This window comes from Octopus sinensis, linkage group LG17 (assembly GCF_006345805.1).
Source record: "Octopus sinensis linkage group LG17, ASM634580v1, whole genome shotgun sequence".
In the NCBI taxonomy this organism is placed as follows: domain Eukaryota; kingdom Metazoa; phylum Mollusca; class Cephalopoda; order Octopoda; family Octopodidae; genus Octopus; species Octopus sinensis.
The window spans coordinates 55,671,813-55,815,991 of record NC_043013.1 but is presented as its reverse complement, the minus strand read 5'-3'; positions in this window follow the sequence as shown (position 1 = coordinate 55,815,991).

Below are 144,179 nucleotides of genomic sequence, written 5' to 3'. Positions count from 1 at the left end.
CCATCCGAACGTGGCCGTAGCCAGTACCGCACCAACTGGCCTCCATGCTGTGGGCACGTAACAATCACCATCCAATCGTGGCCGATCGCCAGCCTAATCTGGCTCCTGTGTCGGTGGCACATAAAAAACACCATCCGATCGTGGTCGTCTGCTAGCCTTGTCTGGCACCTGTGTCGGTGGCACATAAAAACACCATCCGAGCGTGGCCATTCGCCAGCCTCGTCTGGCACCTGTGTCGGTGGCACATAAAAAACACCATCCGAGCGTGGTCGTCTGCTAGCCTTGTCTGGCACCTGTGTCGGTGGGACATAAAAACACCATCCGAGCGTGGCCGTTCGCCAGCCTCGTCTGGCACCTGTGTCGGTGGCACATAAAAACACCATCCGAGCGTGGTCGTCTGCTAGCCTTGTCTGGCACCTGTGTCGGTGGCACATAAAAACACCATCCGAGCGTGGCCATTCGCCAGCCTCGTCTGGCACCTGTGTCGGTGGCACATAAAATCACCCACTACACTCTCGGAGTGGTTGGTGTTAGGAAGGGCATCCAGCTGTAGAAACACTGCCAGATCTGACTGGCCTGGTGCAGCCTTCAGGCTCCCCAGACACCAGTTGAACCGTCCAACCCATGCTAGCATGGAAAGCGGACGTTAAATAATGATGATGATGATGATGATATATATATATATATATATATATATATATATATATATATATGTGTCTCTCTCTCTCTCTCACTTTTACTTGATCTGTCCCCTTCTCTCTCTACTCATCCTCTTTTTCTCTTCTCTTTCCTCTGATTCTTTGGTCTAATCTTCCACTACCCTCCTATTTCTTTGTCTCGCTCTGCACTCACAGGTCAATCTTCGACACCCATCCCTTCTCCTCTCTGATTCCTTCTTTCTCTCTCTTCTCTCTCTTTGTTGCGTTTGTCCCTCCTCTCTCTCTCCCCTCTCTCTCTCTCTCTTCCGTTGCTTCTCTTTCTTTTCTTTTCTCTCTTCTCTGTCACGTGACTGCTGGCCGAAATCTGCCTTTCAGCTTCTGACCAGCGTCGTGTTAACATCGTTGTTTTTCGTCCGCCGCTATAGGCATCGCCGATAAGGCTCCTTTCCTTGCGCCAGAGAAAAAATTTGTTTGCTTGTTATCAGTCGTAAGACACTTGTTGTTGTATTCACCGTTAATGCTTCTGTATTTCATGTTTCTGTATTCCATTATTTTTTGTTTTTTTATATTCGTCCCTTTTGCTGTCCTGGTGTCCGTATGCATTCGATCCTTCTTCCAGGAAATCTACGCTCCCAGCTTAGTTTTTCTAATGCTCGTTGCTTAGTTTTTCTTGGAGGGCTGGCCGTGATCTAGTAATCTCAAGATTAATCAGCCGAAATTACTACGATGATCCGGTTCTTGACTGAAGACTGAGGGTTTCGAATGTCCTGTCCGTGTTTATTGTATCGTCTTCTAAGAGTTATACGTTCTTGTCCATGTTGTATTTTTCTACATACCTTAATATATATATATATATGTATACATATATGCTTCCTGCTTTCTATATTTGGTGCTGATACATTTACTTTCTGGTTTTATTATGTCTTTAACAGTCATTTCTTCTTCTTCTTCTTTTACTTTTCTCTCATTCCCCTCTCCTTCCTTTCCTTCACAATTTCCTACTTCCACTTCTCTTAAATGTCTTTCATTTACTCCCATCCTCTGTGTCTCTCCCTATACCCCCTTCTCTCTACATTTTTACTCTTACTGCTACCATTATCGTTGTTGTTTTTATTGTTGCTGTTGTTGCTGCTGCTGCTTGCTTCTGTTTCATACAGCTTAATTGTTGCTTCAAAAACATGTCAGAATGAAATCAGTTTCTTGCAAATAGAAATTAAAAAATAAGTAAATAAATTTATTAATTTTTTTTTTCCTTGTCATTTTGGACTTTTAGTTACATTTTGGTTGTCTTGAAGCAGTCATGACTTGAGCAAAAAGTGTAAAAAATAATGTTTTTCTCTCCTTTAAAAACATTGTATTTCTGTTATTACATTAATTTTTATTGAAAATAGAAAATAGGAAAAAAAAAAAAGGAAGAAAAAGAAAAATACTTCAGTTGTATCTTAAGAACATCAATATTTACTTTCTCCTTACATTGTAAGATTTATGTAGCAACCACAGTCATGTTAAACAAATAGTTCCTACTATGTGTGAGAGTTTTTTTTATTTAAACATATATTACCAGTGTTCTAGACATTGAAAATATATTCCCTTTTTAACAATTTTTTCTAAAATTGAAAATTAAGATGAAAACTGAATTTTCAACCTTGCTTTAAATATAATTTTCAACTTTCTCATTTTATAGGTCTTCTTGCAAAAGTTGATTTTTTTTTTGTTAACATGAACCCTAAAGAAAGTAAAAATCATAAAAGTATGATCAGTGCATACATTTTGTAAAGTCAAAACATAACTAAATTGTAAAAATTTCTTATAAGTTTTTATTTCCTGAATTTTTGAATTGCAAATTCAAGACTCTTTTCGAAGATGTTCCAGATTACATTACAGTTAAATCTTCGATTCCTGTCCACCACCTGAATCGTTTTGTCACTGAGGAAGCTGTAAATTGATCTCTCCATCAGTGGTTATTTTCAGGAAAACATCATAAATTTGATATTTCCAGTGCTTAGTAAATAACTTTGAAATATATACAAAGCACACGAATACTAAAACATGATGAGACCATACTTATAAAAACTAAGAAATAATTCTTTTTTACACATAGGACAGTATCGCTAGAATTATGTTCTTTTCATAGAAATTACCAAAGTTTTTGATGCCTTAAATGATGAAGTACCCGTGGTGGTATTGTAGGATTTCCAAGACTGAGTGGGGCGAAAGCGAAGCAATAGCCTACAACTGAAGGGTTATCTCCAAATTAAATATTTCATTCATATAAATATATATGCACACACACACACACGTACGCATGTACACACACACACACACACGTACGCATGTACACACACACACACACACACGTACGCATGTACACACACACACACACACACGTATATACATATGCATGTGCATGTGTATGTATGTGTGTGTGTAAGTCTCTGCGTATGTCCTTTTTTCTCTTTTTAATTATTGAAATTGTTCCCCTGAAGAAGGGGCTGGTTTCTAACAAAGGGACAAAGCTCCATCATTAGAATATAAACAACAAAAACAATGTCACATTTAAACTTGATAAAAATCTTGCATATTTTTACTGTTCCTCTTACAGATTTGTAATGTGCAAGTTTAATTGGTTGATTTGCTTTTCTGAAAATGCTAGCTTATCCATATTGTCACTTGGGCATTTACTCATGTCTAACAAACAGTTTGATTCAATCTCATATGAAGTAAAATTTCATTGGCAAGTAGAACACATCCATTTTCTCAATAGTTTTTGATGCAGCAAACACATGATGAGGTGAACATGTCCAATTTACCCATAAAACTTTAAGTAATGTAGTGCTGTCTGCTGTTTAATGAAATTGGTTTTAAAAACAGATGAAACATAACTCTAATTGAATGTGTTGAATGCTGTTTTCTTTTGGTTGCCCCTTCTCTCTCATATGTGCATATTTTTCTTTCTTAATGTTATAAAACCAAAAGAGAACTGTTTAATTTCAACAGTTTATTGTATATACATTTCAAATTCTTGTAAATGTATCCATTTTAAACTGTTGTTCATGTGATTTAATTCACTCTGACATCTGCACATTGTTCTAACCATGAAATACACAACCCAACAGCTATGCACAGACTATAAATTCTTCCTTGAATTGTAATTCTTCTTTAAATCCAATAGACTATAAATAAAGATGGTGCACAGCATTGCACTGCCAAAACTGAGAAGATGAAACGTGGATACAAGTGGGAAAGAATGAATTACTGGAACTGAACACTTAGTTATTGACTCAAGTTATAACATGGAAAGGGAGACATCTCTCTCTCTTTTTCTCACTCACTCTCTTTCTCTCACTCACTCTCTTTCTCTCACTCTCTCCCTTTCTTCCTCAACCTCATTCCTTTCTACATTTCTGCTGAAAGTGGTTAAAATATTCTTAGTTTTGTAGCTAAGTTTAATTATATAATTTATGTGTGTTTAAAACAAATTCTTCTGATTCATAACCAGGAGTTATAGCAACTGACAGCAAAAAGGAATCTGGTAAAACATGCAGTAAGAGCTGAGGAGAAAGAAGTGCTTGGGGACCACATAGTCATAACTGAAGTGCCTGGCTGTGATAGAAACACTGTCTCACATTAATCAACTAACCAAGCAATCAACTGATTAATTATCTAATCAACTGGTAATAAAAATGAAGTGAAACCTAGCCAGTGCCCCAGTGTGTGTGTATGCTATTATTTGCAGTATGACCCTTCCAAAGCACAATAATAAGGTCACTGCTGGGCCAATAAGAAATTCTCTTCAGTGGTTCTCAACCAGGATCCATATAAGATTTTGGGGGTCTCCATGCAACAAAATAGTAAACTGGGCATCCACAATAGTATTTTAAAGGCCCCTAAAAATATTTTGCTTTAGATCTATGTATTGGTTACATATTACAAGAAACAGCTGGGTTTCTTTTCTCTGCCATTTTACACTGTTCAACCTACACAAGTTAATATGTGAAAACAAAGAAGGAATTTTGAAAAAAGTTTCTATAAAACTAGTTTCTTAAGCATCAAATGACTTGTGGCAGGGTCCACCAGAATAAAATAGTAATGAAAGGGATCCATAGGCAAAAAGTGGTTGAGAACTGCTGTTCTATAAGGACATTTGAACAGCAAAAATTTCAATAAATTCAAACCATTGTTTTAAACCAGGATTTATTTATAGTCTATTGGATTTAAAGAAGAATTACAATTCAAGTAAGAATTTATAGTCTGCGCATAGCTTTTTGGTTGTGTATTTCATGGTTAGAATGCTGATTGATATAGTCCAGGCTACACTATGCTTGAAAAATGCTGTGATATTCTCAACTAGGCCTTTGATCGTTGATCTTCTTTGAACAGAGCCTGAGTTGGGGGTTAAATAACAACAACAACAATGCCAGCCCCTTGCTATCTCTATGCTGTGTACATGACACATCATAAATTAGTAATCCCAAAATACATTAATTTATAAGTTCAGATATTTTAGAATCCAAAATTTTACACAATCCTTTTCTTAATTTTCTCTTTCTAATGTTTTGAGCTGGTTATTATTAAAGTTAATCAAAGTCACATAAAACTGACAAAATCCCTTTTCAGATTTTTCCTTTTTCTTCTTACTTTATTAACAAAGTCTGAGGCAGTTATTTTCTCTTTTACTCCACTCGTCAGATGAAATGTGTTCCAATATTTCCCTTTTGTTTTCAAGAAGATAACCACTTCATTTTATTTAACTTTTTCAAAAAATTATGAAAATAAAGTCTGACATCTTCTCTAATATTTTATTGTGTTTGATTTGGTAACCTTACCATTTCCTGGGAGCTTCGATAAATTAAAGCTGATGTGGCTGTTACACTTGGGTTGTCAAAATAAATTGAAAGAAAATGGAATTTTACTTTAAGAAGTCACCAGATTGAAAAATATGAAAGCAAAGCAATACAACTTGAACATATCACATGACATAAGTTGTAGCCATCAAACAAAGGAGTTGGTTAAATATGTAAAAAAGAGAAAGAAAAATATATTTTTCTAAATTAGTTGAAAGGTTATCTTCATTGTAAGGAGAAAGGTGTAGCCTAATTTAGATGAAAAAAATATGCAAAGGATTTCAGTATGAAAAATGTAGTTTATAGAAGTGAAAGTTTGATGACAGCTAACTGTATTGAATGTTTCATCTAAATTGTAAACCATGCATTAATTAACTTAGAGATATTGATGTAATTAACATACACTAATCTTATAATTTAGTTCCTGATGGAAGTTTAAAAGAGATATATTCTAAGGAGTAAGTTGTTATCTGTGAAAAGAAAAGAAAAATGTCTTCACTTTGCTAAAATATTTATAGATGCAATAGTGAATAAACCGGGACATGTGATGGTCCGTTTCTCCAATGAAAACATTAATACAGTCAATACTTTTGCACAAACTGAAAACCTTAAAATTTATGCATCTAATTTTATTTCAATGTATAAAATGTAAAATCCAAAGAGACTTGTCCATTCTACTTCATTCATTCACCTTTCTGTTTCAATACAACTGTTTAACCATTCCTAGTTAATTCACAAAACATTCTCAGCTCTTCCTTCCACTCTCATTTCAACCATTTCTTAACCAACTCCACTCCACTACGCCTCTTATGCCAACCGTGTCTTCGCTCTCTGCCTTCAACCTTCACAACGTGTGGCATCATTGTTGAGCTACCACATCTCAAGATCCAACACAAATATCTACACCAAGTCCTTTTCTCCTTCAACATCATCCTTCTCGAATTCCTTCTTTTCCTGTAGGTGTTCCTTCTTGTTTGTTCCCTCTCAAGCCATACCTGGCTCATAAGGGCCGGTTTCCAGGTTTCCTTGGCATATAGGTTCCCCATATGGATGGGATGCCGGTCCATCGCAGGTGAGCTGCAAGATGCAGGAGGAAAGAGTGAGAGAAAGTTGTGGTGAAAGAGTCAGCAGAAGTTTGCCATTACTTTCTGCTGGAGCCGCATGGAGCTTAGGTGTTTCGCTCATAAACAAACATCGCCCGGTCTGAGATTCAAACCCACGATCCCTCGACCATGAGTCTGCTGTTCTAACCACTAGTTCATGTGCCTCCACCTGTAGGTTTTGACTTACAAAGATTCAAGACAAACATTAATGACATCAAACTCACCAGTCTAAAAGGGGCAGTGAAAGCTATGGGCTCTGTCCCTTTCTCCAGGCCCAGTATGTGAAATGAAAAACCCTTCCTCTCAGATTCACTGCAATCCCTTTTTTGTATGTTTCATGTTCATATCTCTTAACATATTCCCTTCTGTTAGACTTCTGGTGCAGGCATGGCTGTGTGAGAAAGAGCTTCCTTCCCAACCACATGGTTCTGGGTTCAGTCCCTCTGGATGGCATCTTGGGCAAGTGTCATTTACTATATCCTCAAGCTTACCAAAGCCTTGTGAGTGAGTTTGGTATATAGAAACTGAAAGAAGCTCATTGTATGTGTGTATATATATATATATATATGTGTGTGTGTGTGTGTGTGTGTGTGTGTGTGTGTGGATACATGTAGATATACTTACCATTAGGAATGATGTCCAGTTGTAAAAACCATGCCAAATCAGACTGGAACCTGGTGCAGCTCTCTGGCTCACCAGTTCTAGCCAGACCCTCTAATCCATGCCAGCATGGAAAGCAGATGTTAAATGATGATGATGATGATTTATGCATAATCCAAATAAGAAGAAAGAGATATACTTTAACACATCTTTAATAATAAGCTACAATTGTTTCTGTACTAACTCTTCTTTCAAGGCCGTTTCATGCAAAAGTTCCAAAGACAGTTGGTATGAAAGCAATTGTAAATGATCATTAAAGACATGTTAAAGTCTTTCTTTGTCTTATTTGAAATATTTTTACACTTCACTAAATTCACACAACGGTTCTGCCATTGCGAAACCTGGATTTTCTACACCTGAAGAACTTTGATATTAGAAGGGAGTCTGACAGTGTAGATAGCCTAGAGCACAGGTTAAGTGCTGCATTGGAAATACCCTATCCATCTACCCTCCCAGGACCTTATGTAAGTATATATGTGTGTGTGGGGGTGTTTTTATCTCCCACTGCAATCTGATAACCGGTGTTGGTGTGTTTACGACCACGATAACTTGGTGGTTCAGCAAAAGAGACTGATAGAATAAGTATCGTGCTTAAAGAAAGTCAAGTTCTGGCTTTGTTTCATTCAACTAAAAATCCGTTAAGATGGTGCCCCAGCATGGCCACAGAGAAACATGCAATGGGTAAATGATTAGAGATAACTTTTCTTATCCAGTGAAGGATCAATGTTCAAAGTATCAGGTATTCTTCACTCTGATATCAAATGTATTGATATCTACTCAGTCTTTGTAATTTTATTTCATAGTTCCTTTTGGAATAACCCTTTGGAGCAGAACAGTCAAGCATGTGTGTGTGTGAGGAGAGGATGGAAATAAATAAGGGAATCTTGTCCAAGTAATCCCTCATTTCAAATGTTCCCCATGAATGAAGGGAAGGGAAACATATCTGAGATCCAAATTGTTTAAAACTGCAAAAGAGACTGTTGGTGGGGTGGAATATGACTGATGGCAAATATGGTGATAGCTCCACACATGTGATGATGGAAGTGTTAGCAGCAGTGATGGAGGTGGAAGTGATGGTGGTGGTGGTGCTGGCTGTAATGATGATGACAGTGGTGGTGGTACTGCTGCTGCTGCTGCTGCTGCCGGCAGAGAGGGTGATAGTGGTGGTGGTGATAATGATGATGCTGATGATGACTTTAAGAGATATGACGAATCATAGATTTTTATATAAAATTTATTTATCGCATTCTTGACTGAGAAAACTGTTTTTAATGTATTTTAAAATGTCAAGTATTTCAGATAAAAAAAATATAATTTGGCATTTTTTATACAAATCTAGCATTGACAAGTTTTTTGTCTTTATAATGTGGGATAGATGTGTAAAAATGAAACAACGGTGGACAGGATTAGAATACCCAGAATGAAAAATAACCCATGGTCATCGATGATAAGATATCTCTTAAAACAAGCTTCAAATATTCAAAGAAAATTGCTGTTTGTTGGAAATAATTTACAGAAGATAAGTTTACAGAAATGTTTGTGTTGATTATGGCGTCAATGTTTTGTCCAGAAAAATAGAATCTATGGAAATGTCAGATGATTATGCATGATTCTTTAGAGAGGAAGAACTGACATATCTGCAAATCTAAGTAGTTATTTCCAGCAAATTGTGATTTTATTCCACTGCAATGGAGGGAGACATTGATTTAAGGATCAGCAACCAACTTCTCATTTAGATAATGCAACTAAAAGAATTTGCGAAATTACAAAAGCACTGCTGGCATATTCTTCTTGAAATGTGGCAGAAATGTAAAAGACCCTAGTAATGCAATACAATAGCATGTGAAATATTTGGTTGCGATTAAATTTCTGGCACTTTCTGCTTGGTGCCATTTCCTGTGTGTTCCAAAATATATTGCGACAGGAGTTCCTTCTGTTTAACATTTTATCAAGTGAAAAGAAAATATTGTCGTTCTATTGCTGCCATACCATTAGAAATATGAAATCATCATCATCACTGTTGTCAGAGTTATCATCATCATCATCATTGTCATCCTCACCACCACCAACACCACCAACACCACCATCATCATCATCATCATCACCATCATCATCATCCCATCATCATCAAAACCACCACCACAACCACCATCATCATCATTGTCATCATTATCCCCCCCACCACTATCATCATCACCGTCTTTGTTGTCCTCATCATCCTCATCACCATAATCATCATCACCATCATTACCATGATCCTTGTCATCGTTGTCATTGTTATCATCCTTACCAGCAACACCGACACCACCATCTTCCTCATCATCATCATCATCATCATCACCACAATCATCACTACAATCCTCACCATCATCATCATCATCATCATTATCGTTGTCGCATTCTTTTTACAGTCTACTTATCCGTATTTGCATGAGTGGGGTGGTGTCCACTGAGGCTGATTGTCTACAGCTGAATGCCCTTCCTGTCACCAACCCTCACTTATTTCCAAGCAAATTGATATTACCCCAAAGGCCAGAGAGAGTTTCACAGGAAAATGGAAATGAAAGACATCATTTATATGATGATGATGATGATGATGACTCTCATCTACAATTATCACATGATATGAAAACACACACACACACACACACACACATACACACACTTGTACATACATATATCAGACCACATAGTATTAGATTACTATGTGGTCTGATAGCCAACTCCATTAGCAAAGCTTTATGTGATAACAACACAATTCTCTGACTCTATATCTTCCATTATAAATATATATACATATATGTATATATGACTCTCTCTCTCTCTCTCTATATATATATATATATTTCTATGTGTGTATATACATGTGTGTGTGTATTTATATCTATATATATATTTATATTCATGTATATGTGTGTGTATGTATATATATATATATATATATATATATATATATATATCATACACACAGCCACACACACATGCATGCACACACACACATATATATATATATATTTTCTCTTCATTTTTTTCCTTGTCTCCATTTGTTTTCTCATCTCATTTCTTTCTGTAGATGTACGTAGCTCAAAACATCAAAGACTTTTTCTATTTTCCCTGACCATCAAACTAACACACCCTCTTTGTTGATTCCCTCATCTGCCTCTGGCTTTTGTTTTTTGGGAGTTTTTTGTATCATTTTGAACTATTCACACACACACACACACACACACACACACACACACACACACACACACACAATTGCTTCTTTCAGCTTTTGTTTACCATATTCACTGAGAAAGCTTTGATCAGCCTCTGGCTAGAATATCAAGACTTATGTTCAAGGTGCCACACACAGGGACTGAACCCCAACCAACAGGATTAAGAAACAACTTGTCAACCACACTGTCAAAACAAGAAATATTTAGTTTCATGTTTCAACTCCAAATCTCTCCAACACGAAATTTGCCTTTTATGATTTGAGCACGTCTCTTGGATTTTGTTTTCTAAATCGCTCTCACAACAGATTTGAACATGCTCGTATACTTCCTAACCAAGTGCTTTTGGGTTCAGTCTCACAGCATGACACCTTGAGCAGGTGTCTCCTATTATAGACTTGGGCCAAACAAAGATTTGTCAGATTTGGTAAATGAAAACTGAAAGAAGCCCATCGTATATGTATACAACCTGTTATTTGTAAACAAGTGTCACTGTTTTCAAACAAGGTCATTTGTCTCTAATCTTCCGTGAATGTCAAACGATGGTGGTTTTGATAATGATGATGATGATGATGATGGTGGTGGCATGAAATGTAACAAGTGGAGAAAGAAAATTCTGAGAAAATGATATCAAAAAAATTTCAAGTACTTGGATTTACTGCTGTCACAATCTGTTACCATGTGGTATATCATGTGACATAACTGCACAGTTAAATAGTTTCTATGTTCAAATATGTAATAATTTAAACTCACATTTTAAAATATTTGTCACATTCAACATTGAAACGAAAATTTTCAGACACTAGCTGTCAAGAAATAAATTGTTCATTACTCATTGTTGCCAGAATATTCTCTGATAAGGAAAACGCTTTAGAGAAAAAATATAGAAAGTAGGTTCATTATTTGATTAAAGAATTCAAAGTGGTTTGCATCTTCCAGAGAGTTTCGATGTCTTAAGTTTGTGAAACCAGAATTTTAGACACCATTATATTTTCATGTTGAAGTTTTTCACTTTTACAATTTAATCAAAGAAATGTAAAGAATACATCCTGCATAAGTTCTGCTGAGAAGTTTTAATGAAGAAATTATGAAAATATCAGGATTGTGTAACTGAACTTTTGAGAACTTGTTAGAGAGAAAAAGCAGGAAACTTTTTAAAGTTCTTTATTATTGACCAGAATCAGTCAATATTGAACAAGACTACTCAGAGAGTGCAAACCTCTGCCAAGGCAACACCAACATCCTTTCAACGATGAGCCAGATATTATTTTCAATATGAGAATATCTGAAATAGACTTGACTGTTCTCACAAATGAGAATACTGAAAATGAACCTGACTGCTCTCATAAATTAAGTAAAAAAGAACGCAAAAAAACCCAGAATCTTTGTCCAGTAGCAGGATGAAGATGCTGGGAAGGAAACAGTTTCATGAATTAACAGCTGAGTTTTGAGTTATTATGTTGATATAAGGAGGGACAATGCAGCTCAAAAGTTCTTACACAAACTAACACACCCAGTAATACACAAACTTAATCTCATTCTTGTATGAATGAGATTCTGTGCAGTGGGTGAACAGCAGCTCACAGCAACTACTGCAGTTGGTACAAAGGCAGTGAGCTGGCAGACACGTTAGCGCACCGGGTGAAATGCTTAGTGGTATTTCGTCTGTCGTTACATTCAGTTCAAATTCCACCGAGGTCGACTTTGCCTTTCATCCTTTTGGGGTCGATAAATAAAGTACCAGTTACACACTAGGGTTGATGTAATCGACTTAATCTGCTTGTCTGTCCTTGTTTGCCCCCTCTATGTTTAGCCCCTAGTGGGTAGTAAAGAAATATATTTATAGAGAGGAATGGGTTCAGGGCTGCATGCAGTTTTGTTAAAAAGTGTAGCAAGTTTTTCATGATTGTGCCCTAAGATGACATCACACAAGAGAAGTTTCTCTGTTATGTTTGATCTGTAAACTATATTGAAAGTAAACCAGTTATATCCCATAATATTGGCTTTAAATTTTGGATCAAGTCCAGCAATTTCAGGGGAGGGTACAGGTTGTTTATATAAACCCCAGTATTTGACTGGTACATATTTAATCGACCCTGAAAAGATGAAAGGCAAAGTTGTCCTCAGCAGAATTTGAACTCAGAAAATACAGACAAACGAAATACTGCTACCAGTTTGCCTCCTTAATCCTTTAATATTGGAAAGAGCACTGTCACAGGACAAGTGACATGTGAGGTGGTTGTTACAACAGCAAGGTAAACAACTGAGGCAGAGGCAGAGAGTTACGATACAAAATGATGTTGAGTGTTGCATGCAGTTGGGGACTTTTTATAGATTTTCTCCACACACAAAACTGTGACAACCACAACTGTTTTATGCAGTTTTCTTGATTTGTATATGGCAACACCCTGATGGCCAAGGAAACAGCTAAAGAAGGGATTATTTCATTTTTTTGTTTTTTATACTTAGAAGTAATGATGTTGTTGGAATCTTCTTCATTTATGAGTCTAGACTTAGATAACCTCTAAATAATATCTACACAAAATATTACCTGACAGACAAGCTACAATATTTTACAATCAAAGAGAAATGTTTTGTCTAAACAATTTCTGTTTTGATTCTTTCAAAATCTAATCTCCAAATGGTGTATTCATAATTTTATTTCCCGAACTCTCAGTAAATTATTAGTTAACCTTAAGTTAACCTTACACAGCTTGAAATGATATATATTGATCATTAAATGATATTTTGAGAACTAATTTTCTTTTCGTACATAAATATTTGTCTTAAAATGTTGAATTCCTTTAATTATTTTAACAACTTAACATCACGTTTCACTTATATTTCATTTGTTATCAATATCTTATTTTAATTATCTACATTGACTTTGGATGTCAATCAATGATGATGATAAATTAAACACTACCAAAGATATAACATGCACAAGTTTGGCATTCATCTCATGAGAGAATCATTTTATTTTATGCAAAATTTAGTTTTCAACAACAGAAAAAAAAAACGTATATTGTTTATTCTGAAAAAGTTTTTACCTTAGAATATATTTCTTTCATTCAGTTACAGAAATACCTTCTACCTTTTTCCTAATTGTGAGTTCTTAGATTTTATATACACACACACACACACAGAGTCACTAAAAAGTGACCAAAGGTGCAGAGACCACCAGCATTGCTAGAAATAAGAGTCAGAGACTCCTTATGCACAGAAAGCACATGTTCTATTTAACTGAAAGGGGAGACAACCTCCCCACTGCAAGCAAGGTGCATTAGATGGAGTAATCGTTACCGATGAGTATTAGTTTCCATGTGAAATTAATGTGCTAATCTAATGCATCTCACTTGTGGTGGGCAGGTTGTCTCCCCTCTCAGTTAAATAGAACATGTGCCTTCTGTGGGTAAGGAGTCCATGACTCTCCAGTAATGCTAGTGCTCCCTGCTCCCTTGCTCACCTTTTTGTTGACAGTGAATTATTTTCTTTTTGGTTTTAAATTTCATCTAGCCATCTTAATTATTGTGTGTGTATAACATAAATGAATAGAAGTGGTACCTTATTAACACTCTGATATAATCCACATCTGGCTAACCACATCAAATGGTAGGGAACACGTAACTTGTTTAAGAGCAAAGATTAGACAGTCTTTCACTCAAGACGTAAATCCTGAGTTTGCTTCTTTGGATTTCGGGCAGGACATCATCACAACCTCAGAAAGAAGAATTGCAGGATTATACAGCTTCAAAATTTGTACAGTAATGTACCCTAAGGTCTGATGAACCCACACCTAAGATATACTTTAAGAAGGCCTGCCTTACACTTGAATCCTGAGTTCACTTCATCCACCAGCAAGGGCAAATACCTCAAACAAGGCTGCCTAGGAATGTTTGCTGAATATGTATGACAACTAAACCAACTAAATGCACAGAAATGCTACATCAAAGGACTTGGGACATTTATCCACATCCGACTGGAAATTAAGGAGAATAATTCAGAAATAAATAAATTTTGGATATATACATAATGCTCTAGTCTTCTTTATCTCTTGCATATATATGTGAGTGTATGTATGTGTGTGTGTATATATATATATATATATATATATATATATGCATACATATATATATATACATATGTGTGTATATATTTATATATATATATACACACATGTATATATATATCATCATCATCATCATCATCATCATTTAGCGTCCGTTTTCCATGCTAGCATGGGTTGGACGGTTCAACTGGGGTCTGGGGAGCCCGAAGGCTGCACCAGGCCAGTCAGATCTGGCAGTGTTTCTACAGCTGGATGCCCTTCCTAACGCCAACCACTCCGAGAGTGTAGTGGGTGATTTTATGTGCCACCGACACAGGTGCCAGACGAGGCTGGCGAACGGCCACGCTCTGATGGTGTTTTTATGTGCCACCGACACAGGTGCCAGACGAGGCTGGCAGACGGCCACGCTCGGATGGTGTTTTTATGTGCCACCGACACAGGTGCCAGATGAGGCTGGCAGGTACCAGACGAGGCTGGCAGACGGCCACGCTCGGATGGTGTTTTTATGTGCCACCGACACAGGTGCCAGACGAGGCTGGCGAACGGCCACGCTCGGATGGTGTTTTTATGTGCCACCGACACAGGTGCCAGACGAGGCTGGCAGACGGCCACGCTCGGATGGTGTTTTTATGTGCCACCGACACAGGTGCCAGATGAGGCTGGCAGGTGCCAGACGAGGCTGGCAGACGGCCACGCTCGGATGGTGTTTTTATGTGCCACCGACACAGGTGCCAGATGAGGCTGGCGGACGGCCACGATCGGATGGTGTTTGTTACGTCCCCAAAGCACGGAGGCCAGTCTATGCGGTACTGGCTACGGCCACGTTCGGATGATTTTCTTGTGTGCCACCGGCACTGGTACCACAAAGATACAAATTCCATTTATGTTCATCTATTTTGATTTGTTTTGATTTGATTTGATTTTTTTGATTTTCACTTGCCTCAACAGGTCTTCACAAGTGTCACAAGAAGGAAGGTATGCACAGGTGGACTGTCTACGTCGCCGGGACTTCGGATGGTGTCTTTATGTGCCACCGACACAGGTGCCAGATGTGGCTGGCGAACGGCCACGATCGGATGGTTTTCTTGTGTGCCACCGGTACTGGAACCACAAAGATACAAATTCCATTGATGTTCATCTATTTTGATTTGGTTTGATTTTCACTTGCCTCAACAGGTCTTCACAAGTGTCACGCGTGTCACACACTTGCCTCAACAGGTCTCCACAAGTGTCACACACTTGCCTCTGCCTCAACAGGTCTTCACAAAGTGTCACACACTTGCCTCTGCCTCAACAGGTCTTCACAAGTGTCATAAGAGGGAAGGTATGCACAGGTGGACTGACTACGTCGCCGGGTCTTTGGATGGTGTTTTTATGTGCCACCGACACAGGTGCCAGGTGAGGCTGGCGAACGGCCACGATCAGATGGTGTTTGTTGTGCCCACAGCACGGAGGCCAGTCGATGCGGTACCAGCTACGGCCACGTTCGGATGGTTTTCTTGTGTGCCACCGGTACTGGAACCACAAAGATACAAATTCCATTGATATTCATCTATTTTGATTTGATTTGGTTTGATTTTCACTTGCCTCAACAGGTCTTCACAAGGGTCACACACTTGCCTCAACAGGTCTCCACAAGTGTCACACACTTGCCTCTGCCTCAACAGGTCTTCACAAGTGTCACACACTTGCCTCAACAGGTCTTCACAAGTGTCATAAGAGGGAAGGTATGCACAGGTGGACTGACTACGTCGCCGGGTCTTCGGATGGTGTCTTTATGTGCCACCGGCACAGGTGCCAGATGAGGCTGGCGAACGGCCACGATCGGATGGTGTTTGTTGTGCCCACAGCACGGAGGCCAGTCGATGCGGTACTGGTTACGGCCACGTTTGGGTGGTTTTCTTGTGTGCCACCGGCACTGGTACCACAAAGAATACAATTCCACTGATGTTCATCTATTTTGATTTGTTTTGATTTGATTTGATTTTCACTTGCCTCAACAGGTCTTTATAAGTGTCACAAGAAGGAAGGTATGCACAGGACTGACTACGTCCCAAGTCGGGGCCACGGGTTATGGCCTGACTAGTCTTGCCGGGTCTTCTCATGCACAGCATACTTCCATAGGTCTCGGTCTCTAGACATTTCCTTAGTGAGACCTAAAGTTCGAAGGTCGTGCTTCACCACCTCGTCCCAGGTTTTCCTGGGTCTACCTCTTCCACAGGTTCCCTCCACTGCTAGGGTGTAGCACTTTTGCACACAACTATCTTCAGCCTTTCTTGTCACATGACCATACCAGCGCAGCCGTCTCTCTTGCACGCCACAACTGACGCTTCTTAGGTTCAGCTTTTCTCTCAAGGAACTTACACTCTGACGATTATGAACACTGACATTACACATCCATCGGAGCATACTGGCTTCATTTCTTGCGAGCTTACGCATATCCTCAGCAGTCACGGCCCATGTTTCACTACCATGTAGCATGGCTGTACGTACACATGCATCATACAGTCTGCCTTTTACTCTGAGCGAGAGGCCTTTTGTCACCAGCAGGGGTAAGAGCTCTCTAAACTTTGCCCAGGCTATTCTTACTCTAGCAGTTACACTTTCAGCACACCCACCCCCGCTACTGACTTGGTCTCCTAGGTAGCGGAAGCTATCAACTACTTCTAGTTTGTCTCCCTGGAACGTGGCAGAAGTTGGTCTCTGCATATTTCCAGTGTTTATTGCTCCTGAGCATTTGCCACAGACAAAAACTATTTTCCTAGTTAGCCTTCCTTTGACATTGCTGCACCTCTTATGTGTCCATAGCTTACACTTGGTGCATCTTATAGAGTTTCTACCTACACCTTTTTTACAGATCGAGCAGGGCCATCTACCTGTAGGCGTTTGTGATTGATCTACCTTCCTACTTATTAGAACTTTGGTTTTGGCTAGGTTGATTCTAAGGCCCTTCGATTCTAATCCTTGTTTCCACACCTGGAACTTCTCCTCCAGTTCTGATAGTGACTCAGCAATTAGAGCAAGGTCATCAGCATAGAGGAGCTCCCAGGGGCAACCTGTCTTGAATTCCTCCGTTATTGCCTGGAGGACTATGATAAATAGGAGGGGACTGAGGACTGAACCTTGGTGGACCCCAACCTCTACCCGGAATTCTTCACTGTACTCGTTGCCCACCCTCACCTTACTAGCAGCGTCTCTGTACATGGCTTGCACAGCTCTCACCAACCATTCTTCTATCCCTAGTTTCCTCATTGACCACCAGATAAGGGACCGGGGGACCCTGTCAAAGGCTTTCTCCAAGTCAACAAAAGCCAGGTACAAGGGCTTATCTTTGGCTAGGTATTTCTCCTGCAGCTGTCTTACCAGGAATATAGCATCAGTAGTACTTTTCCCTGGCACGAACCCAAACTGCATATCATCTAAGGTAACTCTCTCTCTAATTAGTTGGGCTACAACCCTCTCCGTAACCTTCATTACCTGATCCAGCAGCTTGATGCCCCTGTAGTTATTTGTCTCTAGGGCGTCGCCTTTACCTTTGTAGCAGTTGACTATTATGCTGCTACACCAGTCATTGGGTATGACCCCCTCGTGTATCACCTGGTTAACTATACGGGTGACTAAGCTATAGCCGACACCACCAGATATTTTGAGCATCTCTGCAGTAATTCCTGATGGGCCTGGGGCTTTCCCTGTTTTCATGCTTCTAATTGCCTTATCTACTAAGGAACTGTTAACTCGGATTGCTGGTCCCTCTGTTGGGTCGACATTCGGCAGACTCTCTTTATCCCATTCATTTTCTTCATTCAGCAACCTATCATAGTGGCGTCTCCAAGTCTCTCTCTTTGCACCCTCATTAAGTGCAAGTGAACCGTCCTCCTTGCGAACACATTTCTCTCCTACCACGTCACGATTCTCTCTCACACACTGTCTTGCAACACGAAATACCTCAAGTCTTTCATCCTCACGACGCAGGACATTGGCAAATTTTTCCTTCTCTGCTTCCCCTCTGGCTAGATAGACCTGTCTCCTGGCTTCCCTTCTGGCAGACTGATACACTTCCCTGCTACCACCGTTCTTCCAGGCCTTCCAAGCCTGTTTCTTTTGTCTAATAGCCCTGTCAACAATATTGTTCCACCACCACGTTATTTTGGGTCTTAAGGGGACTTTGCACCAGCCACAGATCTGGTCAGCGGCTTTCAGCAGGTTGTCCCTCAGAAGCGTCCAGTTGTCTTCTACCCCATGCGTAGCTATACTCCCTTCCATTTCGTCTAAAGCTTCAAATAACATATCTCTAAATCTCTGTCCATTCGCAGGGTCTTTAAGCTTCCAGACCCTTCTTCTCCATGTTGGTCGTCTTCTAGTCGCCCTCTTAGTCCTGATCCTAAAGTCACTAACTACCAGTCTATGTTGTGGGGTGCATTCTTCACTTGGGAAGGTTTTGGCATTTATAAGCAGCCATCTTTCCCTTTTTCTGGCAAGGATGTAGTCGATTTGGCTAGTATGCCGGCCCGATCGGTAGGTGACCAGGTGGCTTGTCGGTTTCCTGAAGTTAGTGTTGCAAATCATAAGACTATTCGCATCGCAGAACTCCAGCAGCCTGGTTCCCTCCTCGTTGCGGGAACCATAACCGTAGCCTCCATGCACGCCATGGAAGCCCCCAGCACGTCGTCCAACATGCCCATTGAAGTCACCAGCCACAAAGAGAAGGTCCCTGTCGTTCGTCAATGATGTGGTCTGCAGTAGGGTGTCATATATATATATATATATATATATATATATATATATATATACACATATATACATATATACATATATATATGTATATATACATATATGCATATGTATGTATATACATTATATACATATATACATATGTATATATACATATATACATATTAGAAGAAATGAGGTACTCAGAAATTCGGAGGGTTTTATATTTACAGATATTTATTTGTATATTACATGTTTTTATACATCATATAACTTAGATCTAAGTTATATGATGTATAAAAACATGTAATTTACAAATAAATATCTGTAAATATAAAACCCTTCGAATTCTGAGTACCTCATTTCTGTACATTATCTCCAAACCTTCCAATACATATATATACATATATATATATACATACATATATACATATGGATGTATATATATATATATATATATATATGTATATATATATATATATATAAGGATAAGGATAAGCCCCTGTACCTGGCTTTTGTTGACATGGAGAAAGCCTTTGATAGGGTCCCCCGATCCCTCATCTGGTGGTCAATGAGGAAACTAGGGATAGATGAATGGCTGGTGAGGGCTGTGCAAGCCATGTACAGAGATGCCGTAAGTAAGGTTAGAGTTGGCAACATGTACACAGAAGAATTCAAAGTAGAGGTTGGGGTCCACCAGGGTTCAGTACTCAGCCCCCTCCTATTTATCATAGTCCTCCAGGCAATAACGGAGGAATTCAAGACCGGTTGCCCCTGGGAGCTCCTCTATGCTGACGACCTCGCTCTAATCGCTGAGTCACTATCAGAACTGGAGGAGAAGTTCCAGGTGTGGAAGGAGGGTTTAGAATCGAGGGGCCTTAGAGTCAACCTAGCTAAAACCAAAGTACTAATAAGTAGAAAGGTAGAAAACCCACAAATATCATCAGGAAGATGGCCCTGTTCGATCTGTAGAAAAGGTGTAGGTAGAAACTCTATAAGATGTACCCAGTGTAAGCTATGGACACATAAGAGGTGCAGCAATGTCAAAGGTAGGCTAACTGGGAAGATAGTTTTTGTATGTGGCAGGTGCTCTGGAGCACTGACCTCCGAAAATCTGCAGAAAACAACTTCTGTCACTTTCCGGGGGGAAAAACTAGAAGTAGTTGATAGTTTCCGCTATCTAGGTGACCAAGTCAGTAGTGGGGGTGGGTGCGCTGAAAGTGTAACTGCTAGAATAAGAATAGCCTGGGCAAAGTTTAGGGAGCTCTTACCTCTGCTGGTGACTAAAGGCCTCTCGCTCAGAGTAAAAGGCAGACTGTATGATGCATGTGTACGAACAGCTATGCTACATGGCAGTGAAACATGGGCCGTGACTGCTGAGGACATGCGTAAGCTCGTGAGGAACGAAGCCAGTATGCTCCGATGGATGTGTAATGTCAGTGTACTTACTCGACAGAGCGTTAGTACCTTGAGAGAAATGTTGTACCTAAGAAGCATCAGTTTTGTGTGCAAGAGAGACGATTGCGCTGGTATGGTCATGTGGCGAGAATGGATGAAGAGAGGTGTGTGAGAAAGTGCCAATCCCTAGCAGTTGAGGGAACCCGTGGAAGAGGTAGACCCAGGAAAACCTGGGACGAGGTGGTGAAGCACGACCTTCGGACGTTAGGTCTCACCATGGAAATGACTAGAGACCGAGACCTATGGAAGTATGCTGTGCGTGAGAAGACCCGGCAAGACTAGTGAAGCCATAATCCATGGCCCCTACCTGGGACGTAGTCAGTCCACCTGTGCATACCTTCCTTCTTGTGACACTTGTGAAGACATGTTGAGGCAAGTGAGAATCGAATCGAATCGAATCGTATCAAATCAAATCGAACCAAATCAAAATAGATGAACATCAATGGAATTTGTATCCTTGTGGTACCAGTGCCGGTGGCACATAAGAAAACCATCCGAACGTGACCGTAGCCAGTACCGCAATGACTGGCCTCCGTGCTGAGGGCACGTAACAAACACCATCCGAGCGTGGCCGTCCGCCAGCCTCGTCTAGCACCTGTGTCGGTGACACATAAGAAAACACCATCCGAGCGTGGCCGTCTGCCAGCCTCGTCTGGCACCTGTGTCGGTGGCACATAAAAAACACCATCCGAGCGTGGCCGTCTGCCAGCCTCGTCTGGCACCTGTGTCGGTGGCACATAAAAAAAACACCATCCGAGCGTGGCCGTCTGCCAGCCTCGTCTGGCACCTGTGTCGGTGGCACATAAAAAACACCATCCGAGCGTGGCCGTCTGCCAGCCTCGTCTGGCACCTGTGTCGGTGGCACATAAAATCACCCACTACACTCTCGGAGTGGTTGGCGTTAGGAAGGGCATCCAGCTGTAGAAACACTGCCACATCTGACTGGCCTGGTGCAGCCTTCGGGCTTCCCAGACCCCAGTTGAACCGTCCAACCCATGCTAGCATGGAAAGCGGACGTTAAACGATGATAATGATGATGATGATGCATATATCCTTAAAATCCTTAAAAATGTTTTAGCCCGAAAGCCGCGGCCATGTTGGGGCACCATATGTATGTATATGTATATACGTATATATATATATATATGTATATACATATACATATATGTGTATATGTCTATATATACATACATACATGTGTGTGTATAATTATAAGAACCAAGGGTCTGAGTGTAAGAAGTCTGTAAACTTTGAACAGTCCATTATTGTTCAGGAACAATAATGATTTATTGGCTTAGAAGGTTGTAGGCTTTTCCTATATCGAAATTCGATAAGTTGAAAAGTTTTTTCATAGCTCATTGTTAGCAACTTGAGTTGCTACGAATGCAAATAAAAACCCAAATTGAGTGGGTGGAGCAGGTAAAATCTAGGCTACATATGTTTCCTAGCAGATTCTCTGATATGATAATTACTCAATGAGGGTTACTCTGCTAGCTGCACCTCAGGATGAAGATTCCTTAACCATATGAAGGTTACATTTTAATTAAGGAATCTCAAGTTAACTTGCCGAAGAGATAATTTGATATAATATATATATATATTACAGATAAGAAAGTAATTTTGAATGCAGTATAGTTGTGAAAACAGCAGAGGAAGATTAGGTATTTACCCTTAGAAGACGGAAAAATGTTGCCAGCTGTTTTCACAGCTAAACCGCATTTGAAATTTATTTTCTTGTCTGTAAAATAACAACACATTTGGTGCTTCCGCAGCTAAGTTAATTTATGCAACGTTCTAATATATATATCATCTGTAAAAAACATTAATTCAAAAGAAGAAGCACAAGATATAGAGCAGTATATATTAGAAATGGGGAAGGCCAATTTCTGGGATTAACTTAAGGATTCCATAAAGGGTTTAGTTTTGTCAGATCCCAAAATCTTTTATGAACAGGAAACCTAAGGTAGGCCCATAAACTGTCTTTCTGCATTTTTAATTTATGTATAAATACAACACAAACATATATGTGTGAGTGTGTGTATTATGTCTTATCTATAGCCAAACACCCGTGCTTGTTCCTCTATCATAATTTAACCTTTCAACATTGAACATAAAACCCCCAACGTCCCTCTTCTCCTCTCAAATACTTCCACTTGGTCGTGGAAGCTTTCTCCCTTTCCTTTTCCTTTTTGTGTGTGTGTCATACAAGTTTCATGGCAACCTCGCAAGTGCCAGTGGCACAAAAAACATACCCGTTACACTCTATGAAATGGTTGGTATTAGAAGCAGCTGTAGAAACCATATCAAAGATGACACTGGAACCTGATGCAGCCCTACAGCTCACTGGTTCCCTATTAAACCCTCCATTGCATGCCAGCATGGAAACCAGATGGTAAATAATTATGCTAATGATGTTAGACTTTAATGTGTCCCAGGACCACATCCTGTTCCAATGTCTGCTTTGGCATGGTTTCTAAGGCTAGATGCTCCTTTTAGATACCATCCACTTTACTTTATGGAGTGAGTGCTTTTGCATGGCACCAGCACTAGTGAAGTTTCCAAGCAGCTTGCAAAACTGAGACCCCTTTTGACTGAGTGGAAATATAATAGGCAATGAAGCTGCTTTATGCTGGGTGTTGAGAGGCTAAGGTATGAAAGTAGGGTCCTGAACAGATGAGGTTTGTTGCTGGGGTTGATCTAAATGACCACTTACATTATAGAAGAGAAGGTAGAAGTAACTGTGGTTGAGCTGGAAAGAAAGACGGATAAAATAGTGGGGATGCAGTGGCAGGGTACAAGGTGTAGCTCAAGGTAAAAAGAGGGGCCAAAATGAACGAGAACAGAAGAACAAGTAGTGGTTGGGTAGAGGGTGTGGTGTGGACGAGTGATGAATATAATGAATGAAGAATGATTGAGAAGTGATCAATTATAAATATAGAATAGAAGGAAAGTTAGGAAGAGTTGGTGATGATCGTAGAGATTCAGTGATGTTGAAGGATGAATGTAATGAATAATGGACAAGGGTGAAGAGGTGATCCTTGACATATAGGGGTTAAGGAGAAGGGTGGAGGGGATCGATGCTCATCGTGTGTATGTGTGCAAGATCACACAAAAGTGTATGCAAGTGTATGAAGCTCTCAGTGCTAACAACACTAAATTATGCTTTTGTGTGTGTGTGTAGACATATGCACATACATATATGTTCATATACATATATATAGATAGATATATGTACACACACACATGCATATATAAAAAAATGTGTATATATATATATATATATATACATGTATGTATGCATGGTATTGCTGTGTTGTTAAGAAGCTTGTTTCCCAGCCTGAGTACTCTGTGGTTCAGACCAACCACACGGCACCTTGGGCTACAGTTTTCTCCTGAAGTCTGGGTGAACAAAAGTCTTGTCAGTGATTTTGGTAGCTAAAACTGAGTGAAGCCCATTGTCATCAGATGTGTGTGTATGTGTGCGTGTGTGTGTGTGCATGTGTTGTATGCTCGCACACACGTGTGTGTGTGTATGTGTTACAAAGAAAATGGGTCAGCTCAGTAACTTCCAGATAGAGATCCTTTAACAAGTATTTTCCGCCCAAATTTGTTGCATTTCATTTACATACCCTCATCGAGTCTTGAAGACAGCATCAATCTTTTAGATTATCATAAGCATGATTAACTGGATATTGCATTTTAAAACATCACCCTGGCCCATAAAATGTGTTGGGGTAGCAGTATAAATGCCAGGGGTGAAGTTGAACTCACACAACTCAGGAAGTTTCTTGTTCAATAACGTATCTCATCCTCTCTCTTGCATTAACTCTGCTGTACAGTTGAGATATACATAGAATTTCCTGTAGATTAAATCTCTTTTTGCAGTAAACAATACTTACTCAAGTATAGACTTTGCAATGTAAGATAATGATTCGAACTGACAAATTTCACATGCCCTTTCATACCATAATATCAACACTAGAGGCCAAAACAATTTATTTCTATTAGGTAATTTATAAGAATGGCCATTTCTTCTGGTGCTCAAACACACATACTAAATATCAGAAGGAACTTTAGGGTATTTTTTCCCCCTATTTGCTAATCAATAAGAACTTGTAAATCAGCCATGCCTTTTAGCATCTAAATCAGAAAGTATAATAAATGATGGTGTATGGTGCTGTATGTATAGGTTAGAGAGAGAGCGCTGAAAATATCGGATAACAAGCACGAAGGACTGAGAAAGCAAGCAAATGAATGAGAGAGAGAGAGTAAAGTATATATGCTTTTGCGTCAAACTGTCAAAGAAACTTAGCTGATCAAAACTTTATATGAGGTTACAATATGTAATGACTACTTATAAACAACACTGATATTTCAGCTCACTTTTTTTTCTCCTTTTTTTTTTGACAGCTTTTATACTGTAGTTTCTTATATATCAATTTATCGAATGTTATAATAATGGCATTATAAATATGATATAAATATTACTGTTGACAAATCATCGCTGATATTTCTATCATATTTTGTTATTTTTTTATGACAGCTGTTATATTTCATTTCTTATATTAAGTTCCTGTTGCTGGTGTTGTTGATGTTGTTTCTCCGTACTGGTAAAATATTGACAGGTCTACAAATTTCAACAATCTGATATGTTCTTGGAGAATTTCTTATACAACTGTATTTTCTTGAAAGCATCAAACAGTGGAATTGATACCAAATTTTTTACAAAGTAGTATTAGTACTGATGCTTTTCATAGACTAATGGTATCTGGGAAATGAATTTTTTGGATTCAGAATTCAGTTCCTCAACTCTGCACTTAATAACAGCAATAAATGTTAAATGAATGCAGTAAGATAGAATCAGCTGAAAAGCTACAAAATATAAATTATATCTTTTAAACTGTTAGCTACACAATTCAAGGGGAAACATTGTAATATGTATATATATATATATATATATATATATATATATATAGTCAATAATAAAATGGTAAAATTAATTAATTATACCAACTAGTGTTCAGTATGTAAAAAGACCATTTACTGTATATTTAAAACATTACGTTATCTTGGGCTGACGAAGGAAATGTTGATAGGAGTATGTATTTCTAGCATCTCTTTATCCAACTAATCCAGAAACGGCATTCTCAAATAATCGATGTATGTGTGATCATTCGTTATTTTTCCCTCTATACCTACATGAATTATTTTTGAGTATACATTGTCTGGGAGACTTTTCTTATAGTAGAAGAAATAGCTAAAATTTTTTGGCTGCTTTTTCTAAAAGTTCGGTGTGTAGTAAAGTAAATTATTTTACTGAACCCTAATTATATAACATAATGTTTTAAATATATATATATATATATATATATATATATATGTATGTATATATATATATATGTATGTATATATATATATGTATATATATATATATATATATATATATATATATATATATATATATATATATATATACATATATATATATATATATATATATATATATATATATATATATATATATATATATGTATGTATGTATAAAAGGTGAGATGGCAGAATCGTTAGCACGCCAGGCGAAATGTGTAGCCATATTTCGTCTGCCATTACTTTCTGAGTTCAAATTCCACTGAGGCCAACTTTGCCTTTCATCCTATCGGGTTGATAAATCAAGCACCAGTTACACACTGGGGTCGATGTAATCGACTTAATCCGTTTGTCTGTCCTTGCTTGTCCCCTCTATGTTTAGTCCCTTGTAGGTAATAAAGAAACATATATATATATATATATATATATATATATATATATATATATATATATATATGTTGGCTAAAATAATAGTGCACTATTTAGTTTCAACCTTTTATGTTCTGAGTTCAACTCCCATCAAGGTTAGCTTGTAATTTGCACAACTAAAGTAGCTTTCACTGTCCACGGGGTAGTTGTGGAAGAAAAAAGACGTAATGGCTATGGGCTCTTCCCTAGGACCAACGTTCTTGACAGTCTTCCAAGCTACAATAAAAACCAAAGTAATATCTAAAGAAAAGCATATAATATTCTCTAGTTATTACATAAATGATAAACTAGTTGTAATAGACATTTAGTAATGGAAGGCAAGGTTTATGATATCTGAGGAATATCATCTTTTTCTTGTTCGTTATGTAGTTGAGGCTTTCGGCATAAATGCTATTTACAACTGGTTTATTTACAGGAAAGGTGAAGTGTGCTGCTCTCAGCTACCATCTTAAATTCCGATTGTGTGGGGGCATAGCCACTGGAAATAGACAGGCAGAAAACTCTACCAGCATTCGTGTTCAGCCAATGCTGCTATGTAAATGGCACCAAAAGAGGTTGGTTTGAATTAGTTTCTCCTTTATATAGTTTTCGCTATCGCAAGCCTCGTTGTGATCTCGCACATGGCAAATGGATGCAGGTGAAGTCTCGCTCCAGTCTCAGAGATAGCAATGGCTGCCATGAGATCTCATCCAATATGGTGCTGGGATGTTTGTGCCGCTACAGACACATCAGAAGACATTGGGAAATTAAAAGGTGATTAATGTAACAGTGCAGTGCCAAGATCTAACAACCCGAATGATGCTTACACAACTTCATATCAAGACATAACTATTCAGTCTAAAAACAGCAGATACATTATCTTCACAAAAGACACAAACAAAAACACATAAAACCAACATGGAGACTGGAAATAGGCACAGGGCTACAAAATACAAGAAAATTAATACTTTGGAGAGCGTTTAGATTCTCTTCCACAAATGAAACATTCGATTCCGAAATCCACAGAATAAAACCAGCATTAATTAACTATGGATAATCAAGCTGGCCAATAGACCAAACTACTGGTCTGAATATAAACAGATATAAACAGAAAGATGATGGAACAAATATATGAGATATTATCCTGCCTAAAAGCACACTTATTTCATGCAAAGTATATTAAATGGATCAATGCATGCCAGGTACAGAATAAACGAACACATAACAAAAAATGCCATTAATGAAACACAGACGGCATTACAGCAGACCGTAAATGGTTCATAATATGTATGACAAAAACAATGGAATCACAAACGTCCTTATTAACACACAGCCATATAAATTGGAGTAAAAGCTACAAATTACTAATGTCATCTATAAATTTGACTATAAATGTGTAAAGTTGCAAACTTCAGGTTTTATCTGTTACAATGGCCAGACAAGTGCAACTATTTCTCATGGACTCACTATGGATATACACTAAGGAGGAATGGCAACATATTATGCCACACATCATTAAACAATGCTAGTAGAATAATATTAACAGATTCTACATCTCTGCTTTATAGCATTCCTCAAAGAGTCAGACAGTTGATTACTGAAGCAATATTACAACTCAAGTCTGCAATTAATACACAAATAACATACCAGGTTGAGTCAAACGTTTTATGTATTTTAAACTTTAACCACTTGATGCCAGTATTACCCGAAGCATGCGAGACACTGCTCCGGTTTTCTTTATCTAATGAAGCCACACAAACACACAAGTGCCAAGGAGCTCGCGTCTATTTACGTTCACCGTTACAATAACATAGCGTCGTACATTTACGTCTACCGGTTTATGAAAACGAACTGTTCTCAAATTCAAAAAATAGCTTGTGTGTGGTACAACTCAAAACACGGTATTGTGCATGTAAATTATCCGCATGTCATTGGTCTACTGCTAGTCTCAGGACTTGAACATAATCTAAAATAGCTAAGATAATGCACGGGACGATGAGCATGTGTACCTAAAGAAATAAAGTACACGATAGCGAAGGTAAACATACGTCAGCCACTAAAAAGTCCGTGATAGATATAGGGCAGCTCAACATCGTATATTTATGTTCACCACGGGTAGACAAGCAAAAGTATGATCGCATATTTGCGTCAACCATTGTCAAGGGGTTAATTAATAGTTCAGACAAATTACATATGGAAAGCATTTGTTCATCAAAATATATTCCACCATAGTATATCGCTTGTTGCTATAATAGTACCAGAAGCTCAGTTCTATGCTTATACCATTTGGCTGTACCCATTCTCAACCTCATCCACATTGTTGGATTTCCATCCATGCAGGAAATTAATTATAGCTTGGAGAAGGTGCAAGGTCTGGGCTGTAGGCAGGGTGAGGCAGCAATTCCAGCCCCTTGAATTCCTCAAGTTTGCACTTGCACACACTGGCAGATGGGTTATGGCATTCTAATGCTGTAGGAATTCATGTCTTCAATTGACCAATGCAGGTAGTGGGCCTTCAAAGCAACTTATACTTGCTGCAGCTTGTGTGCATATAGAATAGTGTTCACAGCATGATGCCTGGAACAAGCTTAAAGACCAATTCTTCCCCTTTGAAACACATAAAAGGACTGTCTGTTCAAACTAACCTTATCTGAAAGCATATTTTCATTCCTGTGACAAGAACGAAGCCATTGATTTCCCTTATTAGGATTATGAAAATAGACCCATCTTTCATCCCCAGTTACAATTTAATACCAAAGATGAGCAACTCAAAGATTTACCAGAAGTTGTTATAGAGGTTCTAAATTTCAGTATGGGATGAAGCAATTTTTGCCGAACCCTAATTATAATTATGCTTATAATTATATAATTTTTTATATTCATGTATATATATAAAGAAGTATTATTACTGTTATTTACAGTAATAATAAGGTTGCAAGATCACACCTTTACAGACACAATGGTAAGGTGAATTAAGAGTCAATAGGGTATATAATATCACTTGCTAAAATCAGAGCCATGGCTCCAAAACCCATTGGCTCTGATTTTAGTAAGTGGTATTATAAACCCTATTTAATCTTAATTTACCTCATATATATATATATATATATATATATATATATATATATATATATATATATATATATATATATATATGTATATATATATATATATGTATATATATATATATATATATATATATATATATATGTATATATCTATATATATATGTATATATATATATATATATATATATCTATATATTTATATATCTATATATATATATTATATATATATATATATATATATATATATATATATATATATATATATATATATGTATATATCTATATCTATATATATATATATGTATATATGTATATATCTATATCTATATATATATATATGTATATATAGCCCCAAGCAACCCAGGTTTATAGTGAAGGACCATAAACCTAACTTCCACACCAACCCAGCGCTAAGACTCATATGCCCTGCTAGATCTGATATCGGGATAATCAGTAAGTACATTTTAGATAAATATATCCCTAGTTTAGTAAACAAGCTGAAGCTCAGCCTCTGGGCCAACTCCTCGCAGGTAGTGAAGTGGTTCTCTTCCATCCCCAATAAGAACCGTACTAGGTTCATTCAGTTTGATATCGCCAGCTTCTACCCCTCGATTAACCCTAGTGTGCTAAATAAGGCCCTCTGGCATGCTCACAACAAGGCAGGCCTCACCAGAGAAGAGATAGATATCATTTTAGTTGCCAGGAAATCGTTATTAAGTTTGATAATAAGCTGTGGATCCGTAAGGATACTCCCAATGAATTTGATGTGCCTATGGGTAGTTCGGATAGTGCGCAGATAGCCGATTTGGTCGGAATATATATTCTCTACGAATTGTCCGATCAATTCCCGGAGATCGCGGGCGGCCTGTATCGTGACGATTGTCTGTTTTACCTGCAAAACACCACGAACAGAATAGTGCAGAAAACTAAGAGCAGGTTAGCTAGGTTTTTTAATAGAATGGGCATGAGTATAGTTTTTGATAACGAACTCACCAAGGCTAATTTCCTAGACGTTACACTTAACCTTAATAGCGACTCATACTGCCCTTACCATAAGCCTTCCACTAATTTGAAGTATGTCAGTGTCTTCTCAAATCATGCCAAAACCGTAACAGACAATTTGGTTAAAAACATCTCTCTAAGATTGTCTGGCCTGTCCGCCAGTGCCGATATTTTTATGCAGAAAGCGGATTTTTATAACGCCGCACTATCCAAGGCCGGTTATAGGCAGAAGGTAATTTATATTGATCCGGCCCTTCCGATGCCATCATTCGGTCATCAGGATAGGGCCGTATATAATAACATTAACATTTTAAGTAAGGACGGGAGCGCGGCGGATACCGGGGGTAGTCGCTCCCGCATTTAATTTAGCGAACAAGGATAATTATCGGTCCGGGAGGTCTTACACTAACCCAAGACCCGTTATTCATCCGAGAATCACCCACCCAAATGCGAGAGCTGGCGTCCCGACCCATCACACTGATAGGAATAAGCATATATGGTTTGTAATCCCCTTTGGTAAGCAGATTAGAACTAACCTCCCCCTCATGTTTAGACAAGCCATCGCCAATAACTTCCCAGAAATTCCAAATATTACTCCACGGTTAACTCACATAAAGTTAGGATAGCTTTCTCCAACACTAAAAACCTCGCCCAGATAATCGCCTCCCATAATAATAGGCTACTTACTAAGACCCTATCACCTTTTTCCGGAGGCACAGCCTCTTCCGCTCCCGGTTTAATGCTCAGTAGGAATAATTATAGTAGTAATAATGATATGAGAGCCAGTACAGTGACACATAATCTCAGCTCCAGCCAGGGAGTACCCACTAGGGGTATAGTTATAAATAGGGGTGTTGTGGTTGATGGTAACAATGGGAGTAGGGTAGAGAGCCCCTTTAGCATCCCCAGCATCATTTCCCGCAATAGCAGTACCACGGGCAGTAGCAATGACAGCACTCTGATAGATAGTGGAGAATCAGGAGTTATTCCTATAGTTAATAGTGACGTAGTGGAAAATAGAGTAGTAAGCGGCTGCAGGTCTCGGAACGAATATAGTGACAGGAACGCAGTTCTAATTTCAGAAACCAATCCTAGCAGAGTAAGATTCACGTCGGCGAACTCCAAGATCAAAAACGCCGTCTACCAATGCAAGGTTTACACGGACTCAGATGCCTTCACTTATATGGGGGCATCATCCTCAAGATTGTCTTTGCGTGTCTCCAACCATTACGCAACTTTTCGGGACGTGAACAAGCGCCAGACCACGGGACTCAGTAAGCTAATATGGCGACTGAAGGATGCGAACTTAAGCTATAGGCTGGAATGGTCAATTTTGTCGGTGGCCCTCCCATTTGATAGGGGCAGAAGACAGTGCAACCTTTGTGTCTCCGAACTCTTCCATATTTTGTTTGCCAGAGGCCGGATGGTAAACGGGCTCTTACAGTCGGCTTTTCGATGCCCCCATTGGCGGCGTTACACTTATCTGGCCTTTAAATAGCGTTTATAAATAAGACCGGCACCCATAGCCCTTGGTAACAAATTCTGAAATAGATTTTAAGATATCTACAATTAACCACTGCAAGGGAAATTACTCCTGTAAGACAAACGGGGCTTGTTTTTTCACAGCGGGGGGTTTCCTTGTCAAGGCAGGCTTAGATGAACACACACACACACACATAAAACATAATATATATATATAATTTCTTTATTTTTTTTCTTTCTGCCACCCAACGGTTATCACGGCAGTAGCCACTGACAGCCGAACGATCAAACGCACACACGTACACAAAAAATGTTTTCTACCCCTACGCCAACACACACATATATAGAACAGTATACACACACACACGTCTCTAAGTAGATTTTTTCTCGCCCCTTATAAAACATCCAATATTCTTTAAATAGTCAGAACTTTATTCTCGGTCACAAAGAACATCTATACACCCTCACCCACATGATTGACCGATGCCTGACCTGTTGAATTCTTCAGCCACCGGTTCTTAACATACACTGATAAACAGTTTCGCCATGGGCTCTTAGGAGCACAGTTCGATTTGTTTTTTGCTCTGCCTCTGTTCTGTTTTGTTTTTCCAACGGATTTCCTTTTTTCTTCCTGAAGAGAAAGACACAATATGGTCCCATTATTCAATCGGATTTTGGTAATTTGTGCCTTTCGAAACACGTGTAGAATGAAATAAAACGATTTCTGTTCAATCTGCGTTCAGCTCCATTTCTTCAATTCACCAATAATGTTTTAATTTCAATTATCCGCACCAACGCACGGTTGCAACGCCAGATGGTTGTACCTCCAACCGTGCTGTTCACTGCTGTGATTTTTGCTACTAAGGTATCGGTTAAACTTTTGATTAATCTACTACAAGATTATTCATCTTTCTATTTCACATAATACATATATATATATATATATATATATATATGTATATATATATATATATATATATATATATATATATATATATATATGTATATATATATATATATATATATATATATATATCTATATATATCTATATATATATATATATCTATATATATATATATATATATATATATATATATCTATATATATATATGTATATATCTATATCTATATATATATATATATATATGTATATATATATATATATATATATCTATATCTATATATATATCAGTGGCCCTTTCAGACATGCCTTCAGTTGCTACGATGACCACCCTTGCTAGCTATGCAGATGACACAAAAGTCTCCCACGCAATACAAAACCCTGAAAATATTGCGCATCTGCAACATGAGCTGGACACAATATACAGGTGGGCTGAGGACAACAACATGCAGTTTAATGCAGGTAAGTTCCAGGCCCTGCGCTACTGGCACACAAAGGTAAATGACGTGAAGACTGGATACACTGGCCCAGGAAGAATTGCAATCCCTGAGTCAAAATCAGTGCGTGACCTGGGCATTGACATGAGCAATGATGCATCTTTCCAAATGCATATTGCTAATCTGGTGATAAAATGCAGACGGCTAGCTGGATGGATTCTCCGAACTTTCAGAACAAGAGAGAAGGAGACACTGATGGTCCTATGGAAAACATTTGTCCTCAGCCGCTTGGACTACTGCTCCCAACTTTGGTCACCACACAATATAAAACAAACAGCAGAACTCGAAGCAACTCAGAGAAGCTACACAAAGAAAATCGTCTCAATGCAAAATGTCAGCTACTGGGAAAGACTGAAGGTATTAAACCTCTTCTCCCTGGAGCGGAGGCGGGAGAGATATGCAGTGATATACATCTGGAAAATCCTGGAGGGTCTTTCCCAAACTTTGGCATTCAAAGTTACTCCAACTGCAGAACGGGGTGCCGCTGCGTGGTGCCAAGGATTCCAACATCACCATCAAAATACAGGTCCAGATACTGCAACAGCTTGGGTTTCAGAGGACCACAGCTCTTTAACATCCTCCCTGTAGCTCAAGAAACCCACATCCACACCATGTAAGTCTCTCAGGCATTTGCCTGAGAGACTTACATGGTGTGGATGTGGGTTTCTTTAAAACTAAACTGGATCTCTTCTTGTTGGGAGTCCCAGATGAACCTACCTCACGACAGGAGACACGGATGCGGGCAGCAGCATCGAACTCCCTTGTTGATCAAGTGCCACGTATCAGAGGTGGATTCACAAACTAGTGTAGCTCATTCAGCGGTGGTGCCCCAGCATGGCCGCGGCCTTCGGGCTAAAACATTTTTAAGGATTTAAGGATATATATATATATATATATATATATATATATATATATATATGTAGGAGTGGCTGTGTGGTAAGTAGCTTGTTTACCAACCACATGGTTCCGGGTTCAGTCCCACTGCGTGGCACCTTGGGCAAGTGTCTTCTACTATAGCCTCGGGCCGACCAAAGCCTTGTGAGTGGATTTGGAAGACGGAAACTGAAAGAAGCCCGTCGTATATATGTATATATATATGCGTGTGTGTGTTTGTGTGTCTGTGTTTGTCCCCCTAGCATTGCTTGACAACCGATGCTGGTGTGTTTATGTCCCCGTCACTTAGCGGTTCGGCAAAAGAGACCGATAGAATAAGTACTGGGCTTACAAAAGAATAAGTCCCGGGGTTAAAAAAGGCGGTGCTCCAGCATGGCCGCAGTCAAATGACTGAAACAAGTAAAAGAGTAAAAGAGAGAGAGTATATATATATATGTATATATATATGTATATGTATATATAATAATAAATATTAGGGAATAAATCCAAATTTACAGGGAAAAAATCAGATTTAGGATTAAATCCAATTTTATAGTAAAATATTATAAAATATTATTAGAGACAAAACCACTATTTTGCAAAACAAACAAGGAAAGACTTAATCAATACATAAAATTTTAATAAATAGTCAAAAAACCGCCACTACAATTGTTTCTTGTCTTGATCGACAATCTTCAGGTGGACTTCCAATCTAAAATATCAATATTTTAAAATATAAAAATAATAATTTTAAAATAATTAAAGTATGAATGAAAAAATATAAATATATAATCCATATATAACCTATATATAATCCATATATAATCAATATATAAACAATATATAAACTAAAATAAACCTATCAACAATTAAATATAAAATATAAAATATAAAACAAAACAAAAAATAATAATAATATATAATAAACTATATATACACCCATACACATATACCTAATTATATATAACCATATCTAACTACATACACTAAATCACACCCCTATATATATATCCCTATACATACACATAAAAACGTCTAGGCAACTATAAATAAAATAGCTAAATACTTCAACACAATACTTATTCATACTCCCACACACACACACATACAACCCACATTCACGCTCTAGAAAACGGACATCACTTAAAATTATGAACGGAGAAATAGAATAAATGGAATTAAAAATTATATTCACTTGGTAAAACGAACGCTACTTAAAAATTATGAATGAAACAATGCAATAAAACAACAGACATCGCAGATAGACACAAATTACTACGAATTCCTTAACAAACCTACCATGATAAACCAAAACTCATAAAAACATATAATGATAAAATCTCCCTTTACTAAACTCTATAACATACCTATATAGCAATCCCCCTAACCTAAACATTCACACACAAATACACACACGTAAACCACACACCCACGACATATACAAATACCCACACCACTTACACATACCTATACATACATATAAACCTCAACATATACTCCAAAAACCCACTCAACCCCACACAGACAAATAAACACAAAAATTATGAATGGATTCTTTTATAAAACTACCATGATAAGCTAAAACTCACAAAACATAAATGATAAAACCTCCCTTTACTAAACACTATAACATACTTATATAGCAATCCCTTTAACCTATACATTCACACACAAATACACACACGTAAACCACACACCCATAACAAATACAAACACCCACCCAACTCACACACACCCACAAGTACATATAAGCCTCAACATATACACCAAACAAAATTACTTTACCAAGGAACTTAACATATGTATAAAAAGTATAACCGCTCTGGAAACGAACATCTTTTAAAATAATGAATGGAGAAATGGAATAAATGGAATTAAAAATAATATTCACGTGGCAAAACGAACACCACTCAAAAATTATGAATGAAACAATGTAATAAAACAACCAACATCGAAAATAGACAAATTACCACGAATTCCCTAAAAAAAACCATGATAAACCAAAACTCTTAAAAACATATAACGATAAAATCTCCCTTTGCTAAACTCTATAACAAACCTATATAGCAATCCCCCTAACCTAAACATTCACACACAAAAAACACACACGTAAACCACAGACCCACGACTTATACACATACCTATACTAACTTATAAACCTCAATATACACCAAAAACCCACTCCCTCCCCACACAGACAAATTAACACATACATCCCAAAACCTAAATAACAAACCCATATACACATTCACACACAAACACACACACACGCAAAACACACACACACAACAGATACATATACTCCCTCACATATACGCATATACATACTCACTAAACTCGATATATACAACAATATTTACACACCCACACTCATACAGATAAATAAATTATACAACTAAAAACTCACACACAATCTCATATACATAAACACTCCAATAAAAAACAACATTAAATACATCGTAATTAACCAGAATATCAAAAATAACAATATGACATAAGGAGAAATAAAATACATACTTACAAGTCAGTTTCAAATTATGAAGTGAAATTAAATTCTTAGCCGTTAAAAAAACCAAACCAAAATTACGTTACCATAGAAATATAACTTATGTAAAAAAAGAATACGCGCCATGGAAAGTAAACGTCATTTAAAATTATGAATGGAGAAATAGAATAAATGGAACTAAAAACTATATCCACGTGGCAAACCAACACTACTTAAAAAAATTTATTATGAATGGATTCTTTAATAAAACTACCATAATAAATTATTATATACAATTATGAGCTTTAGCTCATCTTAGCAGCTCTAACAAACAACTTGCAGTAACCCAAATCTATTCTCGATACCTGCCTTACTACTACACTATTCCATTCCCAATTCCAAGCAACGCTAGCCCACCACCCGGTTACAATTCCCAACTCCACCCATTCATTCACAATTTCAACGACGTTCAACTCCACAGCGCTACATATAAGCCTCAACATATACACCGGAGATTCTCTTTCAATCCGTGCGGATGGGTGAGAGTATACATTGAGTGTAGTGATGGGGCTCCCATTACTATACACATTTGTACCTGTGTGGTAGTCTCCATGTGTATATTCACGCACGGGTATAAATGCAGGGGGTACACGCGCACGGCATGTACGTGTACCCCCTCACATGTACATATGCATGCTAGTTGGGCTCGATATGTGCAACAATGTAATCGCGCCCGCATACATGCATATGGGCGAGTTGCACAATCAAAATACGCACACGTGTGTGTGTGCGTTCCCTGGTTGTTCAATTCACCCATCTGGGTGTGAGTGGGTGTAAGCGTATTGCTGTGGATGTCGAGCTTGATACGTATGTATATGAGTGTGTATTGGGGGGTAGTACGTATTTATTGTGTGCATGTGCTTCACGCACGTGCGTCCATGTATGGATGAATATATTGGGATTGCTATGTGGGTGTAAATTGGGTATAGAGGGGGGAGTTTTGTCATTGTATGGGTGTAGGTTTCATTTGTGATGGTGGTTTGTTGGTGATTTTTAATATGTTCTGTATATTTGGGTTAGTTATGTATTATTCTAGTGTGTATAATTGTATACATATGATTGGTGTGAGTGGGATTACGCCCATTTTTGGGGATGTATGTGTTTATTTGTCCGTATAGGGCGGGAGTGGCCGTTTGGTGTATATGTTGAGGCTCACATGCAATTCCAGGTACGCGCGAATGAAGTGGGCACTTATATTTGTTATGGGTGTGTATACTTTATTATAACAGACAATACCCAAATAAAATCTGTCAATTCAACATACCAAATAAAAAACAAAAAACAAAGGGATCGTAAACATTCACACATACATACAAAACTCAATAAAAACACCACTAAATAACACCCATCAACATATAAATATATCCTCCAAAATACATATAACAAATGCATAATAAAAATACATAATAAAATAAAAAAAAATTAAAAAATATAAAATAAATAAAGAAAATAAAAAATCTAATATAAATTATTAAAGTTTTAACATACCATAAACTGTTATATTAATATACATTAAAAATGAACTAATTAAAACAAAGAAATATCAATAAAGACTAACTATAATTAAAGCCTAGACTACATAACCAAAAATATATTATCTAAACTAATTTAAACTAAACTAAAGTAACCTAATAGGGAACTATTATTGCTATTTATCATGAAACTTATTATATAGGTAAAGTAACTTATGTCTGCATTTTATTTTGCGCTCTTCACCAGTATTAAGTAAATTATCATACTTATAAAATAAAATTTCTTTAAACTCATTAGAGCATAAATAACAACAATTAGCTCCTATAGTATATGATTTAGTTTTACAAATTATTTCCCAAATTAAACTATAATTAATATTTAGTGATTTAAGACTCCAAATGTACTTACTAAGTCCGGTTGAGTTGATTAAGTTTTTATTTTTAAAAGAATTCATATGTTGTGCGATTCTTAGTTTTATTTTTGAGAAGTAGAACCTATATAAACCGCTTTTGGGTAATTATTATTCTTAAAGTTATTATCATGTAATGTAACTATACATTTATACACTACATCGTTAATATCACAATTATTATTTAATATACAATTAGATTTATCTCTACATGTACAATTAATATAAGTCTTATCATTATTAATATTATTATCAAATAATTTCTTTTTATAAAAATTATTCAGTTTATATTTATTAAATGAAGAAATAATGTTACCAACATTATTAGTGGTAGAATAACCAACTCCATATGTATATATATATATATATGTATATATATATATATATCTATATATATATATATATATATATATATATATGTATATATCTATATATATATATGAATATATCTATATATATATATATGTATATATCTATATATATATATATGTATATATCTATCTATATATATATATATGTATATATCTATATATATATATGTATATATCTATATATATAGATATATGTATATATCTATATATATATATATTTGTATATATCTATATATATATGTATATATCTATATAATTTCAACAATTGAGGGTAAAATTAATTAATTATTAATCAATTTCACCAAGTATTCAGGATGTAAAGGGACCATTATAGGCGAATTCAAAATATTACATTATATATAAGGGCTTAGTAAAATAAATTACTTTGCCACATACTGAACTCATTAGAAATAGCAGCTAAAGAAATTTCTTCAGCTATTTCTAATACTTAAAGATCTCTCTCAGATAGTGTTTGCCTAAACTAACTCACAAAAGTATGGGGGAAAAAACATTAAAAAATCAAGTGCAAAGGTTATTTGAGAACGTACGTTTCTAGATTAGTCAATTCGACATTTCTTTCTTCAGCTCAGAATTCCTTGAATCGGATTTGGGAACACTGAAAGTCGGGAGCATACCCTTTCGGCTTCTAATCACCTCTAGAATTCTGCTCGAACTAAAAGTGCTATCAAATTCGAATATGCAAGCGAAGAATTTCTGCTCTCCCCTCTCCACCAGCGTGGGTTAAAATTGACAAACACCATGTATTAACGGTGAAAACCGCAGCATTTAGCAGAGAGAGATGAATTATAATTTCAACAATTGAGGGTAAAATTAATTAATTATTAATCAATTTCACCAAGTATTCAGTATGTAAAGGGACCATTATAGGCGAATTCAAAATATTACATTATATATAAGGGCTTAGTAAAATAAATTACTTTGCCACATACTGAACTCATCAGAAATAGCAGCTAAAGAAATTTCTTCAGCTATTTCTAATACTTAAAGAAGATCTCTCTCAGATAGTGTTTGCCTACAGTGTTCCCAAATCCGATTCAAGGAATTCTGAGCTGAAGAAAGAAATGTCGAATTGACTAATCTAGAAACGTACGTTCTCAAATAACCTTTGCACTTGATTTTTTAATGTTTTTTCCCCCATACTTTTGTGAGTTAGTTTAGGCAAACACTATCTGAGAGAGATCTTCTTTAAGTATTAGAAATAGCTGAAGAAATTTCTTTAGCTGCTATTTCTAATGAGTTCAGTATGTGGCAAAGTAATTTATTTTACTAAGCCCTTATATATAATGTATATATCTATATATATATGTATATATCTATATATATATATATTTGTATATATCTATATATATATGTATATATCTATATATATATATATGTATATATCTATATATATATATATTTATATATGTATATATATATTTATAATAAGTGTAGTTGGTATACAAGTGGGTATATATTTATAAAAAATTCTTAGAAATTTCATGTTTCAGTTCTTAAAAAAACGAACCTCATCAAAAATATTTTAAAAAGTTAAGTGTAATAAAAAAGTTCATAATTGTTTCTTACTAGTCTCAACAGAATCCACGTGGTGGTTTTTTGTGTGGGCGGGGAGCATAGCCAAGGAATCTAGTCAACACACAAGACAGCTATTATGCTCCCCACACACAAAAAAACCACCACGTGGATTCTGTTGAGACTAGTAAGAAACAATTATGAACTTTTTATTACACTTAACTTTTTAAAATATTTTTGAAAATTAAAGTTCATCTTATATAGTGGCGTTTTCAAACTTCTTTTTTATAAATATATATATATGTGTGTGTGTGTATATATATATATATAAATATATATATATATACACACACACATACATTATTATATGTTTCTTTTGTTTAGTTTCCTTGACTGGATGCTTTTCCTAACACCAGCTACTTTACAGATTCTGTTGGCTGCACCATATCATGTCACTGGCTCTAAATGCATGTGTGTGTGTGTGTGTGTGAGGGAGAGTAAAGGAATGGCCAGTAAATCAATGTGTCAAAAATAATACCTTGTACTATTTTATCTGGCAAGTGACATGAACATAGCTATTCAGTAAGTGGAGAGTGATAAAATATTTACCATGCAAAGCATGAGAGCCAATAAAACTGACTAAACTCCATTGAATGTAGTGTCACACTATAGATGCAACCCAATGAACACAGTCAATAAAAGACAACTGTTAATCATTAAACAAAGAGATGTTCCTTTGAAATAGCCAACATGATTGAAATTAATTATCTTAACGTGACATTTCAATCAGCGTCTGTGTGTTAATATTATATACTCTTATAAATATAAACTTTTGAAATATATAATTTAGAGCCTGCGTGAGTAAAAAATGTTTTTGAATTTGACTTTCATGTAACTTTGGTAATTAGAAAAACAATTACGTTTTTATTGGCAAGTGTCAGGCGAGTATTAATAACATGGTTATTATATATTGGAGTTAAATACCTGCTACTTTCAAATATTGCAATTTTAATAATCATTGTATCTTTCATTTTTTGCTAGAAGATCCAAGTTTAATCTAAAGTACTTTGAATAAGAATTACCACCTGTCACCGGAATTATTAGAAAGAATATAGCTTGTGAGATGTGATATAGACAGCAAACACTAAGCCACAACTACTAGTAGCAGCAGCACTTGGTAGTGTGTGGTAGACTTTACCTAACTGCTTCAGATGTCTGTCTATTATAACATCCACACTTGTTCTCCATACACCAGCTTCAGAAATGAAAATACTCATCTTTGGGAAATTTAGTTTTCCTTATAATGCTGGTGGTATGTAGAAAGCACCATCTGAATGTGGCCAATCCAGTACCCCTTGACTGGCTCCCGTGCCGGTGGCACGTAAAAAGATCTCACTGCACTCTCGGAGTGGTTGGCATTAGGAAGGGCTGTAGAAACTCTGCCAGATCAGATTGGAGCCTGGTGCAGCTGCTGGCTCTCGAGACCTCAGTCAAACCGTCCAACCCATGCCAGCATGGAAAACGGACGCTAAATGATGATGATGATTAGTCTTGTGACTCAGCTGCTGGCACAGTGTAGAAACTAGAATAAGTTTTGGCTTAACGAGTCAATGGACAAGAAATGAACTTTGACTCTTTATCTTAAGTTATTATTATTTTGTGCATTAAATTCATTAAAGTTAACTTGGCTGTTACAATATTCATTAAATACCAACATATAACATTACATTATGCCGAAAAGTTCCACTTGAAACTCTAAAGTTTTAATCTTCCTTTTGACAGAGATCTAATTATTTACACCAATACAAAGATAACTTGGAGCTATGAACAGTGTTTGTAGTCATTATACATCAGTATGTATTAATTATTAAATAGGTTATTTACAGGTCTGTGGCATAGGCCATAAAATTGCTGTTAAACAAAAAGAAACTGATGGAAAAGTAAAATAAAATATAATTCCTTTCATTGATAGGAATTCAATAGAAAGCCTGGTGTCATTATTACAAGATTAGAAAACAGAGAACGTTTTAGATGTGTCTTTATATGTGTTATCAGTCTTTGGTTTCATACAGAAAGTGGGAACTGAAATACTCTATTCTCTAATGCCATTTTAAAATGTTCTGGCATATATTCTGGTACATACTTTCAATTATACACTACCATTGCTGCTTTATATTGTACATATATATATACACAGGCATACAAACAAAATACATTCACACACACACACACACACACACACACACACACACGCTAAAACTGGAATATGGAAATATTTTATTATTATTATTTATTCTCCATTACATGTGTTTCATATGCTAATAGGAATCACTAAGATTTACATGTTCAAGAGGAAACAGCTGGGATTTACCTTAACTAACATAGATGATATATATATATATATATTTATAGATAACTATATATATAATATATAACTAACATAGATAATATATATATATATATATATATATATATATATATATATATATATACACAAGATAAGAAAATGGAGAAATAAATCTAAATCAAATATCAATTACCAGATAATACTCAATCACATACTTTATTAAAACACCACATAAGAGACTTAGGGTTAAACATAAAAAAGCAGAACAAATCAGTGTACATAAAGGAATGTACATAAAAAGTGTACATAAAAGAGTAATATGGGATATATGTTATCCCATGGAGGGTTGCATTTACAACCCCTATCTCAATTTGTATATATATGTATATATATATATATATATATATATATATATATATATCTTTAGAAAAGGAGATGTGGAACACGAGTTGTGATATATAAAAAAAGGAAATGAAGAAAATGCTGACAAAATAATTTAAGTAGGGGAGAGTGTATTTAATTAGGTGAAAGTTCTTTTTGAAAAGAACTTTCACCTAATTAAATACACTCTCCCCTACTTAAATTATTTTGTCAGCATTTTCTTCATTTCCTTTATATATATATATATATATAACATAGATAATAATATATATATCAGAGTCAATGTATGAAAGGCCAAAGTTGTAGTAAGTAGGAAGGTGAATTCAGGTAGGTGGCCCTACTCGATCTGTAGAAAAGGTGTAGGTAGAAACTCCATAAGATGTACCCAGTGTAAGCTATGGACACATAAGAGGTGCAGCAACATCAAAGGAAAATTAACCGAGAAGATAGCTTTCATGTGCGGCAGATGCACAGGGACAATAGACACCACAGATACTCAGAAAACAGATTCCATCACACCCCAGGGGGCGAAACTAGAAGTAGTTGATAGTTTCTGCTACCTTGGTGACCAAGTTAGTAGTGGAGGTGGATGCTCAGAGAGTGTTACCACTAGAAAAATAGCCTGGGGAAAGTTTAGAAAGTTTCTACCCCTACTGGTGACAAAGGGTCTCTCACTCAGAGTGAAAGGTAGATTGTATGATGCATGTGGGCGAACTGCCATGCTTCGCGGCAGTGAAGCATAGGCCGTGACTGTGGAGGACATGTGTAGGCTTGAAAGAAATGAATCTAGCATGATCCGCTGGATGTGTAATGCCAGTGTGCACACACGACAGCGTGTAAGCACCCTGACAGAAATGTTGGACATAAGAAGCATTGGATGTGGCGTGCAAGAGAGACGTTTGCGCCGGTATGGTCATGTACTGTGGGTGGGTGAGGAGAGATGTGTGAAGAAGTGCCACTCCTAAACAGTTGAAGGAATCCGGGGTAGAGATAGACCCAGGGAGACATGGGATGAGGTGGTGATGTTTGACCTTCGAATATTAGGCCTCACAGAGGCAATGACAAAAGACCGAGACATCTGGAGATATGCTGTGACAGCGAAGACCCAACAAATAACGTGATTTCATGGTTGTTTCCTGCACCAGCTTCACATAACAGCCCCAGCCCATCCAAAGTACCTTGAATCGTACAACGGCCTGCTGTGCTTAGCTTGGATCGTAGGGCAACCTGCTGTGCTTGAGGAGACCTATTGAGTCAAGAATATCAATATCAAAATATAAATCAAATGGTGGCACGTAAAAAGCACCATCCAAACGTGGCCAATGCCAGTGCCGCCTTGACTGGCTTCCACGCCAGTGGAACGTAAAAAGTACCCACTACACACTTGGAGTGGTTGGCGTTAGGAAGGGCATCCAGCTGTAGAAACACTGCCAGATCAGACTGATGCCTGGTGCAGCCTCCTGGCTTCCCAGACTTCGCTCGCACCATCTAACCCATGCTAGGATGGAAAACGGCCGTTAAACGATGATGATGATGATGATGATGAAGATGATATATATATATATATATATATGGAAAAAAAGTCAAGATAGAAAATGCTAAAACAATTTTATAAAAAACATTTCAGTACCGGTTTCAGTCATTGAGATTTTTTCAACTGTAATATTTATTAATATTTATATAAATATTTATATAAATAATTAAATTTAGAAAAATTAGAAGAAAAGTATTTTTTTAAAAAAGAATATTTGTATAGTGTTCAAATACAAGTGGCATTCTCCTTGTTTCTGCCTGTCTCTATCTCTCTTGTTTACTCTTGTGGGTTCGAGGTCCTTGTGAATTCTTTGTAGGGAAGAAGAAGAAAAAACAGGAAAGAGGAGAAGGGGAATAAGAAGGAGAAGAATTTGGGAGTGTCATGATAGTAGCATTTTGAATGGTCAGTGGATGGTAGCAGTCCCTGTTCAATTCATGAAAATATTTCTTTAGAATGTTTTGTTTTATAGAATTTGCGTAGGTGTTATTCTAAAGAGCATTAGTGATTAAGTTAGGAAGAAGAAGAAGAAGAAGAAGAAGAAGAAGAAGAAGAAGAAGAAGAAGAAGAAGAAGAAGAAGAAGAAGAAGAAGAAGAAGAAGAAGAGGACGAAGAAGAAAGAATCTCTTGAGTGTATCATCTTTAATATTTGCGTGTGTATTTGTGTTATTCTAAGGCCGAGGTGGATATGTCGTTTGTCGTAGACGCGTTCAGAAGGGGCCTGTATTTTGTAATAAAGAGAGTTTTTTTTACTAATTCGTTGGCTCCAGGTTGTATCGTCCCTGAAATGGTAGAGGGGAGAAATTCTGAAGCTTGGTGTATTGTTGTTGGCACAAATGTCGATGTGTTGGATGAATGCTATTTTTCTGTTTTGGAGAATTTTTATCTGGGATCTGTGCAGGGCCATTCTTTAAGGTAAACTATTTTTTGTTTGGCCTATATATTGCTCTTGACACCCAGAGCAGGTTAGTGTGTATATCAGATTCTCCGAAGCACATGTGAAGTTGCTTTTCACTGTGAAACGTTGTCCCTGTTTGAAGGAGAACTCTGATCCCTCAATTAGATAATCGCATATCCCACAATTGGGTCCTCCATATTTTTTTACTGACGGCTTCTGTGTTGTTGAGCGTATTTGGGCTTGTGTTAAGAGACTTTTCATAGATTTGGGCTGTCTCTTACTTTTTATGATGGTGTGTGTTTGGAGGATTAAGTTCATTCTGTGGTCCTTTTTTAGCAGGGGTGTGTTTTGGAGGATGGTGTCGAAGGCCTCATTGTTGAGAGGGTTGTGTGTGGAGATGTATGGTAAGGCTTTTGGTTATACATTTTTCTTTAATTTGGGATGTCTGAGTTTCTGGATGTTAAGTTGAAGGGCACGTTGCATGCATATGTCAATTAGTGAAGGTGGGTAGTTCCTGGTGATGAGTGAATGTATCCTTTAGTTCATGTAGTCGTGTGTCTCTGGTGTTTGCATTAGAAACTATAGTACATATCCTTTTTGCTAGATTGAAGGGGATATTCATTCTGGTGTGTTTGGGGTCGCATGAATTGAATGGAAGATATAGCTTGGAATCCGTAGGCTTGTAGTATATATCTGTTTCTATTACGTTATTAGATTTCTTAATGAGAATGTCGAGGAAGGGGAGTTGTTGCTGGCTATATTCCATCGTGAATTGGATGTTTACGTCAAGTCCATTTAAAAGTGCTTGGAATTCTTTAAGTTTCTCTATATTTTCATGCCAAAGAATGAAAAAGTCATCTAGGTATCTCTTCCAGTTGTTTTCTATGTTGAGGGAGAAAGCGCTACCGTATCTTTCTAGAACCTTACGATAGAGACTGATTTCTAGATATCCCATGACTAGGTTAGCAAAGGAGGGGCCATTTGCGTACCCATCGCAGTCCCCGACTTTTGTCGGTAGAAGTTGTCTTTGAAGGCGAAGTAGTTATTTTCCAGGATGAATTTTAGACCTTCTATCACAAATTCTTTTTTGATGCGATGTGGGAGTTCGTTGGCGTGATTCTCTAGCCAGAATTGAATTGCCTCTATTCCTAGGTTGTGAGGGATATTGGAATAGAGGTTGACTACATCGAAGGATACTAGTAGGGTGTTTTTGTTTATAGTATTAGGCAGGTGATTGAGCATATCCAGGTCGTCCCCTATATAGCTTTTGACATGTTTGAGGAGTGGTTTTAAGAGGGCATCTAAAAAAGTTACTGAGGAGGTGGGTTTCGCATGCGGGACCTGTTATTATAGGTCTCAATGTGAGGTCATTAGGATTAGAGACTTTAATTATTTTGTCCGTGGCTATCTTGCATGCGTTACTTATTTTCTCACTTTTGTGTATCTTGGGAATACCGTAGAATTGGCTGGTTTTACTTGTGAAATTGGTCATATAGTCATATTCTTTGTCGATGAGCCCTTCTTTGTATGGGTTTAACATTGATTTTAGTTCTCTCTTTATTTTTTGCTGACTGTAGTTTTGGGCCTTTTCTTAATATGTTGTGTCTTCCAACATGGATAGTACTAAAGTTATAAAGTATACTGTGTCCATTAAGACAATTGCACTCCCTTTATCGGCCTCTTTGATTGTTGTTTTGTCATTTTTTAATTTGTTCAGCTCAGCCCATTCTTTTTTGCTGAAATTTGGTTTGTGTTTTTGTTTGTGCATATGTTGATATGGGTAATTCGAGATGTGTTCACAGAAATGATCAAGTGTTTTGTTCTTACCTTTGGGGGGGGGTGTAGTTACTCCTATTTCTGACCAACGATTCGTACTCGTTGTATTTGTCGTATAGCTCCTCAGTACGTCGTAATTTTCTACAGAATTCTGCGATGTCTTCTTTCATTTCATTGTAGTTGGGGTGTTGCGGGGTGGGTGTAAACTTGAGTCCTTTGGAGAGTATATTGATTTGGTTTGCTGTTAGTTCCTTGTGAATTAGATTGATAATTTTGATCACTTTTGGTTCCTCCTGCTTGTTTGGTGCTATCTTGTGTCTCTGTGTTTGCGTATTGGGTCTAAAAAATGATTGCGGTGGTTGGGATGGAAGCTATTATGTAGTTGTTCCTTGTTGTTGCGGGGTGCCCTGTTGTAATTTATGGTGTGTGTTCTTGGAACAGTATCGAAAAATGTGTCCTGATATCCCATATTCGGGTGTGGCGTTTTAGAGGGCCGTCGTTGGTAATTATTGCGTGTGTTGCGGGTTTGTTGTGCATGGTTGTTTGGCAGGTTGTTGGAACGAAAATTTCGTTGGTAACTCTTTTTTTGTGAGGGGAGGTTGCAGCGTCTATCCTGTGGGTAGTGATTTATCCTTTCTCTGTTTGAAGTTAGGGTACTCCCGATATTATATACACACACATACATACATACATACATACATACATACATACATACATACATACATACATACATACACACATATATGTATATGTTTGTGTGCGATTGTGTGTGTGTGTGTGTGTATACATATATGTATATATATATATATATATATATATATATATATATATATATATATATATAACTGAAATGCGTTTTTACCGCTTGGATCGCTTTCAATGCCACTACATCCCGTCCGATTCGATCCAAAATTTACAGGGACATGTAGAATGAGGTGACGATGCCCGTGGGCTACCTTAGAAATCCCAATCTTAAAAGGTGTGGTTGTTAGGGGCCATCTTCCTCACTCACGCTATTTCCTTCATTACCCTCTCACTCCCCTTCAATTATAACTTTGACAACTCCACTACCGTTATTTAAAGTATCTGTCTTCCTAAAATCAATCTCGCTATTTCCTCTCTTTTTCACTCACTCTGTTCCCTACCTTCCCATCACTTCGGCGTTCTTTTATGTATCTGTCTGTCACCAACAACACACGAGCATGAGAACAAATATTATGAATCAGATATTCTTGCGTTCATTTATGTGTGTGTGTGTGTGTGTGTGTGTTCTATATATAAATCATCATCATCATCATCATCATCGATTAACGTCCGTTTTTCGCGCTGTGTGTGTATGTGTTCTATATATAAATATGTATATATAATGTATGTGTGTGTGTTCTATATATATAAATATGTATATATAATGTATATATACAAAGTGTATTTATCTGTATTTATGTATATTAAACTTTTTCATACTTTTTCATAGATATATATATTTTTAAACAAATTATAAATATAATTTAATAAATTTTATTTTCAATTTAAACAATTTAAATTTTTCAATTTTATATTTTATATATTTTCTATATTATATTTTTTTTAATGTTTTTGTTTTTGGTTTTTCACTGTTTGATTTGCCTATTAGTGGTTTTATCTCTAATTTAGTTTATACAGATATATATCTCATTTGTATACATTTGTATATATAATGCGTGCACACACGCACACACACACACACACACATATATATATATACATATAGAAGAAATGGAGCTGAACGCAGATTGAACAGATAATGTCTTAATTTCAATTATCCGCACCAACGCACGGTTGCAACGCCAGATGGTTGTACCTCCAACCGTGCTGTTTACTGCTGTGATTTTTGCTACTAAGGTATCGGTTAAACTGTTGATTAGTCTACTACAAGATTATTCATCTTTCTATTTCACATAATATATATACATATATATATATATAATGTGTGCATTACGTAGTCGGTCGATTCAGCTGAAAATATGCACACCTATGTTAAAAGTGCTGGCAAGTTTGCATGACAACTATTTTTTTTCCTCAAATGAAAGGCGTCACCTCTTGGACAAAATTCCTCATCTTATAAAATGTGCCCCCAGTAGACCCGAATGAAATCGGGTTATATTAACCAAGATGTGAAAAGGGGTCTAAATGGGGCTCAAAGAAGATTAAAATTTAGAGGAGCGGGTGTTTAAGAATTCTCTGTTACATCAAGCTAAAAAATTTGCGCCAGCCTTTTAATCATCAATGTGTTGCCGTCCATGATAAAGAAGTTTTGAATGCTTGCCATGGTGAGTCTACTGTCGTGAGAAAGAATCACTTCAAACTTGGTGTTTACGAATTTTCTTTTACATCAAGTTCAACATTTTACGCCAGCCGTTAAACTGTCAATACGTTGCTGTCCGTCGTTAAGAAATGCCAGCCATGGTGACTCTACTATCCTCAGATTCTATCCCTTCAAACTTTGGTTTCCAATATTTTATTATTTTTATTCAGCTCGCAAGTTCGTCTGTCCCTTTTAAATGTTAGCGTTTTGCTGTCTGCCTTAAAGCAGACCTTTCCGTTGCCACTGCCTGATATTTATGATTGATCTTTCTAAATATTTTATTTCTCAACTTACTCAAGATCTTCTGTTGTTTATAAATGGGAGAGAGATAGATAAAGATAGAGAGTAAGAGAAAGCGAGGGAGAGTCCGAGAGAAAAGAAAAGTAAGAGAGTGGGAAAGTGAGAGAGAAAGGAGAGAGAAACAAAGAGGGAGAATCATCATCATCATCATCGTTTAACGTCCGTTTTCCGTGCTAGCACGGGTTGGACAGTGTGACCGGGGTCTGGGAAGCCAGGAGGCTGCACCAGGTTCCAGTCTGATCTGGCAGTGTTTCTACAGGTGGATGACCTTCCTAACGCCAACCACTCTGTGAGTGTAGTGGGTGCTTTTTTCGTGCCGCCGGCACAGGTGCCAGGGGGGTTCGCAGCGGCAACGATCGATTGGTACTTTTTACGTGCCACCGGCACAGAAGCCAGTCAAGGCGGCGCTGCAATCGGCCACGTTCGGATGGTGCTTTTTACGTGCTGAAAGGAAGCAACAGAAAGTAACAACCACACTCTTACCCGCGCGTAGAGTGGGTCACCTTGACCTAGTATATATATAAAACAGAAAAAGACAGGAATTTTTAAGAAGTGCTTATGCAGAAAAGTAGTTATAGAGAACTCTACTGTGTACTAAACTTAAATACGAGTGTGGGTCAAAAAGTAATGCCATTTTGTTTAGGATAGGTATAATTACCAACACAGGAACGAGTATCATACTTCTCAACAAAGCCACCGTTTCTCTCAATAGCAATGTTCCACCTTTGAGGGCATATATGCTTGCCCCGTAAAATTCTGTTGACTGTTCTTTGAGCCACTTCTTCATCACTGGAATAATGTTTGCCTCTCAAACCCTCTTTCATGGGGCTGAAGAGATGATAGTCCAGTGACAAGGAAGTGAAAACTGTAGTGAAGAAGTGGCTCATAGAACAGTCAACAGAATTTTATGGGGCAGGGATACATGGTCTCATTCGAAGGTGGAACATTGCTATTGAGAGAAGCGGTGACTATGTTGAGAAGTAGGGATGTGATCCACAGAAGACCAGCTTCATTTTGATGTATGATACATGTTCCTGTGTTGGTAATTATACCCGTCCTAAACAAAATGGCATTACTTTTTGACTCAGCCTAGTAGTGTATTTACAAGAGATTTGATGCATGGCAAGTTGTATGATTGTTGTGCAGTGTGGAATGTTAGTGAAACATATAAGTGATGGGGAATGAAATGACCATGTTCTACATTTCATGTGTAATGTTGGTAGGGAAGTGGGGTGGAGCACAAATGAGCCCTGAGAAAAATTAGTACAGGAGGAATGAGATGTAATGTGTAAGAAAGGAGACTGTACTGATGCAGACATATGATGTTGCTTATGGAGGATGGCATTTTTGTATAGAAATGCTATGCAACCCAAGTGGAAGAATTATGCAGAAGCAGAAAATATGGAAGAATTGGTGAAGCTGAAAAGGAAATTCACTAAAAGATGAAAAAGAATGGTAATAAGTGGTGAGACATTTGGCTAGAGAACATTCTTCAGACCAAAATTGGTGACACATTCTATTAGAGAAGATGATTCCAACCAAAAGTAGGGAGATATACGGCTAGAAATAAGAATTACATCAAATGTATGAGTGAGAGACATTTCTAACGAAAAATGGTGAAGCAATGCACTAAGTCAACATCATTTTTCTCTTTCTAAAATCTACAAAACAAGTAGCAGACACACTCCTAGAATCAATCTAATCCACTAAAACCCTTGAAGTCATGGCTCCAGCATGGTCCCAGTCCATTTCCTGAAACAACAATATATAAAAGACTAAAGTCTATCAGCCCATGCTGGTGCTGTCCAAGATTGTTAAAATGTTGCTGAAATATTTAGTAAATAACAACTTAAAAGAAAATTCCATTAGTTTGAAATGTAAATCTAAAACTGATGTTTAAAGGATAAACTTTGTAATTTGTCATTGCCAACTTTATTATTATTATTGTTGTTGTTGTTGTTGTTGTTTCAGTTCACATTTTTAATGGCACACAGTGTAAATTTACTTGCCATATTGTGTGCAGTTAAATAATAATAAATTTACAATCGAAAACACTCGATATTTATGTTGTCTAAATTTTAGCATCATTTTTACTGGTTTTGTTCCTTATTTCCTATCTTAGATTAAAGTTCAATAACATATTCTGAAAGTTTATTTGATAGAGATATGATTTGTTTAAACAACTTCATACTAACATTTATCAATCTCTTCAGAACAACATTTCGCTTCTCAGAATCTCGACTCCATTTAATTGTTTTTCTTTTCTTTGGCAACACACCATTTCTTCAAATCTTCAAACTAAAACACAGCAATAGAAATAAAATTTTAAAAGTATACATAGGACTTCATAAATTATGTACATACATAATGGACTACTTTCAGAATGTATTTATGCATATTAAAAATATCTACTCCGAAAAGGACATTTCTTGATTTTTCAATTTTGCTTTTTAGTTTGTCTTTTCCTGAGTGCATTCCATTTGATAAGTTATAGCTGTCAGAAGTTTGGTTTTCACTCCAACTTTTTATACCCTATCAATCAGATTGTCATCTCAACTTCAGTATTGCCTGATTTATAAACATCAAAATAAGTCAAGGAAGTGTTTAAATATGAACTTCACCTTAACTGCAGTAGTTTTATGTTTTTCGCTCCTGACACCTTATGAATATAAACATTTTAATCACTTGCACTGCTTCAAGAATTACTTCAAATGAAGCAAGAACAGGAATATATAGTCGTATCTTATTCACTCATGGAAACTTGGAAATTTAAATTTAGCAGCGTGTATCTGTTTGGTTACTTTTAGAATTTACTGAATAACTAATGAAGAGAATATCTCTGACACGGATGACAGAATGAGAATAATTAAAGCCCCATGGATTTAATAAAGGATTGGATTCAAAATTCCAAGAATGTTACCAAATATGACAGGTGCCTATAAAAAGGCTGGAGGGTTTAATGGTAGAATTCTGTAACAAACATGAAGAGACTCATCAGAATGTATTGATGTATAATAAAAAATAAAATACAGAATGTTCGAAAAGCATGATATCATCAAAAAAAAAAACTTATGCCTCGTCTGTGCTTACTTAACTGGTTGGAATATCTTTGAAGTAAACTTTATATTTATAAACTGAAAATATAAAATATTAATGCTGGATTTTAAAAAAACCAGTGTTTGATATTTTAAAACTATTTAAATGTTATAATTATTGCCAGTAAACACACAATCACACATACACACACACACACACACTCACACACACACACAACACATATATACACACTTTCTCTCTCTTCATTTACCTCTCTATCTATGTTATCTTCTTTTTTCTTTATTTGATTATTGTCTTTTCATTATCTTCTCAACAAAACAAGTCAAAAGCCACACCAGTGCCTCCTGTGTTTAGAGTGGACAAAGAATGACTCACTCACAACAAATACTGTTTCACATAAATACAATTTCATATCCAAATTCTTACTAAGAAGTGCTTTTGATGTTTGGTAATAGTTTCTAATTCTTGGGGATGCTTAAACATCATGTTTTGCCAAAATCATCACCATGCTTATCATCATCATCATCATCATCATCATCGTCGTCATCATCATTTAATGTCCATCTTCCATGCTGGCATGGGTTGGACAGTTTGACTGAATCTGAAGATTCAGAGGTTTGCATCATGCTTCAACGTCTGCTTTGGCATAGTCTCTGCAACTTAATGCCTTTCCTAATGCCAGCCACTTTCCAAAGAATGGATGGGATGCTTTTTGCTTTTTACGGCATCTGTACTCATGGGGGTACCATGTAAACATGCAAGGCTTGGAGATGGAAGGCAAAAGAATTGAAGAAGGGGTCATAACAGGACAAGACTCTTGCTGTGCGGGAGCTGAAGGGCTATTAGGATTAAAGAGGAGTGGGTGAGAGTACCCAGGGTGGAGAGGGAAAGAGATAAATTAGTAATGATTTATGCAAGCAGTTAAATGATGATGATGATGACAAAGATGGTGATAGTGATGACGATGTATACAGGTAAGGCGGTGAGCTGGAAGAAACGTTAGCATGCCAGGCGAAATGTGTAGTCGTATTTCGTCTGCCATTACGTTCTGAGTTCAAACTCTGACGAGGTCGACTTTCATCCTTTCGGGGGTCGATTAAATAAGTACCAGTTATGCACTGGGGTCGATGTAATCGATTTAATCCGTTTGTCTGTCCTTGTTTGTCCTCTCTGTGTTTAGCCGCTTGTGGGGAGTAAAGAAATAGATGTAGACGGGTGATTGAGCTAGACATAGCAAAGTGATACAGATTTAGTTATAACGGTTCATTAAAACCTCAGCACACCACTTCACAGGATGACAGGATTGATCAGGTACCTTAGCATAGAGCTGACAGTGAGGTAAACAACACTGAAGGCATCAAATGGTGGTTGGTTACCACTTGATATGCAAATACCAAATTCAATTTAAACCATAAATCCAATGACTTTGGGATTGGTCTTGGTGTGGTGCAGATATAAAAAGTAAACAGAAATGGTATTTAAGATTTACAACAATTCTTTCAGTGGAATTTTATTAATACATTCGTAGAAGACTACATCAATACATAATATTAACCATCCGACTAATGCTGGATTTTTCCAGATCAGAGTAAGAAATCTCTCCTGTCTGGAATCTTACCTGATAATAATGATGGATTCTATGCTATCATGTAATCTTCTATAAGTGAATTAATATAATCCTAACAAAACAACTGTCATAAATTTTAAATGCCATTTCATTAGGTGAGTACAAGTAAGAATTAGAGCAATTAAATACAGGTAAGAATTAGAATAATTAAATACAGGTAAGAATTAGAATATTTAAATACAGGTAAGAATTAAAATAATTAAATACAGGTAAGAGTTACAATAATTAAATACAGGTAAGAGTTAGAATAATTAAATACAGGTAAGAGTTAGAATAATTAAATACAGGTAAGAATTAAAATAATTAAATACAGGTAAGAGTTAGAATAATTAAATACAGGTAAGAATTAGAACAATGAGACCCTCTCAAGTACATTGTGCCAGATTACTTTGCTGACTCAAATTTGTTTGGATGTGGAGTCTACAGATGGTGGTGCCAAAGGTGCAGTGAGTGTTCCCATGTGTGATGTTCATGACTTGTTGTGTATTCATTCAGCCACATGTGAATAACTGGAAAACAAATCCATGTTTACTTCAGTAAGTACGTATTTGTCATTATAAAGGTTTTTACTCAGTCACTACCTAGGTGCTTTCATTATTCAAAGACCTGATTCTCTTGAATCCTGGAAATTTTACACATACATATATGTATATACTCACACAAATATATATATATATATATATATATATATATATATATATATATATATATATATATATATATACACATATATATATACACACACACACACACACATCAAAAACGCAATAGAGGGAATTAAAATATTCGGACAGATAGATGATGCAAAGACAGACAAGAGAAACAACAAATAGAAAGACAGGCAAAAAAAGACAGGTCATTCTTGGTTTTCTTTCATCAGTCAGTTACCAGAAGTCTCGACCATTTCGGGCAGTTACACTTGAGATGGTTCAATCTGGTTGCACCCGCAAAAAGTCTAAGCTAAGAGCATTAGACCCCCTTTGTAAGAAAGCTAGCGAATGTGTATGGCAACAAAGACAAAACACATGCATATATATATGTGTATTATGTGTGTGTGTGTGTGTGTGTGTGTGTGTGTGTATGCATGTATGTATATGTATGAGTATGTAGAGACTACTAATGTGTCACATTTATTAACAAACAGGTGAGAAATTTGATTAATGTCTGCTGTCTTCTGATCTATCGAGAAAAAGACAAATTGGTTTTATTGTCAATGACTTAGTCTAAATTTGTTGCTGGTAGTTTTACATTTGTAATTTGGGAATTTTTCATATTTCTGAAATAAATTTAAATGTGAACAGAGAAAATAGATTAACTGAAATATTTATTGCTTCAATTGTAATGAAAAGACTTCTTAATTTTGGGAAAGTGAACAAATCATAACAAGTTCACATGAAATTGTAAATATTAATTGTTCGTGGCAAAATATTTGAGACAGAATTCATATGTGCAAACAATCCTCCTCATCATCTTTTAATGTCCATCTTCTATGCTGGTATGGGTTGGACAGTTTGCCAGGAACACATAGGTTTCTAGATTATATCATGTTCCACTGTCTGCTTTGGAATTGCTTCTACACTTGCATGACCCTTCTAATGTCTCTACAGCTGAAGGACCTTCTTAATGCCAGTGCTACTAAACACCACTTAATGACTTTTGCTAAAACCTCAGTTTCTTTTTGCTTTTTTGCTGTTAATTGTAATTATTTCTATTCTCTAATTATTTCTAATCATTTCTCTCTAATTATTTCTACTCTCTAATTAGTCATTGGCAATTTTAATTACTATTCTATCTCTCAATAAGTAATCGTGGTAATAGTATGGGTCAGGGGAGGGTGCATGCACTTTAACAGCATCCACCATCTGTTAATGGTTCCCTACTCCTGGCAAAGGATACTTTTGCACTGCCCAGGCGACACCCTCTTCCCCAACCTATGGGTCTGTTTGGGCAGCCATTACTGATGAGGCTCTTCCAAGGTGAGAATGCAAATCCTACTTCAACCTCTTTTAGTTGGCTCTTATAACAGGCAGAGGAAACATTGGGTCAATTCTTGGACATGCCAGTCCCCACAGCACATCCAAATTGATAAATAATTTTAATGCGATTTATTTTCTGATTAATTGTTGTTAATTTTAATGCCCTTCCATTTCATTAATTACTAAATATATTGTTATTAATTTTAATGTCGACCCTGTCTGTTATTACTAGAATATGTCCTAGTTTTTTGTTCATAAGCAGAGAGACAGACAGACAGGCAGGCAGTTGTGTGGAAGCATCCACATAAACTGCTTTACAGTATATAATGTAGATGTTTCATGATTCAGACAGGAAATTCCATCTAATTCTACAATGTTCAATTTCTTTGTACTAAACGAAATAAATGCCATTAATCTGCAGTCATCTCCATTAGATATTGCCAGAGACACAGGAAGACCAAAAACAGGAAATGATCGAACAACATTGAGGAATAAACAAGGAAGAATTTTCTAGAACAAAAACAAAATGTGAAGCTGGGAGATGAGAGGGTAAAATAGAAGAAAGAAGTGATGTCTCTTGCTTCACCTCCCCCCATGGTAAAGAGGTGTTAATTAAAAGTTATTTAGAAAAGAGTAAGTTTAGATTATTATAGAAGTATTTTATCAGAGTCTATAGCCAGAGATTTGGTTTAGTTAATCATAAAGAATACATCTTTTACAGTGAAAGTCTGTGATAAGCTTTCTTGGTTGATTAAATGATGTTCTTAAAAATTAGTTTCAAATTTTGGCACAAGGCCCGTAATTGCAGAGGAAGAGCTTAGTCAATTACATCGACCCTAGTATGCAACGGGAATTTATTTTATCAAACCTGAAAGAATGAAAGGCAAAATTGACCTTGTTGGAATTTGAACTCAGAACATAAAGATAGACGAAATGCTCTAAGAATGATTCAGCCAGCTTTCCCCCTTAATGCTCTGAAATATTGGCATCTTGTAGCTAGGTTGCTTCTAACTCAATTGTTGCTAACTCTATACATTGCCTCTGTATCCCAGTAGAAATGGTAGTTATATCTCCCTCAAATCACACCTTACATCTTTAAAAAAAAAGGAAGAACATATTTAGACAACATTGGATCTTGAAGAAGCTGATATTCAAACAAAGGAGGAGGATGTGAGCTGAAACACTTTAGTTTTAGGTTTGCTTCAAAAGAATTAAATTATTCTCAGAATGTATTCCATATCCCACAGTTTTCATTCATATCCCTACGCCAGTGCCATCTTAATCCGTGGACACACTGAACAGTTTGCCTGGGGGCTCTCACTGGTCTAAGTATCCAATTCTGATTATGTATGATGTAGCTTGCAGTCAATAAATTAATATTATAATACCCAATGCATTGATTTGCTGTGGGGCCTGTAATACAGGTAAGGAAACTCTGTCTAAAGCCAATGCAGAAGTTGTACATATAAAAATGCTTTCTAGACACAAAACTAGAGATTTTGAGTGAAGGGGCTTAGTTGATACCATTGACCCAAGTACATGACTGGTACTTTTTTTATTGCCACTAAAATGATCAAAGACAAAGTTGACCATGGCAGAATTTGAACTCAGAATGTTATGCATTGGAAGAAATACCACTAGGCATTTTGTCCAACAGTTTACTAATTCTGCCAGCTGGCTACTTTCTTGGCCTGTATTTTAATGAGGATCATAATTACTTTTTTAATCCTAATTGCTAATAATTGTAGGGAGAATATTTTTGGTTGGTCACATTCGAAACTTAACTTTTTCTACTTGCAGCAAATATGTTTTCTCACAATTCAGAGACAATGTTGAAAGTTCAACTGAATCTTGAAGTTTTGGAATAGAAATCTATTAAAATTTTGCAACTAGCTATTAGATATTTAAAATGAACGCCATTGGATACTGATTGATATCCTAAGTGAAGCTGTGAATTGTTGTGTACACTATTGTATATGTGTAGATGAGTGACATGATGCAATGTAGTAAAGTTATGGCAATGGCTCACAGCTGACAGCCACTGGCTAACCTCCATTGGGAAGCTGGGAGCAGTGCAGTGTGTCAGTCTTCCTTGTCTTTACACAGCATCTCTCATCAACGCTCCTTCCAGGCCTCCCCACATTCATATGCAGTAACTGAGTGCATTGCAGCCTCGGTCTAAGTAGGCAGAGCATCTTAAGTTAGAGCTGGTCAGCAGTGATATGGGACGTAGGCCAGATCTTATGGGGATACCCTCATGGTACTTGGCAATCTCAAACATCTTGCTTTCTGTGTTGGTCAAGACAGATAAGTAGTGGAGTAGACCCTATGAGGACAAAAAGAAAAAAACCAAGCTGTAGGAGTCAGCTTTAAAGTACTTTCTGACAGAATGGATTTAAAGCAGACCCGTGCAGCTGGGAGGAGATTCAGTTGCCGATGGTCATTTTTGCTACTTGATCTCTCTATGAGATAATGATACTGGGAAATGAGCACTTGCAACAGGACTCTAAAGATTTATTGTGAATGTATCTTCTCCTGCATGTGTGTGCCTCTGTGTGTGTGTGAACGAGAGAAAGAGAAACCCTTTAATGAGAACATAAATCTTTAATAATTGTTATTCGAATATTTATTTTGTTTTTATCAAAGCAGGTCAAATAAATCAACCTTCTATAGAATTCTCAGCAGTATTTTAGCAATTATTATGATAGAAAATCTGTAAGGAAAACTCAAATGTGCCAATATATCTTATCTGAAATCATCTAAAATATATAATCGTGGATTAAGTTTTGTCTTGGGAAATTAACTTAAATTATATACTAATTCTTTTCCTTTCTTTCAGCTACTACAATAATGTACCTACTTCAGATACTATCTTTTAATAACATTGATATTTTTTTCATAAGTGGAGAGAAGAACATATTTCTAAAAGTCTGATGCCATGAAGATGACTGTAAAACAAAAATATAATTTCCAATTTCCAATAGATTATTTCTTTTGATATGAACATTCTTGTCTCACTTCTTATATTTCTATTTTATTAATATTTTAGCTTTTTTCCTTTTACTTTCTATCACAAAATAATAGTAATAGTAATAATAATAATAATAATAATAATAATAATAATAATAATAATAATTATAGACAGGACAATAATGATAGTAATGATAATAATAATAATAATAGACAAGACAATAATAATAGTAATAATAATAATAATAATAATAATAATAATAATAATAATAATAATAATAATAATGAAGTGTTTTTTATTTTTTTTACTTGTCATAACACTTATATTATTACAAGACACTTTCGTATTTTTTATATTTTATTTTTTGCGTGTTTTTCTCAGGAAGAAAACACTTAACTTGTGATTCACAGGAGATAGCTGGTTCATGAGAGTTAAGTTTTTCACAGCGAGACAACAGCTTGCAATGTAAGGTTAATATTTCGCTAAATAGATACTGAACTGCTCCATATATAGTCACAATGTCAACCTTACACAGCTCACAAGTTTTGCTCTTTGCAAGGGTCTGCAGGGTGACAGTCTGTTCTGCTCAAATCAAAAAACTTTATCATTAAGACAAGTCCTTGTGACAGTTTGTTCTGATCATCTCTAATCTTTTACATCTAATTCTAATGGTTTTAGGATAACAAGAAGAAATGTACTCATACCTTTTATGTTTCACTTATTTCGGTCATTGGACTGCTGCCATGCTAGAGCCCTGCCTTAAAGGGTCAAAGAAATCAAGCCCAGTATTTAGTTTTCTAAGCCTGGTCCTTATTTTAGCATTCGCTTTTGATAGGGACATAAACAAACCAATACCAGTTAACAAGGAGTGGTAGGGGGAACAAGTATGAACACAAAGATACACATTCACACTCACATGTATGTATGTATTTGTGTGTGTTTGTGTGTGTGTGTGTGTGTGTGTGTGTGGATGATGATTGCCTCATCTTGTCAGATGATAGCCATCTCACATTCAATCTGACTGATTTTGAAGTCATCTGGAGGCTGTAATTGAAGCCAATGGCGATTTTATTGAATAAATTTACTCTTTAGTATTTCAAGATATTTTTATGTAATTTTGGTAAATATATCTGTTTAAATGAGATCCAAGTGTTATTTTAATTTCTGCATAATTTAGACAACAATTTATTTACCACACCTTATGTGTGTGTGTGATATCATCATCATCATCATCATCATCATCATCATCATCATCATTATCATCATCATCATCATTTAACGTCCGTTTTCCATGCTAGCATGGGTTGGACAGTTCCTGTCAAGCTGTCCAACCCATGCCAGTTTTGAAAACAGATGATCAATGATGATGATGATGATGATGTTTGGCTTCTGGACACTTCCAACACACAGGCACCAAATTCACGGCATTGGTTGTCCCAGAGTTATAGTAGCAGAAACTTGCCCAAGGTACCTTGATGTTGAACTGAACCCCAAATCCACATAGTAGCAAAGCAAACTTCTCAGCCACGCACCTAACACAAAATAGCTGCAAACTAACAAAGAAAGAGAGAATTTAGATAAGATACACCATCAAGAAGTGGTAGAAAATAACCAATATGAGTGTGTGAGAACAGTTACGGTTAACAAGATTATAATTATTCAGGGTCTTAAAGGTTTTAATGTCATCGTCACAGATGAAAATATGTTAATATCTTATATCTATACCTTAAGTGTGGGAACAAAATTGGCTTTGGGGGTGCAAACCCACATCCAACCTGAGATGTTCAAAGTGTTTTCATTGCCCCACAAACATTTTAGGGGTGCAAGAACACCCCCTGTTACCCCTGTTCCTGAGTCTGTGTTAGATGTCATGTAATTGCATGTACATTCTATTTAATAATTACCACATTGCAATGTTTAACATCTACATCCAAGCATGCCTTTAATGGTTACATCTGTTTTAGGTTTTATGTCTACATCTACATAGGTTTAACTACATCTACACATATTTAATACATACAGCTATATATGTTTAATAGTTATACTTACATGAGTTTGATATTTGCATCTACATTATATCTAAAAAATATATCTTCACATGTTTAAGATTTACATGTATGTCATGTTTAATTACAGCTAAAAATGTTCAGTATTTACATCTCATATGTTTAATGCTTGCATCTTCTCTCTTTGCTGCTTTTGTAAAAAGAGATTTTATTGGTCTTAACAAATGATCAAGAATGTTAATTTTAATTCATCACACACACACACACACACACACACACACACTGATTTAACTACATTCTTCAACACTACAAGTTCATTCTTCTCTGCTAGAAACCACCAAAATGATTCAGTTCCTGTCTGTCCTTCCAGCTTCCCTCATCTCTATTTTTATCTCTTCTCTTTCCTCCTTCCTTGATAAAGGACAACTGCTCAGATTATTAGTTTCTTTCCCATTCCTCCACATAGTTATTGCATTGACTTGGTTCCCTTATACCTTTCAGTAATTGTTTCACTCATCAGGTGATGGGGCTTTTTTCTCTTGTTTTCTCTCTTGATTTTCTCATGTCTTAATATGAATATGTTTCATGTGTAAGCCTCTCATCACTTAATATTTCGTTTACCCAAGGTGGTGAGCTGGCAGAATCGTTAGCACACTGGGCAAAATGCTTAGTGTTATTTTATCTCTCTTTATGTTCTGAGTTCAAATTCCACTGAGGTTGACTTTGCCTTTCATCCTTTCAGGGTTGATAAGTTAAGTACCAGTTGTCTACTGGTGTTGATCTAATCGACTAGCCCCCTCCCCCAAAATTTCGGGCCTTGTGCCTAGAGTAGAAAAAAGAAAAAGAATATTTCGTGTACTCATGTGATGTGTCATCTCCTTCATCATACCTGATAATATGAATATCGTCTTTAGTCAACATACTTTATACTTTATTTGCTTAATTTGCCTTATCTTCTCAAAAGTATTCTCCTTTCTTCTTTTTTTACTCTTTTCCTGAAATCTCTTATTTTCACAATATTTTCATCAAGAATCTAGTCTCATCTCATCCAAGGTTTCAATGTACTGAAAATTCTCTAAATTCATGATTTTCCTCATCTTGAGCCCAACTGGAATAATATCAGGAGACTGAGGTAAAAGACAACAAGAAAATTAATTTCAGAAGAAATAAATGGGTCTCCATCAGAGACATAACTACTTCCCGTTTTTTGAAGAAATTTTAGCAGTACTTTGTCAAATGTTTTAGTTTTATTGAGACTGGATGGATTTTATCAATTAAAATGAAGCATTAAGAAACTGTGTGGCTTTGAGGATTGGATTCAAAGAATAATGTAATATTTTATTATGGAAGAAGTTAGAAAGTTGGCTAAATAACTATTAGAATATTTTTTAAAGAGAAGTACGTAATTCTTTACATGAAAAAGATTGCAATCCAATACTAATAGAATTGATGTAAGAACATTTTAAAGAAAATAAATTTTAGCTTCAATACAAATGGAATAATATTTCCAATGATAAAACCTAAGAGAGCTAATGAAAACAATACAAGGAATTGACCAAACATTCATAACAATGCCCGAGGGTTAATTAACTCATTTAAGATCAGATGTTTAAGAAATGCTTGACAAATGACTCAGAAAATAAAGTACATAGTCATTAAACAAAATTTTAAAATGACTAATTATCATTTGAGCAAGTTGTAATGAATGCCATAATAGTATCTGAAAAAGAAAAGAAGTAATTTTTAATACGAATTGCTGAAGGCTAAATGAAATATAATTTCTGTTAAACCTTTGGGGAGAAAACTATACAATGTGATTGTGTCTTGGAGATTATAGAAGCAATTTTTAATTAAAATTGATTATGTTTCATTACTGTAATTCTTATTTCAGAATTACTGAATTTTTAATATGCCAAATGAGAATAGTTATAAAATTCAGTCTAAATTTTGACTGTCATAATCTGCTTGTTTTATGGTTCTCTATCTGCTTACAAGAACTAAACAGAACGAATTATAGAAATGGTGTCAGATGTCTTAAAAATAAATCTCTTGTATCTTCATAGTTCTCCGCTAGTGACAGTTCATGGTGCTATTTATTTCTTTAACATCACTTTGTTTGACTGGCAAACACAATCATGAAGAGAAATTTAATTGGTCATCATTTTTAGATGTTCCTTAGAAATATTGGTTCACAGTATGTCCAGCAGCAAAACCAAAAGTTCAAAGTTACTTTTAACATCTAATTCAATTCACTCTTTAAACCTTGTATCACCTCCAGCAACACTGTTGATATATCATCATCATCATCATCGTCATTGTTACTGCTATCAGCAATCCAAATATTTATTTATTGACTTTATTTCACAATTTGTTATGTTTTACAGGATAATATGAGACTTCAGGAAAAGAAATAAATGAGGAAAGCAAATACTAGTTGAAATATAGCTTAATGGCTTCTGAATTTAAGGGGGTACCTTTTAAGAAAATTGGATTAACTAATTACTAACCAGTTCATATTTGACCCCCCTTGTCTCTACGTGTTAGAAGGTATTACTGTCATAAAACAAGAAAATAGAGAAGTGAAAATGCAAGTAGAACAGATTCCCTTTTAGAAATACAACAATGAAATATAATATCTTAATATATCACCAACGACAGTGATAGACAGATATAGGCAGATGGAATTTCAAAGAACTAAGATTCTCTACTACTTCCACCTTAAGTATTTTCTGACTTACAGACAATCATTTTCATAATTGTAACCAAATATAGGTGACAGTGTATAAAAGGAAGGATGGGTAGCCATGTGAGGTTAGCTATCTTGTATTACCTGTAATATGCAATTAGCCCTTAGGCTCAATTCTAACTCTCACCACCAATGCAAGTAATTACATTAAAAAATGTTGACAAGCAATTTTATTGGTTAATTCATGTAAACAATATTTACTGAACCAGTTCGAATAAATTATCTTCTCTTTTGATCTGCTTTGTCACTGGCTGCACAAGAGAATTAAATGGCTGATGCGGATTATGAAGAGGTGTTAACACTTCCTGTCTTCCTTGAAATAATGTGTAGCTGACAACCTACAAGAGTAGCGAGAATGAAATCGAACGAATGAACTGAAATCAAATATCTTGATGTAAAGACTGCACTTGTGTATGTAGGTGAACATATACAAGCACCACGTACACTCGCACATATGCCGTTGCACAGAGAGGGAAATCTTTGCACAAATGCTTTTATTACTGCTGCTGCTGCTGCTGCTGCTGTTGTTGTTGTTGTTGTTTGAACAGAAAGAAGAAAGACTGAAAAATGTAAGAAATAGCTAATTTCTCCAGATAAAAAGCTTCTCCATCAAATAAATTCAATCTATAGAAAATGAAAAGGAACACACATCTACAGACTGATTATTTCTGCAGTCATTACAACAATCAGAGATTAAAAATCTAACAGATTCATTTGTTAAACAAGAAATTCCTGGAGTGGCCGTGTGAATTATGAATTACATCATTAAGTGAAGTATTTATCTAAAATTTCTGATTGTTTTAACTGACTTTTAGAAAAGCAAGCATGACACTCTCCACAGAGCAGTTGGGAGGGAATAATGATAGATCCCAAAAAAACGATGAATTTGTATTGAGTCCTCGATATCTTATAGGAAGGCAGGAATATGCTTTTTAATCTGGAACTGGATTCTGGAACAATAATGGTCCATCCATGTTTGAGACAAACATTTTAGGTGGGGGGGGGGTAATCATGATGCTATCAACATCTAGGTAAATACTTATTATTCAGCATTTAAAATGACCATATCTGGCCAAAATATTCTGCTTTATACTATAACTAATCAGATCTGGGCACTCACACCTACCCAGCAATGTCATTCTAAAAATTAAACAATCACATCTTCAAAATTTCATAGCTACCAGATAATGCAGGATTAAATTTTTTTAATGTGGTTAAATAAGCATTAGATTTGGTAAATTCAGCTGAATGTTAAAGGGTTAACACAGGTGTCTCAAGCATACAACCTGCAAATTAGATTTGGCTTTTGCTAATGCTTAGTTTGGGCGCAATTTTATTAAAAAAAAAATCATTATTTTTACTTGTAATGTATTTTGTAAAATGTACATTGCTAGTATGTATTCGAAGTTGAAGCCTGACTAGTATCATAATCAACACTGATTCTAATTAGCAAAATTAATGCGTATTAAGGAATCTATTATTATTTCAACCAATGAAATAGAAGCTTATGACTCTAGACCCTAAAAGATGTGACCTATTTTCACTTCATTTTCTCCATACATTCTAAGCTAAATGCAAGTCTTTTTCTCTAAATTTATGCATGTGTTTGCCTGACAGGATTCTTTTGCTGTGAATAATATTGAAAAGTTTTGCTTCTGAAACAGTGTAGGTCTATTCAAGAACTGTATGCATTCATTTGGACAATTTCTATCTCTGCTCTCAATCTGAAAAATCTTACTTAAATAACTGTGCACAAAAATATAAGGTTCTGACACTTCATACTCTTTACTTTCTTTATTGTTAATAAAATTTATGTGATGTATACTGACCCCTTTGAGAGTCAAAACTATTGAAAAGGCTGCAAGACACAATGAAAATTTTAGAAAAATAAAAAACAAATAAGTGGAAATTTTACCAGTGAGTGTGTTAAATTATAAGGCACCAAAAGAGAATGACTCTCCTCAGATACAACAGAATATGCTTCAACACACAAACTCACATAAAGAATCTTGCAAACCAAATCCAAAAACGAAATATCTATCTGTTTGTCTATCTATCTATCTATCTATCTATCTATCTATCTATCTATCTATCTATCTATCTATCTATATATATATATATATATATATATATATTTATATATACTAGCAGTATCACCCGGTGTTGCTTGGGTTTGTTTCGACCCTTTAGAATTGGAATTTTTGAAAAGTAAAAATTTTGCATTATGCGACTTGTTATTCTCTTCAAGTAAACATTTTTCCAGTTGAAATACACCGAAAATGATGACACAGCAGTCAAAAATCGTAAAAAATAGGGATTTTCATAGGGAAAAAGCACCTTTCTAATGTAAATAATTTTTGGTGTTAACATGGTCCGATTTGAATTTTATCTTCTACAGAATGAAGAGCAAGTCTTCTATCATACTCTCAATTTTGGTCTCAAAAGAGATAGTGTTAGTTGAAGGCTACCAAACCTGCCACACACAGACAACTTCAGCTTTATATATATATAGATTTGCTACACACTACTTTCCATCCTTAATAATGAAACTTGGTAGATCCAAAAGTTAAACACACAGACACACACAGATACACACACAGACACACAAGTTGAGTTTCATATATATAGATTTCGCAACGGGGATTTCAGGGGAGAGTTTCAGGGAGTCGCTGGCGATGTATTGTGATGATCAAAAATCCGGCCTACTAAAATTTGGTTAAAGTGATTCAAACTGCAGACTCAACGCAAAATGGTCACATTTAATTCAAAGCGTTAAAAATGTTATGAAAACAATTGGTATGTGTTAAAAAAGTCCAAACGATTAATACGAAAAGACCCTCCAGGCTACATCCCGAAAATTCATTTCTTTGTCGAATTTCTACAATGTTTACGGCAACTCGTTTCTATATCTTGATTTTTTATTTTTCATGCAATTTACGCATGCTTGCACGCGTGGTGAACACAGTTCACATCAAACAGCTGACTGAGTATAGTTCACTATTCAATGCATGGGATAAGGCCTAAACAACACATTAACAATCTTTGCACTTGCGAGATGAATTTCGGAACAGAAATAGCGCAGTTCAATTTTCATTCGCCTAAACATTAAGTGACCCATTTTTGGTCATTCTACGATTTGTTGGCTAGAAGATGTGCCGGGAAGTTAAACACACAGACACACACATAGATACACACAGACACACAAATTGAGTTTTATATATATATAAAGAAGATTGTATGTATAAATACACAATACATTGCTTGATACACATTTGAAATTGGTTTTGTTCCATTGGTCCTTTCAACTAACAATCTTTTCAATAACCAGTTATATGAAATTAAAATCAAAATTACAATTTAAAATCATATTATTCAAAGTTGAAGAAAACCTTAAATCAAAAATTAGCTTTAATAGAAAGGAAAAAACCTGTTATACCCAGGGGAAATTAATTAATGGTAAAATAAATTAGCATTTATGCCCGTTTATAATAAAAATATTCAAAGAACCAACATCATAAAAATGCATATACATTTATTTATACACATACCAAAAGACCTATATATACATATATACACTAAAGATACAAATGTTAGTAACATGCCTACACACGTATACAAACAAATACAAGCAAAATATGTATACTGATGTATATATAAGTATCTACGTACATATGTATATACATAATGGGCCTTTGTGTGTATTTCTAAATGCACAATTTAGTTGTTGCAAGTTAGAAGAAGTAAATCAGAAAAATAATAAGTTGTGGGAGAAAAAAAAAGAAGGAAAAGAAGTGATGGGAGAAAGAAAAAAAAAGAAAGGAAAATAGAAAAAAGAGAAAGAACAGATTGATAGATAGATAGAGAGGGAGAGAAAGGATTTGGGAGGTGGCACTCCCAAACAGTATCAAATGCATGCATATAAAAATGCACAAAAATAAAACATGCATATCTACATAAATACATATATATATACAATAGTATACATACATGTAGACATCCATACAAATATACAAATAAACATATATATATATATATCTACATACATATATTCACATCAAGATAGAGATATAAACCATAACATATATATGCATACAAATATATAAAAAAACTGGTGCATTGAATATTTAAACAAGAAAATTGATATTATATAATTAAGTGTAACGTAAATTTGAAAAATTTAAATTTTAAAAAATATAAATTTAAAATTTAAATATGAAAATGAGTAAAAATGAGAAAAAAAACTTAAATTTAAATTTGCAAAACAGTCGAAGGCTTTCTTAAAATGTCGAATGTAAAATATGAAGGCAAAATATGTTCCAGCATTTTAATGCTAAAAGATGTCTATATGTTAGGTGTAAAAATTAAATTGAAATGAGAAAGTTGAAAATCTTCGAAAGTCAAAAAATTACCTATACGGTATTTTTTCAGTCGACATTTTAAACCTTGTAGCATGCCTGCAGGAATTTAAGAGCTCTCATCTTTGGTTCAATGCCTGATTTCCCTGGAACAGGATGAAAAGTTTCTCAGAGAGGCACAATTTGCATCTTATTGATCACCTCCATGTTTATATGGTGCTGCTTTCTTCAAAATTGTCCAGCTGATATTGAAAGGATGGGCATTATTTTCCTTCAATAGCCAGACATGTTTTGCAAGACTTGTTGCTGTCCTATTTTCAGGGTATCAAAAAGAATTTCAGTGAGAATAAAACCTGGTCTTGAAGGAAGTGTCTGAAGCTGCTGTGTATGTTTTGTATTCTTGTGAGCCATCTATCTGTACTTTAGTGCTATAAACTATTCCTTTCTCAAAACATTTCCCTCTTAATGGACAGCAAGTCTGATCTCTGAAATGTGACACTGTGGTTCCTTCTAAGGATTTTTGTATTGTGCTGATTAATAAAAAAGGTGAAGTTTTTGCAACGAGAATAGCTAACCTACAATGTTCTCCTACTAAAAATTCTATAGTTTTAAGAATTCTCTACCTAAATTTGATTTTACAGCAATGTCAGATGCCAGGTTCAACGACTTAACTTTCCTAGTTCTAGTTCTGTGTGTTCTATTATTGCTAAAAGTAGTTTGACTATGCTGGATATTCTCTGAGAATCCGCTGTTCCTTAATGTATTATTATAATATGGCAAGGCATTTTGAAATGCTGTCTCGTCTGCAGATATGCATTTATTTACCTTTCTCATTTTCTTCTTCTATTTCTTCTTCTTTTTCCTTTTCTAACTTGCAACAACTAAGTCGTACATTTAGAAATACACACTGAGGCTCTTTATGTGTGTATATATATATGTACATAGATACCTATATATACATTAGTATATATATATCCAATTTTTGTGTATCTAGTACTCGCTTCTTCTTTTAGAGGCCTTTTAATGTACTTATATATGAATAACATATAGCCTAATGGCTAATTTGTCTTTTGTGCTAGATCACCGGTAATAATAATTTATTTTATTACCCTTTTTACTATACACACACACACACACACACACACATATATATATATAGCCTGTATTTGTTTGTATATGTATGTAGGCATGTTACCAATATTTGTATGTTTAGTGTACATAAGTATAGAAGTCCCATACCGGTGATAGGTAAAAAGCATCATTTGAACATGATGGCCTTACTGGCACGTGTGCCAGTGGCATGTTAAAAACAGCATTCGATCATGGTCATTACCAGTGCCACTGGACTGGCTCCCATGCAGGTAGCATGGAAAATACACCTTTTGAGCGTGGTCATTGCCAGAACTGCCTGACTGGTCCTTGTGCTGGTGGCACATAAAAGTATCCACTACACTCTCAGAGTGGTTGGCATTAGGAAAGGCATTAGAAACATTGCCATATCAGATTGGAGCCTGCTGCAGCCTCCTGGCTTGCCAGTCCCCAATCAAACCGTCCAACATGGAAAGCAGACATTAAACAATGATGATGATGATGATGATGATGATAGGTGCTTTGGTAAATATATGTAAATATATTCTTATGATGCTGTTTCTATGTATATTTTTATTATAAATGGGCATAAATGTTAATTTATTTTACCATTAATTAATTTCCCCTGGGTATAACAGGTTTTTTCCTTTCTATTAAAGCTAATTTTTGATTTAAGGTTTTCTTCAACTTTGAATAATATGATTTTAAATTGTAATTTTAATTTTAATTTCATATAACTGGTTATTGAAAAGATTGTTAGTTGAAAGGACCAATGGAAAAAAACCAATTTCAAATGTGTATCTATCAATGTATTGTATATTTATACATACAATCTTCTTTTTTGTTCCATTCTCAACCAAAACTGTCCGACAAATGGGAACGAGAAACTCTGAGTAACAGTTTTTGTGATAATTTTGCAGTTTTATCAATATAGCATATTACTCTACCTCCAGTATTCAATTAACTATTTTTTTCCACATTCTTTCATATTTAGGTGCTTACTATGCTATGTATGTATCTATATATATATGTAAAAGAGCGTAGGCTCAAAATGTAAAAGTCTTTTTCTATTCCTGAACGTTATACTAATACATCTGTTTGTTTTGTACACCACCTATCTTCGTCTTTTGTTTTTTGTGAATTCTCCCCCTATATATATATATATATATATATATATATATATATATATATTTCTATATAAACTTTACTTTTTTTACATGTTTCTGTAACGACACAACTGTAATCCAGTTTTGTCTTTTTATTAGAGATTGTTATATATTCATATCAAATTCATTTTGGAACAACAGAGTTTCTAAATTTATATCCAGCATTTGCAGACTTCTGCAGCTTCATTTTCAAGAACTGAGATAGATTAATCATGGAAACCATACACATAACACAACACTAAAATATACATGCAAATAAAACAAGCATCAGAAGATTAACATACAGTTACTAACATCAGATCATAATTGTAAGACAAAATAAATTTGACCAGAACGAAACAAATATACATGAAACTGCTGATATGGAAGCCTTATCGTTGAAACAATTTTTCACATAAAAGTCTACAAAAAGTCAACTGAAATATAAGAAGCAACACAGATGCCAAATTTGTTACAATACTTGAAAATGAGTCTGTGAAGATCAGGAGTAGATTAATGTGGATTTAGGAACTTTATTCTTCCAAATTAATTGCAAAAAAACGATACGGATATATGAAAATTCATTCTATGATAAAAAAGACTAAATTGGATCGGTCTTGTCGTTAATGAAGGATATAGAGATATATATGTGTATACACACACACACGCACAATATATGTATAGGCACAGGAGGGCTGTGTGATAAGTAGCTTGCTTACAAACCACATGGTTCCGGGTTCAGTCCCACTACGTGGCATCTTGGGCAAGTGTCTTCTACTATAGCCTTGTGAGTGGATTTGGTAGATGGAAACTGAAAGAAGCCCGTCGTATATATGTATATATATATGTGTGTATGTGTGTGTATGTGTGTGTATGTTTGTGTGTCTGTGTTTGTCCCCCCAACACCGCTTAACAACTAATGCTGGTGTTTTTACATCCCCGTAACTTAGTGGTTCAGCAAAAGAGCCTGATAGAATAAGTACTAGGCTTACAAAGAATAAGTCCTGGGGTCAATTTTCTTGACTAAATGCGGTGGTCCAGCATGGCCACAGTCAAATGACTGAAACAAGTAAAAGAGTAAAAGAGAGAGTATATATATATATATATATATATATATATATATATATATATATATATGTATATGTATTTCAGCTTTTATCTCTTAATTGTTTAAGTCATGAAAGGGTTTTGCGGAACAAATTGATCCTTGTTAAAGCTTGATACGTATTCTATCGGTCTTTTCTCTTGGCTGATCCACTAAATTACAGGGTTGCAAACAAACCAACACCAGTTTTCAAACCATGCTGAGGGGCAAGCACAAACACATACACATATTTTTGATGGACGTATTGTGTAGCGTTTCTTGCTAGGTTATAACTGTTTCAATGACAAATGGGTCACAAATCCCCTTGTATATACTATAATACATACGTAACTCTTTAGACTTGTTTCAGCTTTAAAGCTGTGGTCATATTGGTGCACCATATACATGTATGCATACATACATACATATATATATATATATATATATATATATATATATATATATATATATATATATGTATATATATATGTATATATATATATACGTTTAAATATTTGTTGTGCAAGATTTTTTATGTGAAGTCGTGTGTTGAAACAGATATTGTTATATTTCGGAATGGTCATTTTGCCAGTTTAGCCAATAAAAACACACGCACTATATATTTGGTGTTACTTTGCTTCAGTGTTATTTATTTTTTACATTAATCTTAATCATATTTCGACCAGAGTTCTTTCGTCACACTCCTGTGACCGCATCAGTGGTCCTTTGATTTCTTCTCACTTATTTGTGTCTCTCCTTACTAACTGTCAGCCATTTTGTATTTCTATTGTATGTCTTCATTTGCGCATGCTTATATCTCTATGTGCATTTATGTCTATTTAGTGTGTGTATGTGGGGGATGCCTGTAATATTTGTATCTTCTGTTTATATATGTTCATGTAATTTGTAATTTTACATGTTCATGTAATTTGTATTTTGTATTTTGTTTTTTGTTTTTGTTTTTGTTGTTTTTGTTTATTCTTATTTTGTTCATGTGTTTACATCCACCCATTATTATCATTACATATGCTTGTATGTATGTATGTATGTATGTATAACAACAATACTAGTAATAATAATAATAAATTGAATCGAAAAAAAAAATATATATATATATATATATACATATATATACACATACACATACACACACACACACACACATATATATATATATATATATATATATATATATAGTTATTTATTTATTTATCTGTGTATTTATTATGTTTTCAGGATCCTCTATCGTCATATGTTGTGGTGTGTGTTAGTGCTCCATTCTAGTTTTCTATTTAGGCTAGGTTTATTTTCTATTATGTGTGTAGCTTCTGTAATTTGTCTAATTGTTGCATCTGATCTATGTGTGGATAATATTTTAATTTCTATGTTATTGATTGATCCCCCGTGTTCCTGTTCGGCGTGTTGGTACAGAATCGATGAGCTTTTACCTTCTTTGAGTTGTCTCCAATGCTCATTTACCCGCTCTCCTATGCTTCTTGCCGTTTCCCCTATGTATGTCATTGTCTTGTTACTGCATCGTCCCTCTATACATCTTATACTATAGACTACATTTCTGGCTTTACAGTTTGTTTGTGGGCTAAATCTACATACAGTACAGTACCTATCTGTACAGGGGGTTCTACTAGAAGGATAGGTTCTACCAATTATAGATTTGATAAGGTTGCCTGGCTTTTCAACAACCTTAATTCTTAGCTTAAGTTTGTCTAGGGTCCTTCTAAAGCGATACGGCAGTTCACCTCCAGGGGTGGTGTCAAAATGGCTGATGGTTAGTAAGGAGAGACACAAATAAGTGAGAAGAAAACAAAGGACCACTGATGCGGTCACAGGAGTGTGACGAAATAAGATTAAGATTAATGTAAAAAATAAATAACACTGAAACAAAGTAACACCAAATATATAGTGCGTGTGTTTTTATTGGCTAAACTGGCAAATGACCAGTCCGAAATACAACAATATATATATATATATATATATATATATATATATATATATATATATATATACATATATATATATATATATATGTATATATATATGTATGTATATATGTGTGTATGTATATATGTATATAGATATTTGTATATGTATGTATATATATGTATGTATGTATGTGTGTGTTTGTGTATGCATGTATATATTTGTATATATGTGTACACATTCTTTATTTTCTCTCCTTGTTTCTTTCTGTGTTCCTTTCTGTGGAAAAACATTGGCTCGAAACATTAAAGACTCTTTCGCTTCCCGAGCGTTATACTAATACATCTGCTTGTTGTCTACACCACCTGTCTTCTTCTTTTGTTTTTGTGTGAATTCTCCCATAATCGAAATCGAAATCGAAATCTTTCAACATCGATGGAAATTGTAGCTGAGATACAAGTGCCGGTGGCACATAAGAGAACCGTCCGAACGTGGCCGTTGCCAGCGCTGCCCAGATTGGCCTCCATGCCGGTGGCACGTAAAAAGCACCATCCAATCATGGCCGTTTGCCAGCCTCGTCTAGCACCTGTGCAGGTGGCACATAAAAAGCACCCACTACACTCTCGGAGTGGTTGGCGTTAGGAAGGGCATCCAGCTGTAGAAACACTGCCAGATCAGACTGGGCCTGGTGCAGCCTTCTGGCTTCACAGACCCCGGTTGAACCGTCCAACCCATGCCAGCATGGAAAACGGACGTTAAACGATGATGATGATGATGATGATGATGATGATATATATGTATGTATGTATGCATGTATATATGTATGTATGTATGCATTATTATTGAAGGAAAATGATACTTTGTGTCATATGTCAGCCTTATGAGTTCTGTGATGTTATATTTTTATCAAATGATGATCGTTCACCATCATCAAGAGATGGTTTATATTTAATTTTACTCCTTTGATGTCTGTTTCCTTGTCACCATGGCATCTCTTCCTCCCACAAGTCCATAGATCTGCACTGAGAAACACTTGTTTAGCCATATGACTGATGTTGAAATTAATCATCTCGATCTATCAGAGCAGTTTATTATTGCCAATAATGTTTTATATCTACCAAGGAAGAAAATTAATGCATTTTATTAACTTGCATGGACTCAAGTACACACATGCTCATATCCCTTACGTTAAGGAAAAACATACCACAGGCTGCTTAAAAACTCTCCCCAAAGACCTGAGCATTACAATAAAGGTATACCTTTTTTGATTGATTGCATGGCAAACTCCTGGGATATGAGACAGTTATGCTGATTCAACATTATTCTGTAAAGTCATAGAATGCATACACCAAGAGACTACCAATAATCTTCAGAATATTTTTATTTTTTGAATTCATAAGAATCTATTCGTTAGCAGATTTTCATTTATTTTGAATATGATTTTAGAAATAATTAAATGGCAAAGAAATGATAATATCATGGTTATAAAATAAAATCGAATTTTTAATTTCTCTTTTTATTTTAAAACTTTCAGAAATATGAACAACCAGTGTTGAAAGCATGATTTAGTTCGTTCTTTAAAATCTGTTTTGCATGTACAGTGTCTTGTCAACTGGATGAGCTCTTCTCTTTCATGTTCATCAATGCAGGTGTTTGTCTTTAGGCCCAACATGTCCAGTGAATTCTCAAAATGATGTCATCATCAACTTGTGCATTAGCACATGAACATCCTTGTATCACTACCATCATCACCCTCCACTTCATGCCCCAGCAGAAACCGCCCTTGCTCACTCATTACCATCCAACCCATGGCAGCATGGAAAGCAGACGCTAGATGGTGATCACATACACACACTCACACACACACACACTATGATATATATATATAAGTATGTATATGGTTTGCATATATGTGACATATATATCTATATATGTATGCACCATCATCATCATTTAACGTCCAGTTTCCATGCTGGCATAGGTTGGACAGTTTGATTGAGGGCTGGCAAGCCGGGAAGCTGCACCAGGCTCAATCTAGTCGGGCAAGTGGCTACAAGTGGACGCCCTTCCTAACGCCAACCACTCCAACAGAAGTGTGGGTGCTTTTTACGTGCCACCAGCATGGGAGCCAATCAGGCAGCACTGGTATCAACCACACTCAAATGGTGCTTTTTATGTTCCACCAGCACAGGTGCCAGTCAGGCAGCACTGGCATTGGCTGCGACTACAATTTCACTTGACTCAAAAGGTTTTCTCAAGCACAGCATACTGCCCGATGATTGAAGGGTACATTTAAATGGGCCAATTGTGCAACACTGGCATTGGCCACTGCTACGATATCACTTGGATTGCCAGGTCTTCTCAAGCACAGCATGTCTCTGAAGGTCTCACTCACTTGTCATTGCCTCTGAGGCCGAAACTTTGTAGATATATATATTTGTTTTACAAACAACTGGCACATGCAAGTGCTACCAGTTGAAAGTACCACATACCTGAAGCCAGCAAGTATATGGGGTCAGGAGAGAATGTGTGCCATTTTGGGGGCCTACCTCTCGACTGCATCACTCTGCACCGGCCCACCTCATTACTTTCATTTTCTTTGATCCAAAAATTCTGTCTCTTCATTTAGGGAAGTGTAGTTTTTCTTCAGCTACTCTAAGAAGACACCATAATATTTGAAACTGTGGTTATTGAATTTATTACTATCGTTGCCAATTACGTATTTAGGAGATTTTCTTCTATGAACTGTTCACTCTGTTCTTCAGTTTCTTTTTCGTGTTCTTTGCCATTTTAGTATTCTTTCATGTGCCATAATTATGTGTGGAAGCCATTTTCAGATGTGAAAATGTAATGCATATAAATATAAGTTTAAAAGTTTGAGAAACAAATCCATTTTTCCTCTCTGCCTCCCGGGTTTCCAGAGAAGCCCATCCTTCTGCTGTTGTCGTTCCTTTCACAAGGACTCCAAAGAGAATTTCCTTGGGTAATGCTTAAAATAAGTCATACTTTGAAGTGAGAATCAAAAGCCATCTTCACACTATGAGCATCAATAACAACAACAACAACAATGATAATCAAAAAGAAGAGGATAACAACAACGACGATGATGATGATAATACTAACAACAACAACAACAAGAATAACAATAATAATAATAAGGAAAATAACGATATCAACTAGGAAATTTGGTTCAAATGCCTGACAGTAATTCCTTTTGGCTTATGTTTGATGTGAAATTCCTAACTCATGGAGTTGCCAAATTCTTTGATGTTCCTTTGAATCTAGAACTTGTTATCCATGTAATAATCTGTTAATGATCGTTAATATCAGCTCATTAGTTGCTTAAACATAATTGTGTAGCTAATATGAATCTTTATTAACTGATACCAGAAAACTGGGAACTGAATGGGAGAAGCAAGGTTTTCGTAGAGAAACAAAGAAGAAATGAATTGTTGAGTAAAGTTGAATTGGTGAAAATGATTAGCTGGAAGACCCCTCATAGGTGTGTTAGGGTTTTGTAACTTGAAAATATGGAAAGGTGTGATTGTTGATGTTTAGCCCCTTGAACCAAATGCAGCGGGCAAGGGAAGAGAGTACGTTGGTCTGGACATGTGATGCATGTGAATAAAGAAGTTCTGGTCACTGAAAGCAAACAACACCCCTCCCCTTCCCAAGCTGCATCTCTTCTCTTCTCCCCATTTCCTCTTCGTACCCTATGATTATCTCCCACTCCCCAATCCTGTCCTCACTGCCCAGCTCAATGTATCATTGCTTTCTCTACCCTCCTCTATATACCCAGCTTCTCACCAATCACAGCATTCCCCACCCCCACTCCCTATTCGTGCCTTCTTGGCAATACCCTGCCACGTATATTATGACCTTCATACCTTGGGTGTACACCCTGGTACCTGCCACCATTTATCTCGCTTTCTCTTCCTTACTCTTCCACCTCATCTATGCTCTGATCTCCCTTCTTTGCGAGTATACCTTGGCACTTTGCCACCATCTCTCCTCTGCTCTCTCTCTCTCTCTCTCTCTCTCTCTCTTGCATATTTGCTCTCTCCCACTCTCTCTCTCTCTCCCTTCTTTTGCTCTTCCCTCTGGTTAAGTAACCATGTATCTCCTTTACAGCAGCACACCTATTTCCACCCTCTTTCTTCTTAACTCCCTCTCCCCCGCCCTCTCTTTCTCTCTCTCTCTCTCTCTCTCTCTCTGACTGGGTAGCCATGTACCTCCCCTACAGCAAGACACCTGTTTCTGTCTCTCTGTCACACTGTAGCCTTTCATCATCTGACAGAAGATCACCTCCTCTTCCAATGCCCCTTCCCCTTTCAAAGATTCTTTGTCTTACAAAGTTACTTGGTAACCCTGCCAGAACTGGTGCCACGTAAAAAAGCATTCAGTCCACACTGTAAAGTGGTTGGCATTTGGAAGGGCATCCAGCTGCAAAAGTCATGTCAAAACTGATCTTATTGTGCTGGAGGCACTAAGTCCACTCTGTGGAGTGGTTGGTGTTCAGAAGGACATCCAGCTGTAAAAACCCTACCAAAACTGACACAGAAGCCTGAGGCAGTCTTCTGCCTGGCCAGCTCAAGTCAGATCATCCAACCCATGCCAGCATGGAAGACGGGCATTAAACGATGATGATGATGATGAACCAGGGATTGTTCAGAAAACATTTGATCAAACTGATTTTATTATGACAATACCTTGGTGTATTGTAATTATGTATGTGTGTGAGCGCATACATACAAACATACAAACATACATACATACATACATGCATACATACAAACATACATACATACATACATACATACATACATACATACATACATACATAAAGCTGAAGATCACCTATGCTGAACTATTGAGAAATCTGCAGTTGCTCTATCCAGATTACAGGTTCAGGTAATTATTGGGGTCCTGAGATATGTAACACACTGCCTAAATACCAATCTTGAGAAATTAGGCTTCTCGAAACCAGAAAGGAGAAACCTAATTCGAAGACTACAGATCCAATCCATCACTGGAACTGTAAAAATCTGTAAAACTTTCCAGAAGTTTATCATTTAAATATATATGAGCATGTCTAGGTATGTAACTATATGCATGAGAATAGGTACATAAAACATACAAATCTGCACATACATACATACATACATACAAACAAACAAAAATACTCTGTAGTCATCATCATCATCATCATCGTTTAACGTCCGCTTTCCATGCTAGCATGGGTTGGACGATTTGACTGAGTACTGGCGAACCAGATGGCTGCACCAAGCTCCAAACTTGATCTGGCAGAGTTTCTACAGCTGGATGCCCTTCCTAACGCCAGCTACTCCAAGAGTGTGGTGGGTGCTTTTACGTGCCACTGGCACGAGGGCCAGTCAGGTGGTGCTGGCAACAGCCACACTATGTGCTTCCTGCACCGGAGCCAGTCCAGCCGCACTGGCAATAACCTTGCTCAAATGTTTTTTCACGTGCCACAAACACAAGTGCCAGTAAGGCGACGCTGGTAATGATCATACTTGAATGGTGCTTTTTACATGCCACCAGCACAGAAGCCAATTTGTTGCTCTGGCAACGATCACGCTTGGATGGTGCTCTTAACGCTCCACTAGCATGGATGCCAGTCATCGAATTTGATTTCGATTTCAATTTCACTTGCCTCAAGAGGTCTTCACAAGCAGAGTTTAGTGTCCAATGAAGGAAAGGTACGCATAAGTGGGCTGGTTACACCCCTGGCATAGACCATGAGGTTATGGTCACACTTGAGAAGACCCAGCAAGTCAAGTGAGACCATAACCTCATGGCCTATGCCAGGGGTGTAACCAGCCCATTTATGCGTACCTTTCCTTCATTGGACACTAAACTCTGCTTGCAAAGACCTGTTGAGGCAAGTGAAATTGACTTGCTGGGTCTTCTCAAGTGCAGCATATTTCCAAAGGTCTCGGCCACTAGTCATTGCCTTGACGAGGACTAATGTTCGAAGGTCATGCTTCACCACTTCATCCCAGGTCTTTCTGAGTCTACCTCTTCCATGTTGAAATTCCAATGAACAAGCCTTGGATCTCAGTTAGAAACTGGTTCTTTCTCTATTGGCAAGAAATCTTGAAATAAACTGAATAATAATGACACACACACACACACACTGAAAGTTAAAGAGAAAGAGGATGACTATGCTTTGAAACCTCCAGCTTCCAAATCCAGATTATAAATTTTGATTTTTACCAGCAATGTTTGTTGCCCTTGGTTTCGTGAGTAAATGCCTAAGCAACTGCCTGGATAAGCTTGGATTTCAGAAAAAGAGAAATCAACCACTTCACACGTCACAAACATAATCTGGAAATGGAGCAGAATGAATATGCAAGACTTTTCTCAAGTTTAAAAGGTTCCTTTGTTTTTTGTTATCTCCATTCCAACGATGGAGCTTTGTTAAAAACCAGCTCCTTACTCGGAGGAAGCATACATACATACATATGTATGTACATTCAAACAAACTGATAGATAGATTGATAGACAAATACACATCAATACATATTTATTCATACACTTAAATACATTAGGTAATGTGCCTTCCTTTTAAAATTTAGAATACATGATGAGAAAGCAGTTTGGCTGCCATTTCTAGTATGAGATAGCCTGATTAACACAGAGCAGTGTAGTTGAGGAACACACTCAGTATGTTTTCATTAACAAGTTATGAGGGTGATAACAAAGAAAACCCACAATCAAAGGCTCTCCAGATTTGACCACCAACAATTTTTAAGATTAGTTCATCCAAACTATTTTTTATTTAAAACTGATATGATCTAAGAGAGATTTGGTTTCTATTTCTAGCAAGCTGAACCTTCGTAGATATTCTCTGTTCCTGGCTTAGCAAGGGGTTTTGTTCACTGTAATACCTTGTGTAATACACCTCTTTCCTTTCCCTTTACTTGTTTCAGTCATTTGATTGTTGCCATTCTGGAGCATCATCTTCAGTCAAACGAATCGACCCCAGGACTTATTCTTTCTAAGCATAGTACTTATTCTATTAGTCTATTTTGCTGAGCCACTAAGTTATAGGTATGTAAACATACCAACATCAGTTAATAAGTGATGGTGGGGGCACAAACACAGACACACAAATACGTACATACACACACACATATACACATATATATATGATGTCTGCACAGTTCAGACATCTATATACACACACACACACACACACACGCACAAAATGGGCTTCTTACAGTTTCTGTCTACCAAATCCACTCACAAGGCTTTGGTTGGCCTGAGGCTATAGTAGAAGACATTTGCCTAAGGTGTCAATTAGTGGGACTGAACCCAAAACCATGTGGTTGCTAAGCAAGCAGCCTCCTAAAAACCCAACAGATTCCTTTTATCCCATTATTCTGCTCCTCAGTTCAGTTAGATTACCAAAACAAAATATATTTTTGTAGAGTTATTATATAACTGATCCCTAGGGGATATTGATGTGTGTGAGACTGAAGGAATAGGTAAGTTTTGAACAGCTAATGTGTTAAAAAAATGTAAAACGGTTACATTTGCTTCCCTTCGTGCGTGTTGCTCTCCAAAGACTGCAAGTTAAGAATGAAGTGTCAAATAATAATTCAGAAGAACATTCGAAGAATCTTATTACATAGTATTCTGGCTATAATTTAACCTAGAATGCCAAGACCAATAAAATATAAAGAATCATTTATTTTCCTCAGCTTCATTTGGATAATTGTCAGACACATTTGCTTGAACGGAACTTTCAGTTCTGTATTTTGTTTCTGATTAATATTTTATTTGATCACAACTATTTCTGTTTATTTGCATTATTGAACCTGCTATGATGATTTACATAGTGTTATAGTACATCGAATACTTAAACACCAATAAATAAATAATGGGCGAGTTTAACTAGCGTCATCAACCGAGAGGAAAATTCTGCACAGTTCAGACATCCATATACACATATTCCATGCTGGAGTAGATTTCTCTGTTGCTTCTTATGTTTAAGACTATATTCACTAAGCAGTGTCATTCTAGAAATTTCTGTATTGGCCAACTTATGACACGGTGGAGTTTGTTCACAAAAATTTCCCTGCATTATCATCTTGTAAAATAGTTTAGCTTTAAAATATTTTTCTGATAAAATACATACAGACAGACAAGACACAGGTGTGGCTGTATAGTAAGAAACACGCTTCCCAACCACATGGTTCTGGGTTCAGTCTCATTACGTGGCACCTTGGGTAAGTGTCTTCTACTATAGTCTCAGGGAGACAACCATATGGATTTAGTAAATAGAAACTGAAAGAAGCTCACTGTATACATGTGTGTGTCTATGTATCTGTGTTTGTCCCCCCCCACCACTACCTGACAACCGGTGTTGGTTTGTTCCTGGCCTTATAACTTAGCAGTCCAGTAAAAGAGACACATAGAATAAGTACCAGGGTTTTTTGAATAAGTCCGGGGATTGATTCGTTTGACTAAAAATTCTTCAACCTGATGCTACAGTGTGGCCACCGTCTAACAACTGAAACAAGTAATCTACAGCTGTATTGACTTGAAGTTACATTCTTTATTTTAGTTGCATTTACCTTTAGCCAGCACCAATACATTCTCCACCACAATATTTGTTCATTAAATAGTAAACCCTATCATTCTAAATTATATTTCCTGTTCAACACAAATGTATTCCCCTTGTATTTACTTGATGATATTGAAGGCATAACTCATATCAGTTTCTTAAATAAAATGTCAATTTTGGTTTGCATTTATTTGGAAATAGTGTGAATGCTGTGAAATGGTGGCCAGTTCTCTTCAAGTTAGCAGTCTTATTTCTATTTCTAGTTCAAACCATTTTCATCTCTTTCAAGCTGATAATACTCTTGGGAAAGACGTGAATGACATAACTTGGAAACATCATTCTTCTGAATACTTCAGGCTTCATATCTATCAGGTAAATATAATGAGAAACTACCACAGTGTATCGTATCATCTACATTATGCGTCATTTTGATTTGTGTTTGGAAACAGATATAATACTTAGGAAAAGAAATTGGAGACGCGGAAATGTGAATACTGAAATTGGAGATGGTTCTCAAATGTGAAAATTGGAGATATTTAAACATAACCAGTTTCTCATAGCAAGGCAAAAACAAATTCTTGCTCTAATAAGCAAAATTTCAAAATTGTATTAACTTTATAATGTTAAAAAGAGACGATGAGCGATGGCTAGAAGAATTTTGAGCTTTATTTGATAACCTGCTGATCTAGCAAGTGGGGCTACATATCAGTGAGGGAGGGTGGCCGGTGAGCATTGATGCCATCGAGAGGTAGGCCCTGAAACAGCGCGAATTCTCTCCTGATAACTCCATATACTTGCTGGATTCTGGTATGCAGAGTTTTTGACTGGTAGCACTTGCATGTGCAAGTTGTTTGCACAACAATTTATTTCCATTTTTGTTTTTTGAATAAAAAAACCAAACCTGTTTTGAGTCTGTAAGGCATGGACATTTGTTGGAACATTGGAATCTTTGTATTCATAGCCATGATGCCATAATGTTACCTCTTGTTGGCTAAGTTCTCTAAGATGTATTGTGAGAAATTGAAAGCTAACATATCATTGATAAACATTTTGTTCACTTCAAGTGTTTAGTTCCAGTTCTAATATTGGTAAAATCTTTGTGAAATAAGATTCCTCTCCATGTGAACAAACGTCATTTATAATACATAACTCAGAAAACTGTGACTGATTAGGTGATTAATAAAACACCGGGGTGAAACTGAGAGTGACTGAGTTTGGAGTTCCTAATGCTCTGTGGTTGAAGCTCAAATGGTTGGCTTTCAGACTACCGCTTTTACAAGATTTTCTTCTCAAAAACCCAGTGTATAGGCTGCATACCATTTTTCAGCTTAGTGTTCAAAGAACTAAGTTGCACGACTCTGCAAAACTTGATATAAACTACAATAAACTGCTGATGATTGAAGTGATAACAGTGTAATGATGTTTATATTAAAATAAGCAACCTTCATAAATATTATGAATCTTGTCTTCTTGTGGAATGAGAAGAGTTTAAAATGGTATTTATTGAACTGAAAAAAAAAATACTTAACCCTTTTGTTACCAACCCAACTCTGGCTTTGTAGTATAAATGTCTTGTTTTCATAAGTTTTTCATTAAAATATACCACCAAACCTTAGTCGCAATTTATGTTCCTAACACTAACTTAATGATAATTAAGTTATTTTACTAAATTCTTTGTTATATTTAAAATAATTGAAAGAAACACAGAGCATCTCAAAATAAATACAGTAATGAAAGGGTTAAAACACGGAATGTGGATAAAATACCAGGGTGCTACTACATGTGTACACAAAAAAAATAAATTAAGGTATTCTACAAAATATAAAGAGAGCTCAAAATAATATCACTAAAACTTTGTCAGTCAGGCGTGATTGGTTTGATTGTGGATCGCTAAATGTTTGGGTTGATGTTTTTTTTGCTGTTGTGCTTTTTATGTTGTAAAAAGAAATAAAAAATCCAAACTAAAATGGAATTTAATTCTAATTGAAAGTTAATTTTATTCTCACAAAAGAACTGTTTTATCAGTGTTTTGTGAAGAAAATGAGTGGTATCGATTATTGTCAGAGTATGAGGACGTCAGGGTTAAGAGTTTATCTTTAGTAAGACATTTTAAAGCTGTAAATTGATTCATTAAACTCTTTTGTTTGTTTGTTTGTTCTTTAAACTGGTAAATTTCTTATCAGCAATCCTCAGAAAACTAGATAAAGAAGATAGAGTATTTCTTCAGATGATAAATCTGAAACTTAACCCACTGCTCCAAAGATAAAATCCTCTCCGTTTGAACAGACTTCTGCCCTTTGACTTTGCTTATCATTTTCTAAGTTATCCTCCTCCACTGCCTCATCATCATCATCATCATCATTGTCATTATCTGCATCACTATCAACACAATAATCATCATTTGTAAATCCTTTTTTCTATGCTGTCATGGGTTGCACAGCATTTTGCCACATGTTGGAATCCCATGAGTTCTTCTTGGTGTGATGCAGCCCCTTGACAAGCATTTGTACCATTTTGGCCTACTTGCCTTTGGTTATCGTCTTCTGTTAATTCTTCCCACTTGAATCACTTCTCACTTCTTTACTCGACACATCATATATCAATACCAGCTCAGTCCTCTTTCTTACATATTGCATTTTGATATAGATTAGAATAGCTTATGTTCTAAAATTATAAACATAGGAACAGGAACTCAGATATGGAATGGTCTCTGACCACTTTTAGAACCAGGACTAAGGAAATAAGAGGAAACTCAATAAAGTGTGTGGACAAGATTGGCTGGAACTTGGTCAAATGTGACCAATAGAAAATAATACGTTTTCATAAATTTATTTAATTTAGAAAAATATTTTTTACTCATCTGAACAGAGTGTAATTTATATAAACCAATGTAGGAGACTCTTTAGGAGAAGAGACACTTGACTGACTAAAAACAACTGCTAATTCTCTTCAAAACTAATTTTGAAATTTTGAAAATAGAACAAATTGGATAAGAAGTCTTAGATACACTATTCCAGACAAAAGAATTAGCTAATCCCAGCTGGAAGGTCTTTGATTTACCTACTTAGAGCTTATCTGGGGAAGAAACAACAAAGATAACATGAAATCAAATTTGCAATATCTTTATTTATGAATTTGATTGCAATCATTCAATAAATGTTTTAATTTTTTTTTAAATATTTCTTTCTTAGTTAAAATAATATTCTAAATATGAGAGGCAATTTTTATCTTTGAAGACAATTTTACAGTTCTTAAAATAACAAGTTAATTAGGTTAATGAGCCAGAGACATCATTTGTATGACAAAATATAGCCAAGTTAGGGTTAATATATCTAATACAATTGCTTCTAATTCCTGCAACAATTTTGAGGTGCAAAAGGTAAGTTAATATCATCAACCCCTCTGCTTGAATAGTTCTTTATTTTATTGACCTCAAAAAAAAAAAAAAAATTAAAGGCAAAACTGAACTCAGAATGTAAATAAGAAGAAATGTCTCCTTCTTGAGCCATACCTACTCTTAAAGGTCAGCTTCCTGGTTTCAGTGGCGTATATATTCCCCACCTGGATGGGACACCAGTCCCTCACAGGATTATTACCTATTTCTGCCAGCTGAGTGGACTGGAGCAATGTGAAATGAAGTGTTTTGCTCAAGAACACAATGCATCAAAATATCTCATTCGAGATAATTATATAGAGAGGAAAAGATGACAATGGTTAATAATATTTCATTTTAGCAAATGTGGCAGACAACTCTTGACATGTTCCAGTGTTATTACACCTCTCAACAGATCTTAGACTTTGTTATGTTTGATAAAGTAATGATGTAAGAATCAGTAAACAGATGTGTACCAGTGTATATGAGTGGATGTGAAGAAATAGTATTTCTAAAAAAAATAGATTAGTCAGTTGAACTATTCATCGATGTCATCTGCAACAAAATGCAACAGTCAAGTTAGTGTTAGCATATTTAATGTAATGAGAATTAAATACCTCAATAGAAACAATTATGTGATGGAGATAAAAAACAATATCAACTTAGTGAGTATTATTATTTCATTCATTTTGTAGTGCTCCTTTCAGTATCTACTCTGAAATTCATGCTTTGCTGATAAGGTCTAATAACATTGAAACAAGTTGTTGCCCTTTAATTGTCAAAATGTCATAAAATAATATAATTCACTGAGCTAATGTTGTCTTATCCATGTCACATAATTGGTTCTAAATAGATTACTTTACTTTCTCTCCTTCAAATATGTTAACATTCACTAAACACTTCCCTTTTGTAACCTGGAACAAAACTAAAATATTTCAAGTATAATCTAAAACAAAAAACTAAAGAAAAAATGTCTAATATAAGATTTAGCTAAATATTGCTTAAATTTCAAAAGTGCTGAAATTAAGCCCTTAAATTGCTTTCTTCATTCTCTTTTGCTAACAGTTTTCTATGTTTGCCTTGTCTTTGGTAATTTGAATATTTATATAATTATCAGTGTGATCACCTTTATTTACAATATAACTAATTACTCTAGACACTCAATTTTGTTTTCCTCTTTGAAATATTTTAAAACATACTTTACATGTTATAAAATCTATTTTACATTTTTAAAACATTAAAAAATCATTTTACACTTTTTACAAGATAATTTAATTTAATTATTCATATAATATACACAGTGTATCTAATTATGTCTTCTCTTTGGTTCTAAAAACACACTATCCAACAATTTATTTTTATAATACATAAAACCATTAGTTACAGCCAAATTGAATAGGAGGCCTCTGCATGAATTATTTAAATATGGGAAGAAAGCAACTATTTAAAGGAAGATGCTGATTCTCAAAGCTATAATCCATGAAAATCAATGATCATCTTTTTTTAATACATAAATTATTGATCTGAAAATGGAATCTTTATTTACTGAAATATGGTAGTGGCCAGGTTCCACTCTTCTTTAATAGAATGCTTACCACATGTTGAATATCCAAAATTATGGACATGTAGTGTAGGTAAATGCAAATTCAATAACTATTTATCAGCTCTTCAGATATCTGTGATTCTCTGATGCATTCATATGGAAGACTGCATTGTGCTAACGCTGGGAAGAATATTTTACTTAGATCCATTCCAATGGAAGCCAAAAGAATGGCCAGAGCAGCAGATAGAAACACTATGAAATACTCATATTTTGAATTTGCTTCGTTAATAGAATATGCGAAATACGACAGATTTAGAAAATGTTTGAAAATTAGTAATTAAATTCTCATGATAATAGAAAAAAAATAACCTCTACTTAAAAATATGTAACACTCTGTAGAGAGACCTTATTACAACAGGATTGTGTGTCATCATCATCATCATCATCATCATCGTGCATAATAATTTATTTGGAAAGTACTTCTTTTATAAATAGCAACTCTTAAGTACAACTAACAAAGGAGCTACTACATGGATGTTTGAACTGCTAGAAACATCAGTAAATCTCACTCAAATCCTAAACCACTTTTATCTAAGAAATATATAAAATCAACATGGTCAAGTCTTTGTACACAGGGATTACCTGGGGGTTAAACAACAACTATTTTCAATTTTGCCATACCTTAACTGAAAAAACAAACTGGTATCTTATTGGCATTTGTTTCACCAACTCAAAGACTTTCAACATGAGAATTTCTGGGTTACTGACGATGGAATCATTGTTGAACTTGTTTATTAGTGTTTCAATTGTCTGGTCAACAGAATGGCACACCTGTTGAAATAGCTGGCTGACTATTTCACAGAATGGAATTAAAAGAGAGAGTCAGCATAGCAGCATGTGACAAGGCTGATCCTTTAGCTTAGAGCTACATTCCACACAAAGAGCTTCTACAGAATTTACCTCACAAAGCTTGAGTCACCTGAAACTATTGTAAGGGACACTGCCTCAAGATACCATACAGAATGATCAAAGAAATGGATGTTCAATACCATTTAACCCTTTAACATTAAGATTACACTCTCAATGCTTACTTATTCACCTTCTTTCAATTAATCATGCCTTATTTCCAAACTTTGAGATTTTGACTATGGGATTGCTTATTTTTAAAATGACATTGTCGGTTAAGTGTGAGTGGTTGGATCTGATTAGATTGGGCATTAAACAGGCAGGATAATTTGGCTGGATTCAGCAAGCTTTACTGCTAAAGAGTTGACTCAATGAATTGTAGTTTGTATCTAATAAAAATATGACAGAATATGAAACCAAATAATTTTAGAGCATCATAGGAACAATTTTGGGATATGTCCCTTTATGTTAGGGTTGTGTTGTGGTTGTGTTCTTTTATATGTTCCTTTATGTTATGAGTATGTTGTAGTTATTGTTCTTTATTAAAATTTGAATCCTATCAACGTCAACTCTTCCATTTCTGCTACGGAGGTCAATAAAATATCTGACAAATTATTCAAATTAATGAGTTATAAACGATGTAATCGATCTAATTAACTATACTGTTTAAGGTCGGACCCCAGCCTGGCCACAGTCAGTTGAATGAAAGGGAATAAAAGAATTGAAGAATATCAGTTATTTCATTTTCAGAACTGGTGTACGATACAAACACAAACTAATCAGTCTTATTAAGTTTCCAGAGAGAAAGGAGGATCTTTACCAATTTTTATATTTCCTGAGGCTACTGGCATCATACGGGAAATGAGAAAGACACATTAATAATCAGAATAATATCAAGATTTTGGTCTGCTGGAAGCTCACCTCCTTACACTTGAAATACCAATCATTATATTTGAAAAAAAAAATATGAAAATTTCTGATGATTAAATTGAATGATTTAGAAAATGGAAAATCCCAAACCCAGCAGGGGGAGCTGACCTGAGCAAAGATAAAAGATGATTAGAACAGATACTTGTTCATCCCTATCATTCGTATATAAATACATATACATACACACACACACACACACACATATATATATATACATACACACACACATACACATATATATATATACATGTGCATATATATATATGTACATATGTGTGTGTGTGTATATATATATATATATATATATATATATATATATATATATATATATATATATACACATTTACATGTATATATGTGTGTGTATATATAACATATATGTATGTATATGCATGTATGGATATATGTGCATGCACACGCATATGTGTGTGTGTAAAGAGATTCAATTAAATGAAAATGGCAGCCTCTGTATACGAAAGATTTTACAGTTGAAATGAGAAAAGCTAATTAAATTAAATAAAGTATAAAGATGGTATGATATTCGTCATTCCATTCAGCTTCATCTTCACTAATGAAAGAATGTAGCAGACAACAAGCAAACTCAAAGGATTGCTAGAGTGCTGGATAGAATGCCTTGTGGTATTTGTTTGGGATTTCTGCCTTCTGTGTTCAAATCCTGCCATGGTTCACTTTGCTTTTAATTCTTTCAGGATCAGTTAATAAAGGATCGGTCCCTGGTGGTAGATTGAAGGAATTGTTAGTGTATTGGAGAAGATGTGTTGCAGTGTCTCTTTCTACAGGTTCTGGTCCCACCTCGTCCCCCAAAATCAGTGATGCTTCTGTCAGTGGTTGTGACTGACAGATACCAGCATTAGCAGAAACAACTGTGGAAAAGGGAAGGAATCACTTGGACAATTCTTGCAAATAATCGAGGATGGTGGAAGTCAAAAATGCTTGTCGGAGTAGATAGATGGAAGCCTGAAATGAGAAATGGAATCACTGATTGGAAATAAGTCATTAAGATGAAACTTCATGAAGATATGGTTCAATCAGATAATTGACATCAACAACAATAACAATACCTTTACTACCATCACCACCACCTTCACCACTGCCACCCACACCCTCTGCTTCTAGCAACCAGAAGTCATTGTTGCAGGGCTAGAAACAGCTGAGTGAGGTGTATATGTAAGGGAGTGGAGGATGAAGTGTGGAGGTGGGAAACTCCAACATCAATCAGTTGGGTTCCTTATTTTGGATGTAATCTAGGATGCTCGTAAATACAGCAACAGCATCTCAGATGTAAGATCGATATTTCATTGTGGGGTCTGCTTTTAATTTTTGTTGAGGGTCCACAGCTATGAGAGTTGAAGTTTCATCTTTAATTAAACAAAAGATTCAGAATGTTCCAATACTCGTTTGACCAAAAAGATTCACCAAATCCTAATAAATTTAGGGAAGAAGTCAAAAGCCTTGGCTGAGTTCTTTCAAGTGATTTAAATTCTGGAGTCATAAATGATTATGGCCCAATCAATATTGTTTTTGGTATTGAAATTGGAAAGAAATCCTAACTTCAAACAGTTTCTGACTCAACTTGGAATCATTAGATTATTACAAGATTTATTCTTTTGTTAACTGCTATATATAGTTGTTATATTTGCTATATTTAACAAAATATTAAAAATCTATACACACTGGTTCCACCTTCAAGAACAAAGCCAATAACAACATTGAAGTGAAATGTACATGTTGCCATAATCCCCATCATTGTCATCATCATCATTATCATCATCAATTTTTATATCTGTTTCTTGTTTTGCAGGTAGGAGTTAGACAAGTCTTTTCTCGCACAGTTTCACACCAGCTTCCACTCCCCTTTCTTGTCTCTTTTGTGCAATTTAGCCAAACAGATCAACCCACAACACATCCTCTTACGTTTTTCTCAGTCTACAAGATCTTTCTACTTAGTTTACTTGTTGTTTCTTTACTCAACCTCCATCCTTCATGCACATCACATTAGTTAAGTGTATCCCCTTGCATAATATGTCGGAATCCTCTCCTCCATGTTTGTCCTCTCAGCTCATTTCTGATCCATTATTTATCCACACTAACACTGCATAACCGTAGAACATGTCTGTTTCATTTATCCCTTGTCTTCATAAACCCACCACCTGAGAGACACCTACTTCCATACAAAATTCCTACCTGAACATGTAACAAACTTTCACCTTGCTAGTAGTATCTGCACAAGAATTCTACATCCACCACAAGCCATTCATCCACCTCAGCCCTCCTTTGTGAAGCCCACTGTAAAAGGCCCCTCTCTAGTTCTGTTGGATTGCTTTTTGCTGAGAATGTCTCCCACAGCAATTTCACAGTGAAGAGGGTGTATAACAATTTCTTACAATAACGGTCATTCATTATATGAATGTGAAGGTTGCTCGTTTCAGGTGAGGTTACAATTCAAAACAAGATATTAAATAGATATACAAAAATTACCAGAAAAAATTCAAATGTTAAATAACATGGGAAAAATATTTTTATGCTAGTCACATAATATAACGTCTACAAAGATTTATGATGGCTGCAGTTTAAAAGGTCAACGATTGCCAGTTGATGCAAGACAAGAAATGGGAGTTTGACTGACTACACAAATATAATAATGTATATAAAGTCTGTGAGTCTAGTCAAACCTGAACATCTGCATCAGACAATATATATTATATGACAAGCAAAAGGAATTAAAACAGGAATAAATCTTATAATAATTTTTAAAATTCTCAAAATATAAATTATGACCCAGACTTTGTTCATTCAAATATGTCCGGCAAGAGAAGAATTTGTATGAACACAATGGTTAGAGAAAATTCCGTGCATGGGTCTTAAACAAAATTAGTATTACACATTACATTTTCTGTTTAGTAAAAGAGAAAGGAATGTTTAATTGTAATGTAAGAAATGAAAAATAAATTAAAAAAGCTGTCATCTTACACAAGAGGCAAAGGAGTTTGTCTAGTTTTTCTAAGATGTTAACTGCAATGAAAAAACGATAAGAAAATGTCTTCATATCAGCTACAACATAAATGACAAAGAAAAACGTTTGTTCCCAATGCCATTCCTTGCCTGTGTCTTGTCAGCAACTGATTTCTTTTAACTGTGTGGCACCGTGCATTCAATGGTAAAGAGCATGGCACCATGTGACAGCATCTCTAGCAGATGTCACAGCAAAATAAGCTGACTAAATTGCATATAGGACAAAACATTAGTTGGGCACCGGGGTATCTGTAGTACCCAGCTCCTGGCATCCTGACATTAAGCAAACTGCCTTCCTAATCACATTAAATATATGCTTTTCTACATAGTCTGTTCCACGAATTTGCTGCCCCTGCACTTGTTTCTTTCTGGAGTATTTCCTTTGTCCCTGTAGCAGTTTATCATCATACTATGATAAGACTATGACACAAGTCATAAGGTTGGATGTCTCCTGGTATTACCTGAGTGCATATCACTCTTGAAATACCAAATACAGGTGTGGATAGTCCATCCCCTGCTTCACCAGGCATTCTCAGTCTCTCACTGATTATCTCTGATTATTCTTCTGCCTTCATAGAGTCAATCACAGTTTCGATCCCCTAAACCGGGAACTTCAACAGTTGGTCATTTTGCTCAGTTTCTTTCTCTATGTCTCTGTCTGTCTCCCCCTCTCTGTCCATCGATCTCTTCATCTGTATATCTCTCTATTCTTACTCTTCAGCCTCTCACAGTTACATTTCCATGTCTCTTCTTTCTTGGTGGCAGGACAAGTGTTCTGCTGCCATTCTGTTCACTCTTCTTCCCAACGACATTTTCTTATATAATAAATCAATTAAATACATACGTATACGAATGAATGTTACATGTGTATGAGAGAGAGAGAAGGGGGAGGAGAGAGAAAGAAAAAGAAAGAGAGAGAGAATGAGACTGTGCCTGTATATCTGTGTGTGTATGTGTGTGTGAATCTGTGTAGATACAGATACATTACCACACTCAACCTTTTTCTCCCTTTCTCTCTATGAGCCTATACAAAGACACACCCACACACATATATATATACATATATACACACACATGTATGTGTGTGAGTGTGTATATATATATATTGAAAGAGAGAGAGATATGTATGTATATATCATATATATATACATATATACACACACACACATGTATATACATATACATTCATATGCCCCACACACACACACATACACAATCGCATATGTGTGTGTGTGTGTGTCATTGTTTTATGTGTTTTTCTCTTATATTCTTTTTCATTCCTTTCTTTCTCCTCATTCACCTCTTCTCCCTCTCTCCCTCTTTCTCTCACACACTGATCCAACTTCTTCTCTTATCTTCCTTCTCTTTCTCCTCCAATCTCCTCCTCCCCCTCTTTCTCCTTCTCTCCCTCCTTCTCTCATATAAAAACTATTTATCTCCTTTCTCTTTTAGCTTTACACTCATCTGTGTCTTTTTTCTTTCATTACTTTCTCTTCTTATTTATCCATCTTTATCACCTTACCCATATCCTCGACCCCCAGCTCCTTCCACCTATTTATCCTCACAGTAATTCACCTATCTACTCCAGTCTTCTCTGCAAGCAGCCATTCCAACTAAATTGCATTGCTATCTTTACTCATTTCGCCATAAAACTCATCTGTCTTTGTTCTGCTTCTCAAAACTGATCTTTTTGTTGTTTTATCTCCATCTCTCTACAAAGTTGCAGGCACAGTCATTTCCTCACCACACACACACACACTCTCTCTCTCTCTCTCTCTCTTGTTATATGCATGCTGAGGGACGTGCACTGTATGTGTATACATATATATGTTTATATATGATATATATATATATGTATATATATGATATATATGATATATATATGTATATATATGATATATATACATATATGTATATATATATATATATATATATATATATATATATATATATATATATATATATATACATATATACATATATATATGTATATATATTATATATATGTGTATATATTTCCCTGTGTTTGTACATGTATTCATGAGGTATGTGTTGACAATTTATGACCACTTGAAATTTGTTTGAAAAGAAATCTATAAATTTATGGCTTTAGTCTAAATGCTAATACCTCAACTGAAACATATTACAAGCTATAAACATGTGAATGTGGACAGATAAATCACTGGCTCTGCTTTAGTTTGCAGTGTAGCCTCATTCGTGGCAATTTAACGTGAGTTAGGTATCAACAGAGGAGAAGTTGAAAATTGTTTCCAGGAAAATTTATAAACATTTTGTAAATAGACGTTTGCTTTCATGTTTTAAGAAAATATAAATAAAAGTTCAATACAGTTAAACAGTTGTCGGTGAACAGGTACAGAAGAAAAACTAAACAGGATAGTTCTTTACTCAAATTTATTCAAATGAATATCTAATGCTTAAAGAATTTGGCACTGAACAGCTTTCTGTTGGAATTTAGGACTGGACATGATTTCTTTTGAGACATTTTAGCTCATAGATTCTCAAAGTGGACGCTACTACCCCCCCCCCTGGTGGGCGTTGAGAGGGTCCAGGTGGGCGCTGGTGCCTAAGGGTGTGGTGCGAGAGGGGGGACGTTTGAGAAAATGGAGGCATTGGGAAGAAGGCAGTGGATTGGGGAATACTATGAATTTATTATTTTATAGTATTGTATAGAAATTATATAATATTATATTAAATATCAAATGATTCATAATATATATAAATTAGTAAAATATAAAATATTTATTTCTACATAAAAATAGGGGTGAGGGCGCTGAGGATATTATGTGGCCATGAGTGGGGCAGTGACCCCAAATGTTTGAGAATATCTGTTTTAGTATACACAGTGAAAAAGAAACCAGACATTTGATGTAGCTGTGTAACCCCATCAAACCCTCCCCACCCACACCTACCTTTGATAATTCTTTGAATGGACATATAAAAGGTGATTTATGCTAATACATGTAGTGATCTACATTCACTGGTATTTTATGGTTATTGAAGGGGGTTTGAAAGCCTATACAACTGAACCGGTAGCTACATATATTTTCTGTTCTGCCTCTCCATCCTAAACATCTCAGTTAAAAGTTAGCAATTGTGGGATTGTTTGCTTCTTCTAAATAGTCAGTGATGGTTCAAACAATACACCCTCTCCCCTTCCCCCACCCAAGGGTTGTACTAAAATTACATGTTGACCCTTCTATTGAAGTTGATTTCACAGTATTTTATCACTTTTGGTTAAAGCATTTTTTATGTCTCTTTGCTTTGCTATTACAAACTGTCGACAGTTGAAGGTATTTATCTTGCTACCAATTAGCATGGAGGCTCCCTTATCAGATCAAAAGCTGTCACCAGTTTTTACAAATTTTGATTAAGGTAACCTTTATTAGTAAAGTTTATCCTAAGTGGTATTTTGGGATTTAAAGACCAAGAAAAGGGTTTCAAAGCATCAGCTTTTCTTCATCATCAACTGATAAGGGCTTTAGGAACACAAACTATTTCAACTGGTCACCAAATCTCTCTTTCTCTCTCTCTTTCTTACTTTGTCTTTCTTGCTTTCTCTCTTGCTCTCTCTCCATCTCCATTGCACTCTCTCTCTCCATCTCTCTCCCTTCCTCCTTCTCTTTCATTCTCCCTCTTCATGTGCCATGGCTACAGGTGTCTCTGATCATGGCCACCCCCAGACGTATATAGACACAGGGACCCTGAAACTTTTCTTTATGAGATAGAGTTGATGAGATCAGTTTTAGTTCATCAGTTGAACTTATTTTATTGATCTCAAATTAATGAGAAACAAAGTTAACCCTGGCAGGTTTAGCACTCAAAATAGAAAACACTCTACCAAAATACTGCAGTCAATTTTTCGTGTTGATTTATCAATTCTACCATCCACTGCACATGTGTTTATACTAATAATAATAATGATGATGATCCTTTCTACTATAGGCACAAGGCCTGAAATTGGTGAAGGTCGATCACATCGATCCCAGTCTGTCACTGGTACTTAATTTATCAACCCCCAAAAGGATGAAAGGCAAAGTCGACCTTGACAGAATTTGAACTCAGAACATAAAGTGGGACAAAATGCCACAAAGCATTTTGCCCAGCATACTAACAATTCTGCCAGCTTGCCACCTCAAAACATAATAATAATAATAATAATAATAATAATAATAATAATAATAATAATAATAATAATAATGATGATGATGATAATAATAATAGTAGTAGTAGTAGTAGTAGTAGTAGTAGTAGTAGTTGTAGTTGTAGTAGTAGTAGTAGTAGTAGTAGTAGTAGTAGTAGTAGTTTCATTACCAAAATGAGAGCAGAACATTCTTTAGAATAATTTGAAGCACTTTTCCACGTTCATGAGACAGAATAAGCTGCATTTGCATCAACGCTTGCCAGAACGAAGAACAGCACCAGAAGCTCTCCATTTCCAACAATGTCATGCAGTTATTTGGGAAAAGTTTCTTTTTCCGTCTATGGGCCAGTAAGGAGCTTGATTTGTGATGATAGTGAGGGCAATCATCATCAATGTTTAACGTCCGATTTCCATATAGAAAAGGCAGGGATGCATTTGCAAGCTCAAACATCCCACAGCTGACTTCTGATAAATGCAAAACTCCTCTCGCTCACAGCAGATGCACATTCCCTCTTGCTGAAAGTGGGGATTCGATTCATTTTTGATGACATCAATGATGCTGCTGAAAAACGGCCGATGCCAGTCATTGATGACAGAGAGAGCACCTTCTTCAGTAGTTGCTATATGTCTGAAACACTTATTTTATTGATCTCAAATTAATGAGAAACAAAGTTAACCCTGGCAGGTTTAGCACTCAAAATATATATTATTCTTGGAACGAAAAGTGTAGGCATTTTCTCAAAGTCATCAGAGGATATTTCATTGAAATAGTTTTCAAAAACTTTCTCACTTCTCATTTTTGAAAGAGAGTTCTTCAACTTCCTGATCAGCTTCAAGCAGTCCCTAGTTGTGCCTGAATGCCATAAGCTACATGCCACAGATTCACATGTTGCAAATACATTCCCAGACACCTTAATATTGTTTCAGCAGTCATTTGGACAGTAGCCTTTGGTGTTGCTCATAGCAATGCATCATTCAGAAACTCTGGCAAGAAACCCTTAATCTTCTTATAGTTGCTTTACACCTGTTTCAGTGCTGTTGCTGAAATGCACCAATGAGTTGGATACACAGTTTGCAATATGACCATCTCGCAACAAAGGCTTGACCATTGTGGTTTCCTTTTTGATGACTCTTTCAGAAAAATGGCACATTAGTGAACAAAGCCAACTTCTTGGAGGACAAGGTCCAGAGAATGGTTTCTGTAATGTGCAAAATATGTACAAGGAAACATGTCTTTTAATCTCGTTTGTATGCCTGGAATGTTTGTATGCAAGGTATTGGCACCATCAAATGGAAAGCAGCATAATTTTGTGCCAAGTAAAATGTTTAAGCATCAAAAAACGTCCAGAATAACCTTAGTGTCTCTGAAGAGCAGTCTGGAGGATTATAAAAATTGTGAAAATTGATTCTTGTTCCATCCCAGAGCAATCTGTAGTGCCATCACATTTAATACCAATAAACATGGGATCTTCAACTTTTTTTCTGATCTCATGCATGATGTTATGAGTATATACCTATAGGATTTCATTTTGTATCATAGCAGATTGGAAATTATCTCAACGTTTAAGCAACTGACTAACTTCTGCACTGCATTCTTCAGCAAGTTTTTTTTTATAAGATATACAAAGTTTCTTGTGTTATATTCATTCCTTTGTAATGCTAGGCTTTGCCTACCACAGAATCTGACTGCTTTGAAAATAATTTCTAATGCTTGCTAAGCTACTCCTTGTTACTGAATCAGCTGCTTATTCAGAGTGACGGATACATCTGTCTTTGGCCAAAAGTGCTAACTGCTTTCATATGGCAACCAGAATGCAGCGATTTTTCGTGTAATGTTGCCCCAGTTTGTACACAAGTCAAGAAGGTAGTTTTCTGAGGCATAACAGCACCATGCTGAATATCATAATGAAGCCACAAGGCTTCCTTGAACCAGACTGGCAGTATGAGCATTTCTTTACATCTTTGAGAAAGCTGAATATTTTTCCAGGCACAAATTGTTTTTGTGATGGGCAAAATTCCGATGGCACTTCTTGAAATGTTGGGAGTTCTTTATCATTAATGTTTTCACTGAATCTCCAAAGATCTTGCATTCTATTGACATGATGCAATACTGAAGAAATCTGAAATTTTCTTCACTTTTACTTCTGGTGGACTTGTAAAAAAGGTTAAAAACCACAAAAAGTGGCAGCAGATCAACAATTTCATATTAGAAAAGTAGGGTTTCTCTTAATTATCTTTTAATAATTCTGCTTGTCATTGCATTCCTTAACCTGTTGGTAAGGCTTTCGCAGGATCAGAGAAAAAGAGGGAGAGAGAAAAAGAGGGAGGGAGAAAAAGACGAGAGAAGCATCCATGGCTTGCAGTAGAGGGAACATAATTGTAACACTTTCACATCATTAGTTGAAGAGAAGAGAGAAAGAAAAAGTGGATAAGGCAAGGAGTGAGACAGAAAGAGGGAGAAAGGAATTAGTTGACGTTATAGGAGGAGATTTAAAAATATAATTTTAGCAGTAAGGTGATGCTCTGAGGGTGAGGTTAATGAAAGGCATAGAGAAAGAGAGAATGGAGAGAGAGGGAGAGCAGAAGAGAGAGGTGGTGGTGACGATGGTGGTGGCAGTGGGGAAATTTTTTTAATTGAACTAAGTTTTTTTATATATTCCGTATCACTTAACGCATGTTCATAAGTGCAATTCCACGAAATATTCCTGCTTATTTACATGGCAGACATATGCAATTTAACTAAAGGTTGTATCATATGTACAGGATATATTTTTTTTGTTCATGGGGAAAATGGAAAACTAAGAATATTAATTTTATGAGTGTTGTGTATTAAGTCTATAAAATTGTGCATAAAGTATATAAAGTGTATATATAAAGTAATCATCGTATTCCAATTTCTTTCACTTTTCAATGATTAGCAGATGAGCAGCAACTATCTTTCCATACAGACACAACACGGGGATATGCTTTCAGGTTTTTTTGGATAAAGTTTTCAGAAATAACCCAATAAGTTTACCATTAATTCTATGAAATATTCACACGTCCTGTTAGTGAAGTAATAACATGTATTTATATAGTTATGAATATAGATATATATATATGTATATGTGTGTATGTGAGAGAGACAGAGAGAGAGAGAGAGAGATGTAGGCATTAGTATTATTACTATTTAAGGCAGCAAACTGACAGAGTCATTAGCACCCTGGGTAAAATGCTTTGTGGTATTTCATCTGTCACTACATTCTGAGTTCAAATTCCACCGAGGTCGACTTTGCTGTTCATCAAGAAGATTCACAAAGAAGATCGTCTCTTTGCAACAGCTCAGCTACTGGGAAAGGTTGAAACAGCTAAGACTCTACTCCCTGGAGAGAAGACAGGAGAGGTATGCAGTAATATATGTCTGGAAGATCCTGGAAGGAATTGTGCCAAATTTTGGCATTGTAAGCTACACCAATGCTAGAACGGGATGACACTGCATAGTGCCAAAGATCCCAGCAATGCCATCACGCTTCAGGACCAGCTTCTGTAACAGCCTGGGTTTCAAGGGCCCACGGCTTTTCAATATTCTCCCAAAGAGTCTGAGGAACTTGCACAAAGTAGATGTAGCAGTTTTTAAATCAAAGCTGGACATCTTCCTGTCAAGAGTCCCAGATGAACCTACCTCGCGGCAAGAGGTGCAAATGAGAGTAGCTATATCAAACTCCATTCTTCACCAAGTGCCACATATTAGACGAAGTTCTTCGTAATAACAGTGTAGCACAAAACGGCGGTGCATCAGCATGGCCGCAGCTCTGAGCTGAAACTATAAAAAATATATATATATATAAATGTATATATATATGATATATGTATGTATATATATATATATATATATATATATATGTGTGTATATATGTGTGTATGTATATATATATATATATATATATATATATATATATATGTATATATATGAATATATATATATATGTGTATATATGTATATATATATGTTAATTGTTATCGCCATATTAATATGGCATTCTTATAGATATAAGAATAATCGCTGCCATGGTCAGCTCCATGAGGCCACAGCCATCAAGATAGCTATTCATACACGATCTGTATCCATTATAACCTTCGAACATATGTATATATATGTATATATATATATATGCATATATATTTATATATATATATATATATATATATATATATATATATATATATATATATATATATATATATGTGTATATATATATATATATATGTATATATACATGCATATATGGGTACAGGACATCAAAAGAACGTTGATCACAATGAGAAACGAAAACATAAAAACAAAAACATAGAAACGAGACATGCAACACACGGAATATTCCTCTTCTTCAGTTGTCTCTTTTTTTTATCTACTTCGTGTTTCGAAGGCATATATATATATATATATATATATATATATATATATACACTTTGAATTTTGATGTTGATGATGTTTTAGTTCAGTAGTATATCTTTCTAGAATTTCCATGAGAATTCTATGACCAGCTTCACCAGTTAACCTTTTAGACTTTTTTTATCAATTTATTTTTCTCCTTTGTTCTTGTTTTGAAAAGAAACCTAACTTCAAGCAACTTTTTACAGATCAGTTTTTAGACACAGTCTTCTAAACCAGGCAATGTATGGAGGGGGTGGAAAGTTTGAGTTTGCACACCACAAAAATTTTAAGGGGTGCAAACGCACCTCCTACAACCCCTGTTCCTGGGCCCTTGGTTGAAATATTAGTTATTGTGCAGCCACCAGGGAGAAAGGTTTTTGGCTGGGTCTGGAACAAGCTTTGCTCAGTTGTGCTAAATAATCTATCATAATGAGGACAATACAGAGTTATCTACCCTATGTAATTAGTGAAAAATTAATTATTCACAAATGATTATGATAAGAATTTTGTTTCCCCTAATACTGAAGTATTTTGCTTTTTGATATTAACAAAAAAAATAAATAAATAAAATAGGGCACAAAAACAAAAAAGTACATTTTTCTTCCTCAAGAGATTAAAATATTTTATTGTTGTCAGGTTCCAGACTGGCTGTTTACAAATATCAATTATTCAAGACAAAAAAAAACTAGTTTTTGCACACTTTTAATATGATAATTGTTTCAAGGTATATTTAAACAATTATCATGTGTGTGTGTGTGTGTGTGTATGTATGTATATATATTTGTATGTATATATATATACACATATATAATATATATATATAAATATATATATTCATATACACATGTATGTATATATATATATATATATATATATATATATATATACATACATATGTGTGTATATATACACACACACATGTATGTGTATATATATATACATACATGTGTGTGTATATATATGCACACACATGTATGTGTATATATATATATATATATATACATTTATCTACATATATTGCATAAGCTACATATATATCTATTTACATACATACACAAGTTTATTATGTTTTTATTTCTCCTTTGTCAGTTGTTATGTTTCAATGGTGCAGTCCAAAGTTCGTCAGTTTCGCTATGACTGATTCAGCCATTAAGATATTACCTTTTAGCATTGTCTCAAGGCCAGTCATTTGGTAGTGGAAGGGATGCAGTAGACAACTGAATCGGTCATAGTACATGACTGGTACTCACTAGCAGAGATACAGGGTGAGGGCAGTCCATCCCAGGCAGCACTTTTAAAGGGGCCACACTTTGGGGCCTGTTGTAGGCAATATGTGATTTTTCTGGTGTGTGGGCATGAGAAACAGAAGTGCTGCCCCGGGTGGCACACACTCTTGCTACACTAGTGCTGGTACTGCTTTTTATCAAGCACAGAATGATAAAAGGCAGAGATGACCTCAGTTGGATTTGAACTGAGAACACAAAGAGCTGGACTATATGCCATGAGATGTTTTTGCTAGTGCTCTAATGATGTTACCAATTCACCACTCTGTTTAAACATTGAAATAATAATAATAATAATCATAATAATAATAATAATAATAATAATAATAATAATAATAATAAAAGTTCAGCCCCATTACATGGTACCTTGGTCAGGTTGAACATCCACTAAAGCTTCAGGCTGACCAAAGCTTTGTCAGTGGATTTGGTCCATAGAAACTGAAAGAAGTCCATTGTGTGTGTGTGTGTGTGTGTGTGTGTGTGTGTGTGTGTGCTTGTGTGTGTCTATCTGTTTTCCCTTGTCTTGTTATCATGCAATGATTGTAAACAATGGTGGACTGGGTCTCAAAATATTGGTTGCCAGTAGACTAAGGGGTGGAGCCTACCTGCAACTACAAGGGGTCCCACCCACAACTACAATACTATCATTTAATTTTTTCTTTTTGCTAGAGTATTCCTTTCAACTGTCTACAAACGCAGCCAGGCTGAAATAATTAATGCATTCTTCCAGGATTGAATAAGAAATTCTCAAACTTGAAGGGATGGGCCCCCATATATGGATTCTAATGGCACAGAGGCCCACATGCCATCAGGCAAGCTGACAACCTGGCCAGTTCACCACTGATTATAAACAGGCATTGCCCTCATGCAAGTTATGGGGTTGGTTTCCAGGTATCTGGCCATAGAAAAACTGCCTCAGCATTTTGCATCTGACCTGTGCAACATATAGAAAAGTGGATGTTAAATACTGACAATGATGGTGACATTGATGATGGCAATGGTGGTGATGATGGTGGTGATAGAATCAGTAGAGTAGCAATCCTAAAAAGTCATATGGCACCAAATTAGTTCCTGAGTTCAAATCCTGCTTATGTTACCTTTTTGTTTCATTCCTCCAAGGTTAAAGGGAAAAGAAATGACAATCACAAAATAAACTGGGATATTTTCTACTCTAGTCACAAAGCCTGAACTTTTGGGGAAGGGGCCAGTCGATTAGATCAAACCCAGTACACAACTGGAAACTTAATTTATCGACCCCAAAAGAATGAAAGGTAAAGTTGACCTTGGTGAAATTTGAACTCAGAAGGTAAAGACAGACGGAATACTGCTAAACATTTCACCTGGCATGCTAACAATTCTGCCAGCTCTGACTGCATTTCTTGAGAATGGTACCACTGTTGGTTCATACTTGAAGAACTGAAACAAATAAAAAGAAAAGATCTTAAGAATTGTCAGTAGCAAATATTTTGAGTGTGTGACTTTGTAAGTTTGAAATATTATGAAGAATATTGCTTTCCTTTTCCTGACTGACCACAGAAATCAGTTGTAAATTAAATGAAATTAGGTGTGAGAAATTAGAGTTATAATTTTCCTTGAAAAATGGAATTGAGAAAAGAGACTTTAGTTTTCATTTTTGTAAATTATTTTCATCTTTTTCTGTAATCTTTTGTATAGTTAATTTGATGTGAATTTTTGATAGGAGGCAAAGAAGTTTTTTTATTCTTTGCTCACATCAACTGAGCTTCAAAGATTGATTGACATCTGCATTGAATTAACAGGTCTGAAATTACTTTTTACAATTGTCTGACAGAGAATAATTTTCTAGCAAATTTGTCGAATTTTGATTCCACATTCAACGAGAGTAAGTAACTAGAAAGGTATTGAGAAGGCAATATTACCTTCTGGATCAATTAATGTCGGTTTTGCATAACCTCTTCTTCAAAATTACACAATATCTTTCACTGAACACTCATCTGGAAGAAAAAGTTTGTTTTAAAATAGGAAATTGATTACTTAAAATCAGAAAATAAATGTCTTAGGAATATTGAAAGTGATAGAATTTGAAGAGAATATCTGCAGTCTTTTCATTTAGTTTGAATTTAAAATTTTGAAATGATATCCTAAGAGTCCAATTAAAATCCATTCTACACAGATTAAAAGTTTACACCTATCATCACAGAACAAAAATTGATTTCCTCTATATTCCAATCTAGTGAAAGTGATATTAATAATAGTTTTTAAAAATGACAGTATAATAACATTAAAATTCGCAAAATCTGTCAGTAGTTTTAGATTTTTCAAATAGAAAGGAAATAAAATTATGCTTATTTTCCATTAGTAGTTAAGAACATAAATGAATACTTTAAAGTTATTGCCATCTAATCACTTTGCATGTGCCGAGAAATAATTATAAAATCTTTCTATATTTCATAATTATCCAAATGAAAAACTAATATTATTATCAATGCAAATTTTACTACTCATTATGGAAAGAGTTTTGTGTTTTCTTTTCCTTTCAACTCTTAAAAATACAATTCTGTGTGTTATTGAAGAATGTTCTGTAGTGCAATATTTCTTTAAAATAGTGCTTTAAATTTTAATCACTCTTATTATCCCTCAAAGATTTCGATTCCATTATTAATTTCAAAGTAAATTAAGGAACCACAAACCTAATTCATTGACAATGGAACAGGGAAAACTTCACTAAAATTTATTTCCTTCTCATTTTTACTTCACAGCAGAAATTTCAATAATTTATCTTTTTTATTCAAGGAAATTGTTTTAAACATTTAAATGTGATTTTACTGTGATTTTGGTTTCTTATTTTTGTGCTAAACACAAAACAGTTTAAATCAAACATATTGGTAATATTTCGCATAAAATTAAGGCAGCAAGCTGGCAGAATCATTAGCAAAAATGCTGCATTTCAACTGTCCTTTTGTTCTGGGTTCAAATTCTGCCAAGGTTGGCTTTGACTTTTATCTTTCCAGGTTCAATAAAATAAGTACCAGTTAAGTACTGGGGTTGATGTAATTGACTTAATCCCTGCCCTGAAATTGCTGGTCTTGTGCTGAAATTTGAAAATAATATTTGATATCAAACTTGCTTTTTTAATTTGGTCTGCAGAAAGGAGCCATGCCCAATGCCTTCAAGACAAGTGAAATCAACAGAGTTGATGCTTTTCTTTGATATTGATAAGTTGACATCTGAAGAAAAAATATAGGAAACGGGATAGGGATTCCAGAGGGACGACATCCTGAGGAGGAAGGACTGGATGTAGGGGTTCATTGGTGGACGAATCTGAGGTGGGGTGGGGCACTCTATGAAAGAGGAGAAATGTGTGAGTTTGGAGTGCCTGGACATGACATGAGAGCCAACAACTCTGATAAGTAGAGGTCACTGTAGCAGTAGTAGTGGTAAAATAAGGAAGAGATGGGAAGCAGCAGGTATGTTCTCTTTCTAATTGGAACTTATTGGAAGGTGACTTGAGGTCATTCAGTTCACTGACCTCCTTTTGTACAATGTGACCTGGGATGTCTAAATGTGTAACAGTACCACCTAAGATGTGAGGACAATATTCCATTGTCGGTGCAAAAGTGGGCAGCTGAATTTAGGAGATGAAGGGAGAGTCTTGAAGATGGCTCAATGTCTGGACGTCTTGCAACTGCTACTACTAAGGAAAGCATTGGCAATAAATCAAATAGCCAATGCTGTAAGCATGATCTGTGAGAAAGTTGAGAATATTCTGTGCAATGAATTCGGCATGACAAGGGTTTCTGCTCATTTGGAGTCCTGTCCTCTGACACCTGATCAAAAGTACATCAGGCTGATCACATCACACGAAAATCTGATATTATTTCAGGCAGAGAATGAGTGTCGGGTTAATTATTTTGACAAAGAGACAACCCTACTCCTCTGCTCCAAAGAAGGCCAAGGCTGTTTCATATGCAGTGAAGGTGATGGCCTTGGTTTTTTGGGATAGAAAAGGCATCATGTTTATTGACTAACTTGAAAAAGACCATGCCATCAATGGAGTGTTCTATGCCAACTTACTAAGGTAGTTAAGACCAAAGGGATCTGGTTTCATCAGGACAATGCTCTAGCACACCAAGGTCCTTGGTTTCAAAGGCTGTTGTATGTGGATGGTTTTAAACTGGTTGATTACTCTCCCTACCCACCTGATTTGGCCTCATCTGGGTATCATCTATTCTCCAACTTGAATAAACACTTGGTTTGGAACCAGTTGTGCAGTGATGATGTCACATCTACTGTTGAGGACTTTTTTGACCAACAGCATGACAGCTCCTTCACCAATGGGATCTAAGCACCACAAGAAAGGTGTAGACTACAAGGGAGTTCTATGTTGAAGAATAAATATCATTTGGTCATACTCCATGAGAGTATCTCGGTGAGCCTATGAACTTTTCAGCTGATCCTCGTTAAAATACACAAAATATTTTGACAATTTATTTCATATAATTCCTATTAATATTCAATTGCAGCGTGGAAGGTGTTTATAAGCCATTTAAGAAACACACAAAAGTCGTTCGATTCACTTCAACATTTAAGTTTAATTTGTCAAAATATTTTCGTCGCTTTCAGACTGTGACCTGTTCACTGACAAAAATCCGTGATGCAGCACGGATTTTTGTCAGTGAACAGGTCGCGGATTTTAGCGACGAAAATATTTTGACAAATTAAACTTAAATGTTGAAGTGAATCGAACGACTTTTGTATGTTTCTTAAATGGCTTATAAACACCTTCCACGCTGCAATTGTTTTCGTTTCAGCACACGATCTCAGATCAAATTACTTGCTATGCGAGTACATCTCCGTAACTATTAATATTCAATTATATAAAAAAAACAATAACATTTTTATGGACATTAAATGGCTATGAGGGTCCAGTGGAGTAAAATAAGTATGAAAGGGATCCATAGGCAAAAAATGGTTGAGAACCCCTATTCTAGACAATCAGAACTCTGGTGCCTGTATCAGTGCTTCTTTGTTTCTAGCAGGATTTTTTTATGATGAATTGCAGAATGCTATGAATTCATCTTGGTTGTAGCCACAGATCAACTCTGATCTCCTGCCAAAAAAAAAGAAAAAAACTATCTTCATACATAAATGTGCAATATAAATAAATGATAAAGCTATGTAATATACATATATTTATACAGTTAATAAGTATCGCTAGCACTTCATAAGAAGCAATTTAGAACCAGAATATTAATGAGGTGGAAAATATCCAATCTAGGAACACATTCTTAAAACATATCCAACTTATGCCAGTATTTACAAATGGACACTGTTATTGTTGATCGATCAAAACTATGATCAAAGGCATTCCAATTATGACCACCTCCCACAGTAACTTTCTTTATGTAATGTAGTAGGGTATAATTGAAGTGGGTTTTGACTGCTATTTCTGGTAGGACACTCCCTCAATGTCACTAGATAAATGAATGGAACTGTAAAATATGTGTCTGAGTTTGAAAGCTTCTTTCTTATTTCTTTTTCTCTCTTTCCTCTCTTTCTCTCTTTCCTCTCTCACTTTTTCTCATACTTTTCTCTTTTACTCCCCTTATCTCTCTTTCTCTCTGATATCTCATCTTTATAATTAGCAGTGTTTTACTTTCCCTTTTCCATGCCTTCATGAGTCAAATTTCTTGAACCAATACCTTCAGTTCATAAACCCTTCCCATCAATAACTCTTTTTTTAGTCATCCCATCTGACTTGTAGTCCCTATTCTAAAACCAAGAGACCTCTCTTTCTCTCTCTCTCTCTCGTATTTCTTTCATCTCACTAAATTTTCCTTTCCTATTCTCTACATCTCTTCGCCCTCTGAATTGTATTTATATCTCATCTCTCTTCCCACCTTATTTATTTCTTTCTTCCCTCTCTCTCTCTCTCTCTCTCTCTTCCCGTAATAACTCATCAAATCACAGCAGGTTCCTCCTCTCACTTGAATCTAAATCAATGAAATATATTCCATTCTTCTCTAAACCAAGGAAACTCTTGTCAGATCTATTTAGCTGTCATTGTGTGGTACCTACTTACAGCTTGGTGGACTGCTGCAATATTAGCTTCAATAAAGCTTCTGGCATCACAATGGATAGAGACCATTGGTGAAAGAGGATTTGCCAGTATCGAATGTATATCTCTTTACATTGTGGACATTTTCCTTATAGAACTGAAAGATGTTGCTGTTGTTGGTTTTGTTGTTGTTGTTGTTGTTGTTGTTATTCTTCTTCTTGATCCAAGGTCAACTCTGATCAAACAAAAACATTCCATTCATATTCATCTGGGTTTTTAGCTCTATGTAGTACAATATTATCTAATGTGTGCCATCTTTATACAACATGATGGAGTACAATTCAAAGTTGGTCTGCATTACCAACCACACACATTTTTTTGTATTATTCTACTTCAGATGCTCCCTAGACACTGACCCTGCAACATTCACATCTGCTTGTTCTGTAAATTCTGTTTCCATCCTTTATTGATACCAATCAACCAAATGCTGAAGGAGCTGTGAACACTAAGAACTATTACAGGATTCCTCTTTTTCTCTGTTTTCTTAACTATTTTCAACCAATCAGACTGCTTCTTTTTAGTACAAAGTCTCTTCTGTAGCAGACAATGTCACGTAATTACCATTTTATGAATTAGTGCTATTATGTAAATTATTTTGGTGCCCAAAATTTACACAGAAAAGACCCATTTGAAGCTGCCTGTAGTTTTGTTATCAAACCAGAATTGTCTTGTTGATGCTCAGACTCCTTACTGGTCAGTGATGGATACACTCATACCTTATATTTTCAGGAGTATACTCATTCAACCATATCTGTATTTCTGCTAAATACTCATTCAACCGTATCTGTATTTCTACTAAATACTCATTCAACCGTATCTGTATTTCTACTAAATACTGCAGCAGACTCAGCGTTCATGAAGTCTTTGGAATTTTTAATCAGTTACTTTTTCCAAGTTAGGAAACTTGCTACTTCAATTGCCATCCAAGAGATTGGTCACTATGGCAACCACATTTCCAAGGAATCAACTCACATGTTGATGCCATGTCAGAATAGCAACTTTCTTTCATATAGAAAGTAACAACATGTTGGTAAAATGTTTCAGGAAGGAATAACAGACCAAGTATTTCTCTCCCTTAAATAAAAGACATTTCTGTTGATATTCTGTTCACACCTCTTCTACATTTAAACTATTCTTTAACTCTGACATCACTTGACATGTCTGGGTTTCATAGTTAAAATCTTCTTATATCATTACAACTCTGCATCGTTTGATGTCGTTATCTGTTTGTTAGCAATTATAGTATTAAGTTAAACTGTAAACCACTTCACAGTTGCTTCACCATCATCTCCTTTGTAGCCACAGATGCATTTCCAGTTTTATTCTGTAACAAGCTAAGTTGTATACTCTGTATTATGTAATAAACATGTCAATATAATACAATACATCATCATCATCACTCTTTAACGTCCGCTTTCCTTGCTGGCATGGGTTGGACAGTTTGACCAGAGCTGGGAAGCTGCACTTGGTTCCAGTTTGATTTGGCTTGCTGTCCACAGCTAGATGCCCTTTCTAACACCAATCACTTTACAGTGTGTACTGGGTGCTTTTATGTGGCACAGACATGAGTGCCTTTTACATAGCACCAGCATGAGTGCTTTTCCCATGGCACAGACACAGGACCCTTGCAGGCTAACCCTCTTCACCAGAGGATATGGCCATAACACTTTTGCTGTGGAGGACAGATATCTCGGTCCTTTGTCATCTCGTATATTTTGATTTTGAGTCATAGCATGTTCCAAACCTTTTAACATTTCTCAATGTGATGTTCTGAATGCTCTTTGGGATTTTTAGAAATAGGAAGTTATCTCTCTTGTCAGACTTAGTTAACAGTGCTTGACAAGAACTGGGAAGATATACATGGGGGTCCCCTTGAATGCATTGGGAGGTGGGATCTTGGCTGTGAGGTTCCCTGTGGTACAGCAGAACTCAGACATTAATACACGATGCACATTGTGGAATCCCTTCATCTACAGGTGATATCACCTGGATAGCTGTCTAGTAGATCATTACACTTTGACGTGAATTCTACCAGTTAAGAAAACATTCCAGTCAGAAGTCTTATTTAATCAGAAATCTTTTCTATTAATTGCTATTAACTACTGGTGCCCATTCAGACTTCTAAGAATAACTCATAAAATTTTTTGTTCCCTTCACATCTGGTTATCACTATGAATAAAACATTGTGTTTCACCAGTGTTTGTCTTGGAGTGAAAGTATTCATTTCAAGAATGGAACCAGTAATAATAATTTCAATTATAGGCACAAGGCCTGAAATTTGGGGGAATGAGCTAGTTTATTTCATTGACCCCCTCCCCCCAGTGCATAACTGGTACTTATTTAATCGACCCTGAAAAGATGAAAGGTCAAAGTCAACGTCAGCGGAATTTGAACTCAAAACATAAAAACAGGCCCTGGAACCAGGTAGCACTCTTCCAGCACTCAACCAGCCATTAAAATGTTTACCCCTCTGTTACAACCTCTGTTCTTATATCCATTCACTGCATCACAAAAGAATGGATGATAAGAATGGCATCATTTGAGTTAACACTACAATATTTCAAGAATTGGCAAATATTTGCTTGGTGCAATTATATTTCAATATATTTAATGCTTTTTATTGCTAAATTTCAGTTAAAATACTCTGTCTGTGTTTCAATTAATTTTGAAAATAATGAAAAATTTTGTAAAATAACTGTCATTATTAATTTGTGTTTGGAACAAATTAAAGTAAAATTTTAATTGGAAATTTTAATTTAGGTAACTTTAAAACAAATTTGTATCATAGAACCAGGGTGGGGGGATTGAATGGATTGACATCAAAAGAGTTAACTTAAGACATTTAAAATTTCTTTAGTGTGGTACATTTCTAAAGTGTAAATCCTTGATTAAATGTAATACTGGTTTTACATGGTACCTTTTACATAGCATTAAATTTTTCCCATCATCTCAAATGGTCTTAAGCTAACAGCCAGTTTCAAATAAAATTTACTGCTTACTTTGTTAATTTCATTATAACAATTTTTTTAATGATTCTCTCTCTAGCAGACATTCAGAAGCAATGTGAGTCTAGTGAAGTTTTAGCTCTAATCTTGTTTTGGCAAGGCATTTTTCTGTTCTTCTAATCCTCCTCATTTTACTAGTTTTCTCAAGTTATAATATAATTATTGCATAATATAATTCTACCTTTCTTTCAATGCCAATTTACAACATATCTACTAATCACCTTTTCCATTCCACAAAAGTAGCATTGTTACTCACATACATATTGTCTAGATGTATGCTGCTGGAGTCTGCAAAACAATTATAGAAGACTGAATAGATTAAAAGTCAAAGAACATGAGAAATTCTATAAAACATAGCTCTTCTCCCATTTCACTGTCTTACAATTGTACAGAAATCAATTATTTCCTTCTTTTAAAGGAAGACAAATTAATATCACAAATTCTGCTGAAAGACCAACCGAAATTTGCCTGAACAAGTAACTAACTTACATTCATGTTGTTTGTTTTAAACATCAATTTTCGGCAACAACGTTAAAAGCCAGAAATTATTGCCGAGTCTATTTATCAATTATACAATGTCAAAATAAATTCTTCTCATTTGTGTCAGACATCAGTTCCATGTTATTGTCACTTTCAGAAGTAACATCGAAAGGGAAAAAGACAATGTAGGTAACAGCTATTGCTGCATTTACTAAAACATTGATAGCATCAACTTCTTCATGAAATATTTCTAAATTTATGTATAATTTTGAAAGGAAACCATACTTAGGTAAATCACTATATCACCTGATGTACAATAATGTAATTTCGTTCTGTTTTAATGCAATGACTCCATTCACAACTTAGAATTTTCTAACAAACAAATGATAGTCACCTACCTATGAAAATATCAATTTATCGACCACTAGCCTGGAGTATTGTAACATTCCTTTTTATAATTATTGTTGTTATGTAGCCCCAGGTCAGCCCCCATTAAGGAGAGCTAGGATTTAGGGCTTTCTAGTCATGACCATCACATGCATATTTTCTTTCAGACATGTATTTATTATAACTTTACCCAATGTGTATTTCCATTTATTTGATCTGTGTTTTTCTCAAACACAGTGTATCTTGGATTCTATTATTTCAGTGTGTCATCTGTTTTTCAAGCCAGTAAAGTGTTATTTTAGCTCTCCATACCTTGCAGGTCAAGGGACAGGTAAGAAGTTCTCTAATGGATTCTCCCTTCGACATGTCTATAAATTTTGTAGACATTACTTCATCTTTATTTAACAGACACATTATATTTAGCGTGTGTGTGTGTGCTCACATGTGTGCATGTGTGTGTGCGTATGTGTGTGTGCTCACATGTGTGCATGTCTGTGCATATGTGCATGTGTGTGTGTGTGTGTGTGTGTGCATGTGTGCGTGTGTGTGTGTGTGTGTGTGTGTGTGTGTGTGTGCGTGCGTGTGTGTGTGTGTGTATTCCCATTCATACGAATGATGTCCTTTGTTTCCACTTCTCCATGGAAACGTCATCTCTGAGTTATGTGTTGTTTGATAGACAAGGAAAAATATTACCTTGCTTGGAAAGAAACAGGTAAGGGTTGATGACAGGAAGAGCATCCAGCTGTAGAAAATTCTGTTGCAATAAAATCTTATCTAACCAATGCAATCATAGGAAAGCAGATGTAAATGATGATGATGGTGGTGGTGGTGGTGGAGATGGTGATAAAGAGGAGGAGGAGGGAGACAATGATGACGATGGTGATGATGACTATGATGTCAATAATGATAATGATTTCAATGTTTTGTCTGTATTCATGTTATATTTTTAGATGATTACATCTTTCTGATGAAGATTAAAAGCCGTTAATTACCCAAAGGTAAAACATGTTTCTTTAATCAAATCCCATGGAAATTCTGTTCATCTCAAATGTTCTGCTCTGAGCTTCTGCCATGGATCCATTGGAGAATGGCTGTTGTCGATGCCATCTGCTGCTTGCCCATATCAACAAGAGAGCCTCTACAGGAATCATTCAGCTTGTTAGAAATGGCACCAGACTCCTTCTTTTGACACCTTACTGTCTTAAACCTTTAACATTCAGATTACTCTGTCTAATCTTATACTTATTAGTTAACATTGTTTTGAATTAATCAAGAACTATCTCATAGCTTAGAGATCTTCATGATGCGATTCTTTGTTTTTAGAATGACATTATAGGGTAAGTGTGAGAAGCTGGATCTAATCCCTTTGAATATAAAACTGGTTGACTACTTGAGCTGGTTATGACCGGTTTAAATGCTATAGAGTAAAACATTGATTAGATACATTGCACAATGTCAACCCTAACATATAAACAGATGGGATGGTCATAAATGGAACGTTCCTGAATATAGATATACTCGATTAGAGTTGATCTTGAGTGAAACAGTAAAGCCAGGTTTTAGTATTCGTTCTCTTTATGCATTTAACTCCTCTCAATATTCTTTCTCTTAGAAGCTCCATTTCCATGTTTCCCAAACCATTTGCTTGCTTTACTCATATTTATAATTTTCATTTATCGGTTTACATTTATATTTGTTATCCAAAGGAATTTGTTCAAACATGCCTGTGATTTTCTCAAGCCAACTGAAGATTCGGATGATTAATTGAGGTTAGGGCAGTTGATGTTTAACTTGAATTTTATATTGATTATCAATGGGCAAAGGTCACACTATCAATATAAATGGACCATCTATTCTACGAGACATTTTTAATGATCGGTTTTTCCATTGTTTGTCAATGCATTTCAGTTGCATGTTTACCATTCCGCCTCTTACATCTTGATCAGTAAACCTTCTCTTCTAAATAAACACATTTCTTTCTTCTGAATTTAAAATAGCACCATTTCTTATCTGTAATAGTACCATTCTTTATTTCTCTCAAGGCACGCATAAAAGTGGATTTGTTTCTTTTGCAACAAATTCTTCATGCTAATATAGTTTTCTGTTCCTCTTTATTCTGATCCAAAGCAACAGCAACAGAGATGTTTATGATTGTCGATCACTGAATTAAGTTCCACTTGGAATACCAGTTCTTCTAAAATTCATAGAATATCTACCAATACTTCAGTGGTGACTCAATCTGATACAAAACATGATAACTTGCAGAAGAATTCCAGAGTTCTTGTAGATATGGGTATATGGTAAAGAAGTTTGCATTGAAACAATGATGTTTTGGGTTCAAACCTATGACATGGCACCTTGGCCAAATGTCTGCTGCTATAATTTTGGTTTGACCAAAGCTTTGTGAGTGTAATTTAATGGAATAAAACTGTATGGAAAGCCTTCAGAGTGAATATCATCATCATCATCATCATCACCTTCATCCCCATCATCATCCTCGTCGTCATCATCATCATCAATATTGTCATCAGTGGTGGTGATGTAAGTGGCAGCTACCTCCTTCTTCTTCTTTAACATCCACATTCCATACTGGTATGTTTAAGTATATAAGTTCTCAACTGGTATGCATTAATCTGTTATCCAGTTTAACACTGCCGCCTAGTTCTTTGAGTGCCTTTAGCGAAATCAAATCTGCTCCAACCATAGAAGCCATTGGGAAAGACTTAGCAGCCGTCCATTTTTTGCAAATCTCTCCTTGCAGTTGAAGCTACGCAAGATAAATGGCACCACCTTAGCACTAAATTTGTTGAAGGCATTGCTTTCAGAAGACAAAATGCCAAAATAGATGCCCCAAGGCATCATGTCCAATGCTCTAAGAGCATCACCAATCCATACCATCCTGGATTCATTGAGTTCTTTTTCTTCAATTATAAATTGATGGAAGGTAAAGCTAGCTTTGACAGGATTTGAACATGGAAGGAAAAAGGGTGGATTAAATACAGTGAGGTACTCTATCCAACATTAATAATTTCTTCTGTTTTTTGCTTTATCTTTAATATCCATATATTTAGTCTTGCAGGACATTTTGGTCCCATGGTTAAAACTCAGACCTTTCTGAGACTTGGAATCATGATTAAACTGGGCAGTTTCCTCTTCTGTTTAAAAGTCATCAGTGTTCACTTACATAATGTAAACTAGCAAAAGAAAATTATTGTAGAGCTATTTATAAAAAATGCAAACGAGATTTAGGAGAGTTCACAAAATTTACCACAAAGGAAGGACAGCGGAATGCCTGATAAATCTCTTGTATAAAATCTGTTCTGTTTGTCTGTGTGTGTGTGTCTTCTCGTATCTCGGGCATCCTTCATCTGATTGCACTCAAATTTGATATGTAGCTACCAATGGTATCAGGGCGTGTATAAGTCTTGAAAAAATTACAAAAATCGATTCCAGGTGAAAATGCATGACTGCACCTTCCATTTTTTTGTTGTTTTTGTACTGTTTAAAGGCATGTTTCTTTCCTGCCAAGCTTACTGTTTAAACCATATTTGTGTTCTCCCAGTCAACAGCCTTATCCATTACTGGTACTTTAAACTCTTCGGTTGCATATTTGTGTGGATAAAATCGTTTTTCTTTGGAATAGAAAAAAGTCTATCTTTATTTCTTCTTTTGCTGGTGTCTCAAATTTAGGTTAAATCGGTGTTTCTTAAAGGGGAGGCCAATGGGATGGTCAGACAAGTTGTTTTGAGAAAATTTGCTTTAAATGTTTAACAACTCATTGGACGGGGGGAGGAGCGTTTTGCTTGTCTTTAATAAAAACTGAAAGCAGTTAAAGACATGAGCATTAACCACAGAACACACCTTCCATAGCAAAACTCTGTATACCAGATATGAATGTGTTAAGATATGAATTGTTAAGTTATTGTCTACTTAATGCTTCTACTTTCTATAAAGCACATCAGAGTTACCACTGGTATAGCATGGGGTGGAGACCACAAGGGTAGTTACATCGAGGGTAAATTCTTAGGGGACACAAAATTTCAAAAGATAAAAATATTATATTAATAATAAAAATTAAAAAGGGTCCTGCCTGCTTTACAATAAATGTCACACCCCAGGTACTGGCAATTCATGCTTCATCAATGAGTGTTACCTTCTTCAAGACCATGAAGGATTTGAGATGAGTATTTCAAATAAACTGAGCATTTCCTAATTACATATACTCTTCATATGAGATCGCATGTGAAGTTAACAAGACCTTGAGACAAGATAGTAAGATATTTGGACAATGAGTCAACAAGACAATGGGACAATGGGACAGCAAGAAAGCTCTGGTGTAGTCACACAACCTGTTAGAAATAGCAGTTGAATTTCCACCGGTTTATTTACGATTAAATTTGATAAGAGTTCTAGATACACAAAATGTTGAAATGGTCATAGCTGGAAGGCTTTTAATCAAAGGCTTGGTCAAATCAACACCAACCTAGGGATATACAACGATACTTATGAAATGAAGACTAGCTTATAGATTCAAATATTTATGGAAAATTTCTCTTCCATTGAAGATTGTCTCAACTGCAGCGAGTGTGTGCACATGCATACATGCATGCATTTGTGTATGCGTACATGTGTGATGGTGGGGTATCTATGAAGATGAGTTATACACTTGATTCATAGAATTTGTTTGGTCATCGTTTTCATGTGGGAGAATCCCTGGTCACTATTGTCACCAGGGATTGAAACCGCAGATAAAGGATGCTAAACAATGGCCAAGACACCTTCTTTTTAAATGCATCATTTTCATTGGCTCAAACTAATGCACTTCCACCATTATATGACCATTGTCCTTGCAAATATCCAAAAGTCACTTTCTCTCATCTTACTCCTCTTCAAGTTATACCACACCTTTGCAGTTTACCATAGTCATTTATACGATATACTCCTAGGAGTACTGAGCCATGCAGGTCTGAGTCTTCTCTGCTAGAAACAAGAGACATGATTGAGGTAGGCTGTGAACCAGGAATCCTTAGTCCATCAGGTTTGCACTGAATCAATCCAACTTTAATATTGTGGCAAGACAAGAAGAAGTCTTAGATATTCTCTACATAAATCTGTCTTTGAGTATTGCCACTGGACAAACAAAGACGGCCAATACATGTCAAGGCAGGCTGCGTAGAGAATATCAATCTTCTTTATGCAGCTTTCATATTAAAAGTAACATCTTGACAAGATGCTGAAATATGTCTTTTAAAGAAATGCTTTATTCTTTTGATTGAAATTGGTTTTCCAATTTCTTCTGAAGCCTGGAAGTCTGTATTTGCATATATATTGATTAGTTATCATTTGAAATCACTGAACATTTTAATTTAGTCAATAATAAGCAAGATGAAAATAGAAGCACTGGTTATCTAGTTACCAGTCTAACTAGGGAATTAAATATTAATACTCAACTGACTAATTATGTGATTAATAATAATAGTTAATTGGTCTGTATTATAGCATTTAAACAATAATACTGAACAAACTGGTCTAATAATATCATTAATTATTAATACTGAAACTATATGGTCTAATTGTTTAATGAATAATGAATACTGAACTAACTACTTTAATTATCTAGTTAAGTATTAATACTAAATTAATTTAAGAATATGGTTAACAATTAACATTGAACTAAGCCAATTTTTTTTTGTTCAATATTTCTTCTCAATTACCTAATCATGTATTCTTTGATTCTTTTTTCTGTTTCAGTCATTTGACTGCAGCCATGCTGGAGCACCACTTGAAAGTGTTTTAGTCAAACATTTCGACCCTAGGACTTATTTTTTTAAGCCAGATACTTAATCTATTTGTTTTCATTTTTCTTTTTGTTGAACCACTAAGTTACAGGGACATAAACCCATCAACACCAGTTGTCAAGCAGTGATGGTTGGGGTGGGGAGACAAATTCACACACACACACACACACATGCATATATATATATATGTATAGGATGGGCTTCTTTCAGTTTCTGTCTGGCACATCCACTCATAAGGCTTTGGTCAGTCCCAGGCTACAGTAGAAGACACTTGCCCAAGGTTCCATACCATGGAGCAGAACCCAGGACCATGTTGTTGAGAAGCAAGCTTCTTACTACACAGCCACTCCTGTCTCTATAGTTAATATTAATATCAATAAAAATTTTAAACTAATATTAATATAGTTGAATATCAATACTAAACTAATAAGTCTATGTAGTTTACTACAGAGATTATCAGAGCATTTTAATCAGAGTGGCTAAGAAGTCTGCTACACAATCTCATGGTTTTTGGCTAACCTCTTCCCCTCAAAAATACTGGCCTTGGGCCCAAATCAGAAGCTATTATTAATTAAATGAATCCCAAGATATTACAGATACATTTTGAATTTTGAGAAAATAGCAGACCGAGTCAAATCTAGATTTGAACTTGATGTGGTTAATCTTGATAGTCTAAATCTATTAAGAATTATTTTCCATTTTTGGTAAAAAAAAACCTATTTTTGTGAGGAGAGGATATAGGAAAATGGATCAATCTTTGTTATTTATCAATTATTATTAGCTTTGTTTTCTATCAAATTTAATCCTTTTTGATCTCTGATTCAATGATACAAATTTCCTTTCTCTTAAATGACAGAGATTAAAGTCTCCATCCAAATTTCATATTAATTCATGTTCCAAACTCCAGCTGAATAATGACAAAGATATTTTACTAAATGTTTCATCGTTTTCAAATTTATAGAAAATAAAGTGGGGAGTGTGCTTTGAAAGAAATATGGTAACAAAAGGGTTAGTGAAAATATATTTTATATTTGTTAGACACAGGATGTGGAACCTTGATCATATTTGCAGGTCCCTTTCTAGCTGAAGTGATTGATGTTTAGTCTGAAAGTTTATGGACAGAGATGAGTAAGGAAGAAAACCAAGAGGCTATTGATCTTCAGATGAAGGATTTGACTATGTTAAGTGCAAATGCACTTAAATGCAACTAAAATGTTGTGGTATCACAAAAATGGTCTCATGAAAATGCAACTAATTAGTTCAAATGAGCATCAGCTTGAGTAGTAGTGGTACAAAGAGCAGAGAGAAGAAGCAGTTTGTGAATGCAGCAGCAAGACATTCTCAGATAGATGTGAAGTGCTTGACTGGATGCAATCAAATGCTGTCGTTATTTAGTTTTTGTTACTAATTCCAATATGCTTTAATCTGCTTTGTGTTAATTCTGATAACATTTAAAACCATTAGGTTTTGGTAAATTAAATCTGCAACGCAGTTTTGGTTACACTCTATTCTTATCACTGAAAGATATTAGAAAGATATACATGTCACACAAATCATTTTTTTCATCTAAAATTCCAAGGCTTCATGTTTACCAAAAGTAAAACTTGCAAAAATAACTCTTGTGTATTTTATTATTAGACATTCTGGCATCAGAAACAGATGCAGTTTTTTTTATGAAAAATTTAGTTTTTTAATATTTGATATTGGATTATTAATGTAATATTATTATAATGTTATAATTTAATTATTTGAAACCCTAAATCTTCTCAAACTTCACTATGCAATATCAACAAATTATATCTTTTAGGATTGTGTTTTATTTTTAGTGTTATAATAATAATAATAATAATAATAATAATAATAATAATAATAATAATAATAATGATAATAATAATACTGAAGACTAAAACAATACCTGTTGTCATAGGTGCCCTGGGAATGATAGCAAAAGGGGCTGATAGCTACCTAACTCAGATACCAGGAAACCCAAAAATGGCAGAAGTTCAAAAGATAGTGCTCATGGGAACTGCTCATATCCTACGCAAAATACTCTCTATGTAACCTCAAGGTTTAAAACAACCATAATTTTCGGTTTAAAAAAAAAAAAAAAAAAAAAAAACTTTTTTTTTTAGACATTCATTAGTACAACATCCCCACCCCCCAAATATATGGCACACTAGGCATAACAACAACATGAACTTCCAACCCTGTTGTCTCTTGAGGTCTCTGGGTGAGACTTGGAGCCAACTTGTACAAATATAAAGCAAAAGTCAAACATAGAATAATAATAATAATAATTATTATTATTATTATTATTATTATTATTATTATTATTATTATTATCATTATTATTATTATTATTATTATCATTATTATTATGTTCATTATTTTTAAAATAACTACTAAGATTATCTCCATGTTGAGTAAAGAAATATAAATAAACTGTGATATTTTAATTAAGGAAAAGTCTGTCAGTAAAATACACATAATGTTAAAAATTTTGGATAAGAAGCAACAAAAATACCAGAAACAAACCATTTCTTAACCCCTAAAATAACTAAATTATAACAAAATACACAAATTAAATGCTTTTCTTGACCTTTTTCAGATATTTATCAGTTATGATCTGTCTACTGTAAAAAAATCCCACTTTCTAGCTTATAGATATAAAATATTCAAATGTTATTTCCTGTTTTGTATTTGGTTTGCAAGATTCTTGATGTGAGTTCATGTGTTGAAGCAAATCTTGTGTTTTGGGACGGCCAAAACGCCAATAAAACTAACACACACTGGTTCAATATCACTTCTTTGTTGTTAACCTCTTAACATACACATTTTTATACTATTTATTTTGAATTTGTATATAAGGAAGAATAAATACACAAATTATTTTGGATCAGTTATGATAGGTATAGGAGTGGCTGTGTGGTAAGTAGCTTGCTTACCAACCACATGGTTCCGGGTTCAGTCCCACTGCGTGGCTCCTTGGGCAAGTGTCTTCTACCATAGCCTCAGGCTGACCAAAGCTTTGTGAGTGGATTTGGTAGATGGAGACTGAAAGAAGCCCGTCGTATATATGTATATATATATTTGTGTGTCAAGTCCTTGAATGATTACAGAGAGTTCTCTTTCATCTCGCAGGCCTTCACCATGACCAACCATGACCATCTCTGATAAAGTCCAAATACAGTTGAACCTTGCTTTACAAATGTCTTTCATCACAAACAAATCGGTTTACAAACAATTTTTCAAACACAAGATGTTTCAGGTGACAACTGGTGTCTCAACTAACAACTACACAAACCATCGACAATGATTGGTGACAATCCAGGAGTATGAGCAGGTGAGCATCAGTTACTGCTTTGCTTTCACTCAGTTCACATTCCTGCTAGAATTCACGGATGCTTTCTCTTGAATTTACTTTGGGTAAGACAGTTGTTGTTTACAAACATTTTGGGTGACAAATAGACCTCAGGAATGAATTCGTAGACTGAGGTTCCTCTGTATTTGAAGCAGGTCTCTAAGATTTATTACCTCTCACCCTTTCTTCTTTTATCCCTCCACTCTCAGAGACTCTGTTAAGTATCATAGATAGGGTCTTCCTTTTCTGAGTAAAATATTCAGGGAAAGAAATCCATTTTCAACAAATTCCATTTTCAGCAGATTCCAGATGTTAACCCCTATCTTTATTTAAACTAAAATACCCTAAGGGGTAAACCCATTAATCTAAACCCTCTCAACATTCATAAATAATTTAGTAAATACATAAAATAGCTGCAAACACCTGACATGTTTATAAACTCTCACAGTTAACAGGAGAAAAGGGATCGATTGAGCAACGTATTTTCAAGTTATTTATCTTTATTTACTTTGGAAAAATGGTTTCCTTGTTGACTGTTCAAACATGCTAAAAGATTGGATGCTAAAATAGCCCATTGTCTCTCTCTTCCTCTCTCTCTCTCTCTCTATCTCTCACTCCCTTTCTCTCTCTCATTCTCTTTCTCTCTCGTACAACGTCAAGAAAATTTACTCGTTTAAAAATTCAAAATATGTGACACTTGATTGAGTTAAACTCTTACTTGAATTAATTATTATTATCTGGTCCAACAATATTTCTCCAATGTTTACTTCTCCTAAATATTAAACCAAATAGTTTCCCCATGTATTTTCACTGATGTACAGTGTTACAAACGAAATCAAAGTAGCCATTCCACCCCAGCCAACCACTTCAGTTAAATTCATGAATTGAATATATAACTTCATCTCTTGGGTAATTTTCTACTTTTGTGTAAAATAACATATTTGAATATATTTTGAGTTTTGTGCTATAAACACAAGTCATGTGATTGATAGTGCAAAATATATGCTGCATATAACAGTCACCATAAAACTGCAATGAATATTCTGCAGCACTGGATAAATCATTCATATGATATTTGTCTAATGTAATGTAGGTGTTATGTGCATTGTGCAAGATATACAATACAATATTTCAAAGTGATATTAAATATGTATTTATTACATATTACAGAAGCTATAATATACATCTTATGCTTTATGATGTATTACTAATAGATTAAAGCAAATCCATACAGATCTGCATATTTTGCTGATACAATATCTTAAACATAGTATTTTGATTGCAATTCTTTTTTTAGGTTAGTCTGTTTGAAACTTCGTTTATTTTATCTGGTCATACATTTCCCAGGAGGATTCATGGAGATGACAACAGCATCGACATAGTTGTTGCATTTCTTATCACCCTGTGGGTACTGAATAATGCCGATCTCACATGACAGACAGCATATGGATATGATATTAATTGCTTCTTAATACAGCATGCACATTACAAATGCATCTGTTTCATCTTTCGACTTCTTTTTCAAATCATTTCTGATCAACAGTATTTCTGCCTGATTATTCCGGAATCAACATCAAAATAATCTTTGCACTAACTTAATGATTAATTCATAAAAGTGGCTATAAAACAGATAAATGGCTTGTGTGTGCGTGTATGAGTGTGTGTGTGTGTGTGTGAAATATTCAACTGGTGCTGTGTATAATATATTCAGAGGCGACTGAAGTTAGCCATGTTTCTTTAACCAGTTCACTATAAAAGAGGAAGTAGATATTACATTTTTAATGTATAAAGTTTAAATTTGTCGCTGTTTCATTGTTAGATGTTTTATATCTGCAAATTGGACATGTCTGCTGCTTATTGGAGATTGTTTATCAAAAGCAATATTCAGTCCTAATAAAAAGTGAACAAAGATGGTTTAACTTATATAAACAGAATCAAGGGAGACTGGAGCTGTACTGTCACAGCAAAACTTGTATTATTTGGGAAAAAGGACAGAATTATTAGTGAAATCACCATGGGGAGCAGAATATCAAATGTTTTGGACAGGATCCTTCTTTCGAGTAAAGTTCACTAGAGTTTTGCATCTACTATCTTTCCTTCAGTCATTTTGACCCTGAAGAAAGGTCAGGTCAAATATGGGCAGGATATGAAGCACAAGTGCAGTGCCTTGTTGCATCCACAATTGACTCAGCTAATCCCAAGCAACCGTCTGAGTAGTGTTTCAATCAGTTTTCATCTCTACCAAATATTTCCCCATCTGTCATGACCATGTGGCATGTGGCCCTCTAGCTTGAGCCATCACCCTTGATGGATCCTGAGAGAAAAGGACTTGATCTGCAGAACCCAATTTGGAAAATGGAACAGCATGACCAAACAATCTGAACTGACAATTCCAAATCCTACGAGCAATGGAATCCATTCCAGTTTTTCAGTCTAGTAGTTGCTTGGATACAAAATCCAACTGATGGTAACTCATAATCCTCTGCAGTATAATAAAGGGGTTCAGGCAGCTCATAAGGGCCCTGGACAGTGTCCCATTGTCTTGCAAATATAGAGCAAGATAGGAAGTATGAAGACCACTCAGTCTTCTGCTAGCTGATGTAGAACTCTTTCCAAAATGCTGGATGTTTCCCTCCCCATAGCAATTTCACTGCACTCCCCCTGCCATTTTAATTACATCGTCCTTGCTTCAATGTATATTAAGTAAAAGGTATATCCTAAGACTAAACTCACTTGTCAATAATCTTTTCAATATAATACAACTAATCACTTCATGAAATCTCGAGAACTATCGAGTTGTTGTTTCTACAGTTATAACTGAGTAAATCATGAACTCAACATGAAGTGGAACTCAGCTCTGCCCTTAGCAATTCACTCCTACTATTAAAAGCAATGCCCAGCTGTCTGACAATGCACCACTTTGTTTCATTGCTGTATTAACATCACTGGGCTTGTTATTGTTTTAACATATCTGGTGTTGATCAACACAATAAAGACTTCTAAACAGCACCAAAATTCGTTAGCTCCCATAAAGGCATAGATATGAATGATGCTTTGTGTGTGTGTGTGTATGTATGCATGTATGTATGTACGTATGTATGCATGCACGTTTATATGAATGTATATATGCATGCATGCATGTATGTATGTATGTATGTATGTATGTATGTATGTATGTATGGCATACTGAAATTTTGTTTGCTTACTTCAGACAGTCATTCAAGTAAGTTGTATCAGAAGATGGTATGGTCAACAATAATGATAATGTGCATGATTGCCAATAATCTACAGATCTGTTCATAGATACGTGTTCTATGTGTTTGCTCCTAATTTGACTCAAGCATAGGGCAGCGAGCTGGCAGAGTTGTTAGCACACTGGGTGAAATGCTTAGCGGTATTTCATCTGCCGTTACGTTCTGAGTTCAAATTCTGCTGAGGTTGACTTTACCTTTCTTTCTTTCTTTTGGAGTCGTTTAAATAAGTACCAGTTATGCACTGGAATCAATGTAATTGACTTAATCCCTTTGTCTGTCCTTGTTAGTCCCCTCTACTTTTAGCCCCTGAGGGCAATAAAGAAATACAGTCGTGTTTTTGTTCCTAACTTTGACCCGCCATAAATCCTAAATTTTATTTTAGAGGAAAACATGGAGGGGACAGGTGGAGGAGAAGACTGAGAAGGGAGGATGCCCAGAACAGCGCAAGAAGGTGAGATGGTGTGAGGGCAGCTGCTAGCACTCTGAGGTAGATCTGGCCAGAGATTTAAAACACTGGATGATGATGAGGAGGAGGAGGAGGAAGATGATATATATATACGCACAAAGGAATAGAACGACTAGAATACACACACAGAATATTTACAAACTCTTGTCAATTATCAAAAGGATCACCAATTTCATACCTTTTACGATAATAATGATCCCCTTTGGTGGCCTCAGTGATGAGAAGCCCCCGGGTGGATAACGAAGAAATGAACAGAGGACCAAACAGCAGAAAGTGGGCAAAGAAATATGAAATCTATCAGCAATATGCAATATGAATGATACAAACGAAATAATATTCAAGATGAGATGAATAAGGAATGGACAAGGGACAAAGACGGAAACAAACTTGATGGAATGTGGATATACATACAAAATGAAACAAATAAAGAGAATAAGGCCTTGGGGCTGGGACATGAGACGAAAATATGGGTAATGCCAGGAAGAGTATACTAAAGGATTGGAAATGAAGGGAACAACAGAGAGACAACAAAACATGTTGAAAGTTGGAGACAAAAGAAACATGGCTGGTCATGTTAGTGATTGATGGGGAAAAAGAAATGAAGGGTGATGATGCCAAAGGATAAGCTGTCTGTGGATGGAGGGAGAAAGTGGTAGAGGGCAGAGAGAGATACTGAGAGCAACGGAAATAGAAGAGGAAGGCACAAGACTGGGATAGGTAGCAGCACAGAGGAAAATGTTAAAGGGAGAGAGAAGGGCAAAAAGGAAAGAGAGGACAGAAATAGACGTCACACAAAATGGTAAATTCACAGAATGTTAACAAAATAAGACAGTGCATGGCATTATATTAAAGAACATGTTTAAAACAAAGACACATAATCTCTATATTATAATTCTGAAATGCGAAAAGTTTGTTTGTTTGTCTGGTTTTGACACTGAGAACGGGTTAAAGGCCACTAGATCCCGCCAGATTGGCTCCAAAATTTACAGGGAGATGTAAAATGAGGTGAGGATGCGAGTGGGCTAAATTAAAAATCCCCATCTTAAAAGGTGTCGCTGCTAGGGCCAAAAACGCACTTTAACAAGTCTACTCTTATTCTTTTATGTATCTGTCTTCCTCCATCACTCACTCTCTTTCCTCCCTTCCTTTCACGTTCTATCTATAACGACATTTCACAGCGTCTGCCTCCCTTCCCTCCACTTTCTCTTTATAACGTTGTTTCACAGCGTCTACCTCCCTTCCCTTCACATTGTCTCTATAACGTTATAGAGAGAAAGTGAAAGGAAGGGAGAAAGTAATAATGAGTGAATGAGAATAACGACGAAGGGTTTAAAAAGCGTAAAAATATTTTCTTTCTCAACTTACTCAAGATCTTTTGTTGTTTATAAACGGGAGAGAGATAGATAGAGAAAGATAGAGAGTAAGAGAAAGTGAGGGAAAGTCTACTATCTTTCCCCCATCGCCTTTACGAGCGCTGTCACACACTCTCTCTCTATGTCTGTCTGCATTCATAGAGAGAATTATGATCGCCACCACCACCACACACAATCATGAGAACAAATATTATGAATCAGATATTTATTGGGTTAATTTATGTGTGTGTGTGTTCTATATATAAATATGTATATATAATGTATATATACAAAGTGTATATATCTGTATTTATATATATATATATATATATATATAATTTGTATACATTTATATATATAATGCGTACACACATGCACACACACACACACACACACACACACACACACACACACACACATATATATAATGTGTGCATTATGTGGTCGGTTGAGCTGAAAATATGCACACCTATGTTAAAAGTGCTGGCAAGTTTGCATGACAACTATTTGTTCCCTCAAATGAAAGGCGTGACCTCTAGGACAAAATTCCTCATCTTATAAAATGTGACCCGAGTAGACCCGAATAAAATCGGGTTATATTAACCAAAATGTGAAAACGGGTGTAAAGGGGATTAAAATTTACAGGAACGGGTGTTTAGGAATTCTCTGTTACATCAAGCTAAAAAATTTGCGTCAGCCTTTTAATCGTCAATGTGTTACCGTCCATGATGAAGAAGTTTTGAATGATTGCCATGATAAGTCTACTGTCGTGAGAAAGAATCACTTCAAAACTTGGTGTTTAGGAATTTTATTTTACATCAAGTTCAAAATCTTACGCCAGCCTTTAAACTGTCAATACGTTGCTGTCCGTCGTTAAGAAATGCCAGCCATGGTGACTCTATCCTCAGATTCTATCCCTTCAAACTTTGGTTTCCAATATTTTATTATTTTTATTCAGCTCGCAAGTTCGTCTGTCCCTTTTAAATGTTAGCGTTTTGCTGTCTGCCTTAAAGCAGACCTTTCCGTTGCCACTGCCTGATATTTATGATTGATCTTTCTAAATATTTTATTTCTCAACTTACTCAAGATCTTCTGTTGTTTATAAATGGGAGAGAGATAGATAAAGATAGAGAGTAAGAGAAAGCGAAGGAGAGTCCGAGAGAAAGGAAGAGTAAGAGAGTGGGAAAGTGAGAGAGAAACAAAGAGGGAGAATGTGGCGATAAGAAACAGAAAGGAAGCAACAGAAAGTAACAACCACACACTTACCCACGCATAGAGCGGGTCACCTTAAGCTAGTATATATATAAAGCACAAATGAATGGAACCAACAGAAAACACACGCAGAATGTCACCAAATCCTCATCAGTTATCATTCAAAGGATCACCACAATTTCACACCTCTGACACCACCAAAGGGAACCAATATTATCGTTAGAGGCACAAAATTAATGTGATCCTTTGAATGATAACTAATGAGGATTTGGCAACATTCAGTGTGTTTTCCATTTGTGTCATTCATTCATACTTACAGATATATTATGTATCTTCGTAGACACAGACACACACACACACACACACACACACACACACACACACACACACACACACACATATATATATATATATATATATATAACGGGAAGGTTTATGAAAATAAACAAAAGACAGAGGCAGGTGGAGTACAAACAAACAAATGTATTAGTATAGCGCTCAGGAATAGAAATAGAAAAAGTCTTTTACATTTCGAGCCTACGCTCTTCAACAGAAAGATACACAGAAAAAAAAGAAGGAGAGAAACAAGGAGACAAAAAAATGCATGTAGTAGCTTACGATCTATCGTGGCGTCCTGACTTCGGACAGTATATATATAACACACACACACACACATATATATATATATAACACACACACACATATATATATATACAGGCATAAACACACACACATATATACATATATACACCCATCCATATGCACCTATTTATACATACATATACATAAATATATTCACATATGTACATATATGCATACATACATATATATATGCATACATACAAATATACACTCATAGAAACATACAAAAACACACACATACATATATACACAAACATATGAATACAAGCACTCAACTATGACTCCAACACATAGCAGAAACAGCTGTAAGCCAATGAAGTTCATAAGATAGCCATTTACTCCTTTCTCATCTCTTTTCTTATTACTGCTCTGTACTCAACTAACACTTCATTCAGGAGCTTATGTATATTGAGTTCTACACCAGGTTATTTGTATCACAATACCCATGTGAAATATATATATACATATATAAAATCCGTTCTGTCTGTCTGTGTGTGTTTCTTCTATGATCTCTGGCATCCTCCATTCGATTGCGCTCAAATTTGATATGTAGATACCAACGGTATCAGGGCATGTATAAGATTACAAAAATCGATTCCAGGTGAGAATGCGATTGATAAAGTGAATAAAATTGTTTTCCTTTGGAATAGAAAAAATGTTTATTTTTATTTCTTCTGTTGCTGGTGTCTCAAATTTAGGTTAAATCAGTGTTTCTCAAAGGGGAGGTCTAAGGGACAGTCGGACAGGTTGTTTTGAGAAAATTGGTTTAATTGTTTGACAACTCAGCACTGTCCATTGGACGGTGGGGGGGGGGCGTTTTGTTCGTATATATATGTATATCTATTTATATATATATATATATATAATTGTTTAACAAGAATAGTATTGCCAGTGTTGTTGTCAGACTGTCCAGTGATAGCTCCACTGACACAAGACTGCAAAGTCACTGACAGTTCTATTCTTGTTGAAGAATGATAAATTGTGTGTCGTACGGCCAGCTGGAGACGATGTTTGCTGGGGCTAAAACAACAGTAACATTCATCCCAACTGAGATAGCCACATCATGCTGGTAAACTGGTAAATAGTTTTACTTTGATAAAAAGTTTGTTCTCTATAAAAAATAACAAGTTAACTTTCCAGATTAATGTAAAAATGTTTTTTATTATAACTAAGCATAGAAACAAAACATTTCTGTGTATGTAAGTATGTATATACATGCACACAGACACACACACACACACACACACACACACATACACACACACACACACACACACACACATATATATATATATATATATATACACATCTGACACAAGATTATAATTCCTCATCATCAGGTACTCTCAGCCATTTGAATTGTATCAAAAAAATAAAAAAGGGAAACATCTCAGTCTCGTTGTGTGTGTGTGTATGTGTGTGTGTGTGTGTGTGTGTGTGTGTGTGTGTGTGTGTTGTCCTTATACGTTCTCTCTATTTGAAATCTGTTCAATATTAAATGTTGTTTTTTTAAAGATTAACAGAATTCAAATAGTTTTTTTCCTCAGTTTCTTTATTTCATACTTTCTTTCATGGCTTCAACAGATCTGTTAATAACTCAAAATTACAAAAGCCACATTTACGCATAAAAGACTACCTTAAACATACTATTTAAATATTCTAGAGATTAAAAGCATTTTAAATTTTCAGTTAGAAGCATTTCAAACATTTTAGAAGTATTAAAAGCATTTAGAAAATAAAATTTTAACTCTGGTGAAGTAAACAGTATTTAAACTCTTGCAATCTGGAAGAATTAAAGAATTTTTAATGTTTCTCTGAAATATATTCTATCTTTGTGACAATTCTTTTGTATGGTTTCTGTGTTTGTTCATTTATCTTCAGATCTGTTTTTCCATATTAGCTTGGGTCTGGGTGGGGAGTTATTTGAGGTAAGATTTCATAGCCCGATGCTCTTCCTGTCACCAACCCATACCTATTTTTCATGTAAGAGACTTTTTATATTCTTCAGATATTTGAAAGTGCAGAGTGACTAGTCGTAGCGTCAGTAAGGAATGTCAGCATTAGAACTACTTTGCTCAAGCGATGCCGATGTGGAATATAAGCATACAGGCTCATCAACAAACATGTACACACACACAAATATGTATGTGTCTGTATATATATATACCATCATCATCATTGTCATTTATATATATCTGGTGGCACGTAAAATGCACCAATCTGACCGTGGCCATTGCCAGCCTCGCCTGGCACCTGTGCAGGTGGCACGTAAAAAGCAGCCACTACACTCTGTGCGATAAATGAAGATAAATAAATAATGATAGTTCAATAGATGCTGCAAATGTTTCATTAACATGGCAAGTTATTTGCAATTAATGTGTTACATCATTATTATTGCATATGCTAAAATCACAACTCATTTCATTAAGTGTTTCTAAACCTTCAGATGATCAAAATCAACAGCAAAGACAGTTCAGTCTCAAAGATCTTTAGGAGTACCCATTGATCACAGCAACCATAGGCAGATGCTGGAAACGGAACACAGCCAATAAACCATTGTTATCCTAGTTGCATCAATCCATTCTAAAAGAGTAGAAGTTGTCAACCACAAACTGATACCAAAACGTAGACAGCCAACAGCTGAGGTTTCAGGTAAATGATTTATGAGTTCACTGATAACCAGGTGACATGCTTTTAGCATTCTTTTGATGCCAAATGAATATTAACTATTTATTATTCAATATTTAGCTGATGCCTAATTCCTTAGCAAGCTGTCGTTTCTGATTTTAGTCAGACTGCTACATTTAATAAGTCAAAGAAACTTTGTTCATTTGTTTCAAAATGGAAGAAAAAATTATGAATTTACTGCCTGTAGAAATATCAGATTTTAGCATACAAAAAGGCATTCTATATATATATATATATATATATATATATATATATATATATATATATATATATATATATAAAGAGAGAGACAGATAGACAGAGAAGGAGAAGGAGGAGAGAGGGAAACTTGAAATCTGTACAGTTTAGCATGCATTTCTAAAATGTCATCTATAAGTGAGATGTTTTTCTTCTTTTCTTATTTTATTGGCTTTACTTAATGGGCTGTGGCCATGCTGGGGCAGTGCATTCAAGAGTTTAACCAATTAATGTATTACCAGTATTTGACTGATATTAATCTATCAACCCAAGGAGAATGAAAGAAAATCTACCTGAGCAGAGTTTGGACACAGAATGCATACAGATGTAGCTTGCTATGTGTGCTACGGCCTAGTGGCAGTTGGTGGTACTGTATTTATACTTATTACAGGTACTGAGTAGATTTTCTTTTACTTAAAATGTACCTGATCACTAATACGTCACATTGGTTTCGAATTTTGGCACAAGGCCAGCAATGTTTTGGGAGGTATAATATGATTACATCAACTCCAGTGCTTAACTGGTTTTTATTTCATGAAGCCCAAAAGGATGAAGGGCAAAGTCGATGGTGTGACAGTCCTGCTCTTGTGAAGATTGAAACCCAGCACTGAATCCCCATCTCAGCTTTACAATGCAGTTGTTGCTTATATTGGTAAAATGCTTGGTTCCTTCTTAAAGCTCAGTTAACTGGGCATTGAGTTAAAAATGGTTTAACTATGGACACAGAATATCACTTGTGAATAGAGATAAGCAATTAATTAGGGTCCTGGTTGCCCAATACCCACAGAAAGGGGTCTGAACAACAAGTACCCTATCAATATTATCATTTAAAATACTTTCTGATATTTTACTTATCATTTAGAATTATTATGCTTTTATTTTTATGGTAGATAATTTCTTTTACAAGTTTTCACTTTGATCTCATTTAAACATTTTTAAATAAATAATTTTGAACTACCAGAGATACTAACTTAAATTATTCTCATTGTCATGGTTACCCACATCAAATATTTCCTATCCTACTCTTATTGTCAATTAAATTCACATATAAAATTTATTTCTCATTGTATAAAAGTTTCTGTAATATAGATTTCCTCTCATTTCTAGTTGATGTTTTAAGATCATTTTAATAAATTACTTGTATGTGAACAATGTTTTGCTTCAGTGTTACATTGTACTACAAAATATATCCATAGATTTTTTAGCCCTTTGTGTAATGGATGTAAACACCTTGTATTTATAGCTAATATACAATGGTAATGCACCAATAATTTAATAATAAACTAGCAGCCAAGAATGCATTAAATATGTAAGTGATCCTGTCCAGTTTACTTAAGCTCTCAATGATCATGATTTTATAAGCACTGTCTCTATGGAGAGTTAAAAATTGCACTCAGTCGCTGAGGAACTCGCAGCACAAAACTGAAACTAGGACAGCTGATCACTTTTTCTCAATTCAGGAAGATATTTCGTCAATAACATCTCTCTGCTTCATATAGTGTTTGCTAAAATCTATAGATATATTACGTATAGCACAAAGATAATTTTGTGTATCCAGTTGCCTCATTCAAAGTGAAACATACTTTTAGTTTGAGTGAGTGCTATTGTAATTTATGAAGAAAGTAAAAAAATTTCATTTAATTAGAACCAAAATTACACAGAAGAAAGCAAAATATAGGCTTGATGACTAATACTGAAGAAATTTGGTCAAGCTAAGAAAGAAACAGTTCTAATTAGAATTAGAATTACAATGAGTTGAGGAGGTTAAAACATAAGCTGAAAATTTAGTATTAGTTTAATTTCATCTTCACCGACAATCATGACAATTGTAAACATGTTTCAGTCTTATTAGTTCTCCACAGCACCTCCTAGCCATTCTTTGTTTTTCTGATCACATGACAGAGCATAACTATTTAGATACTCAAGAAATATACATGAGTTGCTTTTTCTCTTTCCGTGATAATAAATGGCTCTTGTTTTTGAAATGGTGAAATGATGGGTTTGCTAGAGTTTTGGACAGGATGCTCTGTGCAATTTTTCTTTCTGTGCTTTAAGTTCAAATCCTGCTGTGGTCAACATTGCCTTTCATCTTCCCTGGGTCAGTAAAAAGGTCAAAGGTAATGGACTGAAAGAATTGTAAAGATGTCATGTTGCACGCCTTGCAGCATTTATTCCAATTCTTTGCATTCTGAGATCAATCTCTGCAAGACCTACCAGGGGGCTGACCAAAGCCTTGTGAGTGGATTTGATAGATGGAAACTGAAAGAAGCATGTCATATATGTATGTGCGTGCGTGTGTGTGTGTGTGTGTGTGTGTGTGTGTGTGTGTGTGTGTCTGTATTTATTCCTCACCACCCCTTCCAACCTGTGATAATGTGTTTACATTGCCATAACTTAGCGGTTCAGCAAACAAGACCAATAGAATAAGTACCAAGCTTTAAAAAAAAAAGAGAAAGAGTAAACACTGGGATTGATACGTTTGACTGAAATTCTTCAAGCTGGTGCCCCAGCATGGCCACAGTCTAATGAGTGAAACAAGTAAAAGATGAAAGAAATGTGGTTTCATTATATATATTTAGAGAAACAAATAATGTTTTTACTTATCAAGTCAGAATATTGTCTTCTAAGAGACAAATAAAGGTGTTTTCTTTGATATAATAATGTATTTGTATAACGGTAATTAGCATAATATATTCATTAACATAAATGAATACATCTATCTGTTGTTTTTTTATAGGCATAGAAATATATTTACGATACTATCATAGTTTTTAAATATTTTTTGATGATATAACAACTTGAAACAAAAGAATATAGATTGATGTAGGCTGGAGTTAGTGTAGCATAATAGAATTTTGTCAATAGCTTTTAAATAAATTAGCTAATAAAATCAATATAAAACAGGATGAAATGTTCATAAGTTTCATTATTACATTTCTGTTTAGTATTGATTGATGCCATTGACTAGGATGGTGCATTGGAAAATTCTTTTGTAGCCTGCAGTATTTTATTCAGGTTTTTCACATTCTGAGTTCAGATCAGATTGAAGTCAATTTCCCATTTCATCCCTGTGGGGTCTATAAAACAAAGTACCAGTTTGATACTGGAGTAAATTTCATTGACTGATTCTAGTATCTGCCAGTATTTTTCAAGCAAGAGATTAAGGCTAAGAATCTCATAGGCAGAGGGATATTCTTTAAGGGCCTATGTGTGTATTAATTCCTTAGACTACAGTATTGATATGAAGGGCAGCAACCCCAGATACTATTGGCTTTGAGTCTTGCAGTTTCTTAGAATTTCATGTGCAGCCAAATGGTATGACTGATATAGAGGGTTGAAATATTATTTCAGCATGCTATTTTGAATTTGGTGCCACATAAAAAGCACCTGTACTGGTGCTATGTACAAAACCTCCATGCTGGTGCCACATAATAAGCACCCAGTACACTCTGTAAAATGACTGGCATTAGGAAGGGCATTCAGGCATAGAAAATAGGTAAAACAGACAACTGGAGCCTGGTGCAGCTCTCTGGGGCTTCCCAGCTCCTATCAAACCATCCAACCTATGTCAGCATGGAAAACAAACATTAAATGATGGTGGTGATGATGATGATGATGATGTATATATGACCTACAATATGTATTTAATATAACCAACAGTGCACACATGCACGTACAAACACACACACACACACACAAATGCATACATGTATACATATATATGAACGAAAGTATTAATAATAAAGAAGTATCCAAAATTCTGGCTGCTTCCTTTTTTCTCGACATGACCACTTTTTACTTTGTGACCGCGTGTGCACTGTGGGTGATTTTTTTCCCTCCATCTTCCCTTCTCTGGATCTTTCCTTTTCCTATGTTTCTGATGAAGAGCTCCGCTCGAAACGTTAAACTCTCCATCTTCCTTTCCTTCCTGCGCGTCCAATAATACTATACTTGTTCCACGTCCTCGCGTTGTTGTGTTTTCCCTTTGTGTTTTCATGTTTGGATTAACTATATATATATATAAATATATATACATATATATATATATATATATATATAATATATATATATATATATATATATTATATATATATATACATATATTTATATATATATATACATATATTTATATATATATACATATATATATATATATATATATATATATATAACTAATGTAGGATAAAATTTTTTTCGGGAAAAAATTTTTATCAATGGCCAGCATATCAAAAAATACCTTTAAAGGTTAAATTTATAAATAATTTACAAAATGAGGGCAGAAGAAAAATTCTAATGCCAAATATGCCGAAAAAAAGACGGCATAAGAAGGGAAAATTCTTATGAATTAACCCCGAAATTGGCACCAATACGGTAATAATGTATGTTTTAGAAATTTCTATCGGTTTGTTTCGAGACGCATAAATTGTAATGGTTAATTGACAATTTTTGTCTTTTTTTTCGGGGTATTTGGCATTAGAATTTTTCTTCTGCCCTCATTTTGTAAATTATTTATAAATTTAACCTTTAAATGTATTTTTTGATATGCTGGCCATTGATAAAATTTTTTTTCCGGAAAAAATTTTATCCTACATTAGTTATAAATTGAATAGTGTTCACTTCCGGATTCTCTCACTCTGTGAAAGTTTCTAGTTCGAATCACACGTGTCTCAAGATGTGTCGAAGATTATCTATTTTGAATATATTTGGGGTACTTAGGTCTGCTCAGGACTTAGTGCTTGCTTTTTCCATGGGTATGAGTAAGTATTTCACTTATATCTCACGTATTTATCACTGAAGAAGGGAAAATTCTTATGAATTAACCCCAAAATTGGGACCAATACGGTAATAACGTATTTTTTAGAAATTTCTATCGGTTTGTTTCAAGATGCATAAATTATAATGGTTTTTGACAATTTTTGTCTTTTTTTCGGAATATTTGGCTTTAGAATTTTTCTTTAGCCCTCATTTTGTAAATATATATATATATATATACATGAATATATATATATATATATATATATATATATATGTATATATATATATATATGTGTATATATATATATATATATATATATATATATATATGTATATATATATATATGTGTATATATATATATATACCGGAGTAAACATATAAATGTGAAACAAGGTGGAAAAAAGAGTACTCAAATACCAGTGGTAGAGTAATATGCTTTATTTTAAGCAACAGAAAATTCAACAAAATCTGTTACTCTGAGTTTCTCGTTGCCGTTCATCAGATCAATAAATGGTGGGGTTGTGTTGACCGCACGTGGAGAAATGATAAGCAAGGAAAAATTGTAAAAATGCAGAATGCTCGATTGAAAGAAAATTTTAATGAAATGAGAAAATGAAAAAATATATAAATATATATTTATTCAAACCGGTTTTCGTCATAGTTTGACTTATCAAGAATAGTTAGGTGAAAAGGTTTTTTTGAAAATGAGAAAGGGGAAAAAAAGTTGCATTGTTTTTTGCAAAAGAATAATAATAAATATGTATAAAAATTAAAAAATAAGTACTCCGATACATTGTGAGTTTGTTGTGTATCTTGAGTTTAATGATTTTCCTTGCTTATATGTATATATATATATGTATATATATATATATATATATATATATATATATATATATATATATATATATATATATATATGTATATATATATATATATATATATATATATATATATATACATATATATTTATATAGAAATACAATAAGAGGCTTCCAAATAGGAAACCGTTGTGCTAGAAAGAGCAGTAGAAATCTCAAAAACCACAAAAAAAGGATAAATTCTCGAAAGGAATGAAAATTAAAAACGTGAATTATGTTTATTTTGTAAATTATTGATAAATTTAACCTTTAAAGGTTATTTTTTGATATGCTGGCCATTGATAAAATTTTTTCCCAAAAAAAATTTTATCCTACATTACTTATATATATATATCTTCCACATCAGTGAAACTGAGTTCTAGATGCACTGTGTCCCACCCACACTTAACAGGAAAACTTCTCACACTCTACCACGACAAACCAAAGTACATCTCTACATCTCCTCTCTTTCTCATATTGCCACTTCATTGATATTGCTCTTGGCCCTGTGCCACTGTATCATTGCTCTCTGCTTGCCCACAACCTATGCATTCTATCAACATTCTATAACTGCTATCTCCTAGCTCACGACCTGGGTGTTCCACCCACAGGTAACAATAAAAATTTCTCCTCACCCTACCCCAACAAACCAATCTACATCTTTTCTCATTCTCACATTTCCTCCTTCTTTCCCTATGCCTCACTCTCACTCTCTAATCCTGTCCTCACAACCCTGTTCCCCTCTTTCACTGCTATCTGGTAGCCCCCGTCCCCAACTCTATAAAAACCCAGGTCTTTCACCACTTACTCGCACTCTTTAATCACACTCACTTCACAATATCCTGCCATTTATATTACGGCATTTGAGCCTCAAGGCTATGCCCTGGCACTTGCCACCATCTATATCTCTCTCTTCCTTTACTCAACCATCCCATTTCTATTCTGATCTACGTTCCTTGTGACCATGCCTGCCATTTTGCCACCATCCCTATCCCGCTGTCTCCCACTCTTTCTCCTTCTCCCGCAACTAACTCACGTTGGGCAACCATGTATTTTCTTTGTGGTAGCACACCTGTTTCTGTCCTCATTCCTGATCTTTCTCCCTCTGGCTGGGTAACCTTGCACTTTCTCTACAGCAAGACACCTGTCTCACTATAACCTTTTCATCATCACCTCCTCCAGTGCTTCCTCCCCTCTTAAAAGTTGTTTTTGTCTTGAGGTGCCACTTAAAAGCACCCAGTCCACACTGTAAAGCGATTGGTGTTTGGAAGGGCATCCAGCTGCAAAAATCCTGCCAAAATAGTCACAGAAGTCTGATGCAGGTTTCAGCCTGGCCAGCTCTTGTGGTACCATCCAGCCCATGCTAGCATGGAAGATGGATGTTAAACGATGATGATGATGATAATTATTATTATTTGTGCATATATGTATATATATAAAACAGAGTTTGTGTGTGCGTATGTTCCTTATGGATTCAAAAAACTGAGTTGCTGATTTTGACATAAGATTCAGTAACCTTTCACCTACCAAATAAAGTATGTTTGTTGCACAACAACTCTTTTTTACTACAAAAGTAACCTCGAAAACGAGGTTAAGTTGCACAATTTTGAGGTCTTTAGCTAAGCGAGACAAACCTGCCTGAATACTCTTTATGTTTTAGATAGAAGATAATGAGAAATCATTTAAAGTACATGAAATTTTACCAGGGAATGAAACTTTGAAGATATACCAGCAACTTTATTAATATTATTCAGCAGATAATCTTTTAATGTGAAGTATGTCTGTGTTTTGTTTAGCCCAGAGTTGTCTCCAATGCAGCAGACCCATCGCATGCATTTTTTCTTTTATTCCTGAAATACTGTACATCTGTGTCTTTTGATGAAAGGGTGCGTTTTAAGAGAGATTTGGCTGTCATTTGTAGTAGCCCAAGTTACCACAGAGACATCTATCTGTGTGGTGTGTGTGTGTGTGTGTGTGTGTGTGAGTGTGTGTGTGTGTGTGTGTGTGTGTGTGTGAGTGTGTGTGTGTGTGGTGTGTGTTTTCTTTGTTGCAGTGAAAAAATTACTTTTTCTCAGAATATTTTACACAATACTTTTTTTAAAAGAAATCTGGACACCTTTCTTCCTGCTAACCATTCAACTTCAAATTACAAGTGTTAATTGTTGGAAACTAAGTAGACTGAGAGGTACATGTATGGTTATCGTACAGAGGGTAAGCTCAATATGAAGTTTTCAACTCATTATCTTGTGGTCAGTAATCCGTTGCCTTAAATTTGAAGCCATTAAGTCTTTAAACATTATTTTACTGGGTTTAGTCTTTCAACTGTTGCCATGATGGGGCATCACCTTCAAAAATTTAATTGATCATACTAACATCAGTACGTATTTCAACCTGACATTTATTTTATAGATCCCTGCTTGATGAACTGCTAACTTTAAGACATAGTGGGGAACAATACTCGATTTAGCAACAAATGGAAACACATATTAGGAGCGAGGAGTGTGGTTGAGAAATTTGCTTCCCAGCCACATGGTTCCACGTTCAGTCCCTCTGCACGGTACCTAGGGCAAGTGTTTTCTACTATAGCCCTAGGCCAACCACAGACTTTTGACTGAATTTGGCAGATGGAAACTGCACCGTTGGTCATCAGAAAATGACCAAAAACATGTTTATAAAGAATAGTTTGCTTCATACTTCTCACGTGCCGATTCTGCCCATAAGAACAGAACATCATCATCATCATCATCATCATCATCATCATCATCCTCATCATCATCGTTTAACATCTGCTTTCCATGCTAGCATGGGTTGGACAATTTGAGTGAGGTCTGGCGAACCAGATGGCTGCGCCAGGCTCCAATCTGATCTGGCAGAGTTTCTACAGCTGAATGCCCTTCCTAATGCCAACCACTCCGAGAGTGTAGTGGGGGTTTTTACATATCACCGGCACGAGGGCCATTCAGGCAGTACTGGCAACAGCCACACTCAAATGGTGTTTTTATGTGCCACCTGCACAAGAGCCACTCCAGCGGCACTGGCAATGACCTCGCTCGAATGTTTTTCACACGCTACCAGCAAAAGTGCCAGTAAGGCAGCACAGGTAACGATCACGCTCGAATGGTGTCTTTAACGTGCCACCGGCACAGAAGCAAATTTGTTGCTCTGGCAATGATCACGCTTGGATGGTACCCTTAGAGCTCCACTAGCACAGCATATTTCCAAAGTAGTCATTACCTCAGTGAGGCCCAATGTTCGAAGTGGTAATAACACCTGGGCAACACAAGGGTGCATTGCTAGTGTGTGTGCGTGTGTGTGTGTGTATATATATATATATATATATATATATATATATATATATATATAGAGAGAGAGAGAGAGAGAGAGATAGATAGATAGATAGATAGATAGATAGATAGAAAGATAGATAGATAGATAGATAGATAGACAGATAGATAGATAGATAGATAGATAGATAGATAGATAGATAGATAGATAGATAGACAGACAGATAGATAGATATTTATAATATAATATATCCAGCAGCATGCTTATGTAACACAATATAACAGAATGTATGTATAATATATAGATTGTATATAATACAACCAACAGTGTATTGAAAGGAACCAATACATGCGTAAAATGAGAACAACAGAATATATATAAAGGGAGCAAGAGATTATAATATCTAAGCATGTTGTGTATTAAAGTATGGTATCATTGGCTTGGAAAATTAAACTGCCTTTCAGTGGTGTGTGAAGAATTTATTACAGTGATTCAGTGCTAAAGACAGTCCGGTGCTTCTACTGATTGAATGGTGATGACTTTGCAACAATATAAAGCAAAGGAATGGCCGTTTTGGTCAAGAAATTCGTTTTGCAATCATGTGTTTACTAGTTCAATCTCACCATGAAGCAAGTTGGACAAATGTCTTTTATAAAAGGAAAGTCTGACTATTACCCTGTGAGTGGTATTTTGTAGAAGGGAAGTGTGTAGAAGACATTATCTGTCTATCTATCTACCTATTTATCTATATGTCCTTCTTTCTAGCTCACCTGTCTGATCATCTCTGTCTGGCCATCACCATCATTGACCCCTAGCTACTAAAGCTTTCTTTTTTTTTTCTCTCTCTGTTTATTTTCTCGTGTTCCTTTCTGTTGAAGAGCACAGGCTCGAAATGTAAAAGACTTCCTCACCTTCCCGAGCATTAAACTAATACACCTGTTTCTTGTTTACACACCTGTCATTGCCTTTTTTTTTTGTAAATTCCAACTATATATATATATATATTTATGACAGGCTTCTTTCAGTTTCCATCGACCAAATCCACTCACGAGGCTTTGGTCAATCCAAGACTATAGCATAGGGCGCTTGTGCAAAGTTCCACACTGGAACTGAACCTGGAAGCAAAGCACACAGACAACAAGCTTTGCAGAGTTTCACTGCCAAGGCATTGGTCACTCAGGGTGTTACAAGATACATATCCTGGATGCCATGCAATAGGATCAAAGCAAAAACCACAGGGTCTTGTAAAGCAGACATCTTAAACTCACAGCTGTATTTATATATGTATGCTCGTGTGTGTGTGTGTGTGTGTGTGTGTGTTTAAATCAGTCTAAAAGCTGGTCTCATCAGTGTTTGTGTCTTTTCATATCCCATAACATAGCAGTTCAACAAACACAATCAATAAAATAAGCATCATATTGAATTATATTCTAAGAGAAAGATAGTTCATTAAACTGTTGAAGGTGCTGCCCCAGCATGGCCACAGTTGAATGATTCAAAGAAGTAAAAGAAACTCATTGTGATGTAGATATTCATTTTCATACTGTCTTTCATAAGGAGAAATTCTGTAAAGAAAATTAATCTTATATGCTAATTAAACTAATAAATTACTGAGATGTCTTTGATGTTCGAATATATATGAGAGGATAAATCTATAACTACGAGTGGTTCTGTATGTGTGCGTAGAGTAATGGAAATTAGTTAAATGTTGAATGGTCCATAAATAATTATCTTCAATCTGTACATACATGTACATATATATATATATATATATATATATATATTATATATATATATATATATATATATATATACATACATACATACATACAGATATACAGATATATATGCACACACACACATACATACATGCATGCATACATACATACATATATATATATATATATATATATATATATATATATATATATATATATACATATATTTATCTATATATACACATTGGTATATTCAAATATATATAGATAGATAATAATAATTGTCCCTTTTCGTCTATGTAGACGGTCAATTTAGCGTAGGGGTCCCTTAATCGAATGTATCAGGGCTTCCCTTTCTTGCAGCTTCTTTCATGGCTGATTCTTCCTATGACTGAAGCACAGCTTCTGTCACCGCACTTGCATACCAAGAGGGTGGCTCTCAGTGCTCGGCATTTCTGTTGTTTTCCTTTCGCCGCTGACCGTTTCTCAACTTGTTTGTCTCTGTAGCTGCTCTCCAGCAAAGCAGTTCCTTCCTTCACCACAGTCCTCCATGTTGTTCTCTCCTCAGCCCTCTCTTCCCAGCTGCTGACATCCACCTCACACTTGGACAAACTAGTTTTGCAAGTGTCCATCTACCTCAGTTTTGGTCTTCTCCTTGGTCTCTTGCCCTGGGCCAGTTCTCCATAGAGCAGTTGCTTCAAGATTCGATGGTCATCCATTCTCCTGACAGGCCCCAGTCACCTCAGACTTCTCATACACAGGATAGCTGTCATGCTTTGAAGATTCGCCTGGGCCAGCACTTCAACATTGGTGACCTTGTCATACCATGTTATGCCTAAGACCTTGTGGAGGCATCTGAGATGGAAGATGCCGAGGCACCTTTCCTGTCTGCTGTCCAAGGTCCATGTCTCAGATCCACAGAGGAGTGTGCGGAGAACACATGCTTCATAAATCCTGATCTTTGTCTTGATGTCTAATCTCTTCTTCTTCCATACTCGCTTTGTCAGCCTTCCAAAAGTTGTTGCTGCCTTCCTTATCCTGACATTAATCTCATCTACAATGAAGCAATAGAGGAAATGGTAGACCCTAGATAGCAGAAGCTGTCCACTGTCATCAAGCTTGATGTAGCCTTTCACTGCGCCTTCCTGGGTGAGGATAACTGTCTTCTTTACAATGATGTCCAAACTGAAGGCCTTGCATGCTGATGACCGGTGGTCCATCATTATTTGTAGATTTAATTCACTGTGAGCAACAAGTGCCGCATAGTCGGCGTTGTTGCTCTATTGTTGCATATTGTTGCTCTATTGATCTTAGTCTTGGCCTGAAGTCTAGAAAGATCAAAGAGTGACCCATTAGTTCTCCAACAAAGGCAGACATCTCCCGGCAACTCTTGAAATGCATACTGCAGCAATAAAGTAAATGCTGAAAAGGTTTGGTGCTAAGACACAACCTTGTTTTACTCCGCTGTTGATGTTGAAGCTATTTGATGATATTAAGCTGTCAAACTGAATGGTGGCCTCCATGTCATCATGGAACGAAACAATGTGCTGCTGCAGTATTGGGGGACAGCCATATTTCCCAAGCACCATGTACAGTCCTGGTCTGCTGACTGTATCAAATGCCTTTGTCAGATCGACAAATGCTATATATAGTGGGAATCACTGCTCCCTGCATTTTTCTTGTAGTTGACGAATGGAGAAGATCACATCCATTGTTGAGCGGTTGGATCTAAAGCCGCACTGGCTCTCTGGTAGTACTCTTTCTGCTGGCTTCTGAAGTCGTTTCAGAATGATCCTCGCAAAAGCTTTTCCAATGATGCTCAGAAGTGAGATGCCTCTGTAGTTATTGCAATCTCCCGTGTCCCCTTTATTTTTGTAGAGTGATGATCTTGGGATCTCTCATATCTTGTGGAATTTTTACTTCCAACGAACACATCTTTAGTAACTTGTATAAATGTGGAAGGAGGGCATCTTTGCTCTCTTTCAACACTTCAGCAGGTATAGTATCATTCCTGGGTTCTTTTCCACTTGCACGTTCATCGATTGCAGTGGAGAGTTCTTCTGTTGGTGGTATGTCAAGTTCTGTCATTTTGGGGAGCTGAGGACTGGCCTCATTAATCTGTCTATCA